Source organism: Leucopleurus acutus (assembly GCF_964270905.1).
Source record: "Leucopleurus acutus genome assembly, chromosome: 15".
NCBI lineage: Eukaryota > Metazoa > Chordata > Mammalia > Artiodactyla > Delphinidae > Leucopleurus > Leucopleurus acutus.
The window spans coordinates 67,224,446-67,337,474 of record NC_139157.1 but is presented as its reverse complement, the minus strand read 5'-3'; the positions used below and the strand labels follow the sequence as shown (position 1 = coordinate 67,337,474).

The window sequence follows — 113,029 nt, the reverse complement described above, 5'->3', positions numbered from 1 at the left end:
TTTAGCTAGTGTATTACAACGAGCGTATAATGAGGAAATCGAATCTTCTGCCTTCTTGGGTCTGATCAGTTCTAATCAGTTTATGTCATATCCTCACCAGCTATGTCATACTTTTTTTTTTTTTTTTTTTTTTTGCGGTACGCGGGCCTCTCACTGCTGTGGCCTCTCCCGTTGCGTAGCACAGGCTCCGGACGCGCAGGCTCAGCGACCATGGCTCACGGGCCCAGCCACTCCGCGGCATGTGGGATCTTCCCGGACCGGGGCACGAACCCGTGTCCCCTGCATCAGCAGGCGGACTCTCAACCACTGCGCCACCAGGGAAGCCCCAAGACTGTTTTTTAAAGGTAGTGTCCTGTGCCCTTCCCTCCTGTCTCAATATTATCTTGTCAGTCTATTGAGAAATTCTGCTAGCTCTGCCCTCAAAATATATCCAGAATTCCACCACTTCTCACCACCATTATCACGTGCCCCTCCTCTGCTCAACATACCTCCAGCACTGCACTGATTCCTATCTCAGAGAAACATTTCCCACCAGTCTTTACATGAATTACAGGCCCTTCACAACCTTGTCACCCTTATGTCTCTGACTTCATCTTCTATGATTCATCACCTTATTCACTCTGTTCCAGACACACTGGCTTTCTTGCTGTCCCTCAAAGAAACCATACTTACTCCTGCCTCAGGGCCCTTGCACTTGCTGTTTCTTTTGTTTGGACCATTCTTCCCCCATATATCCTCACGACATGCTCCTTTACTTCCTTGAATTCTCAACTCAAACATTGCTTTATCAGTGGGGCTTTCTTTGACCACTCTTGACTAAACTAGCCAAAACCAAAACCAAAACCTCTGCCCCTTTACACTTTCTACCCCACCTTCCCTGCTTTATCTTCCTCTACAGAACTCATCACCCTCTGGTGTACTACATATGTACTTGTTTATTTTCCATGGTACCACTCTCCTCACTGAAACATAAGCTCCACAAAGCAGGGACTTTGTCTATTTTATTCACTGCTGCATTACCAGAGCCTAGAACAGTGTCTGGCCCACAGAAAGTATTCAACAAATATGTATTGAATGATTAATGAATTGAATAAATATTTACTGACTAGCTACCGTGTGCCCTATTTTAGGTGCTGATGATACAACAGTGAACAAAAAAATGACATGGCACCTGTCCTCAGGCAGCTTATATTTTAGTGATAGAGACAAGCAATAGACAAATGAACACGATATAAGATAGCTAGTAGGGATACGGGCTATGAAGAAAATAAATCATTTAAAGAAATAGAGTAGTGGGAGTGTCATTTTTGATAGCATGTGAGGGAAATCCTCTCTGAGGAGGTAGCACTTAACAAAAGCCTTGAATAAAGTACAAGAGTGAGCCCTGCAGAGGCCTGGGGAGAGCAGTTCAGGCAGAGAGTCCAGCAGCTTCAGAGCTCCTGAGGCCAGGCCAGCTTGGCATGACCAAGGAAAAGCAAAGCCAACATGTGGGGTGAAGAGAGAGCAGGAGAGGGTGCCGTGGGCAGAGAGGCCGTCAGAGGCCAGGTGGGCACTTGGAATTTTTCTCTGGCAAAATAAAGGAAGCCATTGAGCAGCGCAGTCATAGGATCTGATCCCATTTTAAAGAATCACTCTGGTGCTATGTGGAGGCTAGACGGTCGAGGGGTGAGACAGGGCAAAGGGAGACCAGTTAGGAGGTTACTGAAGTAGTAGGTGGGAGTTGAGCTTGGGTGGTAGCAATGAAGGTGGGGAAAATGGTCCGATAGGATTTGCTGATGCATTAGGTATGAAATGGGAGACCGAAAAGATTAAAAAGATGACTCCACGGTTCTGGCCTGGGCCACTGGAAGGATGTCATTTACTGAAATATGGAGTTTTCAGGGAGGAACAGGTTTGGGGAAGATGGTGTTTAAATCACGATCACCTAAAGAGTGAGATATAGAGAAATGCAAGGCTTGAACACTGGGATGCTAGGGATAATGAGAAGGGGTAGGCAAATGGACTGAGTCTTAATCGCTAAGAAAAATGCAAGAGAGGTGGGACAGGACAGGGCACTGGAAACCAAGGCGGGGTGGGTGTTCAAGAAAGAGGAAGTGGTCCATTATATCAGATAGTGATAAGGACTGAAAACTGATCATTGGGTTGGGCAATGGGGAAGCCATTGAAAACATAGTTTCAGTAGAGTGGTAGGGGGGTAGAAAGTCTGATTATTTGGGGTTGAAATGGATCTGACAGACTCAGAATCTACTAGTACTGATTACAGGAATTGGGCAAATTCAACCTCTCTGCCTGTCAGTTTTCACATCTTCCAGTTTATCTTTCTCATAGATGTTTTATAGTAGTCTCCCCTTATTCGTGCTTTCGTTTTCTGTGGTTTCAGTCACCTGCAGTGACTGAATATGTTTAATATTTAAAAATATTAGATGGAAAATTCCAGAAGTAAACTATAAGTTTCCAAATTGCACACCATTGTGAGTATTGTTATGAAATCTCGATCCTTCCTGCCTGGGACGTGAATCATCCTTTTGTCCAGTGTATCCTGACCATTAGTCACTTAGTATCCGTCTGGGTTGTCATTGTCGCAGTATTGCAGTGCTTGTAATCATGTGACCCTTATTTTATTTAATAATGGCCCCAAAGTCCAAGAGTAGTGATGCTGGCAATTCCAATATGCCAAAGAGAAGCCATAAAGTGCTTTCTTTAAGTGAAAAGTTGAAAGTTCTCAACTTTAATAAGGAAAGAAAAAAGGTTTGCTGAGTTTGCTAAGATCTACAGTGGGAATGAATCTTCTGTCTATGAAATTGTGAAAGAAAAGTAAAGTTGTGCTAGTTTTACAGTCACACCTCAAACTGCAGAGGTTACGACCACAGTGCATAAGTGCTTAGTTAAGATGGAAAGGTATTAAATTTGTGGGTGGGAGACATAAACAGAAAAGGTGTTCTGATTGGTGGCAACGTGTTGTGCTAGAAAGCAACAAGCCTATAGGAAGACTTAAGCGAGGAACCCCCTGAAACGAGCGACAGCAGCTACTTCCTGTAAGTCAGGGAACACACTTGGGAACAGGTTTGGACAGGGCGAGAGGGAGCTACAAACTACTGGGTGTAAGATAGGCTACAAGGATGTATTGTACAACACGGGGAATATAGCCAATATTTTGTAATAACTGTAAAATGGAATATAACCTTTTAAATTGTATAAAAATTTAAATAAACTGCAAAAAAAAAAAGGAACTGTCATTGTAGAATCCACAAAAATAAAAAATTACTGGAGAGATCAAGTCTGTTGATGAAGAAGCCACTGCCATATTTCCGGCAGAGTTGAAGAAATTGATTAAGGAAAGAGACCACATTCACATAACTTTTATCACAGTTGACCCTTGAACAACATGGGTTTGAAATGCACTTAAATGTGGGGGTTTTTTTTCAATAAATACATACTACAGTACAGAATCCACAGATGTGGACACAGAGGGCCCACGGTAAAGTTACAGCGGGTTTTCCACTGTACAGGGGTCAGTGCTTCTAACCTCCGAGTTGTTCAAGCTGTATGTATAGTGTTATAACTGTTCTGGTTTATCATTAGTTGTTGTTAATCTCTTACTGTTCCTAGTTCATAAATTAACATTATCATAGGTGTGAATATATAAGAAAACACATAGTATATGTTGGTATATATAGGGTTGGGTTCTATCCATGGTTTCAGGCATTCACTGGGGGTCTTGGAATGACCCAGAGATAAAGGGAGCACTATTGTACAGATTAAATAAGAATTCAGAGATTCTTAAACTATATGCAAAATCAACCCTAATATTTGAGTGTTATCATGTTTAATGATACATATGTTTTTAAAAATGGAAAAGAAACAAATATGTATTGAAGGCTTACTATAAGACAAGCACTTTGCATGTTTGATCTTTTAGTTAATTTTGACTAGCTCAAATATAAACACACTGAAGCGTTGTGGCCTTTTCCTTAAAAAGACCAAATAGAAGTCACAGAGGAAATGACTCATTTAATTTTCTGTATGGGATCTTAAACATTTCTCTTTTATTATTATTGAAATAATCGGTGCTGAAAATCTTTCTAAAAGGATTTATGTCTGACGGAAATCTAGACCTTTGATATTCATTTTAGAGAAAGAAAACACCTACTTAATAACATTTTTCAAATAAGACGACTTTGTGGGGTTTTTTCCCTCAAAAAACAAACACAAAAACTAGAGTTTCTTTCAAAGATATATTACCCAATCTAGCTATGTACACGTACCACCCAGTATCAATTTGTATACTTGTTTCTGTGGTTCTGTGGGGTTTGCCCTGTTACTCTGTAATATTGTGTTTTCTAGTTAAAGTCCTTCCTCAGCCTCAGGCCCTCTTCCCTGCCTTTTCTGAGAGGGAGGGCCCCCCAGCCCCTAGGAGATCTACCTTGACAACCACCCTCTTCAGGGTTCAGAGGCTGTGCTTTCTTTTTTAAAAACAGCCTCTCCCACACAGACCCGGTGACTTCAGAGGTGGGAAATCACCCACGCATGGGCAGACTCTCTGAGTCCAGCCTTGCACAGCTGCACAGTGTAGTGGGAAGGGCACCAGCCTGGATGCCAGGTGATCCAGCTTCTAATTCCAGCCCCAGAGGGGACCTCCGGCATCTGGGAAGGTGTCCCCAAGTGAAACACATGGGCCAGGAGCCCTGTCAGGTTCTCGCTGTCCCTATTCCTCAGATGACAACGCTAACACATGGAGATGGGAAAAGTATAACGATGGATTCCTCTGAGGCTGTCAGAGGAGAACAGAGTGGATATTGAGGATAATTCATTGATTTCTTTTGGCGAAGAAAATTGTACGTGGTGAATAAAAGTCCACCTACTCGTGTACAGATTCACACTAAGGCAGTCTAGGGAAGAGAAATAGCAGCTTGGTACGAATGAGATTTTTCTTTCCATAAAACCAAATAGTGGAAATTTCAGGCATTTCTCAGAAATGCTAGTAATTAGATTTCTTGAGAGTCATTTTCAAAGCGGTTATATCTCTTAGGCCTGGGATTAGTGGGTAATTTCTATTTCCTCTTTTATCTTTTTATGTGTTCTCTGAATCTTTTACTAATATGTATTAATTCTGTAATCAGAATAGGTATTTTTTTTTAAAAAGAAAAAGAAGTAAATGGCTTAACTGTGCTAATGGACGAAAAGAAGAGGGAAGAATCTTAAAAACTTATAATGATGTAACTGACATTTACTGTCATTTATTATCTACTGGGTAGTAACTGGCTCATTTACTTCCTCTCAACTCTGAAGAAGCTATTATTATCCCCATTTTACATACAAGAAAAACAAAGCAGAGGGGGTCAAATAACTCTTCTAAAGTCACAGAGCTGGTAAATGCAGTCACTGGGACTCACTTCACCTAGATGGTCCAACATCAGGGCCTCTTGCCATTTTATCACCCTGCTGTACTGCCTCCTCAATATTCTAAAATAAACTTTAAATAATAAATACATAAATAAATAAATTTTGCTGTGGATAACCAGTTCTGTGCTAGGGTTAGTTGTACAGACAAGCACTGGTCTATGCAGTGTTCAACTAAACAGGAAGGCTGTTACACTGAGGGGGTCCTAATGCCTTAGAGGCGTAAACAGACCCAAACCGGAGCCTATAAATACCTCACGGTGAAGAAAGCCGGAACTCAGGACTGCCAATCACAAACAGCCAAGCAGGTTTTCCCATATAAGGCAAGCACTTAAGCTATGGCCAATCAAATAATTTACTTGCTTTGCATCCACCTTCTCTCGTAAGTCTTTCCCCTAGCTCCTATTGGTGGAGCGCTCCTAACGACTTCCAGTTTGGCATTGCCTGATTCCCACTGATTTCTGCTCAAATAAACTCTTAAAATGTTTTATATGCCTCCGTTTGTCTTTTAACAGCTGACATCCGGGTCATTTTGTGTAGGCACCTCAAAGAGAGTTGAAAGAAGGTGATTGAAATGGCTTGGGGAATGTTTGGGAACACAGGAGCTGCCTCTCAGCTTTTTAAAATACTTTTTTTCTTTTCTTTTTCTTTTCTTTTTTTGGCTGTGCCAGACGGAGTTCCCCAACCATGGATTGCACCCAGGCCTCAGCTGTGAAAGCCCGGAATCCTAACCACTAGGCCACTAGGGAACTCCCAAAAACTAAATTTTAAAAAAGGCACAATCTATCCATGGGACAAGATTCCATCAGCACAGCTGACAGTCAAGGAGAAACAGTCAGCAAAGCTGTCACGGAGAAACCACACAGCAGAGGGAGGCCTCATCACCACAATCTCATTTCCTGTAAACAACGCGGTCCCTGTGTCCTGCTCACAGCCAGGAATGGCAGCTCCTTTAGGGCTGGCGAATGTGGGTCTTCTTTCTTCTCTCATCCTCCACCTCCTGACGTTTCAGCCTGCTGTCCTCCTGTGGCTGGATGCATTCCACTGCATATCACCTTTCAGGGAACTGGATCACAGAAGCGGTTTCAGGCCTCAGAACTGAGGAAAGGCCTCAAGCTCAATAAACATTAGCTGGATGAATAAATAATGTGTGTGGTCCTTCTGAATCAGTAATTTCACCTAATATCCCAGGGTGGGGAAGGACACAGGACAGCAAGATACAAGATACAAGATACCTACACTAACCAATCATGTTCTGATTGTGGTGGGGTGGGGTGGAGCTTAGGGGGGCAGCAGCATGGATCACTGGCAACTGCAAACAGGCAAACCTGGATTCAAACCCTGACTTTGCTCCTTGCTTAGCCTAGGACTTCAATTTCTTTTCTTGAGTCCCATTCGATAGGCCTATTTAAAATGCCTGACTTTCAGGGATGCTACAGTTTGGGCATGAGAAGGGAGTCTACTCAGGCTCTTTCTTGGTCCTTGCTTTCATTCCCCCTCCAAAGAGGGGACCGCAATCTGATGGGTTAGGGATTGCGCCACAGGAGAGAGGGGCTCTCTCCCTTTCTTCTTTATCGTGTCTGAAGGTCAGCATGGAAGGAGACCCACCACCCCACCCCTGACACACACACACACACACACACACACACACACACACATTGTTTTTCTCTTAGCCCTCTCTTCTCTTCCTTTTTTTAAAAAAATTTTGTAAAAAATATTTATTTATTTGGCTGTGTTATGTCTTAGTTGAGGCACACAGGATCTTCCGTTGTGGCGCACTAGCTTCTCTCTAGTTGTGGCATGTGTGGGCTCAGTAGTTGCAGCACGCAAGCTTAGTTGCTCGACCAGGGAGCGAACCCATGTCCCCTGCATTGGAAGGTGGATTCTTAACCGCTGGACCACCAGGGAAGTCTCCTCTCTTCTCTTTCTTGTGTGCATGCTGTAAGTGGTAAGTGGTCAGATCTCTCTGTGCTTCTTCCTTCCACGTGGCCTAAGTGGCAGAGAAAATGGTTCCCATTTCCTTCTGGAGAAAAGACCTGTCCAACCTGTTCTCTTTTCCTTCTGGCATCTCTTCGCTTCAACTTCCTGTCTCCCATGTGACCAACTGGTCGTTACATCTGGGTTAAGGCTTAAGGAGAAGGCAGGGTCTAATGGGGTCACTATTGCCGGAGTTCCCTGCCCCAGGATTTCACTTACGAGCCCAGCAACAATAAAAGGTTAACACAGCCAGATCGAAATTTGATCACACATATCTCAGATGTGCAAAGAAAATGTTGGAGATGGAGCTTAAAATCACCAATGAAAGTATCTCACTCTTCTAATGAAAGATAGTATTATCCCAGGTAACAACTCTCTATCAGAGCTGTTTCTCTCCCTTTTTTCCGTTCCTCCTGGAGACGGTGTCTAGAGGGAAGATGTTACAAAGTTCAGGCACCCCATGATGGCTCTTCTCCTCTGGATTGTCACCAACCTGTGTTGCAAGGATGCTAGTCTGGTCTTGCCCTCGAGCTGCCAATCCTAAGGTCTGCTCTCCTGGCTCTGCTCCTTCCCCCACTCCCCTGGCTGGCAGGAACTTTTCTTGCATCATATCTGCCTCCTCACCAAGAAGAAATCTATAAACACCTACTTCCCAGAACTGTACTAGCAGAATGGCTCCTGGGGAAACATAATTTATGGGATAGAAGAAAACACATACATACACCCCACATACATAATCTTTGTCACATTGCTTTCCTTTATCATTGTCTGTTGTCTGAATATGACCTTTGGGAATCTTGTAGGGAAAGAAACATGGAATTTGGGATTATTCCCCAAACTTCATGAAATCAAGCTCTTACAAATAATTTCTAGTATTATTTCTACATATAGCTCGATTTCCCATTATACTGGTTTTTATGTTCTCCCTATATACCCCCAGGAGAACATTCAGGGATTTTCTGTTTTGCTTGCTACTATAACTGCAGCAACTAAAATAGCACGTGGGGCTTCCCTGGTGGCGCAGCGGTTGAGAGTCTGCCTGCCGATGCAAGGGACACGGGTTCGTGCCCTGGTCCGGGAAGATTCCACATGCCGCGGAGCGGCTGGGCCCGTGAGCCATGGCCGCTGAGCCTGCGCATCCGGAGCCTGTGCTCCATAATGGGAGAGGCCACAGCAGTGAGAGGCCCGCATACCACAAAAATTTTAAAAATTAAAAAAATAATAATAATAAAATAAAATAAAATAGCACATGGCACAGGATAGGTGCTCAATAAATATTTGTTGAATGACTGAATGGTCCATCACATCTTCTGTGTGTGGATTTATTCAGTCCAACTCTCAGGGCAATCTTACTTCCCTTCTCTCCGGGTCTTTGCAGAGTGGCACCCAGGAGCTTGCGTGCTGCCCAGGGCAGTCACCAGCTTGGAGGTGGTAGTTGAAGCAGTGGGTCTTGGTGAGGTTCCTTGGGAAGAGCAAAAAAGAACGCACATGGGGGCCGAGATTGGCCCTAGAGCAGCAGTTCTCAAACTTTTAAATCTCAGAACCCCTCTACACTTTTAAAAATTGTTGAGGACTCCACGCAGCTCTCCTTACATGGGTTATGTCAATATTACTTGTATTAAAATTAACACAAAAAATTTGAAATATTTATTAATTTATTTAAAATGAAAATACTCCATGTTAGCATAAATAATATTTTCATTTAAAGCAGTTATTTTTTCTTTTTTTCCTTTTTTTGTTGAAGTATAGTTGATTTACAATATTGTGTTACTTTCAGGTGTACAGCACAGTGATTCATATATATATATATATATATATATATATACACACACACACATAGCATAGTTCCCTGTGTTATACGGTAGGTCCTTGTTGATTATTTTATATACAGTAGTATGTATAAAGCACAGCTATATTTCCAAAAGAAAAGTTACCGAGAAGAGTGGCATTTACTTTTTTTGCAAGTCTCTTGTGTCTGGCTTAATAGAAGGCAGCTGGATTCTCAAATCTGCTCCTCTGTTCAATCTGTTGCGATATGTTTTGGTTGAAATCTGGCCTCACACTGACATGTAGCTAGGAAAGGGAAGATCTTGGGGACTTCAGGGGTTTCTGACCTCATTCTGAAAACTGCTGTCCTAAAGGGACAGTTGCTGCAGCCATAATGACCGTCTCTGTCACAGAGCCCCAGCCCTCCAGAAACTCTAGATCCTGCTGTAAAAACAGAATCCCCCTTTCTCACCTTCCCTGCCTCCCATTTCTTGACTTAGGATTGCACAATTCTTCAGTCATGTGTAAGACAGCTGGCAGCCTGGAGCAGGAAAGCTAGCTAAGATGTAAGTTCCTGAGGGAGGGTTCTGGTATTGGAAGAAGGGCGTGGACTAGACATACTAGAAAGGGGGTGAGGGAAAGAAAACATACCATCCTTCTTCAGCGAGAAAGGAAGTTCAGGCACATTTATGAACAAAGATGACTCAGTGCCTGGGCTGAAAGAAGGAAACAAACAATGAAGCCCAACCTGCTGGGCATATGTGGAAGGAGCTGGTTCTCAGAAGGGAAGGAACTGGTGTTATAACATAATTGTCTTTCTACCTCTCTAGTATCTTCCTGGGCCTGGCTGGCAGGCTGGCTCTCAACCACTGCGCCACCAGGGAAGCCCCTGAGTTTTAACTTTTGATCACTTAAAAATCATTAACTCACACAAATCAGGTCATTGTCCTGCTATCATGATTTCATTTTTTAAATTTACTTTTATTTACTAGATTGTATTTAGTTCCACTTCTCACTGTGGACAGTTCCCTGAAAACACAAAAATATCAAAGATCCTGGTTTTCTTGATTGCTGGTGTCATTTTTTGACTTACCTATTTATAGTGTAATAATTGTGAAAAACTAAATTTTCTAAACCAAACATGGATAGGCGGTTAAAAACAGAAAGTTTGAAGTATAATCTCAAAACAGGTAAAAGAAGAAAAGGCAAAAATGAAAAGGGGGGAGCAGGGGGAATCAGAATAACCTAAAATCACAAAAGGTTGAAATAGACATGTCATTTCTTGTCCCCGGGGCACCCCGAGATGAATTTGATAGGAAAGCAGATGACAAACAGCACTTGTACAGCTGTAACTACTGAATCATTAGGAAGGAACATAGGCTATTCTTAGATGCTCATTAAAATATGGGTTTAACCTGCAGTGAGTGTGCACAAACAAGGACCTTGATTTTTTTCTGTTTGAGAATACCCTGACCAAAAAATGGCAAGAGATTTTGCTTCTGCAGTCATATTTAAAAACCAATAATGGGGCTCCCCTGGTGGCGCAGTGGTTGAGAGTCCGCCTGCCAATGCAGGGGACATGGGTTCGTGCCCCGGTCCGGGAAGATCCCACATGCCGCGGAGCAGCTGGGCCCGTGAGCCATGGCCGCTGAGCCTGCGCGTCCGGAGCCTGTGCTCCGCAACGGGAGAGGCCACAACAGTGAGAGGCCTGCATACCGCCAAAAAAAAAAACAAAAAACAACAATAATGTATATCTGATAAGGGCCTAGTATCTGAATATATAAAGAATACTTACAACTCAACAACAAAAAGTCTTATTTAAAAATGGGCAAAGGACTTAAATAGACATCCAAAGAAGACATGTAAATGACTAATAAGCACATGAAAAGATGCTCAACATCATCAGTCCTTCGGCAATGCAAATCAAAACCACACCCACTAGGATGGATATAATCACAAAAACAAACAAATAAACAAACAAAAACCCAGAAAACAAGTGCTGGTGAAAATGGAAATTGGGAAATGGAAAACAGAAATTGAAAGACTCTTTCATTGCTAGTGGGAATGTAAAATGGTGCATCCCCTGTGGCAAACAGTTTGGTGGTTCTCCAATAAACGTATGATTACCATGTAACTCAGCAAACCCACTCCTGGGTATATACCCCAAAGAACTGAAAACAGGTGCTCAAACAAAAACTTGTATGTGGGATCTTCCCGGACTGGGGCACGAACCCGTGTCCCCTGCATTGGCAGGCGGACTCTCAACCACTGCGCCACCAGGGAAGCCCCGTATTAATTTTTTTGACACTTAAAAGCCACAGCAGAAATCTATTTAGTAGAAAGGACAAACAAATTACAAATTGCTTGAAGACCCCCAGAAAATTGATTGGGCCAAGAGTGAATAGCAAATACAACAGGCTGGGTCACTCCAAGCCCTTTCTTGGGAATTTGGAAGAGGAATTCCCATGGCTGACTTGGTCACTGGACAGGAAAGCAGTACTCTGTGAGTTACTAGGTTGTGTTGATGCTTGGTTAGTTTTCCATAGATTCCTTGAGCTTGGCATTCTTAGAGTAATCCTGTTTTGCTTGAGTTAGCTTGTATGGTTTCTTTTCCTTGAAACCAAACATCTGGGACTTCCCTGGCTGCGCAGTGTTGGGAATCTCCCTGCCAATGCAGGGGACACGTGTTCAATCCCTCGTCCAGGAGGATCCCACATGCCGCGGAGCAACTAAGCCTGTGTGCTACAACTACGGAGCCTGCGCTCTAGAGCCCGAGAGCCACAACTACTGAGCCCGTGTGCCACAACTACTGAAGCCTGCTCACCTAGAGCCTGTGCTCTGCCACGAGAAGCCACCGCAATGAGAAGCCCAAGAACCACGAAGAAGAATAGCCCCGCTCACCACAACTAGAGAAAGCCCACACAGCAACGAAGACCCAACGCAGCCAAAAATAAATTAATTAATTAATTTAGTTATTTATTTTTAAAAAAAAGAAAGAAAGAAACCAAACATCTAATCCTATATATAAGACATTTAGTAATTAGCTATTTTAGGACATTTAGGTAATGTAATACTACCAATTATACTAGGTTCCTATTTCTGCCCTAATAAATTATCACAAATTTAGTGGCTTAAATCAACAGAAATTTATTCTCTCAGAGTTCTGGAGGCCAGAAGTCCAAAAGACAGGGTCAGGCTCCCTTTGGACATTTGTCATTGCATTTAGGACCCACCCAGATAATCCAGGATGATGTCTGCATCTCTAGATCTGTAACAATAACATCTGTAAAGACCCTTATTCCATATAAGGTAAGATTTACAGGTTCTAGGGAATAGGATATGGACATATCTTTGGAGGGCATCATCCAACCCACTACACCCGTATATAATGTAATATATAATAAAATAACGTCACAGTGAAAGATATGCCCATTTTGAAGCCTGCTGATACATGTTGGCAATATGTATCAGTGTTTAATATTCCTGACATTGCTCAAAATGTTTTTTGGAACTTTTCATTTGACATTGCCCTTAGAAATTGAGTCAGATTCTTTAGAAAATAATAATGGCTATGATAGAATCACCAATATTTGTACAGTGTAACAAGCACTTTCACATCCTTGGGACCTCATAATGACCCTGTAATAATGTAGGTAGATCCAACCAGTGGAAGCATTTTGTTTGCTTCTGGCCAAACTCAGTGCCTTATTTTCTTAAAGATCAAACTTTGGAGCAAACGCAGGAATGAGAAGGACAATTGACATTGGACAAACTAAATTTTGGAAAAACCCAAGTCCTTCTAAACTTTCTTTTCTCCTTGCTCCATATCATATCAGTAACGCAAATCCTGTCAGCTCCACCTGGAGTATTTCTCATATATCCAATCCCTTCTACTCCCACCCAAGGTGCCTTAGTTCCCTCAGACTAAAGGAAATACTTTAACTGATATTTTAATAGCCAGATGAGATGCTGCCGAATCATGGGTCATTTAATAAAGCCAATTAGACCTTCAAATTTATTCAGTTGATTTTTGGTTTTTAAAACACCAAATAGCAGGAGATTGGGCTTGACATATATACATTAATATGTATAAAATGGATAACTAATAAGAACCTGCTGTATAAAAAAGTAAATAAAATTTAAAAATTTAAAAACAAAAAGAAAACACCAAATAGCAATAGAATACAATTAAAATACTTATCAATTAAAATATTTTCTAAGTAGTCTTCTTGCCTTTCAGTTTTGGGTGTCTTGGCTCTCTCTTTTTTTTTTTTTCGGCCCTCTCAAACCCCTCCAAAATATACTCTCCCACATGTAGCATCTCTACTCCCCCACCTTCTAGGGGTACCCACAGCACAGACAATGAATTCAAAATTCTTCAGCAGAGCCCTGAGTGCCCCTTTCAGTAGACCTCCATCTAAATTTCCAATTTCTCTGGATTATTTTGTTTCCTACCCATGCTTGCCCTGCATACTCATGCCTCTGTGCCTTTGCTTTAATATCGAAATCCTGTAGGTTTACTTTAAAAAAAAATGCTATTTCTTTAAAATAAGTATAAGGCCTGAAATGAAATCAGCCTTACTCTACCCACCCTTTGTTTCCTGTCCACGCTTCCTCCGGGCACCTCCCCGCAACCTTCTAACACTCTTATCCGTTCTTTTAGTATTAACCTTCATATTTTAAAAGAAAATGCCAATAATGATATATTTGTTTTTTTGGTTGAATATAAACTGATGACTTTCTACTACAAAGAAGAGGTTTTCGCTCTGTTATCACCCAGATCCCAACTATACTTACACATATACATATATACATATACTCTCCTTCCCCATCCTCCTAATATAGCTATAAGTATGGATTCTGTTGCTATTTGGTGTGTTAAAAAACAAAAGTCAACTGAATAAGTCTGAAGGTCTAATTGGCTTTATTAAATGACTCATGAGTCGGGCAGCGTCTCTTCTGGCAAGCAGAGAGGAGTTGTGCAAAATGGAAGGTTTCTATAGCAGAAAGAGGGTTGGACAAGGAAATTACAAGAGCAGATTATTTCAGGGAAGGTCACCTTCCCTAAGGGGAAGGCAGGGGGTTTTAGGCAGATTACCTCACTAGTGCCAACCAGGAAATTTCAGACTTAGTGGTTTTGAAACCTTCCAGGAGAGGCTAAAACAGCAATTATTGAATAGGTTAGGTATTAAGTCTTGGTGTGATTTAGCACAGTGACTGCTGTTTGGGGCCTGTTGTTTCTTTTTAACAGGCGTTGACATGTAACCAGTTTTACTATAAATATATTCTCTTTCTTGGGCTTTTTCCTCTTCTTTGGAATCAATAATTGCCTTGCTCTTTCCTAGACTTTATTTTCCTTGCTTCATTTTCCATTTACCCAGCATTCATTGGTCCCCAAGCTCTCTGCCAAAGGTGTACATCTCTTCTCAGTTCCTTCAGACATATTGAGGATTCTATCAATTTCATCTTTTTCTTGGAACTCCTCCCCACCCCCCAGAGTCATCCAGCTTCCTGCTGCAGGCTGAGCTGGTTGCCCTCTAGGCCACAGTACAGCTATTGTCCTGAGCTCACCTTTCACCCATATCCTGAAAATTCCTTCTACTCCTCTCCTGTGGGCTCTCATGTTTCCTAGTTCCCATGTCTTCCTCTTTCTTGGTTTACTCTCTTTAATGAAGTGCCTCTTCTAGTAGCTTCCTGAGGGGAAAAAAATGCATGGGAGAAATTTCATGAGTTGTTTTGTATTTGAAAGATTTTTATTGTGATCTTAGGTTTGATTGATAGTTTGAGAGGTATCTTAGTTCAGGTTGCTATAACCAAGTACCATAGACCGGGTGGCTTATAAATAAATAACAGAAGTTTATTTCTAACAGTTCTGGAGGCTGGAAGTCCAATCAATATCAGGGTGCCAGCCTAGCTGGGTTCTAGGGAAAGCCCTCTTCTGAGTTACAGACTGCAGACTTTTCATTGTATCCTCACCTGGTAGAGAGCAAAGAGAAGGAAGCAAGCTCTCTCAGAACAGTTACAAGGGCACTAATCCCATTCATGAGAGCTCCACGCTCATGACCAAATCACCCCAAAAGGCCCCAATTCTTAATATCATCAGGGAAGTAGGGTGTTAACATATGAATTTTGGAGGGACACAAACAGTAGGAAACAGACTTCTGAGTTGTAATTCATTTACCCTTGGAATTGATGTCATTGTTCCATTGTCTTCTAGCTTCAAGCTGATATTTCAGATACTATTCTAATCTTGTTGCTTTGTATGTGCCCTGTTTTTCCCTTAGAAAGAATTTAATAATCATGCCTTTTTTTTTCTTCATGTAGGCCTATTTTCATCCATTATACTGAGCACTCAGTGGGCCATTTCAACCTGCACACTCATGTTCTCTAGTTCTCAGAAATTTGTGTGGTTTATTTGTTAATTTCCTTCTCTCCATTTGCCTTGTTTTATCTTTCTGGAATTCTTATTTGGAATACTGGGCCTCCTGGAATACTGGCCTCTCTCTTTTATTTTCTATTTTCCAGACTCTTCAAATTTTTTGATTTGATTTTACTTTCTGGGAGATTGTCTTAAATTTACCTTTTATTTTTTTCAACTGGAATTTTTTTTTTTGCCATGGTATTTTGCACTTTCAATAGCTCTTTTAAAATTCTATTTCCTTGGGACTTCCCTGGTGGTGTGGTGCAGTGGTTAAGAATCTGCCTGCCAATGCAGAGGACACGGGTTCGAGCCCTCGTCTGGGAAGATCCCACATGCAGTGGAGCAGCTAAGCTCGTGCACCACAACTACTGAACCTGCACTCTAGAGCCTGTGCGCCACAACTACTGAGCCTGTGCTCTAGAGCCCGTGCACCATAACTACTGAGGCCACGTGCCACAACTACTGAAGCCCGTGTGCCTAGAGCCCGTGCTCCACAACAAAGAGAAGCAACAGCAATGAGAAGCACGTGCACTGCAACAAAGAGTAGCCCCAGCTCGATGCAAATAGAGAAAGCCCACGCGGAGCAACGAAGACCCAATGCAGCCAAAAATAAATAAATTTATTTTTTAAAAATTCTATTTCCTTTTTATAGCATCTTGTTTTTGTTTCATGGGTGTACTATACTCCTAACACTCTGAGGCTATTAATTAGAGGGGCTTTTTAAAACTTTCTCCTACCCTCTCTGTGTCCTGCAAGTTCCTTTTATTCCTGTTTGTTTGTCTGGTGATCCTTGCCTGACTGCTTACACTTTAGGGTACAGAAATAAGAAGCTGATGGTAAACTCTGTGTGCATGGCATGTATTATTGGCTACTGGGCATCACTATGGAATGATCTGGCTGGGCTATATCTTAAAGAATCCCTGATGTCAATATATAAGCTAATCACATGATATGCACTTGTGGTACACGTAGAATGACTGTAACATGCTAACTTACTAATTAGGCCAAAATATCACTCGCACCTCTCCTGCAACTCAAAAAGCTAATGACATCATGTTAGATTATAGCAATGAGTCATATCTGACTGCGAGTCATAATCAATATCTCAGAGAAAACCTGGCAAAATATCAACATCACAGTTCATTCTGAGCTTCTTTGTGCTTTCCTTTGGCTCTGCAATCCAAACATTGTTTTGGTCTTTCTTTGTGTGTTCAGGAATGTTAAAAAAAATGATATAACTCAGGGAATGTCAATTTCGTCTTCTTATACTAATCTTAAATTTCCAAGGATAAAATAGGACACAGTAAAGATAACTCAGGCAATGTTGATTTGGTTGTTTTGGACAAATCCTAAATCTTTATGGATATTATAAGGACATGGAAAATCTTCTTTCTTAGGAAAAATTAATAGAAAAATAATTGGCCAAACCTCATTTTTCTTTTTGTGTTCTGGGGTTACAAACTACAGAAAAAAACTCTATATAGTTCCACTTAGACTTGAAAATCATAAGCATTTCTCTAAAACAAAAAGATTCATTTTGGAACCTTTTACCATCATATAGTTGAAAGAGCCCTACAGTCTGAAATTCTACTTTATCATATCACCCTAAATTCAAATACCATAAAAATTAGGGCATTGCACTATTTTGTAGAAATGAGATATGCTATTTTCTTTGTGCTTATAAAGTAGAAGTATATCAATAAGTCAATAAAAATGTGCCAATATTCTAGAATGCATTCTGTCACACACACACAAATGGCATGAAATTTTTGATGACTTGATCTGGAGTAGTTGCAAGTAGGGCTGGGCCTGGATGTCCCGAGTTTTACAAGTAGCTTAAATCATGACACAGCAATAACTCTCCAGAGTTACAAAACATTGTAGGGCTTCCCTGGTGGTGCAGTGGTTCAGAGTCCGCTTACCGATGCAGGGGACACGGGTTCGTGCCCCGGTCCGGGAGGATCCCACATGCTGCGGAGCGGCTGGGCCCGTGAGCCATGGCCGCTGAGCCTGCGCATCCGGAGCCTGTGCTCTGCAATTGGAGAGGCCACAGGAGTGGGAGGCCCGAGTAGCAAAAAAAAAAGAAAAAAAATTTTAGAGCAGGAATTATGCTTTATTTCCATGCTTTGAGTATTTAAGGGAAAGGAGATGAAATAAGGATGATGATGAGAACAGTAGAAAAAACCAGAAAGATTAAAAGGGGAGTAAGTCATGAGACAAAGCAGACAGACTAAGACATCAAAGTTAATGAGGTGTTTACAGAAATGCTGACTGATGAGACACCTAAGGATTATACATGAGGGCACAACTGCAGTTTGGGTGAGGAATTAAAAATTTAAGATTATGTTAGGTAGAAAACTAAATTTTTTTACAATGGAATAAACGTGTTAAATGATTCTGTAGTGTTTGAATTAAATTAGAATTAAAAAATAAAAAAACAGACTCGTGACTTTAATTTTTTTTTTGGCCGAGTCGCGTGGCTTGCAGGATCTTAGTTCCCTGACCAGGATTGAACCCAGGCCACGGCAGAGAAAAACGCACAGTCCTAACCACTGGGCAGCCAGGGAATTCCCAACTTGTGACTTTGAAAAGAAATGTCTTCCAAAGTTGTCAAAAAAAAAAAAAAAAAAGGTCTAACAATGATACTATCATAATCCCAATCTGTACGCATGCAGAACAATCTGATATCCATTCCTGATGCCCAGATTTTGCCTCTAATATTTTTCTTCATTTAAAGGAACTAAGATTCCTTATAAAATAGCTCATTCCACGCTTTGGGTCAGAGAAAGATGAGGATAATCTGGAAAATCTTGCGTATACAAAGCAAGAACGTTTTCAAAAATGTTTGGGAGAAGTGCTGAAGAGACAATAGAACCATCCTAAAAGGCGTTTTACTGGCCAAGCTCTAAAGATTTGAGCAAAAAAGGGAAAATAATTATCGATCATCAAAACTATGTTAATGTATGAAAGTTCATAATGATTCTCCAAAGGAAAAAGTTTGCAATTTAGTAATAGGTAGTTTGGCCATAAAAGATAGTGAATGTGATAATATAGATATGTTAATTTTTTTAAAGTACAGAGAATTGTATGTATGGGGTTTTATAAAAATCGAAACCATATATTAGCTTATAAAGTACAAACACGCCTTTTCTCTAATTGTGAAAGTAGAGAGGGATGAATGGAGGAATAGGGAATCCACCAAGCAGCCCTGGAGAAAATTATTAACTATACCAACAACAGAAAGAACTGCTTCACATTATTTGCCACACAAAACCACCAGGTAGAAAGGAGATCCAACATTTTGGTTGCAAAATGACCAAATGGAGAATTCAGTGGTGTGTTTCACAGCAGTGAAAACGCGGAGTCCTAACCACTGGACCACCAGGGAATTCCTGACTTGTGACTTTAAAAAGAAATGTCTTCCAAAGTTTTCAAAAAAAAAAAAAAAGATGATGATTTGCCAAATGTCCTGAGGAAAACAGAAGACAGTTAATAATGTAGATTCCATCCCTGTCTCATGAAAGATGAAACCTTTTAATGGTCATATTTATCATAATTAATGAATGAGACAAAATCAGTTTCCAAAAATGAACAGTCTAGATCAATCAATATATAATGTTAAGAAACTGGGTTCTGTAAGGTGGCCAAGTGAAACAAAAAACATTTCAGGAGAGGCAATAGGTTGCATTCTATGAGTGGTAAGGATTTTTAAAGTTCTATCAGTGTATAAAAGGAGAGCCAGGCAGAAGGCACAACCAGGCCTGTGACCCCCAACTAAGATTCAATTGGTTGAAACTTCAGCTGGTCTAAATAACATGCTTTTTCCTTTGGTTTCATATCTAGGATGAAATAGTATCAAGTATCCATAATATTATTGTACTCCAGGGCTGCCACTAGTTCTTCTGAAACCTTTGTAGCAATAAGAAAAAGAGATCCCTGCCTCCAGGTGGCCCCAGCCCCTGGGACAACAGCTTTCAAGAGCAGACTTAGAGTTGTATTTCAGCACCCCCTCATCCCTTCAGCCAGGCACCCTTGTGCAAAGCACAGCTTGCAAAGGCTTGCTGTCCTTCTTAGGAAGGTTTAAGAAATAAACACGTGGTAAAATTACTGCAACCCCAGAAAGGTATAATGAAGGAGGATAGGGATAATGAAGACAACAATTTCGACCTACAGTAATAATACTTCACAAGCAATTTAAGTGTCAGTATAAATTTTGTGAAAATTTGTGCATATTTTGTTTGCTATTAAATATAAACCTTGGGACTTCCCTGGTGGTCCAGTGGTTAAGACTCCTTGCTCCCAATGCAGGGGGCCCAGGTTCTAGTTCCTGGTCAGGGAACTAGATCCCACATGCCGCAACTAAGAGCCTGCATGCAGCAACGAAGACCTGGCGCTGCCAAATAAATAAATATTTAAAAAAGTAAACCTTAAATTTCAAATAAACTTTTCAGGGTATGTTGATAAAATAAGGTTTGTGATCAAGGCTTAAATGTCAGGGAAATTTTTATTCATTAAGTGTAAACATTGTGATTTCATGGTTATGTTCAATGTTTAGAGGAATATTATTTCATAGATTTGAAAGAGTAATAATTTGAGAATTAAGCAAAGTATAAATTGGAGTAAATGTTCCTCTTTTCATACACGTGTCCTTTAGAGCTTAGATGTTCAAGATCTAAGCAACAATAGGCAGAGGAAATGGAAACAAAGTAACGGTGAAGGGGGAAGAAGGACATTCAGAGCAGGAGAGAAAGATGATATTCAAGGTAGAGAGAGGGAGAGGATGAGGGCAGAAGTGAAATGTGAGAGAGACAAAGGTAGACAGAAGAGAGGGCAGAGGAATTCAGAGGGCTCTGGAATGTCAATGCAGGTAAACTGCTTATTTCACAAATGGGGGGACTTCCCTGGCGGCCCAGTGGTTCAGACTCTGCACTTCCACTGCAGGTGGGACAGGTTCCATCCCCGGTCAGGGAACTAAGATCCTGCATGCCTCCGGAGCAGCCAAAAATAAAAGAAAAAGAAACACAGGTGGGCTTTAATACCTGACTACTTTTCAATTGTTTATTTAAACAAACAAACAAACAAAACACCTCCTGTAAATAAACTGTTGACTTAACAAAAATAAAACCAAGACATGCGATGGAACAAAAATCTTCAAGAACCCTAAAGTCCTCTCAAGATTAACTTTACCCTTGGAATGTCTTGCTACCTCCATATTGGCCCAGACAAGCGTATCTGATCTTTTCCTTTATATCGTATAGCACAGATGAAACCAGGTTTGAATATTAAAACCAGACTTTACTAAAGACTAGGAGTCTATGGGAACTATACACAAAGGGTAAAAATGAAATCCAATAATATGGTTTATAAAAGCCAAATTACTCTCTTCCAGTGGTCCATTCCAGCTCCCAGTCTCTTGGTGGTGGGCACCATCTTAGCACCTACCACCCAGGTGGCCACAGCTGCAAGGCTACCTTTCTTAAAGTACAGAATCCAGGGTTTTATGCAAGGCCTACACTTCAGGTCTCAAAAGGATAAACTACATACCACATAATAATCCCACCCAAGACACATACATAGACAACAACAGGTGTTCTTGATCAAGGGCCCCATTGAACTGACTACAAATTAGCAGCCCCCTGAAGGGTAAATTATTCTTCAGGACAGTTTGATAGTACACCCTAGTAAAGTCAAATCTTAGGCCTTGGGATCTGGTGAAAAGAGCACTGCATTAGGAGTTCAAGTGATTTAGTCCCTAACTTGGACCTAAGGGACTGTGACCCTTAGGCAAGTCACTTTACCTTTAGAGGCTTTATTTATATTATTTACATGTTGCTATTTACTTTAAAGGATTGGAGTAAGAATAAAATGAGATAACAGATGAAAAAGTCCTTTGAAAAAGTAGAAACTCTTACAAAAACAAAAGAACAAATTACCTCATTCCAGAGGTTCCATAATCTTCGCCTGCTCTTCTCCACCAACTTTTTTTTTTTTTGGCTGCATTGGGTCTTCGTTGCTGCGCACAGGCTTTTCTCTAGTTGTGGCGAGCGGGCTTCTCACTGCAGTGGCTTCACTTACTGTGGAGCACGGGCTCTAGGCATGTAGGCTTCAGTTGTGGCACGCAGGCTCAGTAGTTGTGGCTCTCAGGCTCTAGAGCTCAGGCTCAGTAGTTGTAGCGCACGGGCTTAGTTGCTCCAAGGCATGTGGGATCTTCCCAGACCAGGGCTTGAACTTGTGTCCCCTGCATTGGCAGGCGGATTCTTAACTACTGCACCACCAGGGAAGTCCATCCACCAACTCTTGCCAGGCTATTCTCTTCAGATGGATCTTAAACCCAATTTACAGACCTGACAATTTCAATTACAGCCTGAGGAGCTTTTACAGGGTTGGAAGTATATGATTCCCATTCATCCAATGATCATGAGCACTTACTATGTATTAAGTGTTGGAAACACAAAAATGAGTAAAATCCAGCAAAAATGATAAAGTCCAGCAATCAATAATGATGGAAGGTAGTATTAACAGTTTATATAAAGTTATTGGGAAGCATTATTCTGGATATTGCCTCTGTCCAACTCTGTTATCACAAAACACTTATCAAGCACCACAAAGCTGAAGAATATTGGTTAAAGGCTGGTAGGATACAAAGAAGTTTATTGTGGTGTTCTAAAAACCTATAATCTAGTGTGGCAGGTAGTACGGATGGTGTTAAAATTTCAGTCTTACCAGACCTGGAGTTCAAATTCTGCTACTAGCTTACTGTATGACATTTGACAAGTACTTTTTGCCTCAGTCCGTTTTCTCTCCTGTAAACTGGGGATAAAATATAGTACCGATTCCTTGGAGTTGTTCCGAGGTTCAAATGAGATAATTCATGTAAAGAACAGTTCGTGGCACATATGTGCTTGAAAAATAGCCACAATTCTTTCTGTGTGTGAGCGCAGTGCGGGGAGATGAGGAATTTCTATCAACACAGACCTAGCAAAATACACTGTATGTTGCAGAGCTGTTTCACTTTCTCCCTTTGAGACGCAAGCCTCCTCCTTTGCTTTCTTCTCGGTATCAGGCACTGTTTCGTGATCCCAAAGTCCCACAGTATGAAATCAGTAACATTTCCAATGTGCAATTACGGATTTATGGACAACTTTTTATACGTTAAGAGGCCAATTTCAGTAAGTCACTCCCTTAATTTTTACTCCGATTATCATGGCTAATGACCAGCGTTTCTCACCCGAGTTAATGAAAAAAACCGTAAGCAACACTTCATCAAATGTAATTTAAATGTGGACTGGTTTTCTTTCCGACTGCGACAAATGTAACCCCTACCGCGCACTCTGAAATCTTAAAATTAAAAAAAACCAATAATAATGCTATTATGTTGGGCTTGAAATAAGTACTTCCCCAAGGTCAGTGGCCGAGGGAGTAGGTGTCAGTGGCCTTGATGCTTCCCGATTCTTTCTCCCTGGTTCCCGCCCCCATCCCCATCCCCAAGATTCAGCCTAGATCTAGCCATCAGACCACCGCCTTCAGGATGAGGTGCGGGGGTGAGGAAGAAGAGTGGGTAGGGGGTGGGGCAGGTGGAACTCAAACTGAACTTCATTGTTCGCGGGACTGACTCTTCCCGAAATAGCCCGATAGCAGCGCCTGCGCAGTGCGCGCTCTTTGTGCCGGGCTGCAGCAAGCGGGTTGTTTGTGTGTGCCTCTTCAAGGCGGTGGAGGCGGAGCAGGAGGGGCGTGGCCTCCCTGTCGCATTCTGATTGGGCTTTCTCAGAGAGGTGGGCGGGGTAGGGCGGAGCTTCCGATAACAACACTCGGAGCGGAGGCTCAGGCTATTTGTTGCTGCGCCGCCACCGCCCGACCCATGGTATGTTCTTTTCTCGGGCTCTGTTAGCAGCAGCCGCCGCCGCCCTGTGATTTCTGGCTTTATCTCCTCCTTCTACTCTTGCTGAGCCACTTTTCCTCGTAGTGCTATGACCGTCGTTTCTGTCCCACAGCGGGAGCCGCTTGTTCTGGGCGGCCGCCTTGCGCCCATGGGTTTTTCCGCCCGCGGTTACTTCGGGGCCCTCCCGATGGTTACCACTGCTCCGCCGCCTTTGCCCCGGATCCCGGACCCACGGGGGTTGCCCCCCACTCTCTTCCTCCCTCACTTCTTTGGGGAAGATGGTCCCTGTCTGACCCCTCATGCTCGCGCCCCGGCACCTCTGCCCAACTGCAGCCTCGCCACGGCGGGGGGCACCCCTCGGGCAGCACCAAAGAAGCGGCGAAAGAAGAAGGTGCGGGCCAGCCCGTCGGGGCAGCTTCCCAGCCGCTTCCACCAGTACCAGCAGCACCGGCCGAGCCTGGAGGGCGGGCGGAGCCCCGCGACGGGCCACGGCGGAGCGCAGCAAGTCCCGGACCAGGCCCAGGCCGCCGCCTGGGCCCCGGCTCCTGCGACCGCAGCTCGAACTGAGGAAACGAGCCCTTTCCCTGGCTCGCTGCCGCCCGCGGCGCCCGGCCAACCCTCGTTCAATAGAGAGGTAAGGGCCGCGAGTGGGACGGGGGTACCGCTGGCGTACCGGCCCCTAGTCGGCCACAGCCCGGACGCGAGGTTTGGGGCCCTGCGCTCTGGGGTCGGGAAGGGAGGGGCCGGGTTGAGGGTTGAGGGACGGTTGTTTACTCGGGAGGGAAGTTTCCGTGACGCCCGCTCTGTTCTTGCTGGTGGGGGGGGAGGGGAGGCCAGCGCTGGCGCTGCTGATTGGCTCCGGGGAGCCGGCCAATGAGAGGAGCGGCTGTGCCCCAGCAACAGTCCGGATTTAGAAGGCTGGCGACGTTCCAGGGGGTTTCGGCGTTCTGGGCGCCGGGTGGGGGGTGGGGGGGGCGGGAGAAGGAAGAGACCCGCGGGAGGCTGACGTCAGCGCGCGCTACGTGCGGAGCGCTTCGGCGCCCATGAAGGAGGCGAGCCGGGCGGGGGTTGGGAGCGCGAGGGTGCGGGCCCGCTGGCGGCTTCCCAACCGTTGGCAGCGCAAGACTCGTCGGGACGCGCGTACGGTCTCTCGGTACCCGGTGTGGGGTTTGTCATGGGGCGGCAGCCGCCCGCTTCCGGTTGGCTTTTTGCTGAGTTGTGAGGTGCGCGGTGTGGGGCGCCGGGCCACCTGGGGCGCTGCTCCTCGCGGGGTCGACCTACTTAGCTGTGCTTTTCAACTTCGAAAGTCGGCAGGAGCGACGGCAGAGCTGTTGCCTCTTTGAAGCGATAAGTTCTCTGGGCTAGTCTATCAGATGAACGGAATTTACTGCGCATCCCCACGGTGTACTGTGCCAGGCTTTCTTAGCGGAAGGTAGTTTTATTGCTTGTGTCCAGAATGATGAAGTTTCCGAAAGAAGAGTTCCCAATTGAATTGACGATATGCTGCCCAGTTGCTATTGGACTAGGATAAAATTGATTAAAACTTAAACGGTATTAAGTGGCTATATTACTTAAAGTAACCTTTGTATCAAAATAAAAACATTTTGACTTGAATTTCAAAAACCTTCATAATAATAATGAAAGTAAGTTACTGACATTTGTTGAAAGAATATTGGTTTGAGAGATTTGCAGCTCATCTAGCTGTGCCCTTGCAAAAACTTAAATTTGGCCACCGTGATTACTTAAATTTTGTATACGTTCCTTTCAGTTCCACGGCTCTTCTGTAATATTAATTACTGTAAAAGCGAGTTTTTGTACTTGTTTCCTAGTAAGATTCCTTTATTTTCTAGAACGGTATTGAAATCGGGAGCTCTGTTGTCAGTTACCCTTTTTGACATGGATTATGTTACCTTGTGCTCCGGCTTTCTATTTGTGTCCTGGCTTACCTACCGTATTACAAGTGTTGAAAGGGCAGTGATCGAATAGATTACCCTGTCTTTCCATTATCATGGCTTCCTGCAAGGATCACTTGAGTTAGGAAAGTGACTGGAATTTAGGCAGTAAAGTTCTTGAAGTAGTTTTTACAACAGAAAGTAGGGGGCAGGCAGAAAGCATTTTCTTCTGACTATGTATTATATGTGTAACTGGACGAGATGATAGAAAGTGGTAAGTATTTTAGTATTTAAATTTCTGAAATTTTGTTTTCACAAGCTGGGGGGATAATTTTTAATGTGTGTACTTAGTAACCATTATCAAAACACTTCCTCACTTAAAATCAATCTCCTGCTAATCAAATTTCTATTCTGACATAATTTTTAAAGAACCTGTCTTAAAAGGTAAATAGTGTATCTATTAACATAGTTTTTCTTTCTAATCAACCAAAGCATTTGAAAATTTCTCTTGGAAATATCCTGCTGTAAAAACGCTGACCTTTGTTAGTTAGGAAGAGGTTGTCATACATGTTTGGAATATAGCTCATTACTCTTTATAGAAAGGTGGACTTGGTTACCTTGGGTTCTTTGACATTTTAGAATCAGCACTGGTAACAGTGATTACTAACTATTTTTAGTGGTAAAATTAGATGTGTGCGTATTTGGACTTCCAGGGATAAGTGCAGCAAGCATTTAATCAAGACAGTGAACTAAAGTCCACGGGAACTTTTTTTAAAAGAAAATGTTAGATATATGGTGAGGTTCATGACTGATTTTTATCATGAGACTGTATTCACTTTTATGTTCCTTGTCTTTGTAGGTTTTAAAATCAAAGATGGGAAAATCGGAGAAAATTGCCATTCCCCACGGCCAGCTTGTTCATGGTATACACTTGTGTGAACAACCAAAGATAAACAGACAGAAAAGCAAATATAACTTACCACTAACCAAGATCACCTCTGCAAAAAGAAATGAAAATAACTTTTGGCAGAATTCTGTTTCATCTGATATAATTCAGAAGCAGGAAAAAAAGCCTTTTAAAAATACTGAGAATATTAAAAATAAGCATTTGAAGAAATCATCATTTCTAACTGAAGTGAGCCAAAAGGAGAATTATGCTGGGGCAAAGTTTAGTGACCCACCTTCTCCTAGTGTTCTTCCAAAGCCTCCTAGTCACTGGATGGGAAGCACCATTGAAAATTCCAACCAAAATAGGGAGTTGATGGCAGTGCACTTAAAAACTCTCCTAAAAGTTCAAACTTAGATCTCAGATTTCAGTATGTATGTAAAACATAGCTTTTCCAAAATCCCTGGACTCTTGAAAAGCAGTGGTACAGAAATGGAAAATTACCTTGTTGCAATATACAAGGGCAAAAGATGAGTTTAAAAAATTACAAACAGCTTGTATTATATTTTATATTTTGTAAATACTGTATACCATGTATTATGTGTATATTGTTCATACTTGAGAGGTACATTATAGTTTTGTTATGAAAGTATGTATTTTGCCCTGCCCAAATGGTAGGTGTTTTGTATATATACAATGGAGAAATTTTAAGTGTGCTAAGGCACCTGAAAGACCGATTTATTTGCACAAGGTACTGAGATTTTTTTCAAGAAACAGCTGTCGAATCTCAAGGTGAAGATCTCAATGTGAACAGTTTACTAATGCACTACTGAAGTTTAAATCTGTGGCACAATCATTGTAAACATGGGGTTTGTCTATGTTTCTCTAAATTGATTTCTGCCTTCTAATCTGTAATTACCGGAAAACTCCTATTCCCATTTTTACCAAACTTAATTTCTGGGTTTTGGTTTATATCCATTCAAATTTAAAATTTTAATGCCAACAAAATCGGTTGTAATCAAATTTTAAAATAATAATAATTTGGCCCCCCCCTTTTCAACTAGTCTTGACTCTTTGTGTGTGATTGTTTTTTCATGTTTGAATGTGTAACTAGGAGATGGATTTTAACTTTCCATTTTACTGGCTAACTGTCTATACTAATTGTACATCCTCCCTCTGAAAGCTGGAGAGTCCAATAATTTAACACTACTACCTCTAAGGGGAGGAATTCCCCATCTCATGAATGGAAATGGTTGTGGGCAAAAGTAAAGCTGATTAGCTTATAGCTTAGAATATGCGTTTATTTTTTGAGCTGTTTCATAAAACACCATTTGACTTACCACATATTTACAATGAAAGAAAACGGCACTTGTTTGATTTGCAAAATTTATACTGATACTGAATGAGATACTTGAATCAAAGCAAATATAATTGATGTTAAAATATTAGTTGGAGACTTTGGAATCTCAAGCTTGCTTTAAGTTATGGCAGCATATGTATTTTTACTTTAAAATTCAAACTTCTACTTAGTAGTGTATCTATAAAGTCTATTCCAGTAAGAAATTCTAGAACACAATTTTCCGCATATAGTTTTTCATTATGTTATACAAGGCCAAAGTTTATGCCAAATAATACAAAGGAAAAAGTAATTGGTAATGAGTAATTGGTCAGTATTTAGACATGTGAAAAAGTAAAGGTGTTCAGAGGCTATATGTGATCCTATAAGGTAGTATAGATGAGAAAGGTGCTACCATCCTGAGGAAGAAATAAATGAGCCTTAAGTCTCAACTTCTTGTATCATTTTGGTTCACACAAGAAGGGAGGACACTTACCTAACCTTAACTTAGAATCACTGTTGACTTAATAAGCAATGCCAGGATGGCATGATGACTTGCTTTAGCCACCTCAAAATCTGAGAATTTCTAATAGATGTGGTCACTATACAGCTTGTCAACACTCCAACCAACCAATTTTCTTGGCATTGACTGTAACGTGCTTTGTTCTTAAATGAATTTAGAGAAAGTTAACTTCATTTACATATAGGTATATGTAGATGGATTTTAAAAAAGCACTTAGAGAAACTAAGATACAAGTGCACTCTCGACCTTATAGAAGATAAGACTTTTTTTTAGCTAAGAGAAGTGTTAACACACTGGTAAAGAGGATGGTTAAATTTTTTAAAGGATGATGTAAGGAAATAGGTTGTATTATAAAGTAACAGATTTTATAGTTTGAAGAGTGGGTGAAATAGACTACAGATATATTTAGTGAGAAGGTGTTAAATTTAAAAGTTGAATAGTTTTGGTGTTAAAGTAAAACATTTAGCAGCATGTCTTAGTCCCTCTGGGCTGCTATAACAAAATACTAGACACTAAGTAGCTTATAAACAAATTTCTTTCTCAGTTCTGTAGGCTGGGAAGTCCAAGATCAAGGCATCAGTGGATTTGGTGTCTAGTGAGATCCCAGTTTTAAACGTTCATAGATGGTGTCCTTTTGCTGTGTATGCACTTGGCAGAAGGGGTGAGGGAGCTTTCTGGGGCTCCTTTTATAAGGGCACAAATCCCATTCATGAGGATTCCTGCTCTCATGTCCTCATCATTTCCCCAAGTCTCTACCTCCTGTATGTTACCTCGGGGGTTGGGTTTCAACATAGGAATTCAGATCATACTGCAGCTCAATTATTCAGCCATTATTTTTCTCCTATTGGAGTGTCTTGAAACATCTCCTACAATGCTCCTGTAATTTGTGTTTTGTGGGTGTATAGAGCACACTTTGTGTTTGCAGTTACCAGCTCCAGGCCTAAACTTTTAACTAATGGTCTGATTAAAAAATTACCATTGCAAAGGGGTAAAAGGTTTGTAACTGTAGTATGTGAGCGGAAAAAATTGTTCCATGCAGTGGCACTTCCCTATAAAACAGATACCAGTATGTGGTTTAGTATTTTGTACTGAAGTTGCTTTTAGGTGAATTTGTACAATTTGATACTGAGTTTATTCAGCTCATACCACTGACGTAGTGAGACTATAGAAAGCTGCTTTTATTTGCATTAATCTTGGTGCTAAGTAATTAGTGTCCTTGTTAGGAAGATAAAGGGAAAAGAAGGTAATAAAAGACCAAATTACAATATTAACAGATTGACAGGAGCCATTCTTTTCAAACTTAAAGGTGGTTTGTAAGTTAAAATACAAATTTTAGGGTGGTTTATAAATTTAAAGACTAGAATGTGTTAGGCAAGTAATCTACATTTTATCAGGACAAGCATTCAGGTTTTTAGGCAGTACTATGTAATTACCCCTTTCCTTCACAGATTTTAATACAAAGCTAGTATGAATGTGGGACTTGAATGGGATCCAGTCATGCTACACTTGGGGAAAACCATTTGCATTTCTTTTGCATAGTACATGATTTTAAACTAGCTCAAAACTCCCACAGTATTTGCTTTTGTCTTTATCTGTCTTCTTTAAAAGCCCTGACTCAACTTTCGGTGTTGAGAAGGAACAAAACCCAGGCCCCAGGCCCCAGGCGCGTGCTTCTGCCCCTCAGCACTAGGGCCCAGGATGGACCTGGGAAGGAAGGCATGGTGGGCACCCGCCCAAGCCAGAGAAGTTAGGATTATGAGGAGCTGTGGGGGTGGTGGATAAGCTAGACTCCTCCAAGGCCTTGTCCCTCACCTCCCAGCATGTCCTCAAGTAAAAGCATTTCGATGTCTGGGGAAGGTTAGGGCTGTCTTAGCTCAAAGCCACCGACCTCTGCCCTATTCCTGGTTTCTTCCAGAAACGGTGCTTGGGGAGAGAACCATAATTATTAAATGGTTTGAGATTACCAAAAAACGCAGGGCATGTGTTTGTGTGTGGGAGACTGGTTTTGTGATTAAGGACTTCAAGAGGTAGTATAAAGAAAGGCAGCTAAATTTTGAGTGGGGATATTAAGCAATCAGTTATAGAAAAGAAGGGAAAGGGTTTGAGGATGCAAAGGAACTTTTATTCGATACTGGCATTTTGTATGAGTCTTCATTCCGGCTCACGTAAATGCAAGTATCTTCCTTACAAATAGATGGGAAATCTCATTTTAGGAGTTAAGGCCATAGTTCAAAATTCCCCAGTTGGTAGTCACCAATTTTACCTTTTTTTAAAAAAATAAATTTATTTTTATTTTTTTGTTGTGTTGGGTCTTCGTTGCTGCACGCAGGCTTTCTCTAGTTGTGGTGAGTGGAGGCTACTCTTCGTTGCGGTGCACGGGCTTCTCATTGCAGTGGCTTTTCTTGTTGCGGAGCACGAGCTCTAGGCACGTGGGCTTCAGTAGTTGTGGCATGCGGGCTCAGTAGTTGTGACTCACAGGCTCTAGAGCGCAGGCTCCATAGTTGTGGGGCACGGGCTTAGTTGCTCCGTGGCATGTGGGATCTTCCCGGACCAGGGCTCAAACCCGTGTCCCCTGCATTGGCAGGTGGATTCTTAACCACTGTGCCACCAGGGAAGCCCAATTTTAGCTTTTTTAAATAACGTGTTGTAAACATTACTAATGGGTTGGCCTAGGTGAGTTCTGACATCTCCCAAATCAGTCTTATGACTCCAGCAAACGGCTCATTTATGCACGTTTGATAACACATTTCTGCATATTATAAAAATCCTAACAATGAAACTAATACAGAGTCCCTGTCTTGGATAAAACTGCCTCAACCACCCCTCCCCTCCTTTTTTGAAATATGTTCTTTCGTGTCATTTTTGAGTAGCATGTCTACAATTTAGTGTGGCGGGGGATTAAGTGTGAAGTATGTTCAGGAGATGGTTGACCCTTGAACAACACAGGTTCAAACTGAGCAGGTCCGCTTACACACAGATTTTTTAAAAATAGTAAATACTACACTACTACATGATCCACAGTTGGTTGAATCCGAGGATGTGGAACCTTGGATATGGAGGAATCAGGGACATAGAGGTCAGACTATAATTTATATGCATATTTTCAACCGCAAGGGGTTGGTGCACCCAACCCCTGAGTTGTTCAGGGGTCAGCTGTACAAGGATAATTGGCAGAGCTAAAAGTTAACAGCATAGGTGGGTGAGGAAGAAATGATGGCCATAACTGAAATACAAGCTTACCCTACAAGAAACGTTTTTAGAGGAGGTAAAAACAAAAGTCAAGTGATTGTCTCTTCCAGCAGGTGGTGACTAATGCTGGTGAGTAGGGATTGTCTAGTTGGGAATCGGGACATCTATTAGAAGTAGCATTGAGTGGGGCCTTAAAATATTCAGTTGTATCTGCCATGCAAAGAAGAGTTGAATATATTGTCAGAGATAAAAGTTTTAGCAGTGTTATGAAAAGATGTGGAATACCCAGTAGCTTAAGAGAAGTGCAGGGAAGGAAGATTCACTGTCTTGAATGGTGTATTGGGGTAGTAACATGAAGGGCTTTGAATGTCATGCTGAAGAGTTTCAACTTTATTCTATAAGCATGGCAGAGTCACCAAAGGCTTATGAGCAAGGTAATGAGATTTCTGCTTCAAAAAGAAAACTGGTGAAAATACAGAGAACAGTTTGGAAAGGGAAAGCTTGAGGCATGAAAGCCACTTGGTATTTCAGTGGTTTAAAAAAGAGCCTTAAAGGATATTATCAGAGGGTATACAGGGGCATGGCCTTACTTGGGAGATACTTTGGAGGTAGAATTCAGAATTCAGCAACTGAATGAAGGGTAAGAAAAGAATTTTTAAATTGAGCAATCAGGAAGATAAAACCAGCAATTAGGGAACTCTGGAGGGGGTTGAAATTATAGAGGAAGGTAATTTTGATTTGCATGTTGAACTTCGAGATGCATGTCGGATATCCACGTGGAAACACACAGCAAGTAGAAGATAGGTCAGGCTGAGAGGTACAGCTTTGGTAATAGTGCACAGAAGCACTAATTACAACATGAATATGGAACTGAAATATTTTGTCTTCCTATATTCTTTTTTCCCTCACTGGGTTTAACACCTTTACCAGTACTCTTGACCTCATCTTTTCTGCCTCCTATGGACTCTCAACTTCATCTATGATAGTAAATTAGTTGCTGAACTGAAAGTATTTCCTCTGAAAGTGTTAAATGGTGGTTAGTTATTACTGACCTGTAAAAGTCTATGTTAGTGGACGGTTCTAATGTTAAGTTCTGGATTCAGACAGCAGGGGCCCAGCTGCTGAAGAGGAACAAAGTTTCCTTCCCTTAGTCCCAAGTTTTGATGCTGGGTGAAACTGATCTTTTAACATTCTATATCTTTTTGTAAATCTCCCCCCTTCTAATGACCATCCCATCATACTGCTGAATAATTATCCTTTATTTAGAGAATGGAAGGCCCCCAAATACCATGCACTCTATGCCGTTGATACCTGCTTCACGTTGAGGGAATCAAACATATGTACTTATACTTGGGTATGAAAGGCTGAGAGTCTCATTATCTTCCTCTATATACTTAAAACTTTGAAGGGCATTGCAGAATGAAAATACTTAAAAATCACAAGCCTGCTCTTTCAGCCCTGAGCTATCCATAAATCTTTCAAAGACTCCCAAATACAAGTCTCCAAATGGGAAAGAGTGTGTCTGTGCTGAGATGAGATGGTGTAGGAAGCAGGATTGTTGTAGGCACAAATCGTGTAGTTCAGGAGCTACTTGTTTTTGTATCGGAAAGGAAATTTGAGAGTACATTTTATACAGTGCTATTTATAAAAACTCATAAAAATTAACCTTTGAAAGAAACTTTCTTGAAAATTTTAGATAGGATTCTCTGAAGCTGTGGGGTGGATAAAGTTCTAAGAATAGGGATGATCTATTTTATGGTTGAACTAAACCCTTTTTCTTTATATCTCTTGGATTAGATTGTCTTGAATTAATCTGACAGTTTTCGGATTAAGTTACTTTTCATATCCTTTGCAATTCTCTTGGAGTTCTAAGTTAAATATGCTAAAATGTATGAGTAATATTCCTAACACCCAGGAATTGTATTTGCCAAACTTAAACTTGAGAATTACAATTTAAGACTTATAGAAGGTGTTACATTTACTGTGGGTTCACTGTCAAGATCTCAGAATTCATTTTCTAAAGCAGAGTTTAGAGTAATGTTTCCTTAGTGTAGAACTGGTGACACAAATTTAAAGTTCCCTCTGTTAGAGGAATAGTTTATCATAGATGATGTGGCATTAATTACGGTCTCTGAATTAAGTAATGGTAGGAAGGGGAAAAACGGGAGAATTGGCAGAAAGCAGCCTACATGGATAATCATGGAAAATCAGATGCACATTTGTCAAAGGAGGCTACAGGTTCTATTCAAGCTCTATTTAATTAGAAGAGATCATATATCTTGAATGTATAATAGCTTAAAAGACAAAATGACATTTTTAAGCAATAACGTTGAAAACTTCACTTCTCTAGTCATTCATACGATAACTTTTATGCATGTGTAAGAAAGGATCCAGGAAAGTTAAGTACTTTTTCCCAGTCTACTACATAAAGTGGCAGGAAAATGTGGTATTTTATATGATTGTAAAGATAATAGATACTAATCAGACTCCTCCAAAACTGGTCATATATATATAGCTACTCCTAAATTATTACAGATAGTTCCATTGTTCTAAGAGATTAACCTGATTAGTTGTCAAAACAGAATTACAAATGTGTTCTTAAGAGTCTAGAATCTTGAGGAGGGGATGGCAAGTAGAAGACATTTTGATGAATTTTATTTCCAACATGGAAATGTTTGATTTAACTGAACTCAAAACTGCCTTCTAACAGTTAAGATCTTTAAAAAGGAAGATCTTTATTATTTCACTCTATTTGGCAACATGGAATCAGAGGGCTTTGGTTCTTCCTACCAAACCCTTAGAGAGATCTACAATTTGGGGGATCTTCTTGCTATAATAAGGGCTCTCAACCATCCCTTCCAACGTTGAAATTGCCCTTACTCTTTTCAACTGATCAGACTCTAAGGGCTCTCAAATTTTAAAACAAAAGGATTAACATCAAAGATTGGATTACCCTTTTCCATCAGCCTTCCAAGGGTCCTAGTCACTGTGCATTCAGTCCAGTCTCCTTAACCATTTGTGTTTCTTAGGTTACTGTAAATCATCTGATGTTTGAAGCCAGACCCTGAATTTCAAAACTAAGAAAATAGAATTATGTTTACAAAAGATATTCAACCAAGATTTTTGATCACTCTTTAATTGGAATAGCCCACTTATGAATATTCCAATTTTCAAAAATTTACTATATGTTAAATTCAAAATAATTGAGGAAAAGATTGATGGAAATATATGTGATAAAACAAGCATAACTTTTAACTGTAGAATCTACGTAGTGGGTATATGGGTGTTCATTGTAAGATTATTTTCTTATTAAAGAATTTTACAACAAAATGTTAACAGAATTCGGGAAAGTTAACGCTGCTTTACTAGTTCACTCCAACATTACACAGAAGTTGAGTATTTGCCAATAATTCCAAAAGCTCACTTACATGTAACATTAAGCACAAATAAGTCAATCTTTTGATGTAAACTTTGAATATCCTAAATGTTTTTTCTTTGCTCTTTCAACTAGGCTGGTTAGTTGGTTATAACACTTCTAAAATAATGGAACAATTCTAGTCAATGACTGAAATACCAAAGCCATTGTAAATAAGAACTGAAAGATTAGAGAAAGGATACTGTATTTAAGCATTGTCTTATTTGGGAAATGTGACAGTTGACATTTAATGTTAATGTTGAAATAAATGTTAAAGCTTGAAGAAACTTTAATTAGGAGAGGATAAAGAGGTAGGTGGAGACTATAAAGATTCTGAAGGGCATTTATAATAACTGCCCAGGGTTTGAGGGGAAAGTTAAAGAATTATCTAACATGGAATAACTTGAACTTCAAGTAGCGTAAGGAAGTGTGTCTGTCTGAGATTCCCAAAGAAGAAAGGGGATGGCCGAAGGGCTGGTGAGCACTGAGTGACCAGGAGGTAGAAGGGCAAAGCAGGGTGCAACTCTTAACACTTGGTTGGCGCCTACTCTTTAAAGCCTTTAATGTTGAATTAATATCAGTGGAGTTAATGGAAAGTTAAAAGCATTTAAAATTATTCCTTAAGTGTAGTTCCACTTTCCATGATAGATATTCATGTAAAAACACCACCTTCTAGTCAAGGTAGATAAAAGGTGGACAAAAGTGCAGTCACCAAAACCTCTTACAGTATCAGTTATATTTGACTACGGACAGGCAGCTAAGAGCACCTCATACAAGTGCTTTTCATGTATATTTTATTTTTATTTTTTAATAGATCTTTGACTATAATTGCTTCACAGTACTGTTAGTTTCTGTTGTACACCGAAGTGAATCAGCCATATGCATACATATGTCCCCATATCCCCTCCCTCTTGCGTCTCCCTCCCACCCTCCCTATCCCACCCCTCTAGGGCATCGCAAAGCACCGAGATGATCTCCCTGTGCTGTGCGGCTGCTTCCCACTAGCTATCTATTTTACACTTGGTAGTGTATACATGTCAATGCTACTCTCACTTCGCCCCAGCTTCCCACTCCCACCCCGTGTCCTCAAGTCCATTCTCCATGTCTACATCTTTATTCCTGCCCTGCAACTAGGTTCATCAGTACCATTTTTTTTTGATTCCATATATATGCGTTAGAATACAGTATTTGTTTTTCTTTCTGATATACTTCACTCTGTATGACAGACTCTGACACCTCACTACAAATAAATTTTAGAAAATTTTTTATCCATGTTTTTAAGTGGTATTTTTAAAAAAATCCCACATAGATTATATGGCAAGAGTAGGGAATTATAAAGTATAAAATAACACCAAAAATGGTTAGACTTTGTATACACATTAAAAATTATAATGAATATTCTAACAAAACTAGAGCATTAGTTTTGCTAATTCAGTTACATTTAACATTTTAAGGCCCAAATCTTAAGGTTTACCAACAATGTGAATGTTAATGCTTTTCCTTAAGGTTCTTATGAAATTATATAAATATTTTACATGTTAAAATAAATTTAAGTAACATTCCATCTCATTTTTAAAATATAAGAATGCCCTGAAGAGTCAGACCAGTTATACAGCTTATGTCTCGATTTTGAAAAAAGGTCTTCAACAGAGTACTTTTTCTCAAGGTGTAAAGTAGTATTCCCACGAAGCAGACACCACCTCACAAATGTCACAGGAATGGCTCTTAACTTCCCCCACAAAGAAATCCACTGAATTTTTCTTAGTATTGAAAAAAAAAAAAAAAAAAAAGGCTATCACTTGAGCCTGGAAGACTATTTTATATTGAGATTTTTGTTGAAATTAGTCAATTTAACAGCATTTTAAGTCTATACTATAAGGAGTAAGCCAAGAAAACTAGAATGTGGTTTTCCTCAATTTCTATGGACCCATTTCTAAAAAGCATATAGTTCTTAGGCATTTAGTTCACAGAATTATACTCCTAAATTAGAAAAGTGGTAATTTTGCTTCTTGTTTCAATTACACTTTTTCTGAGAAACTGCTCATCCTACACAAGCTGCAATACATAAGATCAAACAGTAATAAACATGCAATCAATCCATTTCTAGCACAAAGCACTGATTACTGGCTAGATAGTCTCATCTGGAGAGACTGACCCTTTAAATTTTCTATCTGCATTCTGAAAGAACCTGAAACCTGACATACCCTAAGATATTCCTGATTTTAATTTGTAACGTTACTAGTTCATAAACTTACAGGTAGGTTGAATATGGTGTTTTGAAACATGTGAACCAAACATATGCTTTAAATCACATAATACATTTAAAAAACAGTAACCATTAACCCACTGAGCATCCATCTATCTCCACAAGTTGATACTATTTCTTTTCATAAATTCAAAATTGTGGTACATTCCTAGAACATAAGATTCAAGAAAGACTAATCATATAACCCTTTCCCCAAAATAAAATAAAAACATTATACCTTTTTTTTTGGAAAATACTACTGATGTGGTATAGTATCCTATGTATATTTTTAAATTCAGTCTTTCCTCACATGATTCCTTTAAATAAAAAATGGTATTTGTCATTATTGTGAAGTACTGTTTTAACTTGAATGAAGTTCAATCAACCTGGAATATCTAACACTTCTATAAGGGAATATTATATTTCTAAATAGGTTTTTGACTATAGTATCTCTACACTTAATTTGCTTCTTTTCAAAAGATGTACCCAATTTAATTCTATAATCACAGTCAATCCATCAATTACAGTCCATTCACCTTCTCTGTGGGCTGTCCCAGCTCTATTGTGTTCCTGGGATGGGATCAGTGCATTACGGGCATTCTCTAAGCAGTGGGGGCCAGGCCCTAGCCCAGTCAGGAATGAAGTGCTTACTCCCCCAAGGCTGTCTGTGTGAGGCAATGGGGCCTTGTCTGGGATGCACAAAGCTGTGGTTAATTTGCTTAATTTTAAGAGCATCTTTTTAAAGGTACATGATATAAAATTTCCAGAGGGCCTAAATTGACATGGTTCGATCAATGCCAGAGCTAATGTTATGATCCTAAATACCCTAGTTTCATCAAGGGAGTAATTTAGATGCTAAGTTCATAATCTTCATTTAATACTTAAATTTTTCTAATCAAATATATGAGTTTTGAGAGTAATATCCGTATGTCTCACTGAACCACTGGTCCTTAAAATACCAAGAGTCACGGACTTGTTTGAATATCTAGAGGACCTAGATCTGAAGCTTCGGTTTCATGATACCAGATTAAGATCTCCTGCGTAAGTAGCATGTATTTATTTATACAGATACCCCAAATATTCTACCACCCTGTCTGGAAAACAAATTTAATTTTTAACTCTAAATAAGAAATTACAATTTTAATGTAGTATAGAAGAATTATAAAAGTATTTCTAAACGCTTCTTCCTTTAAACTTCGACTAATTTTGCTTCATGCAATGGAATTGGAATAAAGGCAGAAATTCTTATTTATTTGTAATACAACAGCATGTCTTAGAATAGTCGTTATCTCAGATAACATATAAAGTCCTGAAATTAGTTAATATTTTACATTTAAAAATAAACAGCCCAGAGGCACAAGATTAAACCGCAGACTACAGATAAAAAATTTGGCATATTCCCCCATTACGTTTGCAGCTACAAAATACCAGCTGCTACACAGAAATGTGAATTATTCATGGGGAGAAAGAAACCAAGCAGTCATGGTGGCCACCTTTATCTTCTTTGACATTAACTTATCCTCTATGAATCTTGAACAAATGGAGGTAGGTAGTGCCCCTACACCAAACATAGGAAGTACCTGAGTAAATATATTATCTTTACAGGAAATGATCACAGATGTGTGATACATTTGCTTTATTTAACAATCTTACTCTAAGTATCCTCTCTTAAAAGGTCCAAGAAACAATTCTACAGCAGAAGTGAACCCTAGAATAGATGTACCCAGAGGACAATTTTCCAGGGTATCAGCACAACTGCCAATCAATTTCCACTCAGTCACAGAACCCATTTTCACTGAACCCTATAATCATTTCCTTTCCAAATTCTATTCTCTCCTTTTCCTCTCAATATTATCTTAGTTTAGCATATATCTGCGAAAGACTTTTTTCTTCCAAAAAGACAAGCATGGTGATCAGGGAGGGCCGTATGGAGCCCAGCCACCACCCAGCTCCAAAGTGTAATGGTTGTGTGACCTTGTGCATGTCATTTAACCTCTCTGCTTCTCACTTACCTTATCTGCAGTGGTACTGACCTCATAAAGCTGTTGTGATGAGCGAGTAATGTAAAACTTACAGAGCAGTGCCAAGCACATAGTAAATGATCAGAAAGTTTAAACTATTATCATTCCAGTTTTTCCATCAAACCAAACAGTACCCTCCCCCTAAGCAGCCCAGGGATTACAGTGGAAAACCAAATCAGAGATAAATCGAAGGATTAAGCATGTTCAGAAACACTGCCTTATTTTTACTAAGATATAATGATTAAATGTAAAGACACTATAATCAACTCCTAATTAGTATTTGGAATAACTACATATATGTGTATGTAAACCCAAACATTTACTTAGAAGATACAAAAAAATCAGTATTTGTCTTGCTCTTTCTTCAGACTGTTCTCTCAGTTTTCAATACTGCCACATAATTTTATAACTAAATTTTTATTACATTTGAACACTTCAAAGAGCTATAATTTTGAAATAAATTTTGCTATGATTAGAGAAAATCTACTCAGAAAGTACAATATACATGAATTTACGGTACCTGTCCAAATATTACCAGCATATAAATTATTTTGTAAAGTTATTTCTTACACACAGGATGTAAAATGCAAAAAAAAGATGGAATTTGTATTCAGAACAAATAGAAGCAATATTGGCTCCTATATGCTAAAAATATAAGACATTTTTTTTCTAAAGCACTCTAGATACAAACTGTATGGGCTGAGAACTTTTAATTTCAATGTAATTCAACAAGGTACACAAGTAGAGCTCTATAAATATATCCCCTATAATAACCATATGCAAAACCATTTTATCACAAATACTACCAAAACCCTCTGAAAAACATAATCTACAAACACATTTTTAAAGAAATTCTTAGTTTTAACAACTACAAAAGCAATGAATATCAATAAAGCTATTTGGCTTAAAAAAATGAAGGGCAGTGTAATGTAAATCCCAATACTGCAAAGTTGTTTTTTGAGGAGGCAGTCTTGAGTTTCTTAATACAAGGTACTAAACATTTCCAAAAATAAATAAGAGTTATTCTATACAGTTTAAAGTCATCAGCTAGAGCTCTAAAAAGAAAAATTAAGCAGTAGATGAAAAGTAGGTATGCAGAATTAACAGTATAAAGTATGATTTTTATACAAAATGTACCACTCTTCAAATGTGTAAGGCTTGATATGAATTTTTGGACTATGAGTGTTGCACATCATTTTTAGTCTCAAACCATTCAAAATTCAGAATTTTTATAACGTTTTGATATTTCTGAAGTGAATAAATATGGTATAGAATGCAATTTAATGTCAACTTATCTATACTGTTCCACCCAGTAAAAATAAAACCTTTTTTGAGCTCAGGAAAGAATGTATCTTTTGAACACTTGATCTCTCTATAAACTCTACTTTTAGAAATGTCAGAATTTTGTAATATGAACTAATATCCATCAGGAATTGGCCCAAGTTTAAAGAGAAAACAAAAAGGAGACGTAAGATGTCAAATAGTCTTAAGTTTGCCCTATGCGATTATACAGTCATAATTACTTTTTACATGAAAGAAAAGTGCTTTAAAGTAAAAAATACTTTCGTAAAAGTTATTAGTATTATTCTTAACATCCAAGTCTAATTTTCCAAATTAGTTCCATTTCCTTTGAAAAGTACCCTTCTGCCACAATGTAAACAAAAAATGGTCCATAAAATGGGACATTACTCACATCATAATTTGTGGTATGGGCCCTTAAATCGAGACCAAATCTTAACCCAAGATAGAGAGATTTTATCTCTTGCACATGCCCAAAATAACTAATATCAACTCACTTTTTCTGTAAGCCTTGAAGAATTTTTATTTAACATAACGAGAGGTTTAATAACATATTAAATACTACGTAGCACTCTTCTGTTGCTGTTCACCAACTGTTTTTATGACGGTAACTCCGAGATCTGGAATGCGATCGAAAATGAGAGTGTTTTGCTGTTTGTGCTTTAGTTTCAGAATTGGTATACCCTTTGGGAGATTTACATGGGGATCTTGCTATGGAGTCAGAATGTCTTCCATGTGATCTTGATTTTGTTCCTGAGCTAGTCTGCTTTTGAGGTGAGCTTGATTGTGATTTTCCTATCGACTTGGACCTTTTTTGCAAGGACTTGGACCGTGACCGTCCTCTAGAACCAGAATTCCTTCTTGGGGTTCTTGACTGCCTTGCTGAGGTAGATCGCCTTGGTAGTGATTTGGAGCGAGATTTAGACTGGCTGTAAGAAAATCGCCTGTGTCGGGACCTGCAAACATCCATAATATCAGAGTGTGTATTTCACACAAAAATACATAATAGGTTAGGAAACAACACTTTCAGGAACTTATATACTTTACATAACATTAGTTATGTTTTTATTGGATAAGCTAAAAGAAACTCTAATTTTATCATGCATGCTTCTGGTTCAAACACAAGTACAAGTTTGTAATATCTGACCAAAAGATTTTGACTTTGCTAGATATCAATGTATCTTATGAGCCAGTTCTGAAAAATATATTTATTTTGCATATTTAGTCCGGGTTACATAATCCTAAGAGGTTAGAAAATCTGAAGGGAAAAAAAAGAAAGAAAGAAAATATTTAAAGCTTATCAAATGTTTATAAAGACATAAACCTAGATGGAGGACTTCTGAATCTTGCCATGACAGAGCAGCTTGTTCTAGACTAATCTTCCCATAGAAAAGAGCTATGTAAAAAAGGTAGACAACATTTATAAAACAACTGTTAAAAGGCACTGGAGAATTACCAACACAAGCAGAACTCGAGGGGTTATAAGCCATGGCTCTTTTCCTAAGACCATTTTCCAAATGCCAGCATGGCAGACTTGAGCCCAACTAGAAAACAGCTATTGGACTAAGCTGCAGAGACAGAAGTTAGAATTCAGGGCCACGAAAATGGCTAGGACTGGAGAGACGAAAATCCCAGAGGTGAGGACACCGCAGGCAACCCCCATCCCCTAAGATCTGCCTACAAGTTCTCCTCAGGTCGCTGGCCATCTTCCAAGTTGCACATGCACAGGATGAGACTCTAAGAGGTCAGCAGAAAACAGCAGCTGGAAGATTTAAGAACTTAGCTGAGCAAGAGGGAGGGGATATGGGGATATATGTATAGCTGATTCACTTTGTTATAAAGCAGAAACACACCATTGTAAAGCAATTATACTCCAATAAAGATGTTTAAAAAAAAAAAAGAACTTAGCTGAAATTTTCTCAGATACAGAGTTGCTGGTGAGAGGGCTGGAATTCAAGCCCCCCAAAAGGTCAAGGAGCCTTGAGTGACAACGCAGGCTTTCAATTAAGAAGTCAGAAGGGCCTCATCCTCCAGGTTAAGGGTCATGCCCTAGGAGTAAGTGTAAAGCTGAAATGGATCAGCCTTAACAGTGCCTCAAACCAAGCCCTGACAGGATCAAGGTGATCTGCCAATGCTCTGCCTGCTAGAAGAAAACAGCTTTCTTTGGAGAATCATATCATCCAAAACCTCTATAATCCTTCAACAGTAATGTCCAACATCCAATAAAAAATTATGAGGTAGGGCTTCCCTGGTGGCGCAGTGGTTGAGAGTCTGCCTGCCGATGCAGGGGACACTGGTTCGTGCCCCGGTCCGGGAGGATCCCACATGCCGCGGAGCGGCTGGGCCCGTGAGCCATGGCCGCTGAGCCTGCACGAACGGAGCGTGTACAACGGGAGAGGCCACAACAGTGAAAGGTGCCCGCGTACCACAAAAAAAATAAATAAATAAATTATGAGGTATGTGAAAAACAGAAAAAAATGACTAAAAGCTAAGGAAAATAAAACGAAAGAGACCCAAAATAATTTGGATATTGGCATTATTCAGAAAATAATTTTTTAAATTACTATGATTAATATGTTCAAGAAAATAAGGGAATTCCCTGGCATTCCAGTGGTTAGTACCCTGAGCTTCCACTTCAGGGGGCCCAGGTTTGATCCCTGGTCAAGGAACTAAGATCCCACAAGCCACGCGGCACAGCCCAAAAAATACAAAAAAAAAAAGAAAAGAAGAGGAAAAGACAAAGAAATAAAAAAGATGGGGAATTTAAACAATACTGGAATCTATAAAAAGAATCAAATGGACATTTTAGAACCAACAACATGATATTCGAACTTAAAAAAGTCATTAGATGGATTTAATAGCAGTCTAGATACAGCAGAAGTAAGAAATAGCAAACTGGTTATTAGAAAAATATTATAATGAAACACAATGAGAAAAGAAGTTTTAAGAAATCCAGAACAGAGCATAAGAGTTATTTGGTACATACTCACGTGGCCTAAGGGAAAAATTGAATAAGGTACAAGCAATGTTTGAAGAGATGATGGCCTAGAATTTTCCAAAACTAATGAAAGGCATAATAACTCACAATTTCAAGGAACTCAGTAAACCTCAGGTAGAATAAACACAAAGAAACCTATGCTGGGCATGTCACAGTGAAATTGCTGAAAACCAAAGTCAGAGAAAAATCTGAAAATCTGCTAGAGAACAGTAGACACATTACCTTCAAAGGAGCAACATTAAGACTGACTGTGGATATCAGAACAATGGAATGACATTATTAAAGAAAGAAAAAAACTTCCTGCCAACTTATAACACTATCTTCAGCAAAAATATCTTTCAAAAATGAATATAAAGATGTTTTCAGACAAACTGAGTGAATTCACTGCCATTAGACTTGTACTCTAAGAAACGGTAAAAATGCTTCAAGATGAAGGAAAATAATCCCAGGTAGAAGCATGGAACTACAGGAAGGAACAAAGAACACTGGAAAGTATAAACATATTGATGTAGAATATATTTTAGAATAAAAGCACAGTCTTTTATTTTATTTTAATTTTTTTAAAAGCACAGTTTTTTAGAAATTGTTTCATTCCTATTGTAGATAGTTGTAGAAAACAAAATGGGAAAATTGTCCTTGGGGAAAAAAAATTCTAACGTAAGAAAGAAAAAGGATGCATATAAACACTACTACATATAAAATAGATAACCAACAAGGACCTACTGTATAGCACAGGGAACTACACTCAATATTTTGTAATAACCTATAAGGGAAAAGAATCTGAAAAAGAATATATATATATAAATGAATCACTGTGCTGTACATGTGAAACTAACAGAACACTGTAAATCAACTACACTTCAATAAAACTTAAAAAAAAAAAGGATGCTATATTTGGACTAGGGGCCATTTTAACATTCTTCAGGAATATTTAGGAGTATATACACATTCACTGACACAAATTTAACAAAGATTTATGGAATATCTGAGTAAGGGACTACTGATAAATGCTAGGGATATTAAGCATTAAGACAAAAGTCCTTGCTCCACAAAGAGTTCAGTCTAATGATAGCAGCAAACTAGTTTTTTCCCACATCCACTAAAGGCAAAAGCAGTGACCTCTTTTTATCTAAGGTAATACAACACATACATTGAATATATTTATAGTACATGTTAGACTTATCTATATGCTGACCCATACACATACACACACATACAATCTGATCCTTATGAAACTTAAAAGCTGGGTAAGATTTGCATTCTCTATAATACAACTTTACAAATAAAAAACACTGAGGTCAGAGAGGTTAAGCAACGGTCTTATAACTAGAACAGAGCAGAACAGCATTGTCTTACAAGAAAATGTGGTTTTTTCTTTTTTTTTTTGGACGCTCTGCATGCAGGATCTTAGTTCCCCGACCAAGGATCAAACCCAAGGCCCCCTGCAGGGGAAGTGCGGAGTCTTAACCACTGTACCACCAGGGAGTCCCCGTTCTTTCTATTCCTGATACGCCATGATGACTGGGATAACTGACAGACTTCTTTTTTGTTTTTTCTCCAGCCAAGTAGTATACTGCCACTAGAAGGCAGAAAATGCTGTGAATGTTCTGGTTAATCAAGGCTCTAACACATTTGGAAACTGCTTATATTCTTAATGAATCAGATGGGCAATTTTTTCCTTTTCTTTTAAAACTAAGTCTTTTTCACCAAGGCCAGTAGATATTATTCAATAAATTAGGGCAGTGCTGCTTTAGATACAATATTACATCTACTTTGATTTTTGGTTTATTAACCATTCATTAATTTATAGTAATGTGAACTGTTGAACATCACTTTCTTACTATTCATGTCCTTCATGAAGCCAGAAGCAGTACCATTGGTACTGGTGTGACTTTCCTATACACATGGCATGTAAAATTTCTTAATTTGTTCCCACATTTTACGTTCTATAAATGTAACTTGTATTTGAGTGTATCAGTGTCAAAATCTCAAATCATCAGTAGGAAAATGGCTATCCCTTAGCCATGGAACAAAATGGATTATTCTCCACAGACACAAGGGAGATTTATATTCTTATACTATCAAAGTATGATAAAAAGAATCAAATTCCAGAACACAGTATGACTGTTCCTAAATATTTCTTTACCAATCTTGGTGATGGCTCAATCCTGACCTGGGTTCTTCCGGCTTATAAAAGGAGCTTGGGCTTCCCTGGTGGCGCAGTGGTTGGGAGTCCGCCTGCCGATGCAGGGGACGCAGGTTCGTGCCCCGGTCCGGGGGGATCCCACGTGCCGCGGAGCAGCTGTGCCCGTGGGCCGTGGCCGCTGGGCCTGCGCATCCGGAGCCTGTTGCTCCGCGGCGGGAGAGGCCGCAGCGGTGAGAGGCCCGCGTACCACACACACAAAAAAAAGGAGCTTAAGGCTTCCTTCTACTTGCATGCCTCCCTCAGAATGAGCCAAAATCAAAGCATTTGCTTCATACCCAAGGAGAGGGACCGGGCCGACATGTAAGATTCTAGGGCTCTGAAGAGGCCACATCTAGTAATCAAGATTCTTGGATACTTCTCTGTTCCTATCTTTTCTTTCCACTTGGCTGGAGGGACTGGAGCCAGGCCACTTCACAGTCTTGTTTTTAGAACTAGGGACTTGGGGCAAGGACTCTCTGTCTAGCTCTGGTACATATATTCCTATGTTGGGCTTTTCCTTGTCTAGGCTCTTGGAATTGAGGAATGGAAGGACTGGAGTGAAAGTGAGCAGTTCTGCAGATCATTTTTGATTTGAGGCTATGTCGTCAGGGGACAGCGTAGGGGTACAATATATGGCCCAGGAAAGCCAACTCTTTTTCTTTCTTTTTTTTTTTTTGGCTGCACAGCTCAGCATGTGGGATCTTAGTTCCCCAACCAGGGATCAAATCCTCGCCCCCTGCAGTGGAAGCACAGAGTCTTAACCACTGGACCACCAGGGAAGTCCCCAGGAAAGCCAACTCTTATTACTCATAGAAAGAGGATACTAGTGTAAACGCTGATCATTCTTCAAGGACAGAATTCACCTTAAAATTCTACATGCCTATGAAAAAAATCACAGCATTAAAACTCAAGATAAATAGTGCCTAAGTGTTTAGGAATTTAGGCATGCTAGTACAATTTCAGTTATTACTTAAATAGCTTCACCAAGTAATTAATTTCCATTGTGATTTACTATTATTCTAACAGAAACAAACTCCTAGCAGGCAAAATAGATAACTTGCAAATATCTTTTTCTGAAAAATCTACCACTTTTATGTCTTCTTCCTACAATACTACCATACTTGGAATATATTCTTGAAAATAATTTGCCTTTTATAAATATATTGATTTACATTAACTTTAGTCAACTTCCTTTCACAGTGATTACACTGTATTTCTTATGAGTTTTTAATCATAAGACTTCAAGATTCTTAATCTGGGGGTTCATTTAGGAAAATTTTATTTTTTTTAAATCCTCATTTTATTTGTCAAGTATACTTTTTTTTTTTTTTTTTTTTTTTTGCGGTACGCGGGCCTTTCACTGTTGTGGCCTCTCCCGCTGCGGAGCACAGGCTCCGGACGCGCAGGCCCAGCGGCCATGGCTCACGGGCCCAGCCGCTCCGCGGCATGTGGGATCTTCCCGGACCAGGGCACGAACCTGTGTCCGCTGCATCGGCAGGCGGACTCCCAACCACTGCGCCACCAGGGAAGCCCAAGTATACACTTTTTAATTTTTCGTTTTTTCCTCAGTATATATTATCTTTCTACTAAAAAGGTTAAAGTTAAGTCTGTCATGAAATGAAAACACTGGAAGGTATCTAATAAACCCAAGTTAAAATAACAATACATGACAAACAGAGAAGAGCATATCCTTCTACAAAAGTTGTTTCTTTTATGTATATTAAATAAAATGATTCTGGTGGCCTGTTTTTGAAAACTCTTTAATTTTGTACTCACTCTTTAAGGCTATCAGACCGCCGCCTATTTCTTCCCCATGAAGAACTCCTACTTCGAGTTCTCCTTTGGCTGGGACTTCTTGATCTCCTGTGATCACTTGGAGAACAAGGGTGACGTTCTTTTGATTTCATTTGGCCTGGTGCTAGAATATGAAGTTCAAGATTTATAATTCATTACCTGAAAACCTCAATAAATAACCACTCAATAAATAAACTACTCGAATAGTATTTTCGGAAAGAATTTTAAATTAAAAAAATCAGTCATTGCTGAAATTCATTCTGCTAAATAAACAAGATCCACTATTTAGTCACACTTACTTTTGCGATCACCTTGTGCAAACTGTATTTCAATCTGACGGCCACATACCCACTTTCTATTGAGGTTATAAAGAGCATCTTCAGCATCACGAACATCTTCAAATATGACTAGCTGTTAAGGACACTTTGAACATCAGATATCAAATAAAAATATTATTTTTAAAGAATTATTTACATATGACATGAAATTATTAGGAAAACAAGCTCAAGTTATTAAGCTCACATCTCTAATATGAATAATCAGAAAAAAGTCACTTATTATCAAAACAAATGCCCCATTATGATTCAGAAGAGTGAATCTAAAAATAAAAACAGAAACAAATCTCTATATTTTTAATGTATACATCAGTGTAGCTGTAGTATGCATGTATAATTAGAAACATGTTATGAGAAAAAGATAAGTCCAACATTGGCTAGTATTATCAAATAAACTGTTTAGGACTCACTCCCTTCTGTTAGGTAAAAGATTTATCAGGTTTTTCACTGAAAAAAAATCAGCATGCAGAAATCTTTATTCTGAAATTAAAATTACTCTTTCATTAAAAGGCTTTTTAAATTAATTTAGGAGAAATTACTTATAAACAAAAGTGCACACATATAAGTGAGCTAAAACATATATTCAAAACTGATTTGGTTCTTTAAAAATGATATTTAACTTTGAACCTACTGCTTTAAAATACCTTTATGTTTTTATTATTTGGGATATGATTATAAAAGATATAAACAATCTGCAAATATCTGGAATTACATATATTGATTCCTAATACCCCACTAAACTCCCTTATATATATAAATTATATATTAAACCTAAATAAATGGAAACAAATTATATAAAACGACTAAATAGTTGTATTTCAGGAGGTTGTTGCTGGATTAACTTTTTTAAAAATAGAAAACAGAAAAAGCTCAAGTAATGCAATACAAAATGAGACTTTGGCAATTACCTCAATGTCACTTGATCTTGAACCTTGACCTTTATTCTTTAGGGCTTGCAAGATGGACTTTATAAGAGACGCAGAACCAACAACATCAGACTTGGCTTTGATTCTGGAACTCTGAGTAAATGTAGGAAAGCCGAAGTCTCAACCTGGTGTTGGCTTTGTCTTTTGCTTGATAAAGACTTCCCCTCTTCCAGGTCTTTATATCTTTGTCCACCCTCCCTCTTTACTCCTTGATGCTTGAACTTTAGGTGCCTTTTGTCTCGCCTGCTCGGTTTATGCTTGGATTCTAGCTAACAGGTTGGTTCAAACTGAGGGGCGCTTGCCAGCTACTGTGGACTGCTTTAGATTTTCTGAGATAAAGAAATAAACACATTTAATTAGGCAGTATTAATCTCATAAAATATACTCCTGAGTACATATATGTATATGCAAATGTATGTAGTCTATTCACATGCACACAGTAAAATAAAGGATATTGAACATAAGCAAATCCTCTCGGGCGGCGAGTGTAGAAGTCAAGTGGAATGTAAACGTCTACTATAGGGCCATATCGACCAAACTCACGGCGCAAGTCCTCAGGCCTGAAGTGTTTTAGAAATAAGGTAAAGAAATATGAATAGCTGGATTAAAATATTTTGCCTACAGAAATCCAGTTGAAACCTTCAAAAGAAAGTATATTATCTGGACTAGCATTATCTAAAATTGTCTCTCACAGGAATCACCCAGGATTTAGCAAAGAAGGAAAAAATAAAGAAAACAACAAATTCTCAGGTCTCATTTTTGGAGATTCTGATTCATGACATCTGGAAATCTGTACTTTTACAAGCAGTGGGCTTTTATGCTTAGTCAGGTTGAGGAAACACTAACCGAGGACATCCACCTTTTTTTTGCTTTTTTAAATTGAAGTATAGTTGATTTACAATACTGTGTTAGTTTCAGGTGTATAGCACAGTGATTCAGAGTGTGTATATATGTATGTGTGTGTGTGTATATATATACATTCCTTTTCAGATTCTTTTCCCTTATAGGTTATTACAAAATATTGAGTACAGTTCCCTGTACTATACAATATAGGTCCTTGTTGGTTACCTATTTTACATATAGCATATCCACTTCTGAAAGTTACTCCTATTACAAGACTTTTCAATTGTCAATATACAGAGAGTTCTATTAACTCATTAAGAACACATTCATCTCACTATAATTTCACATTTTATGTTCACTGTTTTCAGATAGCAAGAATTAGATTCTAAAGAAGTCCTAAAATTATTTCTCAGGCTTTAAAGAAAAATGGTTGCTTTACTAGTAAACATAAAGCAAAAATAACTACCATAATCTCAAATTTGACAAGTATTTTTGAGTCACTTATATGCTTTCTACTGTGATAGGTACTAAAGAGGGGACACCAAAGAAATACATGGCATAATATTTGTCTTCATGGAGCTACAATTTAACTGAAGAGATAAAATACTTAGCATTAATAGCTGACAGTTATAATGCATTTATAAATTCCCATAACAACAGATGTTTACAGATGAGGGCACAGACAAGTGACCTCACCTAAGGTCACGAAGCCAGCAAGCAACAGAGCTGGAAGCAAACTCCCACAGTCTGACACTAATCTGGGTTTGTAACCACTCTACCCTGCTGCCTCGTGGAGATCTTAGAGATTCAAAATCAAGCTATGAGCACAAAACACGGCTCAGAAGATATAAGAGTATTTCAAAACATATTGTGTAGAAAAAAGACCCTAAGATGACTGCAAAGCTTCTACCTTGGGCAAATGGAAGAAAGATGGTGTCCATGATAAAAATTAGATAGCTGGAAAAGTCAGTTCAATATAAGAGGGCGGAGAGGCAAAAGAAGAAACTTTCAGGGTTAGAAATGCCAAATCTGAGGTGATGGTGGAATACCTGTAAGAATTCTGTAAGCAACTGAAAACGGTGACTATACGAATTATATTAGTTATTATATTAGTTATATTAGTTATTTTCTTTTCAAGACTAGAAGTCAGTGATTAATGCTAGAGATTGGATTTAGGAGTTATTACATAAAGATTCAACTAACACTGACTAAGTAGCCACTATATACCAGGCAGTGCCGGCAATATTATGACAAACTTTATTATATTTTTACTATTTATTATATTTATTTCATTTAATACTCAATATAACATGTTTAATTGTCTGCCTTCTCTGAGAGACTATTAACTTTAGATTTAGAGGACAGTGATAATGTCTTTTTTCTTCTGTTTATTCATTCAACAAATACTTATTGAATATGTACTATGGGCCAGGCTCCAGGAATATGATAGAGAACAAGAAAAACACAATTCCTGCTCCCATAAAACATACACTACAGGGTAAAGATTCTCAACCATTCCTGAATATTGCAATCATCTGTGAAGGAGATATTATAGCAACAGGCATTCCAGCCTGATGCATTAATCTTTGACCTAATTCGTGCTTCCCATGGTGAGCCCCAGTTATGTTTAAAGTTTTTAAAGGTTTCATAGGCAATTCTGAGGCTCAGGATTGAGAATCGCTTCTAAAGCAGGTGTCTTCACTAGTGTATCTCAGTACCTAGCATAGTTGCTTGGCACACAGCAGGCGCTCAGTATGCATCTGCTGTATTAATGAGCAAAGAACACATTGTTACCATTTAATAGTCAAGGAGACAGAGTGAGAGCAGTCACCTTGCCCAGAGGTACACACAGCCAGTAGCAAAGCTAGTATTCAAATAAATGTCTTAGGAGGCAACCAATTCCATTAACCAAACATGAGTGGCTGACAGAAGAGGATCCTAGATAATATAAAAGAGGCTGGAGCAGTGTGTGTGTCACAGAGGCTTAGAATCCCAGAAGTCTGAAGGAACAAATCTCAAAAGAGCTGGTTCTCTTTCATTGTCTCCACTCCCTCACCTGTGAGCTGTTGTTTTGTTTTCATTTATTTTTGCATTTTTGGTGTGATCTATTTTGACATTCAGAAATGTATAGAGATAATAAACACCCATGTATCTACCAACAAGATTTATTATATCTCAACACTTGCCCTATTTGCTGTAATTTTTAGTATTTTTTAAGAAATATTACATCCTCCTACCTTAGAAACAACTGTTGGTGTTCCTCATTCCTCTGCATAACTTTGTATTTCTACTGCAAATGCACATAAATGGTATCAAACTATCTGTAAAATTCTCTACCTTTCCCTCTCCTCCCTTGAGATTTCTCCATGTAGCTCTAGTTCACTCATTTTAACTCTGTATTGGTATGGTTATGAATAAACCACAATTTATTCATACATCTTTCTGTGGATGAACATTTTAAAATGCTTCTTTTTTAAACTGCAAACTGTGCTAGAGCGCACATTATGATGCGTGTGCTTCCTAGAGCTCTTCAGAGTTCTCTGGGATGTACCACTAGCTATGCAACTGATGGGTTGGAGAGTACAAATATCTTCAGCTTCATTACATGCTCTCCAAAGTAGCCAAATCCACTTAAACTCCTCAAGACATGCATCAGAATGTCTAAGGATCCAACTCCTCACTAACATCTTTTACTCCTTGCCATTCTGAAGGATATAAAGTGAATGTGTATCTCATTATTTGAATTTTAATTTACCTAAACACCAGTGAGGTGCAACATCTTTACATGCTTATGGGTCATTTATTCCAGGGGCAGAATTTCTGGGTTTTTAGAGAGGATGTATATATTTAATTTCTATGAAAGAGCCAAACAGTTCTGCAAAGTGGTTGCACCATTTTATACTGCCACCACCAACATGTAAGTTTCAGTTGTGCCAATCTTTGCCAACACTTGGTATTGTCAGTCTTTTTAATTTTAGCCATTCAAGTGGGTGTTAAGTGGAATCTCACTGTGGTTTTAATTTGCATTTCTGCAACAACAAATGATGCTGAGCACTTTTTCATGTGCTAAATGGACATTCGGATATTTTTCTCTTGAAAGTGTGAGTTTTTTGCCCATTTTTAATAATAACATCTGTCTTTTTATTATTGAGTTGTAAAAGTGCATTATTATTCTGAGAAAAAGTCCTTTGTGAGATACATGTTTTGTGAATATTTTCTCCCAGTCTTTGGCTTGCCTATTTACTTTCTTAATGCTATTTTTTAATGAACGGAAATTTTCATTTTGGAGAAATCTATCAATATTCCTTTTTCTTTTATGGTAATTACTGTCTTTGTTCTATAAGAAATCTCTGCCTATCCCCAAGTCATGAAGATATTCTCCCATGCTTTCTTCTACAAGCTTTACAGTTTCATCTTTTACATTTCAATTGATGATCCAGTTCAAATTACGTGAAGTAGAGGCTGCAGCACATTTTTTCCATAAAATTAGTACATACATCCAGTTGTTACAACACCATTTGTTGAAAAGACTTTCCTTTCTCTAACGGCTTTAATGCCTTTGTCAAAAATCAAATGACTCTATATGTATGGATTATTTATGGACCCTCTATTCTGTTCTACTGATATATTTGTCTATCCTTAGGCCAATATCAAACTGTTTTGAGTACTGTAACTTTTTAGTAAATCTTTAAGTCAGGTAGTATAAATCTTCCAGCTTCAATGACCTTTTTCAAAATTATTTTGGCTATTCTAGATCCTTTGTATATTAATATATTTTAGAATTAACTTGTTAGTCTCTATTTTTAAAAAAGCATTTGATCAGGAGTGCCTTGAATCTATAATCAATTGGGACTGAATTGATAACTTAATAAAATTTCATCTTTCAATCTAAGAACAAAGTATATCTATCAATTTATGTTGGTCTTTGATCTCTCTTGGCAACGTGTTATAGTCTCCTTCAATGCAAAGGTTTTTACGTGTTTTTTTGTGAAACTTATTCCTCTGTTTTTATGTTTGTTTTTTTAAATAAATTTATTTATTTATAGCTGCATTGGGTCTTCATCATTGGGTCTTCGTTGCTGCGTGCAGGCCCTCTAGTTGTGGCAAGTGGGGGCCACTCCTCGCTGCGGTGCGCGGGCCTCTCATCGCAGTGGCTTGTCATTGCTCTAGGTGCACGGGCTTCAGTAGTTGTGGCACGTGGGCTCAGCAACCATAGCTCGTGGGCTCTAGAGCGCAGGCTCAGCAGTTGTGGTGCAGGGGCCCAGTTGCTCCGCGGCATGTGGGATCCCCCCAGACATGGGATCAAACCCGTGTCCCCTGCACTGGCAGGCAGACTCCCAACCACTGCGCCACCAGGGAAGTCCCACCTAAGTATGTTTTTAATACTAAGATAAATGGAATTAAATTTTTTTCATTATTTGTTTGCTGTTAGTATACAGAAATAGAATTTTCACTAATTTTACCTCATATCCTAATAACTCACTGAAACTCATTACTAATTACTATAGCTTTATGTAAACAAACATGTCACCTAAGAATAGGGACAGGTTTTACTTTTACCTTTATAATTTTTATGTCTTTTTTTCTTGCCTTATTGCATTGGTTAGGACTTGCAATAAAATGCTAAATAGAGGTTGTGAGAGTGGACATCCTTGTCTTATAAGAGGAAAGCATTCAGTTTCATCATTAAGTATGTTATTGGCTATAGGTTTTTCACAGATGTCCTTTATTAAGCTGAGGAAGTTCCCTTCTCTTCCTAGTTTGCTGAGACTTCTTATCATGAATCTCGCTGGATTTTGTTTAATGCTTTTTCTACATGACCACTGATATCAATATAAATGTAGCCTCATACACACTGTAACCAAAGAATGCTATTAAGTATATCCAAGAGAAGTACTTAATGGGTACTCCCCAACCTAACATAATGGTAAGCATCAAAGTGGGAATGTTTTGAGATTTCGACATTACTTTGTTCCAACAGAAAACTATATCTGACATTAAAAAGATTACTGTACACAAAATGCCAAGATTTAAAATTAATATTCTTCCTGGTCCACATCTTACTTCACCAGTGAAGAGAAACATAACACAAATTATAAAATTTTAAAATCTTTCTTTAGTTCTTGTGCTCAATTTCATTCCTAACAAATTTAATGCTAACCTATAATGTGTTTTAATGTCTTGTGCTTTATCATATGTATTAAAATGGCCACTTCAAAGAAACATTTAAAATAAAATTTGGCTTTGTTATAAAACTAACATTAAATAAAATATGAAAACAAGATAAAGAAAACCACTCAGGCTTCCCTGGTGGCGCAGTGGTTGGGAGTCCGCCTGCCGATGCAGGGGACGCGGGTTTGTGCCTCGGTCCAGGAAGATCCCACATGCCGCAGAGCGGCTGGGCCCGTGAGCCATGGCCACTGAGCCTGCGCGTCCGGAGCCTGTGCTACGCAACGGGAGAGGCCACAGCAGTGAGAGGCCCGCGTACCGCAAAAAAAACAAAAAAAAAAAGATAAAGAAAACCACTCAAAGGGATTTCTTTCCAGGATCATTTTCTATAATATATATATAGATTTTCCCTTCATTTTTTTATGTAATTGAATTCAAACTGTATTTATAATTTTATACCCTGTTTGTTTTAACATATATCCCAATGATTTTCTTTATAAGCATACCAAATGTTAAAGCTAATTTAAAACGTGTCTAGGGGGCTTCCCTGGTGGCGCAGTGGTTAAGAATCCGCCTGCCAATACAGGGGACACGGGTTCGAACCCTGGTCTGGGAAGATCCCACATGCCACGGAGCAACTAAGCCCGTGCACCACAACTACTGATCCTGTGCTCTAGAGCCTGTGAGCACGTGCCACAACTACTGAAGCCCATGTGCCTAGAGCCTGTGCTCTGCAACAAGAGAAGCCACTGCAATGAGTGAGGCCCACGCACCGCAACCAAAGAGTAGCTCCTGTTCGCCTCAACTAGAGAAAGCCCACACGCAGCAGCAAAGACCCAACACAGCCAAAAATAAAATTAATTAATTATAAATAAATAAATAAAATGTGTCTAGGTGTCATATTGCTAGTTAACTTAGACTATATGCCACCTTGTACAAAAGAAACTATTAATTAAGGTTACATGTGATGATTCTACTTTCATAACATTACTCAACAGCTGTGCAGTTTTAGGAAAGATACTTAATGTCTCCAAATCTCAGATTCTTATCTGTTATATAAGGTTACTGAAAATTTAATAAGATAACATAGTACAGTTTTTAGTACAGTGCCTGGTATACAGTGAGTACTCAACAAATGTTAGCGATTATTATAATTTCATTAATACAAACCTCCTAGATTTTGACTGTCCCCCAGTGGCAGTGATAGAAAGTCGTGAAAAAAATGGAAAAGGAAATCAATAAATCTCAATTATCAGTCTTGATTATCTAGATCAGAGGTCATGTGTCACATGTGTATATGTTTGTTTGGCCTACACAATGTTTAAACATTTAAAACAAGTCCAAATGTCTATACAGCAGTTATCAGCTGAAGCTTGGTAGCAGTCACTGTCCCGCTGAGATGGCACATGTTCTTTTTCATTTGCCAGGGTCCATACCATCCTACTGTCCCTTAACGTGACATCTTCACTCATTCATATTACCCTGGCTGGCCCCTGTGGCCATTAGAATTGGAAACCTTTCATTTTTCTGTAGGCACACTGGAGAGGCTTGATCTTATTCAGTATTCAAGTGGTCTGTTTAACTGTGGGAATTGTTTTAATCTTACCCAAGTTATAAATTTTGCTTGTTTTCTATGTAATATATTGATTAAACAGGTTGAGAGAAGAAATGTAAACACAGGCATCTTTAGGATGTTAAAGTATATTAACTCACAGTTTACAGTTGTGACATATATATATAATAGCAGGGATCAAATTTTTTAAAAAGACCTAACATTTACTTCTCAAAGGTAAATTATGATGATTACTCCTGATGGCTCTGGAGTCAAGCGCTCCAATATGTTTCCAGCTGTGAAGCCCCAGGTAAGTCATTAACACGCTGACTTGCAGCTTTCCCTTATGTACAATAAGATAATCCTGCATACCTATAAAGTTTGGGATGGTGCTGGAGAGTAAATTAAGCAAGCCCAGTGATACGAAAATGTCTGTTATTTTAGACATTTATAAAAATGTCCACCCGCCCCGGCATTCCTTCTGGCCCCTATTAAGAGAGAAGGACACTGTTAAAAGAATTCATTCCTTAACATCTATGTTCAGGTACTATGCAGACAGAATTCTCCAAAGAGGGGCGGGTGGTTTGAGTGCATCAAAACCGACCAGGGAAGTCTATCCAAACCGTTATGATGGGTGTTTATATTGCACTCAGAACTTTAAAGAAAAACACAGAAATCTCATCCACTGAAGTTATCCTTTGTATATAGTATAAAACTGTGCAACGAATAAAATTTAACCAGCACCACCTGTAAGTAGACCAGACTACCGACTACAGGCAAAGGGAATCGTAAGGCCCAAGGTACGCATTATTCCGTAACGCGTTCTCACCATCCCCAATTCCTTCCCATTTAGGAGGCAAGATGCGCGGCTTTATCCCGGTACAGCGACAAAGGGGCGAGACCCAGGCACCCACCCGAGGAACACTGAGGGCCAGAGGCGGGGAGGGACCGGCTCCCGGGCAAGAGTCAGCCGGCGCTCCGCCGGTTCTCGCGGTGGGGATGGGTACCGGCCCGCCGCCCAGGTGCCGGGGGCGGTCAAGCGCTACGGGGCCCGGAAGCGGGGCCGCAGCGGGGCGGAACGCCGGCCGGGAGGGCGGAGGCGCGAGTCCCGCCCAGGCCCCGAGTAGCCCGAGGGCTCCCGCCGGTCCCGGGAAGGGCTCCTCCGCGGAGCGCCCCGGCCCAGCCGGCGGGGAGGTGCTAGGCAGACCCGCGGGCCGCCGCCGGGCTCCGCCCCGCGGCCGTTACCCGCCCCTCCCCCGCGCCCCAACCTGAGGCGGCACCGCCGCTCACCTGGTGGCGTCCGCGACGTTCCTGACGAACAGGGAGGTGTTGGGGGGCCTCGTGTAGCGAGACATGACCGCTTCCTCCGTTCCCTCCGGGTCTGCCCGTGGCCGCCGGGCTCGCTCCGTCTCCTGCTGCCGCCGCAGCCAAAGCAGCTCCGCCGGCCCCCGGCGCGACCCCCTCCCCTCCGCCTCGGCCCCGCCAGCGCGCAGCCGCAGAGGCGGGCGCGGGGGAAGCGCTGTGCGGCGCGAGTCAGTCTGTGCGGACCTCGCGGGGGCGGGGGCGGGGGCGGGGGCGGCGCCGACGCCGACGCCGACGCCCAGCGGGGTGCGGGGAGGGGGCGACGCGGCGTGCCAGGATTCCAGGGCGTCTGAAAAGGGGGCGGTGCAGGAGGCCAGGGGTTGAGGGGATCAGGAGAGGGGGTCGCGCGGGGGTCCCGGAGTCAAATGGGATTCGGGGAGGAGACGACTGGGGTCAGAGTGTAACAGGAGGGCAGGAACCAGAGCGGTTGGTTGTAGGGGCTGAAGCGGATGAGCCGGGGGCTAGAGAGCTTCCGGAGACAGGGTGTCACGAGGGGGGAGTGGGCGGGGTGAAGGCTGAGTTCAACCGCGCAACGGCCGCTTGGACGCTGGGGCCTTCATTCTTGCATCCTCAGCCCAAGGCGGGGGCAATTGTTCCGCCTCCTGTCCCCTTTAGTGTTGAGACTCTTTAGGCTTTCAAACTGGGAGGATTTTTTTCTATGTGTTTTGATTCTTCATCCATTATTCATTGAGGGTACGCCGTTCAGCTCTGAGTACGTTCATTCAAGTGTTTATTGAGCACCTGCTATGCACCAGGAACTATTTTAGGTGCGTTTTAGAGCAACGAACAAAAGAGGCCAAGTCCCAGTCCTCAGAGAGCTTACATCACATCGATGAGTGAAGACCAGACAATAAAAGAATGAACAAATGCATACATGGTGTAGAGGGAATCAATGAAAATGCAGAGGGAATTAAGCAAATTTAAATTATCCTCTTCACGTCTCTCCAAACATATCCATCCTCTTCTGGTTATCCTCCTGCCTTCACATTTGCTCCTGTGGTCAGTACAGCCTGTTACCAGGACTGTAGCCAGGTGACTTGTAATTGTTAGTAGCACCCCTTTTCAGAAGTGGTCGCTTTTGGAGGGTAGATAATATGGTCACCCTACCTAGCCCACAGCGGTCTCAAAGGCTGTGAGAGTTTACCAAAGTCGGCAAATGCTTCTGGAAGAGTGGCCATTCATTCAAAAAGTGATTGCTATGGCAAAGCAAGCTCAGGCCTGGCCTGGGAATATAAGGGGTGGGTGAGGGCCCCCCATTCTCAGGAAGCTTACAGTTTGGCAGAGGAGGCAGACTCGAATTATGGCACTAATAAACACACAAACTAGGCTAAGGGCTATGAAAAGAGCTACATGCTGCTAGAAGGGTACCTTATGGGGCTTGGTGAGCAGGCCTAGAGGGTCACTGAACTTTTCCCTGAGGAGTGTTGGAGAAATATTTGAAGAATGAAGAGGAGAAATCCATGCACTGGAACAGCATGTGCAAAGGCTTTGAGGCAATACAGGAAATGAAAGGAGGCAAACAGGAGCGTCAGGCTGGAGAAGAACAGGAAAATGAGGCTGGGGAGCAGGATGAGTGTATGATAGGGAAGTTTGGAATGCTGACCATATGGGTTTGCAAGGGCTCTTGGAACAAATTACCACAAACTCAGTAGTTTAAGCTGATAGAAACATATTCTCTCACAGTTCAGGGGGCCAGAAGTCTGAAGTCCAGGTGTTGGCAGGGTCACACTCTCTCCAAAGGCACTCGGAGGGATCCTTCCTTGCTTCTTCTGGTCCCTGGTGCCTCCGATCTCTGCTTCCGTCTTCATGCGGCTTTCTCCTCTTTGTCTTACGAGGACACTTGTAATTTTTTTGGTTTTTTTTGGCTGTGCCACGTGGCATGCGGGATCTTAGTTCCCCCACCACGGCTCAAACCCGAGCCCCCTGAAGTGGTAGTGTGGAGTCTTAACCACTGGACTGCCAGGGAAGTCCCAGGACACTTATCATTGGATTTAGGGCCCACCCAGGTAATCCAAGATGATCTCATCTCAAGATCCTTAATTGTATCTGAAAAGACCCTTTTTCTAAATAAGATCAGGACTTGGCTATGTCTTTTCTGGGGCCACCATTCAACCCACTACACTGACCTTGCAGAGAAAAGAGACTTGGGAGGAGGTGAGAGTTATTAATAAACCTCCCCCCCGACATATTAAGTGGAGTAAAAATTCAGTAGACTCTGTGTAAACCATGAACCTATTTAGTTAAAAATATGTGTATTGGTATGTTCATTTATAAATAGAATTGTTTCTAGGTGGAGGCATTACACTCTGATTTTCACTTCTTACCTTTGGTACTGTCAGATTAATTTATTTTAATTATTTATTTTTGGCTGCATTGGGTTTTCATTGCTGCATTCGGGCTTTCTCTAGTTGCGGTGAGCAGGGTTTACTCTTCGTTGCGGTGCGCGGGCTTCTCATTGCAGTGGTTTCTCTTGTTGTGGAGCACGGGCTCTAGGCGCGAGGGCTCAGTAGCCGTGGCTCACAGGCTCTAGAGAGCAGGTTCAGTAGTTGTGGCGTGTGGGCTTAGTTGCTCCATGGCATGTGGGATCTTCCCTGACCAGGGATCGAACCCCTGCATTGGCAGGCGGATTCTTAACCACTGTGCCACCAGGGAAGCCCCTGTCATATTATTTTTAAATACTTTTTATAATTGGAAAAACCCTACAAAGCTCTTTACAGTTTGAAAAAAGCTTTTATTGGGATATCTGAAAAGACTTAGTGACTAGGTAGGAAGTTTTTTTCCTGTTCCTATTGATAGAAGTATTTGAGGAAAGGAACAAACTGTGGAAGGAGGTTCAATTAGAAACTTGAACTTTAAAGGTAGCTGGAATTGATTTAAAATAAGTTATGGAGCGCACAGCTGTGGAGCGCTGAGCCACGCGTCATGCCCTGCGCTGCCCAGACTAGCGAACAATACAGTCAAGATGGCTAAAGGTGACCCAAGAAACCAAAGGGCAAGATGTCTGCTTATGCCTTCTTTGTGCAGATGTGCAGAGAGGAACATAAGAAGAAAAACCCCGAGGTCCCTGACAATTTTGCAGAATTTTCCAAGAAGTGCTCTGAGTGGTAGAAGACAATGTCTTGGAAAGAGAAGTCTAAATTTAATGAAATGGCAAAGGCAGATAAAGTGCTCTATGATCGGGAAATGAAGGATTACGGACTAGCTAAGGGAGGCAAGAAGAAGAAGGACTCGAATGCCCCCAAGAGGCCACCGTCTGGATTTTTCCTGTTCTGTTCCGAATTCCGCCCCAAGGTCAAATCTACAAACCTTGGCATCTCTATTGGAGATGTGGCAAAGAAGCTGGGCGAGATATGGAATAACTTAAGTGACAGCGAGAAGCAGCCATATATCAAAAAGGCAGCGAAGCTGAAGGAGAAATACGAGAAGGATGTCTCAGACTATAAGTCTAAAGGGAAGTTTGATGGCGCCAAGGGTCCTGCTAAAGTTGCCCGGAAAAAGGTGGAAGAGGAAGATGAAGAAGACGAGGACGAAGAGGAGGAGGAGGAGGATGAATTAAAAAAGGGGCTTCCCTGGTGGCGCAGTGGTTGAGAGTCCGCCTGCCGATGCAGGGGACGCGGGTTCGTGCCCCGGTCCGGGAAGGATCCCACATGCCGCGGAGCGGCTGGGCCCGTGAGCTGTGGCCGCTGAGCCTGCGCGTCCGGAGCCTGTGCTCCGCAACGGGAGAGGCCACAACAGTGAGAGGCCCGCGTACCGCAAAAAATAAAAAAAAAAAAAAATTAACAGAGGCACATACGAATTTATTTCTAATGTTTGAAACTTTACTCCTAAGCCCTGTCTCTGGGGAAACTGCTGGTAACACACTTGTCGTCATTTAGAATCCAAGCGCTTATGATTTCCCCCTCATTTTCCACCTACCTTCACACATCCAGCTGGCTATCTCTTCCCTTTTTGTCACTCTGGAGCATCTATTCCAAATGGTAAACAAGAGAAACACTACCCTCTCAATTTCACCTATAGATTTTTTGGGAAGGAGTGTGAAAGGAGAAAATGACTGTCTCTAGCTTATTTGTAAAGTTTAAAATTTAAGGCTACCTCTATTTCTAATAACCACAGATAATCAAGGCTGGTTTATAAGAACAAACAATGTATTTTTGTTTTTTGCTTTATATATATATATATATATATTTATTTATTTATTTAAAGTTTTGTCGATGTACAACATTATGTTAGTTTCAGGTGTACTACATAGTGATTTCACATTTACATACATTATGAAATGATCACCACAATAAGTCTAATAATCATCTGTCCCCACACAAAGTTATTACAGTATTATTGACCATATCCTTATGCTGTATATTACATCCCTGTTGCTTATTTATTTTATAACTGGAGGTCTGTACCTCTTAACCTCCTTCACCTATTTTGCCCACCCCTCTACCACCCTATGGCAGCCACCCACTTGTTCTCTGTATCTATGAGTTTGTTTTTGTTTTGTGCAACACATATTTGTTATTCTACAGCAAACCTATAATCCACGTGGCTGTATAATGTTACTAACCTTTTTTCCATTTCTTAAATGGGTCAAAGTAGTCTAATTATCAGGTCTGTAATTAAAGAGTCAAATCATGAAAAACTAGTACACTATAATCAGATTAATTAAAGAGTTTTGTTTTTGACTATCATAGCAGACCTGACTGAAAATTAAATTGTACTTGGGTATGCATGAGTGTCTTGAAATTTGTATGATGAAAAGAAAGTACTTTGGAGAAATAAATTCCGGAGTAATGAAGTCAGCTGATATCATCTTATGCTGTGAACTCCCCAACAGATGGTGCTAGCTCACCTCTAGTGAGAGCTCTTCTGGTGTTCCCTCCCTTAAAATGTACCGTGACCTTGATGGTGAAAACTGATGTGATGATTGTAATAGAATGTATTGTTAACCTTCTTCTATTGCCCCTGAACTTTGGCTTTTAAGACCTCATTCTACACAACCCAGTTGGAGAATCTATGGTCGTATCCTCTTGTGAATTTGATTTCTTCCATGGTAGCTATAGGAAATCATTTTAAAGGTCATTTACATGATAACAATGGATATTATTTAACTTTTTCAGAAAAGTCAGTTACAGAAGGCCTTTCACTTTAGGTATATATCCCCCAAAATGACATTGAATCTTGAAAATGTTGGAGGTGGGTGTTTCTTCCTAACTTAATTTGACAAATATTTAGTGACGATCTACTGTATATTAAACATAGTACTAGGAACTGGGGATGAAAATAGAAGTTATGCCTCCTGCTTCTGAAGGACCTAGCCCAGTGTTTCCCAGAGTTAAGTCATTTTTACATATCCTACGAGAATTTTGCCATAATGATGCACTTTGTTACCATTATATGCTTACTATTTTTCTTTATCTCACTTTTATTTTAAAAGAAAAATCTATCATCAATATTAATTTTTCCTAGAAATACAATTGATTTTATGTGTTGACCATTTATCTTTTAAAAATATTTTATTTATTTATTTATTTTGGCTGCGCCAGATCTTCGTTGTGGCACGCGGGATCTTTCAGTTGCGGCATGCAGGCTTCTTAGTTGTGGTATGTGGACTTCTTAGTTGCAGCATGCATGTGGGATCTAGTTCCCCAACTAGGGAATGAACCCAGGCCCCCTGCATTGGGAGCACAGAGTCTTACCCACTGGACCACCAGGGAAGTCACTCATCAATATTCATTTTTAAAGTTTCATAGACAGAAAGTAATCATCAGAAAATATCAAAGAAATATATAAATCTAGCCAATTATTGTTATCTACAAAGTTTTAAGCCTGAGGCCTGCTCTCTCTTAAAAAAGGGAAATTAATCACACAATAATAGAGAGATGTTAAAGCCATAAGCACAAAACTAAAACTTTCTCCCTAAAGTATTAAAAAGGGGATAACTCTCACACTATGCAATTCAATATTTAACGTCATATCAGTGTAACACGTAAAGCCATCTACAGTACCACTAATGGTAAGTGTCCAACATTTTGGGGGACACTCCAGCTAGTGAGAGATGCATGTAAACAAATCATTATTATATAGCTTCATTAGTACTATGTAAAGACATTTGGAATACTGTGTAGGATATGATGGAAACAGATTAGTCCTCTGTAGGGAAAGGAGACTGCAATTTATTTTAGAGAAAATTGATGTTTGAGATATTTATTGAAGGATGAATACAAATTTACCAAGAAATAGAAAAATCAGGGCGTTTCAGAGAAAGTGAACCAGATGAGAAAAGGCACAGTGTGGCGGGAGCAGTATGGTGTGCTGAACTATGGGAGAGGGAAGAATGAATGTTAAAGAGGTTGGAATGGAAACCAGGAGACAAATTTTTAGAGGATCTGTATGTATACCATGCCAAGGAGCTTTGGCTTAATCCTTTTGGCAATGGGACTCCATCACAAGTTTTTAAGCAGGGGATTATGAAGATCAGATCTGGGTTTCATAAGGATGATTCTGACAGAAATGCAGAGCATGAGTTGGAAGGAGTAGTGAAGTAGAAACTGGTATAAGCAGATCAGTTAAAAGGTTCTTGCATGTGATAAGTTTTCTCTCCCTCTTTTCTTTTTTTCATATGTCTGGGAGTACATTCTTTTATTTATTTATTTATTTATTTATTTATTTATTTATTTGTGTTGGGTCTTTGTTGCTGCACACAGTCTTACTCTAGTTGCATCGAGAAGGGGCTACTCTTTGTTGCGGTGCGTGGGCTTCTCATTGCAGTGGTTTCTCTTGTTGAGGAGCTTGGGCTTTAGGCACGTGGTCTTCAGTAGTTGTGGCACATGGGCTCAGTAGTTGTGGCTCATGGGCTCTAGAGCGCAGGCTCAGTAGTTGTGGCGCATGGGCTTAGTTGCTCCGTGGCATGTGGGATCTTCCTGGACCAGGGATCAAACCCATGTCCTCTGCATTGGCAGGCGGATTCTTAACCACTACACCACCAGGGAAGTCCCTGATATGTTTTCTCTTTAAAAAAAAATATATTTCTTAAGTCAGATAGAGAAAGACAAATAGTATATGATCTCACTTACATATGGGTTCTTAAAAAATGGAGCTCACAGATTCGGAGAACAGATTGGTGGTTACCATTTTCACTCAACAAAATGAGTGAAGGTGATCAAAAGGTACAAATCTCCGGTTATAAGAAAATAAATCCTGGGGATGTAATGTGCAGCATGGTGACTATAGTTCACAATACTGTATTATATATTTGAAAGTTGCTAGAAGAGTAGATCTTAAAAGTTCTCATTATAAGAAAACAAAAATTTGTATCTATGTGTGGTAATGCATTTTAACTATACTTTTAGTGGTAATCATTTCACAATATATACATATATCAAATCATTGTGTTATATGCCTAAAACTAATAGTGTTATATATCAAATATATCTCAACTTAAATAATATTTCTTAGCTTTGTTCACTGAAAAGGCTTAGAAACAATGACCAGTCAGTAGCACTCAGCACCCCGAGCACAGACTATGGTCTCTAAATATCATTTTCTCCTCAAAGGAGCCATGACTTTGAATGAGTGGCTAATGTCAGGTCTGGGGCAGGAAATGTACAAGATAAACCCGGAATAACTTGTCACATCAAAAGGAAAGAAGCCATCAAAGGCTTCTGGGGTCCTGTCAAAAGGATTCAAAAGACAATACTAGCTAAAGAAGGGATAATTTGAGTATTGATAATAATAGTAACTGCAACGAATTAAAACATATCAAATATCTGTAAGAGTGCAGGGTCATATGTACACTAAAAAGCAAGTCTAATTGATCACCTTTTAAGCCTAACTTTTCTGTACAAATTTATACCTCAGGGAAACCCAAATGGTTGATGAGGGAAGTTTTCTTTCCCAAAGTATTTCAGTCAGTAAAATAAAGGAGGGGGCTGGGAGGAGGTGGAGTGAATGGGGAGCAAGAGGGGTGGGCTGATGTCCAATCATGTGTGCCTGTACAATGGCATTCGACTCAGAACGAAAGAAGGGGTGACCACCATGGGTGAACCCCAAACACATGATGTTGAGCAAAAGAATCCAGATACAGAAGAATACATTCTGCATGATGCCATTTGTATGAAGTTCAGAAAGAGTCCAAATTAATATATGTCGATAAAAATCAAAGAGATGATTGCCTTTAGGGAGTAGGGTCTCCTGGAAGGGGGAATGAGGGAACTTTCTGAAGGTGATGAAAGTGTTCTATATCTACATTGGCATATTGGTTATACAGGTGTATATAGTTGTCAAAAGTCATCAAAGCGTATACATTTACGGTATGAATACATCACAGAGTGTGTGTGTGTGTGTGTGTATATATATATATATATATATATATATATATACATATTTTTTTTTAATTTTAATTTATTTTTTGGCTGCATTGGGTCTTCATTGCTGCGCGCAGGCTTTCTCTAGTTGCGGCGAGTGGGAGCTACTCTTCATTGCGGTGCGCAGGCTTCTCATTGCCGTGGCTTCTCTTGTTGCGGAGCACAGGCTCTAGGCACGTGGGCTTCAGTAGTTGTGGCTCGCGGGCTCTAGAGCACAGGCTCAGTAGTTGTGGCGCTCGGACTTAGCCACTCTGCGGCATGTGGAATCCTCCCGGACCAGGGATCCAACCCATGTCCCCTGGCTTGGCAGGCAGATTCTCAACCACTGTGCCACCAGGGAAGTCCCCTCTATTTTACCTTAATAAAAATGTTTCAGGACTTCCCTGGTGGTCCAGTGGTTAAGACTGAGCTTCCACTGCAGGGGGCATGGGTTCCATCCCTGGCCAGGGAATTAAGATCTCGCATGCAGCTGAGAAATAAAAAGTTTCATAATTTTTTCTTAATTAAGAAGAGAAGAGGGGTAGTGGGCAGTAATTTTGAGAAACTTTTTAAAGTTGATCTCTCCATTCTCTGGGCCAGCTCCACTGGTGGCCTGCTTAGGCTGCCAGTGTGGGATGTTGCGGGGGTTAAGTAGAGGGATCTCAGAAGTTTTCGTGAGCTGGGAGAGGTGTTGTTACTCCCTAGAGCTCTGTGGTGGGCTTCAGTGCCACGGAAGGGCTTCAAGCCACCACAGAGCTTGGCTTCAGGCATCCTTGGAAAGCCACAAGCAGTGGTGGTGGAGCCATGGCTGGATGATGGGAATCCAGGCCCTGCCCTCTGCAGCCTCCAGTCAGAGTCCATGGTGTGTGCACCTGTCATCGGCTTTTTAGTGGGTCTCATATTTGTTTAGACTTGTCTAGTTGTCTGGAAGCTGGCGTCATGTGAAATGGGAAATGCTGCTTTCACAATGCTGGCTGAAATTTCACAAACATTGGCATAACAAATTCAAGAGAAGTGTCAACTCCTTGGCAAGGATGGCACTGTTCAAAGGGGGACTGTAGCAACTGAGTCATCTTTGGAGGATATTAGCCTAGAGAAAGAGTCAACAAAAATTCAGAGCCTGGCGGACACCTATGGAATGCTGACGAGTACCAACTCTATCCTGAAGGAGGAAATAATAAAATAATACTTCCCTAATAAAAGAAGTAGATGAAAGATCCAGACACTCAAGAAAAAAGGAGCTGATGGCTGAAGTTGCAAGAATGATCTGGTCACTGAACTAGGAGTCACCACATCACAATACATTTTCCAAACAATAACTCCCTGTTGTCCTTCCAGATGGTGGCCTTGGTCTGAAAGCAGAGGCCTCCTGTGCTGCCAGGCCACATTCACCCACCTCCCTCTCATATGTTATCGTCACTCCAGATGCAATCAGTTCCTGTAGAGACCTCCTTTTCCTTCTCATCCTCCTCTGGGAAGAGCTTATAGAGCCCCCTTCTTGGGCTGGAGTTTCTCCTCTACTCTCAAATCCTAAAAACAAAAGTGAGTCCCTCTGAAGTTAGTCCAAACTTCAAATGAAGCATTGGAACCAACATCAAGAAACTAGAGACTTAAAATCAGGTCTCTTCAAAATGAATTTTAATCTCATTTGTTAGCATTTTAAAAACTTAAAGGGGGAGGCTTCCCTGGTGGCTCAGTGGTTGAGAGTCCACCTGCCGATGCGGGGGACGTGGGTTCATGCCCCGGTCCGGGAAGATCCCACATGCCGCGGAGCAGCTGGGCCCGTGAGCCATGGCCGCTGAGCCTGTGCTCCGCAAGGGAGGGGCCACAACAGTGTACCGCAAAAATAAAAAACAAAAACAAAAACTTAAAGGGCCATACTTGTGCTCATAATAACAATCAATAGAACTTTAGTTCTCAGAATAGGGTTTGTAAAATTATTTTTATATAAATGTTATAATTAAATTATTCTTACTTAATTTTTCTCTATACATAATATAAATATGATGTTTTCTTTAATTATACGTGCAGTTTATCACTAGCATACAATTCCAAGAAGATTCTATAGTTCTTTAGAGGGTCCCAAGCAGGATTGAGCCTGAGCTGTACGGGGTGATAACCATTCAATGACACACATTTTATTGGCTTTCTCTCCTTGCCTGTATCACTCTCCATTTTCTGGGATTACCTTCCAAATAAGTTACATGCACCTGAGAGTATGTCTCCGGCTCTGCTTTCAGGGGAAACTAAGCTAAGACAGACATTGGAATGTACAGCCAGCCACACAGTATATAACTAGGCCCTTCGGGCTGACTTTCCCTTGCCTTCTACTACGAGGGGTGTGGACACTGTCATCAATAAATGAAGCTTAGTCACATCTTTCTGAACTGTAGTCCCCGTTGTTAGAAAGACAGCATGTAATGGGGACAGTGTCATCTCCAGGCAGTGGATGCCTCCGGTCCATGAATTCTCTAGACCCCTCCCATCCTGCCCCCTTCCACACATTCCTGAATGTATCGGTCACATTAAATCAATGAGACTAACTGAGCTGCTCCTTCCTTATTCCACTGTTTCTCTGACATCACCCAGGAAATTACTGGAACCTTTGGTCTTAGCTGTCCCTCAACTGTGGTGCCGTCTCAACCAGTGTCTGCCAGGCTAGTAAGTCGTTTTCAGTAGAGAAGTAGCAAGCAGCTACATTGGGTAATTTTAGGGGCCAAGAGCCTCAGTCCTTAAGCCAATCCTGATATACATCAGAGACCATCTCATTAGAGCATTTATTGCACCCCATCAATCTTGTGCTGCAATAAACAAGACCGAGCAGAGTACAGCATAGAATACCAAGCATGAACACTGTCTTTTTTTTTTCTTTTTAATCACCTGCAGCCTTTCAGGCCAACATATGCTTCTCTGAACTGAGAGCTTCGGAAGTAGCATAAATGTTAGTTGCAAGCATCTCTGGGACTTATGCTCACAGGCCTTTAGATTGCCAATAAAGGCGATCTTGTAGAGACATTCTTAAAAGTCTAGTGATTTTTGGCTCTCTGTTCTTATTTAAGAGAGAAACACCAAAAATGGCTTGGAAACTTGGCCAGGATGTTAACTAGTCGCTTCACTGTACAGTTTACTGTAGATCTGTACTCAGGCCTTACTTTGTAGATGCCCAAATGTTAGCGTCTGTAGGGTTTTTTTCTCTTGGGCTAGTTTTCTGTTTGTTTGTACTGTTGTTATTGTTCTGTATTTCAGGAGAGGGTGTAAGCCTGGCTGCTATTATTCTAGGAGCTGAGTAAGGGCAGGGGACTAAAGTTCTCACAACTCAGTATGTAAAATTTAACTCTACCTCCCTATTTTACCTTTTGTCTTACTTCCCTGAAATATTTCTGAGGCTAGAGCTCTGTTTCGATTTTTCCAGTGAGAATACCTGGAATGTCTTCTTCTGTTGGGGTGGGAAAGGTTTAGGTGCCTGGCTATGCAATGTTAGGGCTGGCATCTAGAGAGCTAGCTGCTTTTTATTAGACTTTCAACTAATCTTGTTTTTAATCCACACCCCATTCAAAGTGACAGGTGCCTCCAATTCTGCAGCCGTTCTTGTCTTGCTTTATGGCTTTTCCGAGTGCAGATGCTTAAATTTCAGCTTTCTCTGCTTTTTTAAGTTTCCACTTGTCCACCTGCTTGCCATTTTCCAAGTTGTATTCTAGCAGCAAATCACCTATCTGAAAAGACTACCTATCTCAGCCTCCTTTGCATATAGTTCTGGCCAAAGGGGAAATGCTATGAGAAACATCAGGAATGGCCCCTTAACGGGATTTGATTCGGCTGTGGAGCACATCCTTTTATCCTTCTCTTCTCCCTTCTTCCTACTGCCTGGAATGTGGACATGATAGCTAGAACGCCAGCAATTATCCTGAACTCATGAGGGAACCTTGAGGAAGGAAGCCACATACTGAGGATGACAGAGCAGAAATATAGGAGCCTTGGTCCCTGGTGGCTGTGGAGTTACCCCAGACTAACGGTGGACTTCTTTTATACTAACAGTAATTCTGATAAATTCTATCATGTACAATTTCCTTCAAAAGAGGGGGAAAGACTATGATACATTGATAATTGTGTACATTGCATTACTGAGTATGTTGCCGACAGGACAGAACTTCCTTTCTGACCAGGAGGATAAAAATAGACTTCTCTCTCCCTAACAATTTTACATATCTAGTGATTGGAAGAATTTCCAATAGACTGACTCATACCTCCTTTCCTTTTAGTCTTTGTATATATGGTGCCATCCACTGCAGGATGAAGTCACATTGCAGTGTAACCTCTGGCCCTGCACCTTTACATGACAGGATCCCAGGTGAGTTGGCACAGAGGGCAGTAGGAATATTCCTGGGAGCCATTTCTATTCCTGGATGGCTAGCAATACTTACCTCTACACAGAAATACTGCACCACACATAATCCCATTCCACAAAACCCAAACCAATGTATGCTCAGTTCAACTTCCCATTAACTGGATCCCATTAACTGGCCACACTGTGGCCATTCCAATGTGACATGACTAAGGGAAGTCTATCAGAAGGAACATCAGAATGGAAGGAAATAGAGGTCTTAACTGATCGTGATGGAAATATCTTCGGCGAATTTTACTCAAACACATGACCACATGAGATCATTTCTAGGCCCTTAATGGGCTTGGAAGGAGTCTGTGTAAGTGAGGGACCCTGAAGCTTAAGCTCCATTAGCTTCACAGTATATTTGCCTTGGGTAGGACAGGTGGAATAACATTTAACAAACAGGAACACTTAGTTTATTTATGCTGTGGCAACCACAGTACCAGGAGAAACAACAGTCACTATGCCCAAAATTTCTTGTGTTGAATGGGACTTGGGGACATTCTTTTATTCACAAACCCAACACTTCTCTGTGGTCTTAATCACTGGCTTCTGCATAAATTCCTCCCAAATTTCACCTCTGTTTCTCCTTCTTTTTTTTTTTTGTGGTTGCAGGAACTTCAAACTGTGAGGTCTCATCCTCTTGTTGGACCTATTTCCAAGTATCTTGCTGACCAAGACACATTCTTAGCAAATGAGTCATGTTTACCTAAACCTGCTAATTCAGTACAATTTATTTCTAACTTATTGATACACAAAGTAGTTTTCAAACACATATATCCACATGATGCTTTAATCCTTTGTATAACTTCTATCCAGATATATCATGCAAAATTTTATACTCAGAAAAGTTCCATGTTTTATATACTTATTAATTTTATAAATTTCCTCAGAATATATTCTTCTTTTGATCAATTCTACACTTCATTATAAGTTAAAGAAAATGGCAGTGTACCAATGGGATGGTGGATAATTTCTCTGGTATGAGTAGCAGAGGCTAAAAGTAGAACCATTACTACAGTACTTTCACCTTACAGAGCGGTCGATATTTTTCATAAGATTTTTCCTCCGGATTGTTCTGCCAGCTTTTTAGGTTTTTCAACCTCCACAGGCTTGCTGTACTATCAGAATCGTGGGTTGGTTTAGCTGATTCTCTGTAGAGAATAACTGCTAATAATTGCTGTTTCAGAAAACAAGTCAACCAAAGTTAACTAACAAACACTTGCTGAGATTCTATATTGATTTAAAAATATACAATAAAGCTAACGGAAATATTAGTACTGTCCAAAAGGGACATAAGAAGCACTTTATAGAGAGAATTTAGGAATTTGAAACTAGATTCTAGGTTACGGTTTGAGGAGTTTGTTTATTGCACAGTGCTTGGCTTAGCAGCTACGATGCATCAGCCTATTGTGCAATGTAGACACTCAGGTTTAATATGATCTCACATAAAACTCATTTAGCCATTAATTGAAAATAGATAGGCTGGTCACGGATTGGCAATTTTGGCCTTTTTACTTATTTAATTTAGCCTAGTTTGTCTTCTTCAACTCACCTTCATTGTGCATTCCTGGGTTAAAAACATGCATATTTGTTTGTGTGTTTAATTGTATTTATTGCACTTAATTTTAAATGCAATAAATTTTAATTTAAAAAATAAAGCTATTTAAATAAGACTACAGCAGTAGTAACATTTCACAGCTGCAAAATGTCTCCTTATTCCCCCTCTTTTTCTCTGTCTCCCCTTCATACACATTGCATTGTTTCTCTTAATGGTTTCTCTAGTATTCTAAAATTATGTGGTATAAGGTCTGTCTCTTTTAATGATGAATATAAACCTTGGACATTTCAGTGTAGTAACTTTGACTTCAGGCCTTTTATTCCCACTTCAAATATAATTTTGGTTCACTTCCATTCAGTGGTATACACTGTTCCATGATTAACTTTGTTCTGTGCTAAACTCTGGTACTAAATGTTACGTTCAAATCTGGGCTTCAAAGCTTTCAAAGCAACATGATAGATCCATATTACATGTCCTCATGATTGCAGATCTCGGCATGGTCAAGTGTTCCTGGAGAAAGAAACTGACCTCTTGGCAACAACAACTCTTGGGTAAAATTATAAACTAATTTGGGACAAGAAAAAAAACAAGAGCATCAATTGCTGCCATTTGGTATGAATTAGGCAATGATAAAATATTTGTTTTTGTGAAATGATAATAGAAGTGACATTCCAAATTTTTAAAATTGGCCAGCTATCATATTTGCCTGAAAAAATTAAAATATTGAATGAAATATCTCTTCTCTCATAATTCAGCTTGACTAAATTTTTCTCCTAAGCCATATTAATTTATAACAAATGAAGCTAGTTTTAGTGAAGCTGAGTAGCTTATAATAATAACAATAATTAAATTTTGTTAGTTGACATAAAATGTATTAGAGCAAATAGGACTGTGAAATGCAGCTTTTGAGGAACACTTTAACCTGATTCATATTTATCACTATGAAAAAACATGAAATTTCAAGGAATGATCTCTTGAAAGGAAATGAACATTTTCAATTCTAATGTTATCATAAATGTATATTAAGAATTTTTAATTTCTCAAGAAAAATACTCGGGAAGCCCTTATGAAAAATTTATCTAATTCTGTTAGGTGTTTACCATACGTGTCTCTTTTTAGAAATACTTATTATTATAGCCTATAATGAAATATCAGAATAAATCATCTGCTTCACTGATATGTAGTTAGCTTGGACTGCTGGTGTTTGGTATGTGTTATGGACTGAACTGTATTCCCCCAAATTCATAGGTTTAAGCTCTGACCCCCAGTGTGATTATCTTTGGAGATAGGACCTTTAGGGAAGTAATAAAGGTTAAATGAGGTCATAAGGATGGACTCCTTATCTAATAGGATTGGTGTCCTTATAAGTAGAGGAAAAAACACCAGATACATCTCTTTTTCTCTTTCTCCACCCTACTCCCTGTCTTCCTCCCCAGCAGAGATGGAAGGTCATTTGAGGACAAAGTGAGAAAATGGCTGTCTGCAAGCCAGGAAGAGAGGCCTCACCAAATACCAATCCTGACAGCAACTTGATCTTGGACTTCTAGCCTCCAGAGCGGTGAGTAAATAAATTTCTGTTGTTCAAGCTACCTAGGCTCTGGTATTTTGTTATGGCAGCCTGGGCAGACTAATATAGTAGATAAAGGCACAGTACAGACATAAAAGGGCTGTACATTTTATAAAATTCTGAATCTGCAGATTGGCAAGGTCTGATGTGATGCACAGTGTGGAGATGGCAGCACCAGATTCACCCTGGAAAGCATCAAAATACCACTTTTGAACAGAGGCGATATTTCCAGTTAAAACATTACAACATTAAGTAATTTGATGGTGGTGATGCATCGACTTCATTCAGCTGGCCACTAAATTACAGATGCTAACAGTATTTCAAGAACTGCAGAAGAGACTGGGGACTTGCAATTTCTATTATTGTTGATATTTCGATTATTGTAGAAATTCTATGATTTTCTTTCAAAGCACTTTGGATGCCTGGACTTTTGCAAATGGAGAGATGCAAGGCAAGGGCTTGATACTCTTATAATTAACATTTTTGAGTGCTTACATGATTATACATGGCAGGCCCTGTTCCAAGTGTTTACATAAACTGACTTTGTTTAATTCAGATAACAACCTACCTGTGAGATTGCTATATAGGGACCATTACTTCCATTTTACAGATGAGGAAATGTTTACGATGTATTACATTTAAAGATCAGAGGGACTTCCCTAGTGGTGCAGTGGTAAAGAAGCCGCCTGCCAATGCAGGGGACATGGGTTCGATCCCTGGTCCGGGAAGATCCCACATGCCACGGAGCAACTGTGTGCCTGTGTGCCACAACTACTGAAGCCCACATAATCTAGGGCCTGCATGCCACAACTACTGAACCCTGCATGCCTAGAGCCCGTGCTCTGCAACAAGAGAAGCCACCACAATGAGAAGCCCACGCACTACAATGAAGAATAGCCCCCGCTCGCCACAACTAGGGAGAAAGCCTGCTCGCAGCAACGAAGACCCAACACAGCCAAAAATTTTTAAAAATAATAATAAAATAATAATAAATAAAAATCAGAAATAAGGAAAATGATATTTAAAAAGAAATTAAGAGAGCAAAAGGGAGAGTGGGGATGGGAGGAAACAATCAGAATCTAGGTTGTGCTAGGTCCTTTTGTCTCCCCACCCATGATCAACTAAATCACAGTGAAAAGCATGTCTTACTAGTAAATTGTGCTTTAAAAAAGAAAATATTTTATTGAAGCAGATAAGCAGCATGATTAAAGAATGGGATCCTAGGGGAGTATCCTTACCCTAGAATGGGTCTTACCCATAACTGAGTCTAATCTCCTCATTTTACAGGTGAGAACCTGAAGGACCCAAGGAGACACGGGTAAAGTGTAAAGGACCTGGATGAGATCCATCTCTTGTTGCTACATAAACAGAGGCTACACAATTCACAGGCATGTTTTAAAAATGCAAACTCGGGCTTCCCTGGTGGCGTAATGGTTAGGAATCTGCCTGCCAATGCAGGGGACACAGGTTCGAGCCCTGGTCTGGGAAGATCCCACATGCCGCGGAGCAACTAAGTCCGTGAGCCACAACTACTAAGCCTGCGCATCTGGTGCCTGTGCTCCGCAACAGGAGAGGCCGCGACAGTGAGGGGCCTGCGCACCGCGATGAACAGTGGGCCCCGCTCGCCGCAACTGGAGAAAGTCCTCGCACAGAAACGAAGACCCAACACAGCCAAGAAATAAATAAATTTAAAAATGCGAACTCAACTATAATGTTACCATTACCACTGATATTCAAATGTTCTCAGCTATTTCTTAAGCTAAGCTAGGAACTATCCCTAGAGTTGAGCAGAGTCCCCTGAAACCTTTTAACTTGGAAATCACCACGCTATGGGAGAAATACCTACAGCACTTGGAAAGGCTTTGAGGTTCTCGCAGGCACTTCTTTTTCAATAAGCCACTTTACTGAGGTATGAATGACATACAAAGAGCTATACATATTTCACGTATATGACTTGATGATTTTGGATATAAGTATATACCAGTGAAACCATCACCACAATCTATGCCATAAACATATCCGTCACCTTCTAAAGTTTCCTCCTGCCTTCTTTATTATTATTAATTTTTGTGATAATGACACTTAACATAAGATCTACTCTCTCAGCCAATTCTTAATATTGTCAACACAGGCACTGTGCTGTTCAATAGAAAAGGACTTTTTCATCTTGCATAACTGAAACTTTGTACCCTTTGACCACTTCTCTCCAGCCACTGAACCCTCTAGCTTTGCTCCCGCTTCAATTTAACCAAGTGCCAGAAGCTTATTTTGTGTCATATTAACAAACAGTAAACATTTTAAATGTTATCTAGTAAAAAGACTTAACTTGGCTTTTGTATCTTTTCTGGTCTGCTACGAGTTTCCACCAGTGTCTCCTCTTTCCTTATTTTGGTCTCACACTTTGTAGCAAAACAGAAGAGGAAGCACTTTATGTAGAAGACCTTTGGGAACACTGTAATTGCATTTTTCCTTATCAGTTTTATTGGATATTTCCAGTTTGCTTCCTATTTCATGTTCCATCATACCTCTAATTGTTAGATGTTTCCTAATTTTTAGACCACACATTTTAAACTTTACTTATGGCTCTTCATTACCACATCTTTTATAAAACATCTTGAGTATTTTAAGCACCCTGTGACCATCCACGTAATCCATTCCTGCTAGCAATGTAAAATAAGTAACACCAAAATAACTGAGAAGTTTGAGAGATGAATCCTTAGTAGATACGCACATGGTGAAAGTGTACACGTTGCTTAAGAGAGGAATCTCTTGAAGGACCCTCAAGCACTGCACTGGGTCCAAGTTCTCAATGTTGTATCAAGAAGGGCAGGGGAGCCAAAAAAGTTCTCTCCATTTTCCCAAACCATAACCTTAGGAGAGAAATGTTCTCATCCAGCAAGCCAGGCTGTGTCTTCACAGTGTTGTAGTCTACCAGCCTCAGGGAATCAGGCAGAGGAGAAGCCTTTCCTCTGAGAGAACCTCACTGTCCTCATTTCAGTAACGGTTATGTTCAGCAGAGCAGCTAATCTCATTGCCAAGAGGGAGGGAAGTCAAAGACAGCCTCAAGTAACTTAGTACCAGGACATTCCACGCTTTAAAATAGCTGCCTTTACCTCATGGGCCATTTGAAGAAATCTATACAGAATTTGAAAACAAGCTGTAATAGAACCTTACCCAACAGAAGCAAGGTCCCGCCAGACATTTTTGTTCATTTCCTTTGCTTTTATTTTCCTCACCTTAAGTTATTTCCTGCCTACTCACTCACTCCCCGGATGGTTTAATTCTCTTCTGGGTATAACCATTATGCATAGTAGATACACGGACATGCACTTTTCCTTAGCTCCTCCACTTTCCTTCGCGCCACTGCTAGTCTTTTGGATGGTGGCATCCACCTCCTCTAACACACATCCATCCACTGGCCCCTTACACTCCCATTGCCCCTATGTGGTTGAATGATTGTACCATCCACCCAGCCGTTCACACTAGAAAACTCAGTCATCCTGCCTCCTTTTCTCCATCATGTCCCCTTCCTCCAAACACATTCCATCAGACATCAGGTTTGGCCACTTCTGTCTGTGGAATGTTTCTGGATTCCAGGGACTTTGCAGGAAGCTTTTAGCTTGTCTCAGCTCAAAGTCTCTCTGTTTCCATTTATCTTCCACATTGTCATCAATTACTCTTCTGGAACAAAAATCTGGTTTTACTTTTCTCCTGCTTAATAACATTCGATAGTTATCCACTGTCTGGATAGAGTTTTATCTCTTTAACAATGTATACAGAATTCCTCTATGTCCCTTCCCCACCCCATCAAAATTCACCTTTCTCCCTACCTGTTCTCTTGGTTCACTGCTTTCTGCCAAATGACAGCCAGCTTTCCCAACACCTTAGCCCAGAAGTGGTTTCTTTTTTTTTCTTTTTTAAATATTTATTTATTTGGCTGCATCGGATCTCAGTTGCAACACGTGGGATCTTCCTTGCGGCATGTGGGATCTTTTAGTTGTGGCATGCGGGATCTAGTTCCCTGACCAGGGATTGAACCTGGGTACCCTGCATTGGGAACGTGGAGTCTTAACCACTGGACCACCAGGGAAGTCCCCAGAAGTGGTTTCTTTTTTTTCTTTTTTTAAATAAATTTTATTTATTTATTTATTTATTTATGGCTGCATTGGGTCTTCATTGCTGTGCGTGGGCTTTCTCTAGTTGCGGCGAGCAGGGGCTACTCTTCGTTGTGGAGCGAGGGCTTCTCATTGCGGTGGCTTCTCCTGTTGTAGAACACGGGCTCTAGGCATGTGGGCTTCAGTAGTTGTGGCTCGTGGACTCTACAGAATAGGCTCTGTAGTTGTGGCGCATGGGCTTCGCTGCTCCACAGCATGTGGGATCTTCCCGGACCAGGGTCCGAACCTGTGTCCCCTGCACTGGCAGGCAGATTCTTAGCACTGCGCCACCAAGGAAGTCCCAGAAGTGGTTTCTTAATGTGCTATCTAGTTTTTCATTCCATTTCTTTTTCTGGGTTCTCAACATATTTTTGTCTTCTCGTTTAGGTCATGCTTTGCAAGACTATGTTGAGGATTTTATTTTATTCTAATTAAAATAATATCAACCATATCCAAGTCTGTTGTCTTGCCAAAAAGCGTTCTGAATCTGAAGTCCAGAATAATATCCAGTCTAGTCTTGTACAATTTGGCTAGTATTTCAGCCATGGACAACGTTGCTTTCCCAAGGTAAAGGAAATATTTGATCTACTATCCCCACCAAAGCACTCATTTGTCATGAATTTGCTGTCCTTAAAGTTATGGAGTTGGGTGTCATGGCATTTTCTGAGCAGTGAGAGAAGAGGTATCTTTCTACTTTAAAAACCAGTTCTTTGATGAGAACTCTTTCTACCCACCTTCCCTCCAAAGCAAAGGTCAAAATTAACACCTTAATACTGAACTCTGGGTATTGTATTCTTTTTTTCAGATATAGCACCTACTAAAGGAAGAGAAGTATTCTCCATTTTTTTAATGTTTCTGGTAAAAAGAATTACAGGCTCCTTAGTAGCAGCACATAGAGGTAGATAGTTGTATGAACATTATGGATATAAATGAAAGTGATAGTAAGAATTATTGAGTTGATCAGATTCAAGAAGGCCATATGTCCTACTCTATCAACTTCCAGAAGCCATTCTTCCTGCCTCTCAACTCCCAGAGGTAAAGGACTGAGAAGTCTGGGGAGAAGCATCACATTGATACACACAGTATCTGCAGGCAGTCGGCATAGTTGAGTGGTTAATTGCTACCATTACTCAATTAGCTTATTAGATTCAAGAATAATCAATCAACAAACATTTATTGACGAGGAAGGGCTGTATCACCACCACACCATGTTAGGTGTTGGGGAATACAGTGAGAAAGCAAAGGAGTTTAAAGACTGGAGGGGAAGATACATATTGAACAAATTATCACAATTTATTAAATAAATTGATTTAAGGATACAATAAGTAAGAAATATAGGCTGTCAACAATGGAAAACCAACACATACATGCATGCATGTGCATACACACAGAACAGAGCTTGAAATGAATCTATCTTTTCTCTACCTCAAGTGACAGCTTTATTAATTCATAACACGCAATATAAATAGCAGCTTCTATATAGAATTTATATGTACCCCTTTTCTGTTGTTGTTTATAGCTGCCTGATAAGAGCAAGCAAACATGGGTACTACTGATGGCAACAGGCAGGGTTGCTGCAGTAAATTTATTCAAACTGAGTGATATTTATGGGTTCTCATGCAAATAGACAAGCTGTAGATGCATTTAAGAATTTGGAGGTCTACTTACATAAACAATAGAGCATGGTGGCTGAAAGTAGCCCACTGGAGCCAGACTGGCCTCTGTTCCATACTGGATCCACTACTTAATAGCTGTGTAATCTCAGACAGTGCATCTGTAAAGTGAAGATAAATAATCACATTAACAACCTCATTGGTTATTATGAGAATTAAATGAGTTAATACTCGTAAAGCACTTAGCACATGTTAAGCTCCTGCCACAGAGTAAGTGCTCTACAAATGTCACCTACTGTATTTGCTCAAACAAGGCCATTTTTTTAGCCAACTATCTGAACACAATAATACTGAATCTCATAGTCGTAGAGGGGATTTTTGCGGAAGTGTATCTCAGTAAGGTTTATTAAGCATAGACAAGGGGGTCAGGAATTTAATACCACATTTGTTGTCTTTAGAGCTGCGTTTTAGTTAGGGTGTTGCCTGAGAATGACAGTATTTTCTGATTTAGAATGTGACATTTACTCTGATATTGTTAATATGTGTAGTAGTTAAAAATAGTAGTAGATAGTCTTCATGTATGTTAGCTTCCTTTAGACTTATTTTGAAAAAATACATTTGTCTTATTATATGAATATATTGTGTCCCATTTAACCAAATTGTAACAAATGAAGGAAAGAGGTGATAGAGTATGAAATGTTGATGGAAGCTTTTACTATGTGGAACACCTTAGAATATAAATTTCTACAGTGCTATTAATAGTTATATCATCAACAACATTTTTTCAGACTTTGTGCTTCACTCTGGAGAAAAGAGTACGGCATCTTGAATTTCTTCACTGGGTAATTTAAAACCGAGTTATAATGTGGACACCAACTGCACACATGTTACTTGAGTTCAGCATCAAAGTTGTAAACGAAAATAGTAAATATGCTCTCTCTCAAAGCTGTTACTATTTAACAAAACACATTCAAATCAACAAAATAGTATGAATATATATGACCATAAATGTTTTTATTAACTGTTTTGGGCTTTTTAAAAAACCTCATTTTAAATACTTAATTCTAATTCTACTCTACTCAAGTAGACTATAATAGCGAATACATATCTAGTGCTTACTATTTACATTCCAGCTGCTGTTCGAGTTACTAGTAAGTTCTGATTCTAATAAGAAAGCCATATACAGCAGTTTCAGCTTTTATGTAACACAGTAACCTCAGGGAGAAGAAAGTGAGGTCGTTCCGAAAACTTAACTACGTAGTCTATAGACCAGTGTTCTTTGTAAAACATTTATATCGACACCCAGTTTTAGGAACTAAAACCCTTGTATAAATTTGTATTACTATTATAAAAAAAAAAATTGTATTACTATTCTAGAAAGGGGAGTGCCGTTTTTCAGGGCACTGTATTCCACTTGGTCTGTCTCTGAGGCCTATTAACCAATAAAACCGTTCTATTCTGCTGCTCTGGGACATAAGCAACAACGAAAAGGAGTAATGACCTTAGACCATAAATAAGTTGTCAGGCCAGCCAAGGGGACGAAGGAGAGACGATTAGCGCCAAGACTCGGGTTCCTCCCAGCGACCGGCGGCAGAAGGGGCGGAGCACGTTTCCGGCGAGGCGCTGGAGGCGGGGCGCGGGGGCTCGGGGGTGGGTCTCCCGGGAGCTGCGGAGACAACCTGCGCAGGGAACGCCGGGCATGTGCGCAGACTCAGTCGGCCGCCGGGAGGGAGCGACCTAGCGGGCGGTCGGGAAGAGCGCTGACCGGTCATCGGCTGTGAGCACGATGAGACCCGGAGAGGAGAGGCCGGTGGAGGGGGGCGCCTGCGCCGCCGTCTTCGAGGTGGAGCTGCTGAAACTGCGCGCGGCGGAGTGCATCGACGAGGCGGCCGAGCGCCTGGGGGCCCTGAGCCGCGCGATCTGGAGCGAGCCCGAGCTGGCCTACGAGGAGCACCATGCCCACGACGTGCTGACGCGCTTCTTCCAGAGCGAGCGCCCGGCCGCGTCGTGGGTGGTGCAGCCGCACTACCAGCTGGTCACGGCCTTCCGTGCCGAGTGGGGGCCGCCGCGGGGCTGGGCGGCGCCGAGCCCGCTGCACCTGGGCTTCCTCTGCGAGTACGACGCGCTGCCAGGCATCGGGCACGCCTGCGGCCACAACCTGATCGCCGAGGTCGGGGCGGCGGCCGCGCTGGGCGTCAAGGGGGCCCTGGAGAGCCTCCCTGGGCCGCCTCTGCCAGTGAAGGTGAGGTGGGGCCCGGGCTTGGGATTCCCATCGCCAGCCCAGGCCGGGACCGACCCGAGAAGGGCGGGAGCCGGCGCTTCCCGTGCGCCTCCGTCCCTTCCCACCCCGGGGCAGGTGTAGGGGACAGCACTCGACGTCCTGGCTTTTTCTAGTAGGCAGAACCCCTGGATCAAAGTCAGTAGTGCATGAGTTGCCGACCTAGCGACATTTTGCAGATTTTTGCTTTTTCTCTCCTGCGTAGTTGTAAACAATTGAGTGAACTCTCTCCCTTAGGAAAGAACTTAGAACCAAGCCTGGTTTTCGTGATGGCTTGTTTTTGGTAACGGGCAATCGCAATTTGCTGACAAGGTTGTGCAATCTCTGGGAGGTAGTTATTATAGGGATACCTGTAGACCCTCTTCGTTAGCCTCCAAAAAATCTTTTGTTTGTGGCAGTCCTAGGAGCTGTTGTGATTAGAATCATTGGAATTTGGATAGGAAATGTTCAGTCGTTAGAACTACAAAACCTCTAGAAGTATGCAAAAAATGGGAAGAGAGTGAACATTAACTACATGATCCTTAAGTCTTAAAGTTTATTTCGCGATTTTAAGATATAGCTCGATCCTTTAAACGGGGAAGTGTTTCTGTTAGCCACAGGGCAAGTTTAACCTTGTGTTACTCTGTTTTTCCAGGTGGTATATTCTTTCTGTGGGCTAAGATTGAATCACCACTGCTCAGGTTAAGGGGAAGACTAATGTTATATTTTAATATTCTTTAGCCCATTTTTTCCAGTGTCAGTAACCTTTCTCTTTTATCCTTACAGTTCCATCTTTTGTGGCTTTTTCTCTTTAGCTGCCTTCTCTTTTCTGCCTCTGGGCCTTGTTTTTCATCTGGCTAGGTTTTTGTTTTGTTTGGGGGAGGAGATGTCCTTTGCCATTGCATGAAGCACTGGAGAGATTTAGCTTTAGCCAGGTTTATGAAAGGTTCAGAGAAGTCAACAAGATTTAACCTGAAAAGTCATCAGATTTCATGAGTCAAGGGTTAAGAGTAAAAAGCAGTTTAAGAGTTTGGGTGCTTTATAACTTCTGACTAAAGCAAGACTTTGGGAAATACACACACTTCTGATTTTGAATGGTAATACTCAGTTTTAGTAAGGTTATCTGTCTTATCTGAAAATGGAATTTATGTTGATTCTCTTTGCAAGCCAAGAACTTTTCCAACTTGTTTCATTGTGTTCTTATACGTGACCTTGAAAGTATATTAGTTGTTTATAATTTTTCTTTGCTTTTAAAAATTGTTTGAAGAAGTTAAGTTTAAATATCAAAGTAAAATGTTTATTCTGTAAAGTTCTCTTTTGTTTAATTAGGTGTTTGGTGACCAATAAATCTGCCTGGTTGAGCTGGTGGAATCGAATTAGTAAGTTTGTGTAATAGTTGGCCGTTTCTAACCGTGGTATTAAGATTTATTCAATGCTTTTCATAAAGGATGAATGCGTTAAGACCTTCTAAAGAGGTAGTTTGGTAAGGAAACAGAGTTCAGGCCTGAAGGTCAGGGTATCTAATCCCAGCTCTGCTTTAAGCCTTGCTCTGTGATCTGGGGCAAGACATTTCACTCCATGCCTCAAAACCACCCTTCCTAAAATGATGATACAGATCGCTCACCTACCTCACAGGGTTGTTGTGAGGATAACTAATAAGTAACTAGAAAGTTCCTTACCAGTAAAAGGCTTATGAATAATTATATACACATATACTAAAAGACAGTCAAAAATAAGCTTTAAGAAGTAAGTCCTAAATAATTTTGAGGAACTTAGTATATAGTACTTATCTCTTTTCATCTTTGACATTAGTTCTATAAAATTGTGTTATAAGATTGGGAAAAGTTTCCTATAGAGGCTTTAGTACATACTTTGAGCCAAATTGGTATAATAATGTCAATTGCAAGTTGTGGTGAATTTAGCATGGTAGACTTATGCCCACTGCCTTATTTGAGTCAGAGAACAAAACCTCTCTTCATAGTTTGATTTAGATTGTGAATACATATGCAAGGGAACCTGACTGATACTGCCTGCTAGGATTTTTTGTTGCTCTGACACAGGTATTTCTTTCTAGGTAATTGTTCTGGGAACCCCTGCAGAAGAAGATGGTGGTGGCAAAATTGATTTAATCGAAGCAGGGGCTTTTAAAAATCTTGATGTTGTTTTTATGGCCCATCCATCTCAAGAGAATGCTGCTTATCTACCTGATGTGGCTGAACATGAGTGAGTAATCAAGTTGAAATAAACTTCGTGGTGGAAAACAGGCTATTAGAATACTTTAGTGACTTAACTGGAGGCTAAAACTCCGTACTTCTGCATTTAAAAAGTAAATTGAAAAAAAACAGTAAATTGAAAAAAAACAGTAAATTGAAAGATAATGATGTGATATTTGATTTCCATTGAACGACATTTGGTAGGCCCCTTCTAATTGAGATTTAATATGGTGTTCATAATTGAACTGTTAAAATACTGCCTAAAAAGCGTAAGAATAGCAAACAATATGTTGACACGTATGTTCTATTTTGAATTGAGAGGAATCTGGTTTCTGGACAATGTCTATCCTTTGATATGGAGTTGCATTTGCAGCTGAATAGATCTGCAAGAGACAGCTTTGTTAGTCTTGGGAAGAAAACACACTTCTCTAGTTTACTTATTTTGAGCTCTTTGCAAAAAGGATAAATTATGTTCCTGACGAAAAAATACAGAAACTGACTAGCTGTGGATTTGATTAGAATTTGCCAATATATCCTTTTCTGATTCGTCTGGTGCTGAAACTTTTTTTTTCTTTTTTATCTTTCTCTATGTTGAAAAGCTCACTTTTTTTGGTACCTAGGAGCATGCATCATTTAAGTGGTTTAAATTTTTTACATCAGAAATTTCAACCATAATAGTTAATGGTCCAGTTAGGGGTCTGGTCCCAAGGAGCCATGGCTCAGCTGCTTGAGGAAAACCCCATGTTCTCCTCTACAGTAGCCTGGGAGTAATCGCAGAACCACCCCAGCAGTGCTTCTAGATTGTGTGTTCAGTTATCCTGCATTTCTCTGCATGCCTTGTTTTCAGAGGGTGACTGTTTTAACTGTTCTGGTATTTTTGGTCTTATCACCAGGAATTGGTATTGTGACAGTAGGAAGAATCTTTCAACTTCCGTTTCAGGGATGCTGTACAGTAGTACCCCTCTGGAAAACCTTAGAGGTTAGAAATCTCTGCCAATGCCTCTGGCTAGAAGGGACCAGTGGCTGCAGGCAGGCTTCCCAGTCCATTAGCCTTCTAGGATTTAGGTTTAGGTAGGCTTCTTGGCCTTGATTCTGAAGTCAGTCCATTGGGCCTCAGGCCTTTTCTTAATATCTGGCTTCTTAGATTTTTCATTTGCCAACTTTTAAGATGGAAAAGAGAGCAAGAACAAAAATTTAATTTAAAAAATTACTAATCTATTCATGCTAAAAATCTGTAACAATAAATAAGATAAAGCACTATGTCCCTATTAATCACCTTTTTTCACATCCAGTCCCTTTTCTAGAGATACATATTCTCCCAGGACTTTGGGGGTATATTTATAGACATAAAATAGGTACATGTATGGACTTCCCTGGTGGTGCAGTGGTTAAGAATCCGCCTGCCAAAGCAGGGGACATGGGTTCAAGCCCTGGCCCAGGAAGATCCCACATGCCACGGAGCAACTAAGCCCGTGCGTCACAACTACTGAGCCTGCACTCTAGAGCCCGCGAGCCACAACTACTGTGCCTGCGTGCCACAACTACTGAAGCCCACGTGCCTAGAGCCTGTGCTCCACAACAAGAGAAGCCACTGCAATGAGAACCCTGCGCACCACAACGAAGAGTATCCACTGCTTGCCGCAACTAGAGAAAAGCCTGCACGAGCAACAAAGACCCCATGCAGCCAAAAATAAATAAATTAAAAAAAAAAAAAATAGGTACATGTATAAATTAAATCTTAAAGGAGGATTTTCCCCCCTCTGAAATAGTCTGCTAAATATATTGTTGATCTGGCTCTTGCTTTTTAAAATTAAACAATGTGTCTTGAATATCATTCCATATCAGTTTTTTTAAAATGTTCTTTTTTTAAAAAATAAATTTATTTATTTATTTATTTTTGGCTGTGTTGGGTCTTCGTTTCTGTGCGAGGGCTTTCTCTAGTTGCAGCGAGCGGGGGCCCCTCTTCATCGCAGGCCTCTCACTATCGCGGCCTCTCTTGTTGTGGAGCACAGGGTCCAGATGCGCAGGCTCCGCAGTTGTGGCTCACGGGCCCAGTTGCTCCGCGGCATGTGGGATCTTCCCAGACCAGGGCTCGAACCTGTGTCCCCTGCATTGGCAGCCTGATTCTCAACCACTGCACCACCAGGGAAGCCCTTAAATGTGCTTTTTAAGCCTAAAATACTAATGCTGATATAAAACAGGCATTAACATTTCTTTTCCTGTAGTTTATTGTGCTTTAATTGTACATAGATTTGAACCTTAGAAGAAATGGTGCTAGAGCCATTTTCATAAAGGACATCTTTTTCCATTTTATAATATTTATCACCAGTTTTGTTAAAATTCCAGTTTCTGAGTGATGGTGATAGATATAGATTGAGGAAATAACAAGTATCTTAAAATTTAAAATATATATTTGGATTTTGTTTTTTTTTGTTTTTTTTTTTTTTTTGCGTTACGCGGGCCTCTCACTGCTGTGGCCTCTCCCAATGCGGACGCGCAGGCTCAGCGGCCATGGCTCACGGGCCCAGCCGCTCCGCGGCATGTGGGATCTTCCCGGACCGGGGCACGAACCCGTGTCCCCTGCATCGGCAGGCGGACTCTCAACCACTGCGCCACCAGGGAAGCCCCCTGGATTTTGTTTTTTGAATAGAATGTTTGGAATCAGTAAAGAAATGCCATGAGCCGCCTGAATCTAGCTCATTAAAAAAATAAGTCTAGAGTGACTTTTTTTTTTTGCGTTACGCGGGCCTCTCACTGTTGTGGCCTCTCCCGTTGCGGAGCACAGGCTCCAGACGCGCAGGCTCAGCGGCCATGGCTCACGGGCCTAGCCGCTCCACGGCATGTGGGATCTTCCCGGACCGGGGCACGAACCTGTGTCCCCCTGCATTGGCAGGCGGACTCTCAACCACTGCGCCACCAGGGAAGCCCTAGAGTGACTTTTTAATAATTTAAATGTGGGTACTATTAATCACGCTTAAAAAGTGTTATCCAAACAAGTCATCATTATTAATTTTTTTTCTTTTGGAGTTATCAGACAAGGCCATGAGTCATGTGTTCAAAGAGTTAAAAAAACAAATGGAGGCAAGTCATCTTTATAAATAACTATTTAATATACAATCCTTTCTCTAAACCTTATTGTTTTTTATTGTATCTGAGTAGACTGGTATGAGAACTATTGGGAAGTGGAAAAACAATTTATAAAATTTTAAGGGGGATGTCCCTGGTGGCGCAGTGGTTAAGAATCCTCCTGCCAGTGCAGGGGACATGGGTTCGAGCCCTGGTCTGGGAAGATCCCACATGCCACGGAGCAACTAAGCCCGTATGCCACAACTACTGAGCCTGCACTCTAGAGCCCATGAGCCACAACTACTGAACCGGAGTGCCACAACTACTGAAGCCCGCACGCCTAGAGCTCATGCTCCGCAATAAGAGAAACCACCACAATGAGAAGCCCGCGCACCGCAACAAAGAGTAGCGCCCACTCACCGCAACTAGAGAAGCATGCGTGCAGCAACGAAGACCCAACCCAGACAGAAATATAATTAATTAATTAATTTTTAAAAAACTTTTAAGGTATTAGTGATACAGGTATTCTGGAACATTAATAAAATATTGGTCAGGAACAACTGACTTAACGCTAGAATATTTTATAATACTGTGAATATAATCTGATTTTTAGAGGTTGTCTTAACCCATTTCAAATGTCACCTTCTTTCCGTCTTTCCTTGATCTTTCCCCACCTTTAAGACAGAAAGAATTATTTGAGTTTTTGTAGACCTTTGATACAGAGCTATCACAGTACAGTGTAGAAGGAGACAGGAGCCATCTCTTTTGTAATTCCAGCACTTAATACAGTATTGCATTGTTCGTTTAAATTGAATTGTGTACAGATATAATTTGTACAGGAGCTCGATTGAGCAAAGTTCTTTTTCTCTGTTTTTTTGGAATGCCTTCTTTGTGTTAGTCACTGTATTACATAATAATAAACTAAAACTAAGGTATGTAAATTGCTATATTATTGCTACAAATTAATTCAGCAGTGTGAATTAATTTTGAATAATAGTTGGGTAGTTCTAATTACTTGGATTTTCTTACTTTGGTGATATTGAAAAAAGTAATTCCGAATGATGTTTTATTTCCTAGTGTGACTGTGAAGTACTATGGAAAAGCATCTCATGCTGCTGCTTATCCCTGGGAAGGACTAAATGCATTAGATGCTGCTGTCCTTGCCTACAGCAATCTGTCTGTGTTAAGACAACAAATGAAACCTACCTGGAGAGTTCATGGTACGAATGTCAAATACTTTGGGTAATAGATGGCGCTTAATATATTTCAGTGCAATATAATTCCTTAATTTTTGATTAAAAAAACATTTGGGAACATTTTATGTACTTTATGAATATTCCAATAATTTTTAACATTTTCAGAAATTCCTGGGACAGGATACTAGATGTTCATTTATGTGTGAGTAAGAAGATAAGATTATTTGTACATAAATAGAATGGTCATTTTGAGTATTAGAAATAATGTTTTTATGTAAGGATCTGTGTTCTTTCTGTGGATATTTGAAAGTTAGAACTTGATTTTTCAGTTATCCTCACTGTCTCTTAATATTCTGTGGGTATTTGAAAGTTAGAACTTGATTTTTTCAGTTATCTTCACTGTCTCTTAATAACAAAATTTCATCATTTTCTCATTTAAAAAAAAAGTGGTGGTTACTGGTTTTATGTACTCAAGTGCTATTAATCCTAAGTAACATCTTTTTAAATTATGTGTATCACCTTAATATATATACAGTAATAAAGTATTGTCTTGAAGGTGCAGATTTATTTTTTAGTTTATTTCCTTATGATTTAAGAAATTATTATACTTTAAGATCTGTTCTTTGCCTGATTTTGCTATAGTATGAAATTAGTTTGTAACTGCACTTTTACCAATTTTCTATGTTAGTTTCTTTAAAAAGAATAAACAGGAATATGTAAAAAATATATTTTTTAAAACAGGTCATATAAAATAGGTTTTGCATACTTATTTTCATTATTATTTTGAATGGATACATCTTCCTTCTCAGTCTAGTTCCAAATAAATGCATTTGTTTTGACAGTGGTAGTATATTTTGTCATCTTTGACTTGCATTGGTTTCTTGTTGGCATGAAAATTATTCTCCCAGAGCCAAATGCTATTTAAAATGGAATTCCTGAGGTATGAGGGTAATTACAGAGGCTCATACCATTGGTTTTTTTCCTTATGTCAAAAGTTTATCAAAATGTACAACTGTAACAAAACGCACTGAAATAAAAGTCTCTCCCAGAAGGCTTAAGATAGTTGTAAAAATTTGTAGCAGTTTCTTTATAGTCAGGAATCATAATTTCTTAACATCGTATAAATTCCTCAGACTAAAGTACATATAGACAGTTATTTTTTTTCCTATTAGCAAGAAAGTGTCACACTGTGCATAGAAACTTGTTGTGTAACATCAAAATCTTTGGTTGGCATATATGTGACGCTAATAAGTTTAAATTATTTTTCTTTATGTATATATTGGCTGAAAAACTTTATGGGTGTATTTAAGCTTAAAGAAATGATCTCCAAGCTCCAAGCTCAATTCCAGTAATTTGGTTCTTTTTATAGGTATAATAAAAAATGGTGGTGTAAAACCCAATATCATTCCCTCTTATTCTGAACTAATCTATTACTTCCGTGCACCCTCAATGAAAGAACTTCCAGTTTTGACCAAAAAGGCAGAAGATTGCTTCAGAGCTGCAGCTTTGGCTACTGGGTGCACAGTAAGAACTTTTAAGAGTTAATCTAAGTTATAATCAGAAGTATATATGTGGGCTGGGGTTGTTTATATTAAGTTACATTTAGAACCTAATTTGTCTCCCTTTTATTTGGCAATCAGTGCCTTGAATATGCAAAACCAGTTGACTGAATAGTTGATGTGAAAATCTTTCATTCTTATTTATTTTACTCAGTGTCTGCATAGGGAAGACTGCAGTCGTCTTATTACACAGGACTTAGAATAACTGATATTGCTGAGCTAGACTCCCTGCCTTTTTGCAAGTTATATTTTTCCTTATTGGCAGTTATGCTTTTGGAAATGCTGTATATAGTTCCTGTAAAGGGAACTTTATGGCAAAATCAGCCAAACCTATTTTTGGTGAAGTCACAGGTGTGTGTAATAGTGATATAAATACTTATGGCTTGCTGGAATGAAAGTTAAAATAGACACAGTAGTCAAGAGGTTTTGTTTATTTGACTCATAAAGTCGGCAACGTTTATGTACTAATCATATAGGGCCTACAGTGGGATGAGAAGCTCCAGCACTGCATAAATCTTGCCCTGGGGCAAGCCTGTAGTCTGGTTGGAGAGAGATAAGATCTGGATTTGTGCCTCTCAGCCTCACTGATTCTGTAACTTTTGGAAATGTTATTTAATATCTCTGGGCCTCCATTTTTTCTTGAAAAATGGAGATAATGATATAATCTATCTCAGGGTTCTTATGAGAATTAAATTTGTGAAGAGTTAGGGCCAACACCTCATACCTTATTTTTTTCTGCCCTCAGTAGACTGGAGATATATGATTTATTCAGATAGTAAGAGTGATGCTAAGATAGTATATGTTAAGTGTCCAAAGAGTAAAAATTTAAGCAATCATCCCTTATTCATTTATAATTATAGATATTTAAAATATTTATAACATAAAACATGAACTATTATCACTAGCTAATATCCCAAGGTATAATATTGCCTTATAATAATGTTCATTGTTTTTAGATTTGAGTCTATATAGAACTGAGATAAAATTGACATACAGCACTGTATAGGTTTAAGGTATACAACATAATGATCTGACTTACATACATCATGAAATAGATTATCACAATAAGTTTAGTGAACATCCATCATGTCACATAGGTACAACATTAAAGAAATGGAAAAGAAATTTTTTTCCTTTATGATGAGAACTCTTAGAACTTACCCTAACTTTCATGGATAATGTACAGCAGTGTTAATTATCTTTATCATGTTGTACTTACATCCCTAGTACTTACTTACCTTATAATTGGCAGCTTGTAACTTTTGCCTACTTTTGCCTAATTCCCCCTCCCGCCAGCACCCGACTCTGGAAGCTGTAAATCTGATCTATTTTTCTGTGAGTTTGCTTGTTTTTGAAGTATAATTGACCTACAACACTATGTTAGCTCCTGGTATACAACATAATGATTTCATAGTTCTGTTCATTTCAGAATGACCACCATGATAAGTCTAGTTGTCATCTGTCACCATACAAAGATATTACAGAATTATTGACTGTATTCCCCACACTGTACATTTCATACCTGTGACTCATTTATTTTGTACTGAATGTTTGTAATCTCCCTCACCTACTACTCTTTTCTCCCAAACCCCCTTCCCTCTGGCAACAACCTGTTTGTTCTCCTTATGACCCTGTTTCTGTTTAGTTATAGTTGTCCATTTGTTTTGTTTTTTAGATTCCACATGTAAGTGAAATCATACAGTATTTGTCTTTCTTTGTCTGACTTATTTCACTTAACATAATACCCTGTAGGTCCATCCATGTTGTTGCAAATGGCAATGTTTCATTCTTTTTATACAGCTGATTAATACAGCTGATTAATATTCCATTGTATATATGTATACCTTTAGCTATTGTTTTTACGTTCCATCTGTTGATGGACACGTAGACTGCTTCCATATCTTGGCTATTGTAGATAACACTGTAGTGAACATAGGGGTGCATATATCTTTTCGAATTAGCGTTTTTATTTTCTTCACACACCCAGAAGTGGAATTGCTGGAGAGTATGGTAGTTCTATTTTTAATTTTTTGAGGAATCTCCATACTGTTTTCCATAGTGGTTGTACCAATGTAGATTCCCACCAGTAGTGCACAAGGGTTCCCTTCTCTCCACATCCTCACCAACACATATTTGTTGTCTTTTTTGATAATAGCCATTCTGACAGATGTGAGGTGCTATTTCATTGTGGTTTTGACTTGCATTTCCCTAATGATTAGTGATGTCGAGCATCTTTTCATGTGCCTGTTCCTGTCTGTATGTCTTCTGTAGAAAAATGTCTATTCAGGTTCTCTGCCCATTTTTTAATGAAGCTGTTTGGTTTTCTGCTATTGATTTGTATGAGTTCTTTGTATATATTGGATATTAACCCCTTGTTGGATCTATCGTTTGCAAACATCTTCTCCCATTCAGTTGTGGCCTTCTTATTTTATTGATGGTAACCTTCACTGTTCAAAAGCCTTTTAGTTTGATGTAGTCCCATTCATTTATTTTTACTTTTTTTCCCCTTGCCTGAAGAGACATATTCAAAAAAAAAAATTGCTAAGTCTGATGTCAAAGAGCGAACTGCCTATGTTTTCTTCTAGGAGTTTTATGGTTTTAGGTCTTACATTTAAATCTTTAATCCATTTTGAGTTTATTTTTGTATATGGTGTGAGAAAGTAGTCCAGTTTAACTCTTTTGCATGTGGCTGTTCAGTTTTCCAAACGCCACTTATGGAAAGACTGTATTCATTGTATATTCTTACTTCCTTTTTTGTAGATTAATTTAGCAAAGGTGCATGGGTTTATTTCTGGGCTGTCTGTTCTGTTCCATTGCTCTATGTATCTGTTTTTGTGCCAGTACCATACTGTTTTGATTACCATAGCTTTGTAGTATAGTTTGAAATCAGGGAGCATGATACCTCCTTTTTCTTTCTTAAGATTGTTTTGGCTATTCAGGGTCTTTTTTGTTTCTTTACAAGTTTTAGAATTATTTGTTCTAGTTCTGTGAAAAATGCCATTGGTATTTTTATAGGAATTGCAGTGAATCTTTAGATTTCCTTGGGTAGTATGGTCATTTTAACAATATTAATTCTTCCAAACCTTGAATATGGTATATCTTTTCATCTGTTTGTCTCATCTTCATTTGCTTTCATCAGTGTCTTATAGTTTTCCAAGTACAGGTCTTTTACTTCATTAGTTAGATTTATTCCTAGGTATCTTATTCTTTTTGATGAGATCATGAATGGGATTGTTTTCTTAATTTCTCTTTCTGATAGTTTATTGCTAGTGTATAGAAATGCAACAGATTTCTCTATATTAATTTTGTATCCTGCAACTTTACGATATTCACTGATGAGTTCTAGTAGTTTTTTGGTGGTATCTTTAGGGTTTTCTATGTATAGCATCATGTCATCTGCAAACAGTTGACAGTTTTACTTCTTCCTTTCCAATTTGGATGCCTTTTATTTCTATTTTTTATCTGATTGCTGTGGCTAGGACTTCCAATGCTAAGTTGAATAGAAGTGGGCAGAGTGGACATCCCTGTCTTGTTCCTGATCTTAGAGGAAATGCTTTCAGCTTTTTACTGTTGATTAAGATGTTGGCTGTGGGCTTGTCGTATATGACTTTTTTTTAATTATTAATTTTTATTGGAGTATAGTTGCTTTACAATGTTATGTTAGTTTCTGCTGTACAGCAAAGTGAATCAGTTATACGTATACATATATCCCCTCTTTTTTAGAGTTCCTTCCCATTTAGATCACGACAGAGCATTGAGTAGAGTTCCTTGTGCTATACAGTAGGTTCTCATTAGTTATCTATTTTATATATAGTAGTGTATGTAAGTCAATCCCAATCTCCCAGTTCATCCCACCCCCGCCTTCCCCCCTTGGTATCCATACGTTTGTTCTCTACTTGTGTGTCTCTATTTCTGCTTGGCAAATAAGTTCATCTGTATCATTTTTCTAGATTCCACATATAAACAATATTACACGGTATTTGTTTTTCTCTTTCTGACTTACTTCACTCTGTATGACAGTCTCTAGGTCCATCTATGTCTCTGCAAATGGCACAATTTCATTTCTTTTTATGGCTGAGTAATATTCCATTTTATATATGTGCCACATCTTCTTTATCCGTTCCTCTGTTGATGGACATTTAGGTGGCTTCCACATCCTGGCTGCTGTAAATTGTGCTTCAGTGAACATTGGGGTGCAGGTGTATTTTTGAGTTACAGTTTTCTCTAGGTATATGCCCAGGAGTGAGGTTACTGGGTCATATGGTAGTTCTGTTTTTAGTATTTTGAGGGACCTCCATACTGTTCTCCACAGTGGCTGTACCAGTTTACATTCCCACCAACAGTGTAGGAGGGTTCCCTTCTCTCCACACTCTCTCCAACATTTATTGTTTGTAGATATTTTGATGATGGCCATTCTGACTGGTGTGAGGTGATACCTCATTGTAGTTTTGATATGCATTTCTCTAATAATTAGTGATGTTGAGCATGTTTTCATATATTTGTTGGCCATCTATATGTCTTCTTTGGAGAAATGTCTATTTAGGTCTTCCACCCATGTTTTGATTTTTTTCTTTGATATTGAGCTGCATGAACTGTTTGTATATTTTGGAGATTAATCTCTTGTCGGTTGTTTCACTTGCAAATATTTTCTCCCAGTCTGAGTGTTGTCTTTTCGTTTTGTTTATGGTTTCCTTTGCTTTGCAAAAGCTTTTAAGTTTAATTAGGTCCCATTTGTTTATTTTTGGTTTTATTTTCGTTACTGTAGGAGTTAGGTCAAAAAAGACTTTGCTGCAATTTATGTCAAAGAGTGTTCTGCCTATGTTTTCCTCTAAGAGTGTCTGGCCTTACATTTAGGTTTTTAATCCATTTTGAGTTTATTTATTCTTTTACGTGTAGCTGTTCAGTTTCCCAGCACCATTTATTGAAAGACTGTCTTTTCTCCATTGTATATTTTTGCTTCCTCTCTCATAGATTAGGTGACCATAATTAGGTGTGTGGGTTTATCTCTGGGCTCTCTATCCTGTTCATTGATCTATATTTCTGTTTGACTTTTGTTATTGAGGTATGTTCCCTCTACACCTCCTTTGTGGAGAGGTTTTTGTTTGTTTGTTTTAATTTATTTATTTATTTTATTCTTGGCTGTGTTGATTCTTCGTTACCGCGTGCAGGCTTTCTCCAGTTGCGGTGAGCGGGAGCCACTCTTTGCCATGGTGTGTGGGCTTCTCATTGCAGTGGCCACTGTCATTGCGGAGCACGGGCTCTAGGCACACGGGCTCAGTATTTGTGGCACATGGGCTCAGTAGTTGTGGCTCGCGGGCTCTAGAGCACAGGCTCAGTAGTTGTGGTGCACGGGCTTAGTTGCTCCGCGGCAGGTGGGATCTTCCCGGACCAGGACTTGAACCCATGTCCCCTGCATTGTCAGGTGGATTCCTAACCACTGCGCCACCAGGAAAGTCCCTGAGAGTTTTTATCATAAAGGGATGTTGAATTTTGTCAAAAGCTTTTTCTGCATCTACTGAAATGATCATATGATTTTTATTCTTCAATTTATTAATGTGGTGTATCACATTGATTAATTTGTGGATATTGAACCATTCTTGTTGCATCCCTGGGATAAATTGCACTTGATTGTAGTATATAATCCTTTCAATGTATTGTTGAATTCAGTTTGCTGATATTTTGCTGAGGATTTTTGCATCTATGTTATCAGTGATACTGTCCCATAATTTCATTTTTTGTGACATCTTTGTCTTGTTTTGGTGTCAAAGCGATACTGGCTTTATAGAATGAGTTTGGAAGTGTTCCTTCCCTGCAACTTTTTGGAATAGTTTGAGGATAGGTATTGACTCTTTTCTAAATTGTTTGGTAGAATTCACTTGTGAAGTCACATGATCCTGGACTTCTGTTTATTAGAAGTTTCTTTTTATTAGTGATTCACTTCATGAATTTCATTACTGGTAATTGGACTGTTCATATTTTCTGTTTCTTCCTGTTTCAGTCTTGGGAGATGGTACATTTCTAGGAATCTGATTATTTCTTCTAGGTTGTCCACTTTACTGGCGTATAATTGTTCATAGTAATCTCTTGGGATCCTTTTGTTTTCCTGTGGTGTCATTTGTAACTTTTCCTTTTTCATTTCTGATTTTAGTGATTTGGGCCCTCTCTTTTTTTCTTGATTAGTCTGGCTAAAGATTTGTCAATTTTATTTATCTTTTCAAAGAACCAGCTCTTAGTTTCTATATTTTCTGTTGTTTTTTAGGCTCTATTTCGTTTATTTCTTCTCTGATCTTTATGATTTCTTTCCTTCTACTAACTTCAGGTTTTGTTTGTTCTTTTCTGGTTCCTTTAGGTGTAAGGTTAGATTGTTTATTTGAGGTTTTTCTTGTTTCCTGAGCTAAGCTTGTATTGCTATAAACTTCTCTCTCAGAACAGCTTTTGCTGCATCTCATGGATTTTGCATTGTTGTGTTTCCATTTTCATTTGTCTCCAGGTATTTTTATTTCCTCTTTGACTTATTTAGTGACCCATTGGTTGTTTAGGAGCATTGTTTAGCTTCCACACATTTGTGATTTTTGCAGTTTTTTTCTTGTAGTTGATTTCTAGTCTCATATGTGTGGTCAGAAAAGATGCTTCATATGATTTCAGTCTTCTTAAATTTACTGAGACTTGTTATGTGGTCTAGCATGTTACCTGTCCTGGAGAATGTTGTATGTATCCTTGAAAAGAATGTATTCTGCTGCTTTTGGATGGAATGTTCTATATATATCTGTTAAGTCCATCTGGCCTTAATGTGTCATCTAAGGCTAGTGTTTCCTTATTGGTTTTCTGTTTGGATGATCTATTCCTTGATGTAAGTAGGGTGTTAGTGTGTTACAGTCAGTTTCTCCCTATATGTTAGCTAATATTTGCTTTATGTATTTTGGTGTTCCACATGTTGGGTGCCATGTATATTTATAAATATTATATTTTCTTGTTGGATTGACCTCTTGATCATTGTGTAATGTCCTTCTTTGTCTCTTGTTACAGTCTTGTTTTAAAGTCTGTTTAGTCTGAGTATTGCTCAGTATTGCTATCCTGTATTGCCAGTATTGCTATCCTGGTTTTCTTTTCATTTCCATTTGCATGGAAATGCCTTTTTCCATCCCTTCACTTTCAGTCTGTCTGTGTCTTTAGATCTGAAATGAGTCTCTTGTAGGCAGCATATATATGGGTCTTGTTTTTGTATCCATTCAACCACTCTGTGTCCTTTTTTTTTTTTTCAGCCACGCCATGTGGCTTGCAGGATCTTAGTTCCCTGACCAGGGATTGAACCTGGGTCCCAGCAGTGAAAGCAATGAGTCCTAACCACTGGACCACCAGGGAATTCCCCATATTTGGATTCTTCTCTCTCTTTTTGTATATGTATCTATTATAGACTTTCTTCTTTCTCCTTTTTATATTCTCTCTTTATCTTTTAAATTTTTTTAAAATTTATTTATTTTTGGCTGTGTTGGGTCTTCGTTGCTGTGCACGGGCTTTCTCTAGTTGTAGCGAGTGGGGGCTACTCTTCGTTGAGGTGCACAGGCTTCTCATTGCGGTGGCTTCTCTTGTTGCGGAGCACTGGCTCTAGGCATGTGGGCTTCAGTAGTTGTGATGCAAAGGCTTAGTAGTTGTGGCTCGCAGGCTCTAGAGCGCAGGCTCAGTAGTTGTGGTGCACAGGCTTAGTTGCTCTGCGGCATGTGGGATCTTCCCAGACCAGGGTTCGAACCCATGTCCCCTGCCTTGGCAGGTGGATTCTTAACCACTGCCACCAGGGAAGCCCCTCTCTCTTTATCTTTAATTTTTGCCATTTAAGGACAGCATGATCCTCTTTGGGTTGATCCTATTTGGGATTCTCTGTGTTTCCTGGACTAGATGTCTGTTTCCTTTCCCAGGTTAGGGAAGTTTTCAGTTATTATGTCTTCAAATATGTTCTCTGCTCCTTTTTCTCTCTCTTCTCCTTCTGGGACCCTGATAATATGAATGTTAGTACTCTTGATGTTGTCCCAGAGGACTCTTAAACTGTCTTCATTTTTAAAAATTCATTTTTCTTTTTTCTCTTCAGCCTGAGTGATTTTCACTACTCTGTCTTCCAGTTTCATTCATCTGTATCGTCTAATCTACTATTGATTCCTTCTAGTGTATTTCTTATTTCAGTTATTGTATTCTTTAGCTCTGATTCTTTTTTATGTTTTCTAACTCTGTTAAAAACTTCTGACTCCTCACTCTGTTCATCCATTCTTCTGAGTTTTTTGAGCATCTTTATGATTGTTACCTTAAACATCTTATCAGATAGATTGCTTATCTCCTCTTCTCCTATATTTTAAATAGTCTTTTAATAATTTTTTATGTTTTGGCTGACTTGTAGTATCTACTTAGGTTGTCATTGTTTCTAACTTAGATGTTGCTAAAAGTAGAATATTATCTCTGTCATTTTATAATTGGTTTCTGCTAATGCTATTGGGATTATCTTTAGTTTGTGGGAGTATTGCCCATTTTTGATTTAGTCAAATCTAAATCTGTAAATCCTCTTAACTGGGCACATATAAACTGCTTCTGTATCTTCATGCACTGAAATTAATAAATGAGGACCATAGTCAACCCTTCCGCATTGTGAATCTTCTGTCTTGCTCAGGATATGTTATACCTTTCAGACCAGGCAGTGGTGTCAGTGTCAGTTTGTATATTGAAAATTGGTAAATCTTGATTTCTTTCTTTTAGAGGCTATAGCCTATGGCAGTATTTCTTAAGTATGTGATTTTGGGACCACATGCATCAAAATTACTTGGGGGTGCTGGCTAAAATGGAGACTCCTGGCCTCTCCCACACCCTGTTTAGGGACTGAAGTTGAGACTCACTGACTAGGTGACCTCGTGTGCTTTGGTGCATATATAATGTAAAGGAGAGAGGGTCCTAGGAACTCCCGTTATAGAAAAGCATACTTTTTTAAGGTAAAAGATTTGAGAGAGTTTATATCCTGAAGGGGAGGTGCCTCCTCTTAAACCTCTTTCTGTTAGAGAACTATTGCTGGTTTGAAAATTAGATAGTGAATTTGAGTTTCTTAATTCAAAATTTGTTTTATAATTTTTTTATTAGGTAGAAATTGAAGGTGGAGCACATGATTATTACAATGTTCTTCCCAATAAGAGCCTGTGGAAAGCTTATATTGAAAATGGAAAAAAGCTGGGAATAGACTTCATTTCAGAAGATGCAATGTTGAATGGCCCTTCAGGTGATTAAGTTCTTTCAAACATATCATATGCTATTTGAGGAAGGGAAGTACCACCCATGGTTAAATGGTTTTGTTTAACAGCTTTCGAGGTTGGGGGAGGTATTGCTCCTGATTTTTAATGAGTTTTTTCACAAACTTAATGGGTAGGGGAAAGACACTAATGCACTCCTCAGTGAATGTAGAATGTCAAGTGAACAGATTTGTTTTTAGAAGTAGTCAACATACTCTTTGCTTTATATTCTAAGTATTTCTAGTGTTTAAATTTGCTTAGTTCTAATTTTTAAGTAAGCTACTTAAAGGGGAAATAGAATTTTAATTCATCTCCAGTCATCAGTAAGCAGGTTACTAAGGACTTAGTTACATGGGGGCATTTTCAGTTTCTGAGGAGTAACAAACAGTTATTAGAATTTAAGTAATCATAAGCATATCAGGTTATTTTAGGTTTTTTTCCTTTTAAGAGCATTATTACGTTTGCATGTTAGAAAAGCCTCTCTTAAAATATAATAATAAATGTTGATGAAATAGACTCAGAGGGGCTTGGAGATAAAAACAGGGTGTTGATGTCATTCAGTGAGATAAGAGTTCAAGAGAAAGAGCAGGCTGGAGTATGGTGGGTTGGTATTAATTATTAGTTTGTTAAATTTGAGGTGTTCACAGGACTTCTAAGGAAAGCTGTCCAGTAGCCTGTTCCAAAAGTTGTTTGGGTGGAGACTTGAGGGGTTGTCAATACACGAGAGGTGATTGAAAACATAGGTTTCAATGTGGATGAGGTTGCCCAAGTACACAGGAGGAGGAGTAGCCCAGAGATGAAACCCTAGGGATCACCAGTACTCAGGTGACAGGTGAAGGAAAGTGACTAGAGAGGGAGACAGAGGAAGCCAGACAGTCAGGAGAGTGGAGTCATGGAAACCAAAAGAGTAGAGAGTTTCTAGAAAGGAAGGAGCAGTAAATCATGTCAGGTGCTATAGAGATTAAGATAAGTGTGCTTTAGCGTCCATTGGACTAGCAATTAGAAATTCATGGTTTGTCTTACCTTTCCAAGGATCTACTGATTTTGGAAATGTTACTTTTGTGGTTCCTGGGATTCATCCATATTTTTACATTGGCTCTAATGCCTTGAATCATACAGAACAATATACTGAAGCTGCAGGTAAGTGTTATTACAAGTGAATGTTTTGGCATATTCTCTTTTCGTAGTAGTAGTTGCCTTTCTAACTGTTCAGGTTAGCCTGTTATTACTTCTTTACCTAACAACACCTCAGGAAATACTATATTGTGGTGGGCAGTTGGAGAGGCAATTTAGATATTGAAAGCTAACCAGAAAACTAATAAAGTAATTGTAATACGTATGAGGTTATCTTTATTCATTTTGTCTACCTTTTAGGATCACAAGAAGCTCAGTTCTATACTTTGAGAACGGCCAAAGCTCTGGCAATGACTGCATTGGATGTTATTTTTAAACCAGAGCTGCTAGAAAGAATCAGAGAGGATTTTAAATTGAAACTTCAAGAAGAAGAGTTTTTAAATACAGTAGAATAAAAGGAAGATTTAGGAGCCACTCACGGATCATGAAGAAGTGATGATTTTCTTCTTTAATCTTTTTTAATGAGGGAGGAGGGCATGGCTTGTTTTTCAGTCTTAAGGGAGTCATATTCCCCTTACCTGAAAAGTGAGGACACGATGTGGAGAAAACACATTACCTCATATCTAGAGTGAAAATTTCACAAATCTGTATATGATGGAATTGTGACATTTCAGGGCTGGTATGTAATGGCATTTCATAAAGAACCTGGATGACACATGGTTTATCAGTGATAACATTTTATAAATCCATATGTTGTGTGAGTGTATTTTGAAAAATCCAAGAGATTTCAAGCCTTATATCCAGAATTGCCACATGAAAGATTTTTTTTGATATAGGGTGGTAACATTGTTCTATAAAGTTGCTTTAAAATTCAAGTTCTAAATTTAGGGAAGGTTCATTTGGAATATCTGACTATATCTGTTCTGGTTTAGAGAATTTCTTCATTGACAATAAAAGTATGCTTTTTATCAGAAATGCTGTGGGGAAACAACTAGAAACTCAGGTACAAAGAATAAGCTTTTGTTTTACCAGTTGAAGGAAAATGAAAATGTTCTTTTTTATATATACTTTACTCTGAGAGGTGGCATTAAAGTGCTATTCCTCATTCCATATTTCAGTAATAGAAAAAATGGTAAATGGATAGGATTAGACTCTTCCTGTAAGGTGTTTGCTTGGTAGCCCCATGTGTTCCAGAGGAATTAGAGGAGTGATGTCTGCTTATCTTGAATGTTAATGCCATATAACTGATCCCCTCCACCTAGCAGGCCTATTCAGGTTTCTTCTCAGAAGCTAGCCTGTCCAGCTTGAGTAAACTCAGTAGTTTATTAAATTTAGGGGACAGAATTCTAAGCCTCCTTAAGCCCCATGCTAGCTCAATATAAACTAAAAAGTATTGTAAGTTTTTCCTGGTGTGACTTTCTTGAACACGATAAGAGAATGTGAAACAAGTATCCGGTAAAACAAATATTTTACGCTGTGAATATAGTAAAGGTCCAGTAGACTTTATTTTAAAGGGAGTCCTCAAGTTTGAGTGTAAGCATTCCAGAAATGGAAGGGGAGGGAGGGAAAAGTGAGCATTTGGCCTCTGCTGTAAGCAAGTCACTTGGGTGCTCTGTGCCTTCAGCTCCTCATTTGGAAAGTTAGATTAGATCCCTCATCCTTACAGTCCTTTAAACCTCTAATTCCTATTCTATCTGAAATTATTTAAAGTTGAAACAAGGAGAAGGGAATTTGGGTGGAGAGTTAGTAGTTGAGAATTGCTTTTCTTCTGTATCAGAGGTCTGCAGACTGCGGCCTGATTTGGCAAGCAGCCTGATTCTGTATGGCTAGCATGCTGGAAATGGTCTGTACATTTTTAAAGGGTTGTAGAAAAAAATAAAGCGTCAGAGACCAGATCGTGTGGCCTGCGAAACCTAAAATATTTACAATCTGGCCCTTTGTAAGATAAAGTTTGCCAGCCCATCCTATGTAACAGTAAAATAAAAACTGTTTCTCTTTGACTACATCTTATAATCAGATCTCCTAGAAGAAAACTTGAAGCCTCTGAATTGAAAACATTAAGAAAGGGATTTAGACAGCAGTGCTCTGTGTTGACCATTATAATGCATCAATGGTTTCTCCTCATTGAGGGTTCTGGCTCTTTCGAAGTTCGCTTTTTTTTAGCATTTACTTTGTTCTGGGATACAGCTACCCTGCTGCCTTAAGGCTGTCCTCTATGCAAGCTGCTCTTCTAACCCTTCACATCAGCTTTTAGAACATGATCCTCCATGACACTCTGATTATTTATAACCTCAAACAGGCATGGTTGGTATGTATTTTACAAACAGAAGAGGGATCAACAAAGGCTTCACGCTGAGAATTGGATATGTCCAAGACCTCTGGTTTATAAAAACAGAATTAGTTTCCTAATTATCAATTTAATACATTTCTCAACTACAAGCTTCAAATTCCTTATATAAATCCTGCACACTAAGGAATGTGGTTTTATTTTCTAAAGCCTCCCTAAAATTCTAGAACAGTGATTGTTAACTGGTGTCCTGACACACTGATATTCTCCTGTCTCTTGTGAACTGTCACAAGTTTATTGTTACTCATACAAAGTATTTGTGATGAATTTACTTTTTAAAAACGAATTAGAGAAAATGTCAGGTTAGCATTTTGTTGTTGCCGATTCACTTGTGTTCTGATAAGCATCCTGCATGAGAGAGCAAGGTGTCGAGTTGCTGCTGATGTGCAGGGGAGAGGTACAGTCTGTACCAGTGCTATCTGCCACAACCCAGTCAGAGGAGGTAATGTTGACAATACCGCTAAGATTTCTGTCCCTTCGGAGTTTCTGTAAGATTTTTTTTTCCTTTCAACATTTAAAAAACTTGGTCAAAATATGGGATTACCCATTGAAATATGTCCTGAATTTATCATGTCAGAAAAGAGGTTGAAATGCTCCAGAGTCTATCTAGAAGTATATATTTTTTTTCCCCAGATCTCACCTTGGCATTTTACATTATTTTACTTTAAGTTATTTAATATAATTCAGACTTTTTAAATCCCTTTTTATATATCAGTGAATTAACTGAGCCATATTACACTGAAAAGTGTAAATAAATAACATAAATAAATGCTGAGTCAAAAAATCTGTCCAGAGGAACAATTGTAGCTAATCTTCACTCTGCCATTTGAATTTGGGCGACTACTTCATTTGTAATGGTAGTTTTTCCTTTTGGAACTAAGTTCTTTCTTTATCCTCATACTTCAATGGCATGTTTGGAATGTGCTAAATTTTCATAAACATTAATACTTAGCTTAAATTATCATTATTGATTTGTCCTCATACTTTGGATTAAGTCTCCAAAGATTTTGGAAGATAAATGGGGAAGCACTCGATTACAGGAGAACAGTGTCACTTCTAGATAAAAAGGGTTATATATAGCTCTTTATATTTAAAAGATGAATATTTATTTTTAGGAGGTTGACACATGAATAGGACTTTTTCAAAATTTTGTGTCTTGATTTTGAGGAAGGGGGCAACTAAGTTTTTCTCCCAGAATTAATTTGAATGATGACACTTTACTGTCACTTGGATTCGGTGATTGTGTGTTATTCCTCCACTAGATTGTATGTTCTTTGAAGCCATTGTCTTCTCAATATGCTTAATTTCCTTCAAGTACACTAAAACCTGACTCACCTGGAAAAAAACAGGCCAAGCTGAGTTCATGTAAAGTTTAAAATAATATAATTTTTTAAATATGGAATTAGAGATATCTCAACTAGAGATATAGGTGGACCTGCTTGAGGTATCTTTGTTTTTATGGAAAATGCTTTTATTACATGCCTTTTTTTTTTTTTTTTTTTTAACTTCCACTGTTCACAGGCCGAACGAAAGGCCTTTTCCTCAAATAGCAACTTTTGGCTATCTTTGTTAAATTAATAGACTTTAAAGGTATAATTCAAATTAATGGTTTAAATTTAATTACAGATTGAAAATGTTTTCTCTTTTGTGACTTAATTTTAAAAGCAGGCCTGACTTAATATGGGACCTGTATAAAACAATTATACTGAACAATTATATTAGACTGAGTATAGCTAATATTTAGCTTGCCTCTTAAAATTGTCAGACTGCTATTCAGTTTTAAAAACTACCCATAGTTTATGAACTACTCAGGAAGATTTTCCCTTTTAATTGCTTCTTCGTGTAGTACTCATAAGGGCTGGGGCATTTAGGATAAACTAGAACATTTTCATGTGTTTTATGAATACTTGTATAAACTGAAAGTGTTTTGATTTCCCACAATCCTCCAAAGGACTGTTTATTTATTGATGAGTTGTGTTGATATTTTTGCTGTTACAATTTCAGCAATGGAGTTCAGTGAACGTTTGTCGAGGAGAGCCTACTTCTAAGCACTGGGGGGAAGACAAAGAGTAAGATATGGCCCATGCCCCAAAAAAACTTGTGGTTGGTGGTAAGTTCTCATAAGATTTGCTTCATCTGAGCACACTGGGATTGAGGGAACATCTGAAGGCTGCTGTCTTGGAAATTTTTGAGGAAGTGTTTCTAAAACACTTAAAAATACCTGAGTCATGTCAGTCTGTTTGAATAAAAGAAATCGATATGAAAAGTCTTTTCTTAAAAAATGATTGTCTTATTTTATAGTATATTCTTTTTTAAAAAACATTTCCGATAGCTGTGTTTTATACATTTCTTTTTATCTGAAGCATCTCTGGTCTTCTGGAAAATGTCCTACATAGTGCTAGCCTTCAAACTATCAAAGTAAATTTTCATTGTAAAATAAATTAATTGTCTTTGTGCCAGCTAGCAACTCTTTATAAGTCTGTAAGGTATGAAAAATTACATCTTTTTTTTTTTACATACTTCAAGCATTTTACAAATCAATTAAATAGTTGAGGATAGTGCATTTTGACATGTATAAAATAATTTTTTCAAGTAAGCAATCAGTCTCTACTACCATCAGATCATAGTCATTTTTAAAATATTTTAATACATACATATTAAAGTATGTATGAAAAAATCTAAAATGTTAATAAATGTGTTTATCAAATAGCAATGGTCTTGGGGTTTTTTTCAACATAATTAAGGAGTTTTAAAAATATATGAAGATAAAGCACAGTTACCCAAATACAATGTGATATATTATATTCTCTTATGCATCAGTATTACAGATGTTGATTTGCTTTTAAACTTTAAACGTCGTATTATTTATATGAGAATTTTAAAAGAACAATTAAGTTCTTTTGTGTAAAAATAAATGTTTTACTAGTCTCGGATGCTGAAAAATGCCAATGCAAGTTTTACATGGTAAGAGGTAGGTACATAATTACAGTATTGAATTTTCTTTAAAAATTATTTTTCAACTTCAATACAAAGTAATTTCATGTAATAACTCAAATGCAGTAGAGCAGGTTTTTAGATTCTTAACAATGGCTAAAGAATAAGTGCCTCACGTAAGAAAAATTACAGGTGTCTGTGTTTTTTGGTTGAAACTTGCTTTCAAAATAGAGTCCAAGTCTGTTCTTTTTTTCCAGTGATTAAAATGTAAGATTAGCTTTGGTTGGTTTAGTGGATAAAAGCGTCCAATCACCTTAAAATATAAACCTCAGAAATACAAAATACAAAAGAATATCAGGTCAAGGTCTTAAATAGACAAGAATCTCGTTTAGGTCAAAGACCAAGTAGACATTGCCCCACTGGGTAAACAATAAATTGCATTTGAGAGAGTTTGAACTTTTATCTATTTGTTGTGTCACTAATGCCTGACAATATTTTGTTTGGCTCAAGACAATGGAAAGCAGTTCAAAAACTTCATGTTTTCCCACTTGAGCTTAATATATTCAAAGAATACCAAACCTTCTAGGTCCAAGCATTGTTGCTGCCTGTAAATGATACGGATTCAGCATTCACGACCACTTCATGCCTTGTCATCTGATCTGAGTCATTCCCTGCAGGAGGATCATGTGTTGTGTATGAGGACCTTAAAGAGTTTGATGTGAACCTAAGTACCCCTTGGTTGTGAGTAAAGAGTTCAAGTTTGCTTATAGCTTGATAGAGGGGTAGGATGCCACCTGTGAAGAAGTAGACTTAGATGCAGTTGAAGCCTAAAGTTTTAAACTATTGTCCAAGCCCCATTAATCGCTGAAAGTGGTAATGGGTACTAAGTTATCGTTCAGCCTAATGTTTCTTTAGAGATGGAGCGGTTACCCATAGCAACTGTTTGGTATACCTCCCATTGTCTTTATTTTTATTTTTTTATAAATTTATTTATTTATTTATTTTGGCTGTGTTGGGTCTTTGTTGCTGCGCATGGGCTTTCTCTGGTTGTGGCGAGTGGGGGCTACTCTTCGTTGTGGTGCACCGGCTTCTCGTTGCGGTGGCTTCTCTTGTTGTGGAGCATGGGCTCTAGGCGCACGGGCTTCAGTAGTTGCAGCATGTGGGCTCAGTAGTTGGGGCTCGCGGGCTCTAGAGTGCAGGCTCAGTAGTTGTGGCACACGGTTTAGTTGCTCCACGGCATGTGGGATCCTCCCGGACCGGGGCTTGAACCCGTGTACCCTGTGTTGGCAGGCGGATTCTTAACCACTGCGCCACCAGGGAAGTCCTCCCATTGTCTTTAGAAAGCTTTTAGCTTCTGCCCATTTATCCCAAGTCACAAAACCCACTTAGGTGGGTTGTGTGTTTCTTAAGAGAAGCTTCCTTGTAAAACAATATGTATATAAGAAGAGTTTGTGATAGAAAATCCCAGCCAGAAAGAGATTGCAGCCATGGTTATTTTGGATTTTTATCTCTCCAATAGATAAAGTAGGTGTCTCCAATCACATTTTAGCCCGTGTTCTCCAGCTTCTGATGTTGCTATTACCCCACCCACTCTCTGCCACTTTTTAAGTTCTGGCCTAAATATTTATTCCATTGATCCAAGGTTGGACAAAAATGAATTTAGAAAATCAAGGGGAAGAAGCTACAAAGGCTTAGAAATTAACGCACAAAGCACAAATTTCTTATTCTAAGATGATAACAGATAATTTGACTAATAAAACTTGTTTTCTGTCCTCACTCCAATGTCATAACCACATTTATTACCTATTAATATATGGCCTGATCTATCCATTCCCACTGCCAAAGATATATATTTTCTGCATATTCAGAAGCATGTTCTTCATGTTGAACCAGTTGTTGATGTTTTGGTTATTTGGAGGGTTTGTTTATTTGTTTTTAACAGTGTGAAGGATCCTTATTCTGGCCTCATTTGCAGACAGCCATCATTGAGCTCAGGGTAGTTTGAGTAGAAAAAAATCTAATTCCACCTCTGGTTACTAATTCCTTTCACATCTCCTGAAGGGCCAGCTCACCCTCTTTCAGCTCTCTAGAAGGCCTGTACAAACTGAAATGGCATTCTGATAAGGGTGGAGAGACTCTTGAATTAGCTCTCCAGGAAATTTAGAGTTGAAGTGAGGCCATTTAGATGCTGATGAGCCCTGGAATTCTAAGGTCAACAAATCTGGAGCTGAATGTCATGTGTGGGCAGAGGACACTCTTCATAGCAAATAAAGCAATCAACCAGAAAAATGTAAGGTAACTGCCTAGAAAGAGAAGCTGTCTGAAATCTTTGCAGTTCTCATCAGGCACAGCTCTGCCTGTCTCTATTTACTTCATGTCTGTGCAATTCCTGTGTTCTTCTTCTTAAGCTAGTTTGAGTGGGTTACTATTCCACAGAATCAGATACCACTAAGGTATAGTTTAATACCTTTTGTGATTTTTAAAGTCTTAAAAAGCTAAGGACCTGAAACTATACTACACACAGTTTGTTCAATGTAACAAAGAGTATTGGTTTCAAATCAGCATCCATTCTATACATTCATTGTTAATATGAGGAAGTCGTCTAGAGTGTGACAAGAATATATGCTTAAGAATATTCATCACAGTATTATTTTTTATCCTGTGTTAAAGAAAAGATTGCCTTGTACATCCATAGTATGGAGTGATTTTATTGGCTGCAAAATACAGGGAGTTTTTAGTAGGAAAAATGGTCATACTATGTCATGGAAAAGAACCTATATCAATTTGTATCTAAAATATGATGGCAACTATATAAAACTATATAGAAAAAAAGATGAGAAGTAATACTTGCCCATGGCTGATAGGATTATGAATGGGTTTTTTTCTGCTTTTTATAACTTGAACTTTACAAATTACCCCTGCTCCACCAAAATAAAGGTGGAAAAGAAAGGAAATACACCTCCCAAATCTGTACTTAAATTTCTGGTAACTAAGATTCATACTCCCTTAGAATTAAAAAAATTTTTTAACTCAATTGAGCTTTGTGGCAGAGGAATATTTTTAAAATATTCCTGGAAAAACATTTCTTCCTATTTTGTAGAGGCATTTGTGTTTTTTTAATATGGGTTTGGTGCTTGAGGGCTGTAGACTTTAGGAGGGTTCTTTACCAACCTGAATGAGATCAACAAAGCAGCTACAGCTCTGAACACAGTGCTTATCACATATACTAAGCCCGCAGTATTGAGTTGATTAATGTATAAATGCAGCTCTTATATCACTTTTTGTGAATGATACTCAAAGGCATATGGTTAGGCGAACGCTAGTTCAGTGCTTTGCTCACTTGAATGCACATAAGACTCACCTAGGGAACTTGTTAAAATAAAAGTTCTAACTGGGTGTGGGGTGGAGCTTGAGATTCTGCTTTCCTAACGTGTTCCTAGGTAATGCCAGCACTGTTCTGGGAACTGCATTTGTCCCAATTAAAAAGAGGTGCAGTGATTACCCCAAAATGGAACTCCAACTTGAGGAATTCCATGGTAATTAAATCTTATTATGGAACAGTATTACAAAATGGGAAAATAGTTGTAATACTGTAGCTTAAATCCTTGGATTCTAGCTCCCAGATATATTGGAGTACAGTCATGCCGTATTTCATAACTAAATACCATTGTGCAAAGATTGTTAACTATTTGTAACGGCAAAGCCAGTAACTATGTTAACTAAGTTCATATTAAGTTGTAGTCATGGTATATTTGGGAAAAGCCAGAACATTAAAATTGATTTTTAAATAAGGATAGTTATATTCAGATGCACAACATGAGAAAACGGTGCCAATTTGGGGTGAAGACTGAGAAATTTTCAGATTATCATTTTCAGATAATTTTTTAAGTTATCATTTTTTCATACTTGAACTATTTTTCTGGGTGTATCATTAAGTTGGGCAATACTAAAGTTGGTTGCTTTCCAATAGCTCTAAGAGAAAGAAACCTACTGGAAAATTACAAGTGGAATCCTGTTAAAACATGCCTGAGTGAGATTTAAAACTTGGCCTTTGCTCAAAGGAAATCTTGCTGTAGTAGCCAGGAAATTTTCCTAAAGCAACTTCCATGACTCTTTATTTAATCCTTATCAAACAATTACGTTGACCTCTGCAAAAATTTCTTTTTCCTTGGAATCCATCATTTTTAGGGACAACGTTCTGGAATTACATTTATCTAGGTTCTACATTGCAACAACAACAAAAAATTCACATTTTATTTGTTGCCAACACCAGTTTTCTTGCTCCAATGGCTTTTCCCCAGCCACCGGGGAATCACAAAGTTTATAAATTGGAGAATCAAAATTTAGATAAGTAAGGAGGGTTCAGTCTACAAAATGCCAAAGCTACTGTTCAATTGATCAGACTAATCAAACTGTCAGACATTGTATAGACCCAAAAGGCATTGAATTTTATCTCACAGTCACTAGGGTTGTGTTTAACCCTCACTTGGAGACTTCCCTGGTGGCGCAGTGGTTAAGAATCCACTTGCCAATGCAGGGGACACAGGTTCAAGCCCTGGTCCGGGAAGATCCCACATGCCGTGGAGCAACTAAGCCCATGCACCACAACTACTGAGCCTGCACTCTAGAGCCTGTGCGCTGCAACTACTGAGCCCATGCATCGCAACTACTGAAACCCACGCACCCTGGGGCCTGCATGCTGCAACTACTGAGCCCACTTGCTGCAGCTACTGAAGCCCGTGCTCTGCCACAAGAGAAGCCACCATAATGAGAAGCCCGCGCACCGCAATGAAGAGTTAGCCCCTGCTCACCGCAACTAGAGAAAGCCCTCGTGCAGCAGCAAAGACCCAGTGCAACCAAAAATAAATGAGTAATAAATTTATTTTTTTAAAAAAGAGCTACTTGAAACCCACTAAACCCACCAATAGGTAAATTGTTTTTGAAATAAACAGTTTATAAAATACTCTGATATCAAGAAAAATCAAAGATGTCTCCTTCCACACAAAGGAACTAATACTAAAAAATGATTGAAAGAAAATAGATTAAAATTAAATTCAGAATATGAAATTGAAAAGTTAAAGCGTCCCATTATTTTGAGAATTGTGATAATACTGAACCTAACTAAATGGTGTTATTCTAACGTTACTGGTGTGCTCACTGGATAATGTGCTTCCTTATTACTGCAGATATGGGAATTTCCCATACACAGAAACTCAGTTGTAACAGTTGTTCTTAATAACATCAAAATGAAATTGTTCTTTCTCCACATACTTTATTGTGATCGTTGTGACTCACATCCACACACGGTTTTGAGCACCATGGTCAAACCCACAAGTCCGTGTTCCTAAAGGGTGGAATGCAGGCTCAGACCTGGGATTGTGAGGAATTCTCCACTGGATTGGAAATATAAAATAATTAAACTGGTCCTTCACCACAGATGGTTTGAGAAGCACTGGTCTTGAACATTGTGTGCTACACAGTAGGTGCTCAGAATTACTTGCTGAATGAAGGAATAGATAAAAAGGTGCCACTGGTAAAAAAAATTTCCTCATACTAATGTTTTGTTGTTGTTGTTTTAAAAAGGGCTTCAAATGCTTGGCTTTTTATTTATTTATTTATTTATTTATGGCGTGTTGGGTCTTCATTTCTGTGCGAGGGCTTTCTCTAGTTGTGGTGCGCGGGGGCCACTCTTCATCGCGGTGTGAGGGCCTCTCACTATCGCAGCCTCTCTTGTTGCAGAGCACAGGCTCCAGACACGCAGGCTCAGTAGTTGTGGCTCACGGGCCTAGTTGCTCCGCAGCATGTGGGATCCTCCCAGACCAGGGCTCGAACCCGTGTCCCCTGCATTAGCAGGCAGATTCTCAACCACTGCACCACCAGGGAAGCCCCCTCATACTAATGTTTATGTATTGTGTGTGACAGTTTGTTTACTTGTTCAGTATTCATCCATTATCTGTAATAAGGTGAATTAGAACTGGGTTAGGAGTCTTCTACCTGTTAGCCATGTTATCAATACATGCCAGTCAGTCTTTCTCTGCCTTTAAAATTTCCTCATTCAGCTTCAAATGAAACAGCGAATGTGAAAGTACTTTTTCCTTTTTTAATAAAACTGGGTTTTATAAATGTGAGGTTTCATTGTTATTAACAAACCTTTTTTTTTCTTTAAGTATAAGTTTCAGGTGTACAGCATTATACTTCAACATCAGTATACACTGTAAAGTGATCACTGCCACAAGTCTAGTTACCACCCATCACCGTATGGTTGAGCCCCTTCACCCATTTCTCCCACCCTCCCAACCCCTTCCCCTCTGGTAACCACTAATCTGATCTCTGTAGCTATCAGTTTGGTTCTGTTTTATTTTGCTTGTTCATTTTTTTGTGTGTTTTTGTCTTGTCTTGTTTTTAGATTCCACATATATGTGAGATCATATGGTATTTGTCTTTCCCTGTCTGACTTATTTTGCTTAGCATAATTCCCTCTAGGCCCACCCATGTTGTTGCAAATGGCAAGACTTTGTTATTTTTTATGGCTGAGTAGTATTCCATTGTGTAATACATATACCACATCTTTATCCATTCATCTGTCAATGGACACTTAGGTTGTTTCCTTTTTTTTTTTTTTTTTTTTTTTTTTTTTTTTGCGGTACGCGGGCCTCTCACTGTTGTGGCCTCTCCCGTTGCGGAGCACAGGCTCCGGACGCGCAGGCTCAGCGGCCATGGCTCACGGGCCCAGCCGCTCCGCGGCATATGGGACACTCCCGGACCGGGGCACGAACCCCTGTCTCCTGCATCGGCAGGCGGACTCTCAACCCCTGCACCACCAGGGAAGCCCTGTTTCCATTTTTTTTATTCTCTCTAAAACCTAGCATCACTACACTTCTCTATGAAATATGAATTATGAAAAAACTAAAGAATATTGGTTAGGAACATAAAACTCAGGAAGAGAATATTGCCGTGAAATAAAAGCTGGTCTGACTAGCCCCAGTGCTCTCTTGGCTAACACTCTGCACATCTTTGTGATGTCCACATTGTATCACAACAATAATAAGAATCCCTCAGACTCCTGGAGTGCCTTTTGAACTATCCAACAGAGAATAAATTATTTTTGATATAGTTTTAGTCAAGTGTACTTTACAGTATTTTAACTCTTTAAAAATTAATTATTCAATATGGCCATATGGTAGCTGCATATTAACCAGACAATATTATTAACCAAATCTTCCTATTCTCCAGTCATGCCAGCAAAAGTTGATTAAGTACTATAGATGCCCACATATAAGGTGAGGTTTTCTCCAAAATTATCAGAAAACAGAGTTGCTTTGTATTTGGGTCTTTACAAAGTCAAATTACAGAGTTCTCTCTCAGTTACATAGCTTTGAGAGCAAAGTACTGTCTTGGGAAAACATTACCATGGAAATCACCTCAGTCGATGCTACTTTTAAATGCTTGTAGAGGTCACCTGAGAGAATTGCTAGAAAAGATAGCAAAGAAACAACATGAATTTAATAACTTATTCTTCATAATCACTAGTATAGATATCAATGTAAACAAGCCTTTTAAAGATAAGTTTAAAAAACAATACTGTATATGATTATGTTGCAAAGTAAATACCTATAAGATGCACTGGATATCACTATTATGCAGCTGAATAATTCCCATGGGCATCTGTTATGGGCTGAATTGTGTCCTCCCCAAATTCGTATGTTGAAGCCCTCACCCCACAGTGCAACTTATTAAAAGATAGGGCCTTTAAAGAGGTAATTTAGGTTAAATGAGATCATAAGGGCTGGGCTCTAATCCAGCATGACTACTGTCCCTAAAAGAAAAGGAAGCGATACCAGGGATGCATGTATTCAGAGAAAAAAGCCATGTGAAGACACAGCAAGAAGGCGGCCGTCTGCCAGCCAAGGTAAGAGGCCTCAGGAGAAACCAAACCTGCTGACACCTTGATCTCGGACTTCCAGCCTCCAGAACTGAAAGAAAATAAATTTCTGTTGTTTAAGCTGCCCAGTCAACGGTACTTTGCTCTGGCGGCCTGAGCAGACTAATACAGCATCCTATATGTTGATTCAAATGGTGGAGTTTCCCAAA

The 113,029-nt window shown here is 39.5% G+C and overlaps 3 protein-coding genes and 1 pseudogene across 10 annotated transcripts; 3 read left to right on the top strand and 1 right to left on the bottom strand.

Annotated features, from left to right (window-relative positions):
• The first annotated feature begins 23,412 nt into the window (after positions 1–23,412).
• On the top strand, positions 23,413–35,476 carry PNRC1 (proline rich nuclear receptor coactivator 1). Its single transcript, XM_082855845.1, has 2 exons — positions 23,413–24,078; positions 26,196–35,476. The coding sequence occupies exons 1-2, from the start codon at positions 23,533–23,535 to the stop codon at positions 26,637–26,639; spliced, it is 990 nt and encodes a 329-aa protein (XP_082711971.1). The 5' UTR covers positions 23,413–23,532; the 3' UTR covers positions 26,640–35,476.
• Positions 35,477–36,042: 566 nt separating this feature from the next.
• On the bottom strand, positions 36,043–57,495 carry SRSF12 (serine and arginine rich splicing factor 12). 6 transcript variants are annotated; one of them, XM_082855717.1, is made up of 5 exons: positions 57,343–57,495; positions 48,949–49,048; positions 47,527–47,635; positions 47,210–47,351; positions 36,043–41,206 (listed from the first exon to the last, which is right to left on the bottom strand). In XM_082855717.1, exons 1-5 carry the CDS (start codon positions 57,405–57,407, stop codon positions 40,837–40,839), a joined length of 786 nt encoding a protein of 261 aa, XP_082711843.1. In that variant the 5' UTR covers positions 57,408–57,495; the 3' UTR covers positions 36,043–40,836. The 6 variants fall into 6 exon arrangements, with proteins under 6 accessions (XP_082711843.1, XP_082711839.1, XP_082711841.1 ...); XM_082855713.1 differs by lacking the exon at positions 48,949–49,048 and having other exon boundaries at positions 47,527–48,817; positions 57,343–57,451; XM_082855715.1 differs by lacking the exon at positions 48,949–49,048 and adding an exon at positions 48,471–48,817 and having other exon boundaries at positions 47,210–47,650; positions 57,343–57,451.
• A 2,791-nt stretch (positions 57,496–60,286) lies between these two features.
• LOC309971891 (high mobility group protein B3-like) lies at positions 60,287–61,419 on the top strand (annotated as a pseudogene). Its single transcript has one exon. The product of its transcript is annotated as a high mobility group protein B3-like (transcript).
• A 19,339-nt stretch (positions 61,420–80,758) lies between these two features.
• PM20D2 (peptidase M20 domain containing 2) lies at positions 80,759–103,084 on the top strand. 2 transcript variants are annotated; one of them, XM_082856039.1, is made up of 7 exons: positions 80,759–81,274; positions 83,364–83,512; positions 87,646–87,788; positions 89,134–89,288; positions 98,438–98,573; positions 99,616–99,723; positions 99,958–103,084. In XM_082856039.1, exons 1-7 carry the CDS (start codon positions 80,819–80,821, stop codon positions 100,110–100,112), a joined length of 1,302 nt encoding a protein of 433 aa, XP_082712165.1. In that variant the 5' UTR covers positions 80,759–80,818; the 3' UTR covers positions 100,113–103,084. The 2 variants fall into 2 exon arrangements, 1 of the variants encoding a protein (XP_082712165.1); XR_014326795.1 differs by lacking the exons at positions 87,646–87,788; positions 89,134–89,288; positions 98,438–98,573; positions 99,616–99,723; positions 99,958–103,084 and adding an exon at positions 85,221–85,900 and having other exon boundaries at positions 83,364–84,857.
• Positions 103,085–113,029: the final 9,945 nt, after the last annotated feature.

What these genes read in the sequence shown, in the direction of transcription:
- PNRC1 (XM_082855845.1), top strand. Translation starts at nt 23,533, where the DNA reads ATGACCGTCGTTTCTGTCCCACAGCGGGAGCCGCTTGTTCTGGGCGGC. An exon ending in AACCCTCGTTCAATAGAGAG is followed by an intron (nt 24,079 to 26,195) that starts GTAAGGGCCGCG and finishes TTGTCTTTGTAG; the next exon opens with GTTTTAAAATCAAAGATGGG.
- PM20D2 (XM_082856039.1), top strand. Translation starts at nt 80,819, where the DNA reads ATGAGACCCGGAGAGGAGAGGCCGGTGGAGGGGGGCGCCTGCGCCGCC. An exon ending in CCTGATGTGGCTGAACATGA is followed by an intron (nt 83,513 to 87,645) that starts GTGAGTAATCAA and finishes TTTATTTCCTAG; the next exon opens with TGTGACTGTGAAGTACTATG. An exon ending in CTTTGGCTACTGGGTGCACA is followed by an intron (nt 89,289 to 98,437) that starts GTAAGAACTTTT and finishes TTTTTTTATTAG; the next exon opens with GTAGAAATTGAAGGTGGAGC.
- SRSF12 (XM_082855717.1), bottom strand. Translation starts at nt 57,407, where the DNA reads ATGTCTCGCTACACGAGGCCCCCCAACACCTCCCTGTTCGTCAGGAAC. An exon ending in GCCCGAGAGGATTTGCTTAT is followed by an intron (nt 47,636 to 48,948) that starts GTTCAATATCCT and finishes CCTTAACAGCTA; the next exon opens with GTCATATTTGAAGATGTTCG. An exon ending in TGCACAAGGTGATCGCAAAA is followed by an intron (nt 47,352 to 47,526) that starts GTAAGTGTGACT and finishes TTCATATTCTAG; the next exon opens with CACCAGGCCAAATGAAATCA.